The following is a 144,179-nucleotide window of genomic DNA, read 5'->3' as shown; positions in this document are numbered from 1 at the left end:
TTTTAGGGGCAAGACCTTCTCTCGCTGAAGAACATCTCACTCCAAACCCAGCATACTCAGACGAAGCCTCTACCCCATCTACTTGTTGGACAGGCGAGAAGGTCTTGTCTGTCATCGTCTCATCCTCTTTTGTTGCTTTTCTTTTTTTAAGAAATAGAATGTGTATGCTTTGTAAAGACAATGTCCGACATTTTAAAAATGGCCTTTCTTTCTTGGAGCATATCAAAATATATATTAAAGTCATAAATATATAGATATATCTGTATAAAATGAACGTTTTGATACAAAGTCTTTTACTCTGGATACTTGTTACTGTCTTGCTTGCATTTGTTCAGTAGCCTGTTGCATCCATCTATCTCAGCACCCTTGCCTTTCATGTCCGTCATAATTGACCGCTGTCAGTGGATGGTACAACATAACGAATAAATCATCTTGTTTAGGAAATATGCCATGTGTCGTTTTTCCAGAGAAGCGCAAACATGCTCTGTTCTTGCGTGCCAAGAAGTGAGCATGACTGCAGGTGTTGCTGTGTGCCATGTAATTAGTCATGCACCTGAACATGAGATGGATCATAACTGCCATGTGTCACACTGTCTCTTATATTTGAGTTCCGAGGAAAATATCTGTTTGCTTACACTTTGTTTGTTGTGTTGGGGTTTTTTTTTCCACCAGCCGCTTATTTAAACCTGTGTCACCTGCTTTCTGCCGTTCTGAAATCACTACAGTGGAATTTCATGTCAACCCCTAGAAAAAGCTCACGTTTACATGGTTTAGACCTTTTCATCTTTGCATATCAGCATGACTTTCATCTAATCCTGCATTTTTGTCCTCTTAATATGATTTCTGTTTAATAGTGAAGAGAAATGTGGTCAAGCACTTAGAGCAGGGCCTGGACTGGTTCACATACAGTACATCGCAAAAGCTAGACACCACCTTTTATTTAATTCCCAGTCAAAACGTTCATTAAGCACAAGTTATTCATTTCTAAGGATGTATTTCTGTGGATTAAATTAAAAAATAGTCCACTTGCAAAAGGAAGAGTGACGTCATACTAAAAAAAATTCAAAAAATGATTAAAAGATACAGAGAAAATGAGACAGTAGTGACACCACAGCTGTCAGATAGTTAAACCTGTCCGATAAGTACTTTCATCTTTGAGAGGAGAAAATCAAGCTTAACTCTTACTTTAAATCTAAAAAAAAAAAAAAACCAGCCACAGGGATTTCTGTCAGTTCTTCCACCGTGAAAAGACAACGCTGTGAATCTGGAGCTGTCTTTACTGAGAAAAGGAGATGAAATAGAAAAGTGGAAGGTCGTCCATACAGATTTTTTTAAAACTGAAAGCAAGTCTCCAGTAAAGGATGGAGGTTGTAATAAAGGCAAAAGGTGGATACACAGGTTGAGGCTGCTGGTTTAAAGCATTAAGAACGAGTGAAAATAATCCAGAGATCAGTGTTAGACGAAAAAGGAATGTTGTGTACAAGATACCAGTTCTCCATGAATTCCATGGCATTCCGTTGCACACACACTTTATAACTTTTATAATCTCCATAGAAAAGCACTGCCAGTAGAATGAATTGCTCAGAAGCAGCTGCACATTAACTGCACATAAGGTCATTATGCCCAATGCTGAGCATCAGCTAGAGGGATATAAAGTGCTTATGCTTTCTAGATTTGTGCACATATCTGGCCTGATTTACAGTGGAGTCACTGAGGGCTTTTTTGGGTTCCTTCAACATATTTCCTGTAATGGATGACTGTTCAAAAGGTTTTCCATTTACACAACTACAACCCCAAATCCAGTGAAGTTGGGACGTTGTGTAAAACATAAATAAAAACAGAATACGATGATTTGCAAATCCTTTTCAACCGATATTCAATTGAATCCACTACAAAGACAAGATATTTAATGTTCAATCGGATAAACTTTATTGTTTTTTGCAAATATTCACTCATTGAATGCCTGCAACACGTTCCAAAGAAGTTTGGACAGGGGCGTGTTTACCATTGTGTTACATCACCAGACAGGCAGGCCAGTCTAGTACCCGCACTCTTTTACTATGAAGCCACGCTGTTGTAACACGTGCAGAATGTGGCTTGGCATCGTCTTGCTGAAATAAGCAGGACGTCCCTGAAAAAGACGCTGCTTGGATGGCAACAGATGTTGCTCCAAAACCTGTATGTACCTTTCAGCATTAATGGGCCTTCACAGATGGTCAAGTTACCCCTGCCATGGGCACTAACACCCCCCCACACCATCAGAGATGCTGGCTTTTGAACTTTGAGCTGAAAACAATCCGGACAGTCCTTTTCCTCTTTGGACCGGAGGACACGACGTCCATGATTTCCAAAAACAGTGTGAAATGTGGACGCGTCAGACCACAGGACACTTTTCCACTCTGCGTCAGTCCATCTCAGATGAGCTCGGCCCAGAGAAGCCGGCGGTGTTTCTGGGTGTTGTTGATATCTGGCTTTCGCTTTGCATGGCAGAGTTTTAACTTGCACTTGTAGATGGAGCGACGAACTGAGTTCACTGACAGTGGTTTTCCGAAGTGTTCCTGAGCCCATGTGGGAATATCCGTTACAGAATGATGTCAGTTTTTAATGCAGAGCCGCCTGAGGGATCGAAGGTCACGGGCATTCAGTGTTGGTTTTCTGCCTTGCTGCTTACTTGCAGAGATTTCTCCAGATTCTCTGAATCTTTTGATGATATTATGGACTGTAGATGATGAAATCCCTAAATTCCTTGCAGTTGCACGTTGAGAAACATTGTTCTTAAACTGTTGGACTATTTGCTCACGCAGTTGTTCACAAAGTGGTGAACCTCGCCCGTCCTTGCTTGTGAACGACTGAGCGTTTCAGGGATGCTCCCTTTATACGCAATCATGACACTCACCTGTTTCCAGTTAACCTGCTCACCTGTGGAATGTTCCAAACAGGTGATTTTTGAGCATTCCTCAACTTCTTTGGAACGTGTTGCAGGCATCAAATTCAAAATGAGTGAATATTTGCAAAAAACAATAAAGTTTATCCATTTGAACATTAAATATCTCGTCTTTGTAGTGTATTCAGTTGAATATAGTTTGAAAAGGATTTGCAAATCATCATAATCTGTTTTTATTTCTGTTTTACACAACGTCCCAACTTCATTGGAATTGGGGTTGTATATAAAGTAAATGTGGACACTTGTTGAGACTAAATTATCAATGGGATGCAGCTTTAAATCTATTGAGCTTGTTCTTTTATTGTTAATGTCCTTTTACCACACCTTTCAATTTTTCATATTTTTGTTATGTAGTACTACAAATACTGAAATCATGGATACAGTATTGAAATACAAATACATTAACTTAACAAAAAGGCCACAAATACAAAGTGTAGGATAAAAATCAGGCAAGAAACAGGACAGGACTGTGGTGAAGTATTTTACTTTATTGCCATAGATCATACAAGAGTTTCTGCACAGGGCAATTATACTTTCAGATCACATAAAATGTTATGTGAAAGGTTAAAAGTGCAGAGGTCTCCTCATCTGGTTACTTCTGGGCATTCTATGGGTCCAGATGGGCTGGGCTTAATTCTGCTGGCTGGATGGGCCTGTTAAAAGATAAAAGTTATTGTCATTAAAAGTTATGTCTGGGTTAGTATGTTGCATGTTTATAAAGGAGCATTTAGTCAACGTAGGATTACAAAGGATGTCCAGACTGGATGTTAGTCTGTTTTGCCAACTCACCATTATTCTGTAAAGCCTGCTCTACGGAAAACTCTGCCCTGTGAAAGGAAAGGATGGAGAACCAACACCTGTGTTAACTACATTGGCAACCAAGATATACAGGCCAACAACTCTGGAATTCCTCTTATTATCCTGAAGAAGTTCTAAGACACCCAATTAAGCTCTTAAAACAATCTCTGACCCGTCATCAATTCCCCCCAGGAGGTGGCGGTAGCTGTCAATCTCAGCCTCCAGCTTCATCTTGATGTTTAGCAGGGCCTGGTACTCTTCGGTCTGACGCTCCACCTGTTCTCGTACTTTGGTCAACTCAGCACCAAGTTGCTGGATGATCCGGTTCAGACGGACCATTTCCCGCCTATACCGACCGTCTGCATCCTTCAGAGTCTCTTCCAAAGACAGGATCTAAGCAAAAGCCATTGAAATACAGTCAATGTGACAACATTGTCCTCAATAATGAAGGCACAGATCACTTGTTGAGTGTAATGGAGACCAGAATAAGAATATCTCTTCTGGACACGTCCAGCACCTTCCTGAGCTGATGGAGGTTTATACACTTTGGTTGAAACACACAGCATATCGCTGTTGTTGGAAGAAAACCTCGTATCTCCAAAACGCTAACTTCACAGGAGAAGGAAAAAACCTACTTTACTTTTAATGGAAGTCAATGGAACCAGAATTTTTTCCAAGTCATTTTGGGCCGTTTCTTTTAGTCCATTCATCATGAACTTTATGGACAATAATAAAGAACAACGGGTACTTTCAAAATATCTCAAAAACTGAAAAACATCAGAAATGGAGATACAAGGTTTTCTTCCGACAACAACGATATATTTATGTAAAAAGCCAACTCACAAATGTAAATAAATACAACAAGCTATTTAGCAAATCTTACTTTGTCAGGTATGTTTTCTATTATTGCTGAAATCTAAGCCCAGTAGTGGGGCAGGCTGTAACAACGGCACACTGTATTTGAAAGCAACCCATCTGGTGAGTAAGTAGTAGGTGTTATTTGTAACACAAACACAGGTTTTATATCACAGCTGGAAAGGTTCTCTCCTCTGTCCTTTTATTGCTGTGGACGGGTGGACGTTACCGTGCTCTGCAGAGCCTGAATGTCAATTTCTCGCAGCTGTTTCTGACGGCGAAGCTCACTGAGCTCAGTCCCGCTGGTCTGCAGACACTCAGTGTTCTTCGCCACCTCCACTTTGATGTTGTCAAACTGTAAAAAGGGCGACAAAGCATCTCAGAAAGAGCTACAAATAATGGGTTTACAGCTCATTGTGTCTGTGAAGGACCTAGTTTTCTTCATAGACCTCATGTAAGCTTACCTTGCTTCTGTACCACTCATCAGTCTCCACGCGGTTCTTCATGGCCAGTTTTTCATACTGAGCACGGATCTTGTTGACAGTGTCACTCAGGTTGGACTGAGGGGAATCTGCTTCGACAGTCACAGTGGACTCCTTGATTCTCTCCTTCAGCACAGCGACTTCCTTCAGCATGGCAGGAGGAGAAGGTCGCTGAGTTTTGAGAGATTTACAGAGGCACGGGAGTCATTTGGTTAACACTTAAACCGAAAGTGAACTTACGTCGCGGTGGTCTTTCTTGAGGAAAGCGAGCTCCTCCCTGGCGGACTCGATCTGACTTTCCAGGTTGAGGCGCGCGATCTGCGTATCATCAATGACTTTCCTCAGCTCGGCGAGCTCGTGCTCCACGCCCTGGCGCGCGAACCTTTCTGCATCCAGCCTGGCAAGAAGCATAAAAAAGAGACTGAAGTGAATCGTAACAATCAGGTTTTACATCATCTGCTGTATCTGGCACGTGGAAGACAAGCGTCGAGAATGTTCTCCACACTGGCGCCCAGGTGATGGAATGAACTCCCACTGGCTGTCCGAACAGCAGAGTCTCTCGCTGTCTTCAAACACAGACTGAAGACTCATCTCTTCACACAGCACTTAAATCAGCACTGAATTAAGTATTGATTGCAATATATTGAATATCTGTGTAGTGTATTGTAGTTTACTGTATTGTGTTGTATTGTAGTTTACTGTATTGTGTTGTATTGTAGTTTACTGTATTGTAGTGTATTGTAGTTTACTGTATTGTATTGTAGTGTAGTTTACTGTATTGTGTTGTATTGTAGTTTACTGTATTGTAGTGTATTGTAGTTTACTGTATTGTATTGTAGTGTAGTTTACTGTGTTGTGTTGTATTGTAGTTTACTGTATTGTAGTGTATTGTAGTTTACTGTATTGTGTTGTAGTGTAGTTTACTGTATTGTGTTGTATTGTAGTTTACTGTATTGTAGTGTATTGTACAGCACAGAGTTCTGTCTTCAGCTCTGCTCCTTTTCTCTCTGTATCTACAGTGACTCTGTGTTTCTATCAGTCTCTGAGCTCAGGACCGTCTTTCTCTCTAACCTGCTGGTAACTAGCAGAGACACTTTCTCTAGACAGACAAAGCTCTTCTGGTAAGTTGCTCTGGATTAGAGCGTCTGCTAAACGCTGCTGGAAACGTAGCTCGTCTCCTTGCTGGGACCCGGATGTGCCACAGACTCCCTCCCTGAGTCGTTTTTATTGATTATCGTGCTGGCTTTGATCACTGTCATCATGATCATTTTCATAATATTGAAAAATGGTCGCTTACTTGTTTCTGAAGTCTTCGTTCGCCAGTTTTCTGTTGTCTATCTGGAGTAAAATGCGGGCGTTTTCCATGGTCTTCTCATGGACCTACAAACATAGTCATAAAAAGGTTATTACGTCACCTTCATATGTGGACCCTGATTACTGGTTTAACTCAGCAAGTTGACCTGTCTCTGAGTGGTTCCTCACCTCCTTTCTGAGGTCAGCCAGCGGTTTCTCGATCTCATCCCAGTCCCGGTCGGCCGTCTGGCCCCTCTTCTCTAAGATGTCTTTGATCTGCTCCTCCAGCTCTTGGTTGGAGTTCTCCAGTTTTCGCACTCTGTTCAGGTAGCCGGACAGGCGGCTGTTGAGGTTCTCCATGGTCTTCTTGTCGTCGGTGGGCGTAGGACCCGGGGCTCCGCTGCTCGGAGCCTGAGGCTGGCTCTCCGGGCGGAGGGCGTTTCTCAGGTTCTGCAGGCTGGACACAGAAGCCCGGGCGCCCTGACCACCCGCTCCCCCGAACATACTGCTGGCGCTGTTGCGAGACATGCTGCTGGGGGGCTGCCGGGGGGCGAGAGGACAGAGCAGCGTAAAATCACACTCAGGTAAATGCAGGCTTAGTAAAAAACTAGACACTTTAAAAAACTTTACTTTTTTTCCAGTTTTAGACGACAGTATATTCTAGATGTGCAGAATTCAAGACTGTAAATGGGTCAGTTTTAAAGTCATTTTAGTGGAGAATTAAGTCAATGACTAACCAAACAGGGCAACACAAATCCAAGTCAAAGTGTTGCTGCATAAATAAAACTAGGAAGTATTCGGTGAAAAGTATAGAATTCATTATTCTTCTGTTTTTGTGCTCCTAATGGGTCTAGAATAAAATGCCAAAGCTCAAAAGTGAGAGGTGAGAGCAAGTAAAGCAGTTCAGGTGCTAACAGAAGGGAAATCCATCCATCCATCCATCCATTTTCTAAGCCGCTTCTCCCTCAGGGTCACGGGGTGGGGTGTGCTGGAGCCTATCCCAGCGGTCATCGGGCAGATTGGAGTGAAATGACACGCTAAAAAGCGAACTGTGAGCTATATGGAAATTCCTATAACTGTAAAAACTAAAATCCTTTTCTTACAAATACTCTTGGATATAAATACAAGTCCTGCACATAAAAGAAAAGTGCAGTTCCATCACTTCAGTGCATGGAACTGAGGCAATGGAGTCAGTACTCACCTCAGGTAACAGACGAGAAGACACAGCCCGTAACTCTGGCCTCTAACCAGCTTTTAGCCTTTACGCCCCGCGGTGGCTGTTTTTATACAGAACCGTATCTGATGTGTGCAGATGCCATTGGAAAAATGACACCCACACACCCATCAAGCAGGTTTTTTAGGCTGAAAAACAAGTTCTTGTGCCATCCTCTCCATATGTTCCTCAAAGAACATAATTCATGATGGGAGGTCCTTGCTTGTCCTTAATAAACAGGTGCTACTCTCAGTTCCTCTGCACATCTCCTCTTCTCTTCTTGAAGCACTTCTCCTCCCAGCAGTGACCTCCAGCACAATGGCTACAAGAAGCAAACCTGGCTTCAGCAGCCAGTCGTACTCACCCTCTTCATCCAGGGGTTGCCCGAGTATCTCTTCCAGCAACCTGGACCCACTGCTTAACCCACCAGTCTCCAAAGTGGACCCTCTGGACCAGCAAGCCAAGACTAAGGAGAAAGATCAGATGGTTGGACTCAATGACAAGTTTGTCGCATTCATTGACAAGGTAAAGAGGCACTGTTTTCCAGAAATTCCGCAGAAAGGAACTAAAACATTGTTGCAGTTACACAAGGGACTCTTTTCAGGACTTATTTACTTTATTTATGTCAATACTGTCTGTTTTTCTATGTGCATCTCTTCCATTCAGTTATGTCTCTGTCCGTCTGTGCCTCAGGGCTTGACTGGCAGGTCTGTTAGTGAACACAAGAGGAGATGTGAGGGCTTCTAAAAACAAACAAAGATGCAGTGTCAGTCTTGAGCACTAGGAGTCACCATGCCATAGAACATCGTGCTCTGTCCCCTCTTCAGGATTAGTGTTAGCAAACAGCTACACTAAAGAAGCGAACCAATCAAAATGATGAAGCATGATGACACATTTACATTGAAAGCAAATCTGTTTAATTTAGGGATGGGCTAAATAAACTCACCGCACAAAGTGTCAACTACATCACTGCTCCTATTAAAGGGCCCATATTCATTTTTTGCATTTTGCACCTGACTGTTTAACAGCCTCTCTGTGTTCTTTAGAATTAAAGAGACTGGTTTTGTCATTGTGTTTTAAGACTGATATAAATGTAAATAACCTCTACTGTATTGTATCTCATTCAAAACACTCCAGGCTGAAACACTCCTTATACCTTTAAAGTGAATAGGCAGAGCTAAAGTGCCATAGGCATATAGGACTGTGTGATCACAAAAACAATGAATTCAACATGGGCTGTTTATTTCTGTTATGCTTTCATATGTGAATTTTAAGACTGGGGAGTCTGTGTAAAATGCCACAAGTGTACAATTACATCGACAGAGTTGTAACATAGTTATTTTTAGTGACTACGTACGGCAAATTGCGTCAGAAAGCACTGAGGTTGTTTCGTTAACATAATTAATGCCGGTTGTGTAGAGCCCGTCTATGTTTGGTCCCAAATAAAAAGGACCTGCCTTGTAATATAACCTCAGCAAAATCATGTAATTCACATTTTACAGTATTTGTCTAGGATACCTGTGATGAGGTCATATCCTCCTTTGAACATTAACAACCGTAAATATGCTTTAATGGAAACTCTAGGTTCGTCATCTAGAGGAAGAGAACAAAATCTTGGAAGCCCGGCTGAAAATTCTGCTGGGCCAGGATAGCTACAAGGGAGACACAGACAACATTGTGAAAGAAGTAGCAGCAGATCTGAGGCAGCAGATTGAGGGGCTTGACCGAGACCGGCAGAAATTAGCGTCCGAGCTGGCGAAGTCAGAGCAGGAGTTGAACAACACCCGAGTCAGGTGCGTACGGGTCACTGACTGATATGGGGGGAGTGGCAAGCGTACTGAGTGTTTCAGAGGCACCTAAACATTTATTTATTTAAGCTTCAAAGAAATCTCAGCTCCTCCGATTCCTGGAAATGCAGATGTCTACTTTATGAGGTGAATAGTCTTGAATGTTGTGTCCACAAGTTTGTTTTCTCCATCTTAAGAACTTTGGAGAGACATGATCTTAGTAGCAATTACATAAACGATTGCTGTCCAGTTAGCCATGTAAGGAGGGTTTGGGTGCAGAAACACTCTGGAATGTGCTCTGTGTTGGGAGCAGTGCACAAAGCGGCCAGAGCAAGCCAGCATTGAAGCCATCCATCTAGCCTGTGCTTCCGCAGCTTTGTCTGTTTCCACTCAGTGTGAGTGCTGTTTTCTTCACTTGGCCACAAGGTCAGCACAGCCTCAAGGGCTTAGCAACACATGCGACTTTCCTCTGCTCTGTCCTTTCAACGTATTTTTCATTTGACAGTTATGAGGATGAGATCCAGAAGAAGACTGACCTGGAAAATGACTTTATTCTCACTAAGAAGGTACAGAATATTTCCATTCAAGACTTCTCAGTGTGCCATGGTGAATACCGCCATCCATTACAGTGGGAGCTCTTGTGTTTCTGTTCTGCAGGATGTAGATGATGGCTTTTTACAGAGGGTGCAGCTGGAGCTGCAAATGGAGGACATCATGAGAGAGCTGGATTTCTTAAGGCGCGGATTTGAGGAAGTTAGTACCATCACAGTGACAATTAGGGGTTTTTATTCCGTTCAGTGGCTGTATACCGATTTTAATGTTCACCTGCTTTCATCCCTTCCTTGGTGCTGTGTACTTAATGGTTGGTCTCTGACTCGCTCTGCAATAGGAGATAAAGGAACTGCAGTCTCTGATCCGCAATGACACGGTGGTGATAAAGACCAGCAACTCTCGAAACCTGGACATGGATGAAATCCTGAATTCAGTCAAGGCCCAGTATGAGGAAATGGCTGCTCGCAGCCGAGAAGAGGCTGAGCAGTGGAACAAGAGAAAGGTCAGTGGCTTCCTGGTCATGACCCCACTCGGAGAGCGCTCATGCATAATAGACTTGATATTGATGTTTTTGGAGTTCTCTGGGTTTTTCCAGTTTTGTGAAGTGCTCAGTTCCGAAATGTAGTACTACAGTTTTAATACTACAGTGTAATATGATGAGCTGTGGAAGTCCAAAAGCATCCAACATCCAAAGTTCTGCAGTAGATTACTGCAGATATATCCCAGAGAAGCCCTTCAGCAATATCCTGTAGACAAAAATGACTTTCACAAATATGTTATGGACATGTGTGTTATGTGATTCCACAGATGGATGACATGGTGCTAAAAGCAGGGAAGCATGAAAAAGATGTAAAGGAAATCAGAAAAGAGATATCTGACATCCAGAGGAACATTCAGAGGCTCATGGCAGAGATTGAAGCACTCAAGAAGAAGGTGTGACTCTTCACAAAAATGGCTTTCATTTTCAAGCGCCGATCGATTGTAATCAGCTGATATTCATTCCTAACGTGACCATTTACCAGTTTATTTATAGTTTAACCAATTAGCTTGTTTTCCAAGTAGACATGGACTGCATTGGGATGCTGTGTGTGCATATCCACAGGCCACCCGCCTGCGTTTAGTATGTTTTTTAAACCTGCAAATTATGAAATTTAGGTACAAAAACTAATAAATACACTTTTAAAAGAGGTGTTGGTTTTGTTGCCTGTTGCTATCATACACTGGCTAGTTAACACTGGACAAGAAACAGGCCATCAGCAAAAACAATCTGCATAAAACAAACTTGGCTATACAGACGTAAACTCTACCCGTGTCTTTTTCTGTTTCTGTATTATCCACATCATGAACTTGATTAGCTTTTGTTTGCGTCTTTCAAATTTGTTCCTGCACATCCTTTGCAGAAAATCAGTCTGGAGGATGAAATAAAGAACTCAGAAGTGGACGGGCAGCAGTCTCTGGACGATGCTCGGGAGCAGATTGCTCAGCTTGAGGATGCGCTCCGCAGGGACAAACAACTGATGGCACGGCAGGTGCGCGAGTATCAGGAGCTCATGAACCTCAAGTTGGCCCTGGATATTGAGATCGCCACCTACAGGAAACTTCTGGAAGGAGAGGAGATGAGGTACAGTGGCTTTTGAACAGGTCCACTGGGCTGTATTGTCCACTGGGACTACTTTTTTATTTTTGTTTTGGCGTAAATGGTTCATGCGGTCTGTCTGAGGAGTTGTTTGTCTTCTTGTCTCACCTATAGACTGACTGAGCATCGGCGTGATCAGTTCGGTAAGAGTTTTATCACTACTGCTTCTTTACATTACCACACATGCGTGCACATCTTCATTTCATTAAATGGACATTTTTACTCACATTTCTAATCACATTCACACAGCTACGTCACAAATCCAGATCCGGGGGCGTAGGCTGTGCTATGCCACTGTCCCGCTAAAGTAAACTTGTCTCATCTTTTGCTCAGATTTCTAAAATCAAACCAAAAAACCATCCCCGTCCTTACTTATGCAGACGTCAAGGCCCCAAAGTCCAGGTCAAGTGAGATGCCTTCACGAATCCACTCTCCAGACGAAGCCAACAAGAGCCTGATAATAAAAATTGAAGTCAAGGATGGCCGCGTGATCTCTCAGACTTCACAACTTCTTTAAGGATTCTGTTTGCTGCCACAGTACTGATATTTGCTTTAAAGCCGTGGTGTTTAACCCCAGTCCTTGGACGACGGTGTTTTCCCTGCATTTATAAGCCAGATTTAATTAAAGAGGATTCTGAGTAATTGGATGTTGAATTGAACTAGGAACAAGATAAACTCTATAATAGGGCTGCGATATGCCGTTAGTTAACCATTATTGTAATATTGGCTTTTGCACTACTGGTATAGCAGAAGGTTGGTTACAATATACAAAAGACCTAAAACACATCACATTTCCAAGATGACTGCTTATGTGTTTGATTAATGAAGGTGTGTAATCCAACAAGTGGAAATTGTAGTAATAATAAATTGTCTGATGCTGTTTAGTATTCCACGCTGCATACCACAATAACTATATGCACTAATATAATCAACAAGCTAGTATTTTGTCCCTATCCTGCAGCCCTACTGTGTAGTACTAGTTGGATTAGTACAAGGATTGAGAACCACTGTTCTAGAATAGGGTTATTATCGTTAACTAAAACTATTACTAAAAAAAATAAGGAGCCATGAATAAATTTGCTCATTGCCTCATTAACAAAAACAAAAATGGCAGTTTTCAGAAACGTAAGAACTAAATCAAGACAAAAATGTCAACAGGAAAACTGAACAGAATTACTGAGAAAAAAACGTTCGGTTTGTGAATATGGGTTCAAAAGTGTAGCTGGAGATGAGTTGAGCTTGTTTTAATTTTATTGTACCCTTATCAACTACCTACTATTACAGCGTTCATCAGAACATTTGAAACTAAAGCTGCCATTAAATGAAAACTAAAACTATTGCTTTTCCAAATATACCTATTCATACAGGCTTAAAACTAAACTGAAATCAAAAAACTAAATTAAAAACTAAATCAAAATAGCAAACAAATGATGGTTTCGAAACTATAAACAACCCTGTGGACCCTCTTAATAACCCCGCTACCCTCTTAAGTCAGGAGAGCCATTAGTGACCCTACACTTATTTACTGCACCATGTCTTTTCCTTATTTTTTTACCAGGTTCTTTGTTGGTGAATGTAAAAGCAACATATATTTGAATGTCCTTAGGGAAATAAAAGGGAACTTTTACTCCTAAATACAGCTGTGTGTCTTTTTTGTTCTGTTTATGTAAGCAGTGATCTCACGATGTGGGTCCTGGGCTTTGTCAGTCTGTAACAGTATAGGCATACAGTGTTTCCTCTACACCTTCTCAAAAATCTTACTGAACTTTCACAGTGGATGTAACTTGGAGGCCCAGACACATTTTGTTTTTAGAATAGAGCACATGTACTTGGCTCTCTGACAGAGATAACGGGACCTGAAAAGAAATAAAGTGATGAAGATGACAATTTCAGCAGCAAAATGTCTGGGACTACTGCCAGTTTCACCCCACAACTTCACATGCATGCACAGTTGCTATCACACTTCTGCCTATAAATATGAAATGACTGGCTTGTGATACACCCCGGCACAAGTTTTGCAGGTTTTTAGTGTGCATTGTAAAATAGATTATAAAAAAGAAACAGATGTTACCCAGATTCGAACGTCACATGGATTGCTCAGTTTCATCGTTTTGGGCTTGCGATCACTCTTTTAGAGCTCTAAATGTTCACATTGTCCTCCAGATGTCCAACATCATATTTTGATTTAATTTGCAACAGAATGCAGACCAAGACACTTGGTTTATTCCGTAGGTGCACTCGGCCATGTACAAGTTCTTTTGCTCACCACACAATAGAAATGGTTAATTACTCAGCATAGGAGACTCTATTTAAAACGGTTTATACAACACCCTTCAGCCTTTTAACTTACTGTGTCTCTCTGTCCTGCATGAAGTGTTAGAGATCGCTTTCATGGTGACAAAGAGCCCTGATGCTACTACAGCTTTCTCCAGGCAAGAGTTATCAAAAAAGATAGAACAGAGAGAAAAGTTGTAGCTGATAGAACTAAATTTCCAAATATTTAACATTTCCATAAATCCTCAGCACTGGGTCAATCCAGCTGAAATCAGTCTGCCTTACTGACAATTAATTAAGAGACCCTTATTAGTCCCACAACGGGGAAATTTCACCTCCGCATTTAACCCATCCGTGAAGTGAAACACCACATACACACTAATGAGCACACACACACACTAGGGGGCAGTGAGCACACTTGCCCAGAGCGGTGGGCAGCCCAATCCGCAGCGCCCGGGGAGCAGTTGGGGGTGAGGTGTCTTGCTCAAGGACACCTCAGTCATGTGCTGTCGGCTCTGGGGATCGAACCGGCGACCTTCTGGTCACGAGGCTGGTTCCCTAACCTCCAGCCTATGACTCTTTGATTTGCATGAATACTTTGAGGAAATATCACTGTACAGAACAGATCGTGTGCAGAAATCCAGGCTGGTATTGTCTTTATTTTTTGAGATGTAGAGGCTTTAAAAGTGAGTATTGGCCTTTTTTGTTTTTCATTTTTCAAAACTTCTGTGTAATTCACTTGTTGGGATGTAAACAAAGTGGTCCGCTCCAGAGACACTGACTGAGATTACTGTACGTTGATGGCGATAGGACCCAGAGGTCTCATTTTCTTTAGAATCCAAAATGACCAGTAAACTTTCACATCTAAGTTTATGACCAGCCCAATTCCAAAAAAGCTGGATCAGTAGGTAAAATGCAATAAAAAAGGGAATGCAGTGACTTATAAAACTGCGTTGACCCATTTCTGAACATAAACAAAGACGAGATATTTCATGGTTCATGGTTCATGGTCATCTGTAAATATACGCTCTTTCTGAAATTGATGACTGCAACTTATTCTAAAAAAAGCCGGGACAGGAGCAAGTTTAAGATTGAGAACATTGTAAAATGTTTAAAAACACCTTAAACAGGTAATGCCATCATGCTATGATATGAAAGGAGCACTCAGGAAAGAGCCATTCCATTGTGAGCGAGGATGGGTCCAGGCTCACCACTTTGCCAAAAATGAGCAAAAAATCCTAATAACATTCCTCAGCCAGGACTGCACGGATCATAAGTATTTCACCCTCTACATAATATCATCCAAAGATATAAGGAAACCAAAGGAAAATCTCTTTGTGTAAAGGAAAAAGCAGAAACACAACTTCATTCCTGTGACCTTCAGCCCTTTAAACCTCACTGCATTCAAGTCCTGTTTCTGTGACGGATGTCACCGCATGGGTTTCCTTTTTACTTTGAAAAATCCTTGTTAATAAACACTGTCAACTGCACGAATACAAATTAAGACTGTACTGTGCAGTGGAAGGTTATTAGAACACATTTGCAACATATACTGTTCATAAGGTCAAACATAAAATGTATTTTTGTACTGATTTCAAAGAAATGCAGGTCAAACAGAAGTTACTTATCACTGCTTTTTGTTTTATTAGTATTTCCCATACTGTCCAAACTTTTTTGAAATAGGGTTTGTATATGTGATGTTGAGAAAATACTACTTTTAAATTAACAGCTGCAAGAATTATGGTCACACCCACTTTTTAAAGACTCACAGTGCTATTATTTCATGTGTGAATTAAGCAAATGTGAGATGGTCTGTTCTGAAATCTGGAGATTTGAGAGGGATTTAACCAGTGACAAATGCCATATAGTGCACCAAGTATCAAGCCTCACAGAGGACCTAAGTATAACTCAAGTCTATAAAACAATTCACAAATAATCTCTGTAGATCACTTTGCTCATCAATATATTGGTATCCAGTAATCCAGTGCCATATACTGCCAATGCCCAGTTTTAACTGTGAAACACCTGAAGGTTAACATCCCTTTGTTGGTGCGTCCTGTGCCAGCGGTGCCATACCTTGCGCAACAGTCTCCTGGCGGGGTTGGTGTACTCCCTGTTGGCAAGACCCAAGAGGAGTGGCACTGTGGACATGCCACCCACACCAGTGCAAGAGAGCACAATGTACGCAGTACGGTTCACTTGTGGTTCATGATTCTGCAGGAAGACCATGCACAAAAGTGTGTAGATGATGTACGGCAACCAGCAGACAAGGAAGGCCAGGGAGACAGTGGCCACGCAGCGAGTATAGCGCAGCCCCAGCTTGCGCCTCTGCTCTGTGCTGTTCACGGCCCGCTGCTGCCGCTGGATGTCCCTCATCTGGACCCGTGTGATCCACAACACTCGGCCAGTCATGGCGGCGATGGAGACAATGGCGGGCACCAGCAGGCCATAAACCTCCAAGTAGATGAAGGTATCCGGAAAGATATTATGGTATATGCAACAGTTGTCTTTAGGCATAGCCACAGAGTGGACCGTGTTGTTGGCTGCAGGACACCAACCACTGCCGACCTCGTCAAACCTGTCCTTGTTGTTCCAGCCGAAAGCAGGCAGCAGGGCGTAGACCAGAGGGAGCAGCCACACAGCCAGCAGGGCTGGAACAAAGCGGCTGCGTGGCCAGAAGTGGCCTGGTAGCACCGGGCTGACAATACTCATGTAGCGCTCATAGTATACCAGTACCAGGTTAAAGATAAAGGCCAGGAATAGGAAGTTGGGGAAGATGTGTACCATCAGGCAGGAGGAGAAGGCGAGAGGGCGGCTCAGACTCATCCAGGGGATGAAGGGCAAGGCCACGCCCATGCACAGATCAGCCACTAGCAGGCTCAGGTACAAGTAGTTACGGGCGTTGTGGAGCTGGCGGCTAGAGGCAATGCCCAAAATGATCAGTAGATTGGCCAAAATGATGGTGGCAGACAGAGGCAGAGTGATGGCATAGATCAGCTGTGCTTCCTGTCCACTGCTCCTCGTGTCGTTGCAAACCATGGTGGTCATCGTACATGCTTCCCGTTACTTCTACATCGTCTTGCACTGAGAGGTCCACCCTGCATAGATGCAAAGGGAAATATTTGGATATCATTGCTATGCTCTTGCTATGTTCTTACTGCAGTAAGAATGCACAGTAAAGCTGGCAGGACTTCAAGAAAAGCCTGTTTGATTTTCAAAGGGACTCAAATTCAACCACTGATACATCTGTCATTAACATGCCTATTCGCTGAGGCAGGGATTGAGGGCCTGAGTCCATCCCAGTTTGCTGATTTCTTTGCACTAAACACAAAAACTAACCTTAGCAGTTGACTGCAGAGCTTAATGAGGTGAGAAGTGAGAAGCTGTGAGGGGTGAGTTCTCCACCCCTGAGATTGTCTACAATAAGGCCGCCCTTTTTGAACACTGGAAAAGCACATCCTGATGACTAACTTGGGAAGTATAACTACACTTTAAAAGACTACATCTGCTTTGTGGCTGATTGAAATATGCTGTTCTTGCCTTGCTGTTAGTCTACCTATGGAAACAGCATCAAAATTAAAATACAAACGTAAAATGTAATATATATATTTTATATATTTGCTTTTAAATTTCTCACTTCTGTATACAAAGTTGTGCTCAAAATGAAAATTCAAATTCAATACTGTGATTTTAATTTGCTATTTGGTATACTAGTATTGATATTTCATTTACACAAAGATTTAGATGCTTTATGAGTAGCTTTATATATATATTTATGTGATAATGTAATAGTAGTTTTAAAATGTATTTTATGCATTGTTACTCTCTAGTAATGTCTATACATTGCATTATCGAAGAGATCACCAAGCTAGAAAGATTGAAATGGAAATGGAAAACAGCCCTTTTCCTCTTGACAAGTACATACTGTTGCCTACTGCGCTCAATCTTTGTCAAAACGCCTCTGAAAATGCGTTCAACCTGAATGCGTTTTCATTTTTATAGTCTTCCTAACCTGTCAGCCATCCCATCAAGGCGGAGCCAACAACATGCTCAGTGGAAAAGGCCTTATCGAAAAACATGGCAGCTGATCTCACTTTAGAAGATGAAGCGAAACAGAGCAATGCATCAGTTTGCGCTGAGTCTTTATACACGACCCGTCGAATCTTTAATCAAAAATGTGGCAGATGTTTCTGTTTTTAACAGCTGGTCAGAATGACTGTCTGTGTCAGCCGACTGCAGGCTACAGATGTGGCAGATAGAGATTAATCCAGCATTGTGGTCTATTTTCTACTTTACATAGTGAGCATCAGATGTGGTGGATATATCGTTGTGTTTCACTTTATCTGCTACCAAAAATGTCTTCATAAAAGGATTTAGTTGTAATTGTACTGGTACACAGCCACGTGTAAATCAGCTGCAATAAAATCAGCTGCAATATTCATTCAAAAGTCAGAGCTGTCGTTTCAGATTTGGTGGGGTTTTTTCAGACCACGTCGGACGTCTGTATGTGTTGATATCAGAGGGCAAGCAACTGTTCTCCCTTGTCCGTTTTGTGTTGAATATAGACAAACACATGCAGCTTGTCTACGTATGTAAAATACAAAAATACAGAAGTTACATGTTCCAGCTCAACTGTTGCATCTTTGTAGTGTCCACACCTTGATAGGCTGAATTATGAATTATGTCTTTAAGACAAGGTCATGTCCCACAGCTACTGCAACCATGGCAAGTGCTACAGGCCTACCAATGTAGCTAAGTCTTAACAGTGATAGCTGGCAGACTGCAGCACTGGTTAACTGCAGAAGGAATTTTCCCTGCTCATGTGACATGCATAATGCATGTTGGGTGTTCAAAAAAGTCCAGTAAAACTTTAAGGCTGTGCTACAAACCACTGCATTCCGTCTGAAGAACCGCTTTTTCTGTTGTTTTATATGCAAGTCACACGTTTTGTTGATTTTCTAAGTAAATAAGCAGAGAACTCACTTTTGTAAATTTCGTACGACTATTTAGATACTGGATTTGTCTGTAATATACGACTATTTAGATACTGGATTTGTCTGTAATATACGACTATTTAGATACTGGATTTGTCTGTAATATATGACTATTTAGATACTGGATTTGTCTGTAATATACGACTATTTAGATACTGGATTTGTCTGTAATATATGACTATTTAGATACTGGATTTGTCTGTAATATACGACTATTTAGATACTGGATTTGTCTGTAATATACGACTATTTAGATACTGGATTTGTCTGTAATATACGACTATTTAGATACTGGATTTGTCTGTAATATACGACTATTTAGATACTGGATTTGTCTGTAATATATGACTATTTAGATACTGGATTTGTCTGTAATATACGACTATTTAGATACTGGATTTGTCTGTAATATATGACTATTTAGATACTGGATTTGTCTGTAATATACGACTATTTAGATACTGGATTTGTCTGTAATATATGACTATTTAGATACTGGATTTGTCTGTAATATACGACTATTTAGATACTGGATTTGTCTGTAATATACGACTATTTAGATACTGGATTTGTCTGTAATATACGACTATTTAGATACTGGATTTGTCTAATTTAAACCTGCACAATGTAAGATTTTTTTTGCTAAAACTGAAAGATGGGTGGCCAGTGCTATCCTAGCATGAAGTTTAGCCCCCTACTGGTCATTCTATTATGAAAGTAAGACATGTTACACGTTGTGCACGTTGCCTTAAACTACACATTTCCAGCTAGAGAGGTCTCCAAATCCCCAAATCCTCAAATCTTGCATAGTGAAGCTTTAACATATTGGCAGCGGTCATAAAATGTGGCCTTTGCAAAACGTATTGCACATTTTATATTGTATGGTTTTACCACATGTGGTAGTAAATAAATTTCCCTGTACGGCAAGTTTTAACTTATTTTTACTTAGAAAATCAACAAAGCACATCAGCAAATGGAATTTGACTGGGGGTGCTCAAACTTTTGCATACAACTGAAATGACTAATAATAAATTAAAAACTAGGTTTGGTATTGGAATACTCTTTAAAACGCAGCGCAGAATTTGATATAGGTTCATTACTATCTACAGCGTATATACTTTACCACTGTCACATAAAGCTGCAAACTGGAAGTCAATTTAAAAAATCTACATTACATTAATTGTAAAGCCCAAACGTAGCCGGTCAGCCAAGACAAATCTGGTGTCTATAGTTCTTTAGTTTTGCACTGGAACTAAAAATCTAATCCTGCTAAAGAATAGTCATGGAAGTTTATGCCCCCCTCCCCCATTTGCATCATGCAAACTGCACGCCGCACTGTGACCTCCAATGGACTTGCTTGTGTACTTTCTGTATGACAGTTATCCATAAAAATGGACAGAATTAGGGATCAAATTCAAGTGGCTGCTACTGTGTTTAGCTATGTGACACATTTTAATAGACACAATTAAATAGATGAAAAAATGAGAATTCGGATTATGGTACAATTATGTTCCCTGACTAAAGGTACTGAGATGAACCCTTGAGGGTCCCACCCCAGTGACAAGAGTGGCAGTGCCTCAGGGACAGTTTAGTTTTCTCAGAGTGCAGAAGTTATGATCAGCTATGTGTTTCTATCTGACAGAATGACAGAGGAAGCAATTACAACAATGCGAAAAGTCAAGACATTACAAGAGACGTGATTTATAATCAAATTAATGTTGGTTAACAAGCTGCAACACACACAAAAAAGATAAATAATGAGCGATAATGTTGAGGCAGTTTGCTTAATTAATGTTTCATGATAGCTCTCTGTAGCATAACTGTGACAGAAGCTGTAAACATTTAGAAATGTAACTACAGCTACGTTGTCTGCCAGGAAAAGAAAAGTGTTTAAAAAGAAAAAAAGCTACGACACGTTTTGTGTGTTTTGACAAGCTTTTCATGAGTTTGTGGTAGAACATTACTGGCTCGTTTTGAATTGCAGTTGGAGGCAGCTGCATACTGTTTTCATTAAAGCCAGGAAAGTAAAAAGGAGTAAGTAACCAAATAAGTACAGAATATGTGACAAAGTACAAAAACCTCTGTCTGTTTTTGTTCAGCAGTGATACAGGCAGCCGTGTCAGATTGATCCGGCCTGCAGACCACACACTGTGTGTGGATCTTTGAGTTGTCTACACAGGGAAGCTCTGATCTGTCGTTCTGTTTTTCCTTCTGACTCTCGCATATTGTGCAGCTCTGATCAACAGGCAAGCTCCATAACCTCATGAGCGGATCTAGAAGTTCTAAAACATATAAAAAGTAAAGACATTCAATGTTTTGCTGCTTTTCTAAGTGAAAAATAAGTTAACACATCGTCTTCAGAGAACACACTGCTGCACATTTTAATGTAACACATAGGAAAGAAAACGTAGAAAGTGCCCTGTGAAAAAGTGATGGTTTTAACATAGCAAGTCCACAAAACGTCCTTTTTACACGGATACTGAAACTTTTCCACACAGCTGTATATGTAGTGCCCTGGATGTCATTTTAATAGCTCCATCAATGTGGCTATGAATTTCTTTGGAAACAAAACGTCCTTTTTGGTCTTCGTTAATTTATGAAATCCCGGTTTTTCCGCAGTGTTCGTGGACATCACATCACTGGTGAACCTGCAACTTGTTTGTTTAAAATGTAGTAATGGTATTTCAAAGTGTCCATGACATCAATGCCATGTTAGTTGAATATTGCAGTAGACGTTAATATTGAATATCAGAATATCAAGATGTTTAACACCTTAAGTATTTATTGTAGCCTCTTACACACCTTGAGACCACCGGTGGTTCCAAAACGCACTCATATTCTTCATAACTTTCATATTTCATAAGCTACATTCAAAAAGTGGGTGTCACATGAGAGCTGTAACTGTTTTCTTTCCAGTCAAATAGATGGGTAATATCATTTTAAACCCTTATAACAGAAGAAGTCACATTTTTTTTGTCTACTGAAAGTCGACCCATTTCTCCACAAATCTGGGCTATAAACTATAAACAGAGGGCGTCTCTTCAGTGATATACTGTCAAATATTATTATATTTCTGTAAAAATTATTTTTATGAAATAATGCAGAGTTTCTCCGATTTTTTTGCAGTAAATTGTAGGCACATTACAACAGGTGTGTGATCATAAAACACATTTTCTGTTCATTTGAGGAGAGCTTTTACAAAATAAATAAATAAATAAATAACATCAAAATGTGCAGTTATTTCATGCAGTTACTGAATAATGTGGTCATGTAAATTCAGATGGAAAAAACAAAACATACCCTGGAGAATAAGAGGTTGAAGCAAATGCTTTATGGATACATTTAAAGCTGTCATTTTAAATGAAAAGTTCACAACTGTCGAAAAAACCAAAGTGCTGAAACCTGAGGTTTAAAACCCAACTATCAATTTGGGTTTCTAAATTTGCAGCTTTCCAATTTGCACTGCGATTTTACACTCAGTTGAAGTAAAATGACAAGTTATTTTATGCAAGTGACCCCTGGGGTTATTGTTTGTAAATAGGTAAGTTTGACAAGGAATGAGTAAACTATGTTAGAAATGTAGGCCTCAGATGACACAAAACTGCCATCACTGTGTAACTTCACTTTACAAACATTCATTATTACAAAATGTGGTCAAATTGCATGTTCAGTTGTGATAATAAGTTAGTAAATTGTTTACAGGGAACAAACTTTAATATGGCATTTTTCTGCCAGTTTAAGTGCACAAGCCATATCTTATGTTTAATTTTTTTTTACCAAATATTTTCAATTCAGCAAACAGTAACGGTGCCTAAAGTCTGCAGCAGTGTGGTCTCTGTAAAGAACGTATTCACTTATTTCCCTTTAGCAAATCAACAAAACACGTCGTTCAGCCAAATCTTTGCATACGACTGTAAATACTTCATTTAACTAGTATTGCATCCATTTCCATTTGACAATGAAATGCACGGCACAGGAAACCATGTAAACATCTAATTACAGTTTCTGAGAAATGGTTCGTGTGTCACTACCTGGGAGAGTGGACATCAAAACGATGTAAAACCTATTCCTCATAAACAGCCCATTTGCCAGGTTTATAGCAGCCATGAAAAGGAACTCATAAAAAGCATAAATCCCCCTCTGTATTTACAAACACTTGTAAATCCCCTTGGAACATACTCAAAAAACAAAGAAGCAGATAAGGATAAAAACTTACCTTTTTTTTCATGTGAAACAAACATCAGTGGACAAAAAAACACCCCAGAAACAAATCAACTCCTCACTGCCAGGCTAGTCTGGCAGGGGCCAAGCAAGAAGGTCATACACCAGCCATCAGCCAAGCCAATACAGAGCCTACACTTGTAAAGTCCTCCTTTTCTTTATGCTCGGTTTTCTTCTCATCCTGAAAAGAATGCTCAATGCTGAGTCCTTCTTTTGCCGTGACCAGACAAATCTGCAGTGAGGATAGAGGCGTGCCTCAGAGAGGAAGCACTCAGCAGACAGAGCAGACTGTGAAGTGGCCGTGTGAGAGCGGACCTACAGAGGATGAGCAAACTCGTGAATTAAAGTGAAACTGCTGGAGTGAGCCTGTATATGACACGCTCTTACAGCGAACTCTGCCCAAGACCTTTCAACTACCGCAAAAGAGGAAAACATACAGGTTTAAAATGGGATTTAGAAGAGTATTTTCCCCTCGGTGAGCAACGTGGTGCATTAGAGATCGAGCAGCCACAGTCCACATTGGAGATGTGTACACAGTCCATTGTCACAGTTTATTATAACTTCCATAACAAAAGATTTACAATCAGAGTTTGACCAAATCAGTCTCTAAACTCTCTTAACAGCTCTCATATAAACCAACAGCCCAGTGAAAAGGCTGCCAATATGCCTCGGTTTGGAGAACGTATGCATCTGCAATGGTTTTCTCCTAATCATCTCCGCCACCTGCAGTTTCATTGTCATTAGACCATAAATAAGATGCCGTAAGACAGATGCTCCAACATGCAAGGGAGTCACTGGAGAGGTCTCGTAATAATGTAGGGCTCTCATGGTTAATTTATTAACCTTGGTTACTATTTCTAAAAAGTTTAAAATGGACCTTCTTAATGAATCAGCAACAAATAGTTGAGGCAGGTCGAAAGATTATAACGCAAATTTAAAATTCCCTTACAGTAAGAAACATTCATTTCCTTCATTCACAGCACATTTCTGGTTTTATATATTCTTAATACAAGCTACAAGTTTTTAACTCCTATTTGTTTTTCTTAGTTTTTTACCAACTTAAGTATTCTGGACTCTTTGAAAGGCTATGCCTGGTTTGCTATTGTTCAATTAAGTCCATCTTTATTTACTGCAATTAAAAAAAATACATATAATCCAAGTTAAGCATTAAAAAGTTAAAGCATAATATTTTAACACTTTTTTGTTTACTGTTTCTACTTTGCGTGAACTTTGAATTTACTTCAATTTCCTTTTTCACCTTGTTACTTCATGTCCCTGACCATAATGAGTACGAATCATCATTTCATATCACAAAGACAAACGTTTTTTGTCATAATCATCCAAATTTATCATCCAGCTTTAGACCCTAAAGATAACATTTGTTCTCATGTTAAACACAAACTAGCTCTGCAATTTTTCAACAGTTTTTTTTCCAATTAGCACTGGAGCAGAAGGGAAAACCTTTAAGAATAAGCTTAATGTGAATTTCATGACGTCCTTGTCATTCATTTCATTTCATATTTCTGTCTTTATCTAATTATCACAAAGTATATGAGTTTGTTCTAATCGGTCTGTTTGCTGGACAGCCTTTTTGGCTATAACATAATAATCATACATTTAATAATTTAGACAATTTAGACATTTTGGAAATGAAATAATAGATAATATTGCTAACTGGTTCTTATTGTTGAGCTGAGCTCGAAAGGAAAGAGCCAGGATGGCCATCACTAGTCGTGTGATTGTGCAGCTGCTTTCGGCTGCATTGTGTTTGAGACGTACTGTGAGCTGAAGTTGGCGAGTCCTAAGCAGTGATCCACAGACTCTAAAGGACCACTTGATTTGAGTTCTGTTGCTTAAAAACTGTCTTTTTTCCCCTTTTGCATATATAATTGTGGTGTGTGTAATTGCACGATGACGCAGAGCAATTACACACATGCTCACACAAGGTGTTCAGACTTCGGGTCAGGATCAGGTTTGTTGACCTTTGTGGGTTTTTTTTATTAGTTTGTCCACATGGCCTTAAGAATTTGTGAACATTTATGTGCAATCAGAAATATAAATGAGAGATCTTCAGCAGCCAGACACTTTAATAAAGGAAGCCATGATGTCAGTTCCTTGTGTTTCATGATCTTGGTAATTGTAAATCTGTTGCCGGGTGCTGGAGCTCATGAGAGAGAGGCTGGGAACATTTTCTCTCGGAATACAGTGACACTGAATGGCATGACTGAGGATTTTTCCATTACTTGTCTTTCATAACTTTTTGAACATATTATGTATAATAAAATTATTCATATTATCATTATTATTACTTTTTGAGTAAATAAAATATATATTTTTTTCATTTAACTTATTTTGTCTTTTTGGTTTGCTTTGAATCATATTAGCCATGGTTGATAATGGGGTGGCACAGTGGGTAGTGCTGTTGCCTTACAGCAAGGCGGGCCTGGGTTCGATTCCCCGGCCAGGTAACCGGGGTCCCTTCTGGTTAGACTTTGCACGTTCTCCCCGTTTCCGCTGGGTTCTCTTGATGATACTTGTGACTCACCTCAATGACGTCAGATTAAAAAAATACTATGCTGAATACAGATCTTAAGTAAATGTATAACAGGAGATGCTCCTAGATGTGCAGCCAATCACAGATGACCTGTAGTAGAAATGTGCAGATATGTCTCAAGCTCCCCACCACCACCTTTGTTTCAAATCCATGCTTACACTGTACTTCATTCATTAATATCTTCCTAAGTTTTTTCTTAAATTCGTCCTTAAGAAAGATCCTAAGCACATGTCTGTCAGATTCATGGTGTGTTCTTAAACCAGTGTCTGCACCGTTGTATGTCTGCATCTTTGTGCTCTCGAGTGTGTGCAGATTATGTTCCTACCTAAGAACAAATGGCGAATGTTTTAAGAAGAAATTTCTTCTCCACAATGTGACGCTTTATGAGGTGCCTGAATAGATGTTAACTGCTTGAAAAGAAATACACAGTTCACACAGATTTTTCTTTTGAAATGTACTGAGTAAAAGTCAGAGAAATACTCAGCTAGAGAACAGACTCTTAAAAACTGCTCTTAAGCACAGTAATAAAGTACTTCCCACCCGTTAGTAGCACTATTTAGTGGGTTGGTGTAGGGCTAGGCCGTATATTGACTGTTTACAGTATATTGATATGTATTCAAATGAGATATGTGATGATGTGATGCATGACTCATTTCTTCTGTAAAGCCATGCCAGCATTTGCATCTTTCCTCTCTAACAATCTTCAACAACCTAATTATTGTCTGTTAGGGTAAAATAGATGCTAAAATACGGATTTATGCAACACTCACTGTTCAGCTGTTTCACCCACAATCAGCAAGCTTCCATCTGTGACAGTCTTAACTAATTAGTGATGCAGCACTGGTCTGTCTCAGGGTGATGCTGTTGCAGATTGGTTCACCCAGTTGGTCGTTCAAAGCCTAGCAACTGTAACTATGCTCAGGATACCTCTGAAAAGCTTTACAATGTGCCGAAGCATATCTGTGAATCTGAAAACTTGACCAATTCCCCAAGAGTTTGGTGGAAAAAGTGTATTGCTACTTATTTCTCAAATCAAAGACAAGAAAGGAACTGTATGAGATCTCAGCTAATATGTGGAAGAATGGATTGCGAAACTAGAAACAAGAATTTCCAGAAGCAATATTTAAACAAACATTTTGCTGCCAAGCTGATTTTTGTTGCAATGTCAGCAGACTTTATATTGAATCTGCTCAAACTAAACTCATTTCTCAGGGGTACAAGTTGTGATTCAAATTCACAGTGGTGACTTATCTTGGTGTGGCTAGAATGTTATTAGCATGCTGCGGAAGGCTGTGCATCTGAAATCCCACTTTTCCTTAGTTTTAACTTCTTAATGCTCCATTTGGGAGAGTTTCTGTTCTATAAGAGGGCCGTTTAACTGCCGTCTTGCTTAGCATTAGTTTTGGTAGCCCGTTTAAATGCCACTGTGACATCAACACTGGTGGTGCTGTATTGGATAACACTGTTTGGCAGTCCACTGCAAATTCATAACTGACCTGTGATTGGATGTTTCAGTGATGGCACTGCACGATCCAAACTTTTTTAACCAATGAGATTTCCACTCACACTCACAGAGACCAGTGAAAAAATAGGACTTGAGCTCAGTATGAATTAAACAAAGGCCATGCATAACAAAAGACCTCTAACTTTACCACTAAATGAATGTAGTGCTGTGTTCCAGAGGAACTACATGTTGTCCTTCACTCAGCACGTCTCTGATTAGTAGCAATGACTGTAAAGTTGACTTTAAACAGCATCAGCCAGTACCGAGTGGAAGTGGAGAACATGACCAAATATCATATGATAAAAATATAACATCATAATACTTTTCAAGGCAAAGGATATGGAACACAGTGAAAACAACACATGGAGCAAATATGGCACAACAGTGCCTTGACCAGGTACAGGACTCAAATTAGACTAAACTAAGGCAACACTGACTTACTGGGGGGTGCACAGCTCACAGGGACACCCCTTGGAGACGCATAGAGAGAGAGACGGCGTGTTAGCAGTGTTGTTGCTAATTGTAGCCGTTCGGTGGGAAATAAAAGAAGTTCTACCTCTACCTCTAATCTTGTAACCCGACTATATTTTTCCACCCCTCTGAACAAGAGACTTGGAGTTACTTGGAATTACACTTTGAGGGTTACACTATGGCAACACTAAAGAAGATGCAGGAATCTCTGACAAGTACTGGTTGCTTCCTACCTGTGACAACAATGTGTTGTATTTTTCATGTTTGGGATGAGGGCAAGACAGAAGTCTTTCTCAGGGGGTAAAAAAAAGAAGAAAGAAATCATAGCCAGGCTACGTGTTTTTGCTCTGATGAAACCAAGGCTGAACATTTTGGCAATAATTCCAAAAGATATGTTTGGTGCAAAAACATTACTAGCAGTACATCACCAAAAGGACACCACACCCTCAGAGAAGCATGGTGGTGGTGGCAGCATCAGCCTTTGAGTCTGCTTTTCTTCAGTTGGAACTGGTGCTTTAATAAATGTGGAGGAAATCATGAATAGCTCCAAATGTTTGTTTTTGGCACAAAACCTTCAGGTATGGAAAGCTCAACATGCTAGACAGCTAAAGATAAAAAGGATTCCACCTTTCAGCAAGACAACAACCCAAAGCATGCACTCAAATAAAAAAGGAATGGCCTAACGGAGTCCAGATGTGAAAGTATGGGAACTTGTATGTTTTTTCTCATGATTTTAACCCTGAAACAAACATTCTTATTTTCTGACATTAAGTTCTGACATGATTTACCTCGGTTTCATTTATATTACTTTCATTTACACCACAAAAACCTGCAAGTTTTACAGGGGTTTACATTTTTTGATTAAATATAAGAAAATCCTTTTGCAGGGAAAGAGAAAAAAAATAAGTGAAAAGACAGGATTTTCCAAAATTGGAGGTAAAAAATGGTTAAAAGATATAGAGGAAGTGGGACTCCTAACAACCAAGCAAGACCTGGTAGATGAACAAAACTGTCACCATCAGATAAACAGTACTTAATGTTTTCCATATATGAGAAAGAGAGAGAGGAGAGAATCATCATTTTTGCTTCAGATCTCAAACAATTGCAGCTGTTTCTGTCCACTGTCCACTGTAAGAAGACAACACCACGTGTCTGCAAGGATGTGTAGCTGTGCGGCACCAGAATCTGGAGATAAGAGGGCAAGTTTTATGGACTTAATGAGTCAATTTGTAATTGGAATTACTTGGATCTTGAGAAGCAGAAAATAAAAAGTGTGCACACGATACATAATTTGGAAAAAAAATGTATTTGGTTGCTGAGGCTGCTTAACATATTGTCCACTGTCCTGAGACTGAAAAATGTATAACCTGCTTTTGGCTGTTTTGACTGGAAATTAGATCAATGAAAATCCATTTCTGATGTTTGCACAGTAATGCAGACTTTCTATAATAGGTTTAAATCTGTATTTTTATTATTAGAATATGTGTAGTTGTTTGGTGTTCTAGAAGTACTGATGATACCTCAAGATATCCTCAGAAAAGTGTATCATGAAGTAATAATGACAGAGGGTCATACTGTCCACCCGTAAAGGCAGTGACGTGGCCAGACAGTAACAGAAATGACACAAATAATAACAAGCAGCAGTGATGCACCACTAAAGTACAGGGAAGACGATGGTTGCTAGACAGCAGACACGTGACACATTTGTCACCACTGGTCAAAACAGAAAGCCTTCTACTGTGAGCAGCACTGCACACAAACTATTCAAATCACCAGCCAAGAATGAGACACGGCCTAGTGGGGCCTTAACTCCAATGAAGAGCATGAAAAAATGAACATTTTTAACTTACTGGTAACATCATTATAACACAGAGAGACACATGTTGCTGTACTTATGCAGTATATCAACTTTGCTTAAACTTCCCAAAACCTAACAAAGGGAACTGCTCCCAACTTGTTTCACACAGGTTAATGGCTTTCTCTGTGAACCCACATTCGGATGTTCATGCACGAGCACATGAAAGTGTGACAAACAGTGAAATGTGGAGCAGAAGTGGAAATGTGGGAAACAAATGTAGTTTACGCTGCCCTGCTAGTGCTAGAGTAATAACTGCTTTATTTTCTGAACGTCTATGACAGTATGATGTCTCTACTGAAGAATAGCAATATTTTTCACGACTGACATTACAAACTCCACGAAGGAAAAAAGATCACAGGAGTCCAGCTCTATCAGGCCCTGACTGCAGAAGCTCACCCCAAGAGCTGAAATCCCACCCAACTTGCCCTGATCCACTGCCATGAGACAGAGGCTATGTTCACATTACCAGGTTGAAGCGGCACAAATCCGATTTTTTGCCCTAGTGTGACTCAGATCCGGTTTTCAGAGCTGTGTGGACACGCAAATATGATCTTCTCAAATCCGACCCGAGTCACTTTCATATGTGGTCCTAGATCGGATACGTATCCGATTCATGGCCATGCGACCTTAATGTGAACGTTCAGATCGGAATTCACATGCTTTTTTTTCCACTGCGTGTGCCAGCATTCCCACGCCGAATAGACGTTGAAGCCTGTAAACGGTGGGAAAGCAGCTCATCTCATCGTTTTCTCATTCATCTCGCTCTAACACCAAAAAGCCGGTAAAGCTGGTTCGTACGTTAGTTTGTTTGCTGATGATGCACATGAGTAGTGCTGAGCAGGATGTGCGCTTGCGGGTCATTTCAGGACACCGGTTCGTTCACATTAATGACAGATCTGAATTACTACCTAAACGAGTGAGAACCGTCGTGTCGGAGAAATCGGATAAGAGCAAAAAATCGGATTTGAGCAATGAGGCTCAAACTGTGTGAAGTGTGAACATAGCTAGAAACTCCAGGGTTAGAGTGAACTAAGCTTAAAGACGGCAACCTAAGAGATTCTATGCATCTTGTAGTCTCAGCCTCAGACGCTCCACCCCAAGAGAAACAGTGTGCCTGTCTTTTGCAAACAAAGAGCTTTAGTGATGGGGATTTTGTCAGCTGCATTCCGCTTGGCTGTCCACACACTTCTGTTGAACCTTCCTAGATCACCCAGACAGAAAACTGGATATTGTTAAATAGAACAAGCAAGACATACCGTCGGTCAGATATCACCTCACCCTGCATGGCTGGACAAAACTGTGCACTGTGATGTGTTACTTTCTACATATTTCAGTCGATTCCTGCTTTCTATTAAAAACAAAAAAACACATTAAAAGCCACACGTTCCACATGTTCCACATGTTTGGCTGTTCATTAGACACATCATGCTTTCATGTGCACAAGCGCGAGGACTAAACACAGCTGAAGTGTCTATAAATGGTTTTGCGGTTGTTCAGGAACTCTCTTTGTGAGACAGGCCCCTGCTTTAGCACGACACACTTTCTGTGTAAAAATTAAACAAGCCTTAACTTTCACACCAAACAGTATTTATTATGCAAGGTGAGTGCAAATAATCCTTAAACAAGACATATCGATAGCTTGGCAAATGAAACCATGGGGTGCATGCAAATGGTTGGTCTATTTCTTCTGATAGTTGTTTTTGTAATAAATTCACAACTGAAAGTGCAACTGGCTTTCACTTAGAATCAATCAGCCAGTGCAGATCATGTGACATTAAAACAGGTTCTATTTAAATTGGTTTTATCATCCATCCACCAGAGGTGACATCCACTGTATTAGAAATTTCAGAAATACAGATTGTTTACTCTATGCAGCTATACATACCCAGGATGAGACATCACTGAGAGTATTCTGTATAATAACACTGGCCATTAAATGAGTGATTAGGCAACCTTTTGTACCATAACATTCAGGTGTACTGATAATACCATATAAAAAGACTAAAGCTCTAAATTGGTTCATGTCTTTTCTTCAGGAGGTCAAACAGAATCAAATTGAAACCATTTCTACTCATGTTTGTGAGCAAAAAGTCAGGAACATGGTAGGATGCAATGAGGTACACATTGTGCTCCAATTTAAATGAATTTACATAATATTACATGCAAATGAAGCACTGTCTGAATTAGTCTGTGGTTCGTATCTAAATAATCACAGTGACCAGTACATCTTCAGCTCCGGAAGCCAGTCATGTCCCAGTGAGTAGTTTCATGAGTGTCAGTTCACACAAAAATTACACTGTAGCTGATCATTTATGTCAAAACACCAGTCTGTAGAAGTGAGAAGCAGCTGGAATCGATCGCTAAAACAGAGGGTAAGATCCATCTCTGAGGAGGTGATACGGCAGCATCTGTCCGAAGAACACAGGTGGCAAAGTTCCTACCGATCAGGCCTCTGAAGACAGAAGACTTTGGCTTTGTGGTCTCCACCTGCAGTCACAGCCATGGAGGCCTCTCTGCAGCATGAAGACAGAAGAACATACAAGAACAGTGGTTAGACATCACCACGCCTGGCACTGATCACGAAATACAAGCAATACCATCTTTTAATTGAGCAGCAGGTGGCTCTGCAATGCGGTTGTTATGGTAGTAAAATACTTTACTCTTTCTTTCTCTAAATTGATGTCTGGTCTCTCAATCAGACGCTGCTCACGTTTGCTGCAAATTGGCAGTTTACCTAAAAATATGCTATTTTATTCATTAAGGTGTTCAACACTGCAAACATTCCATGAAATGCAGCTTTTTTACCTTATAGCTCTAATGCAGCTGAACAGCATAACAAAATGTCTCATTGTACTCGCCCGCTTACTAGGTCTCCCCATCACACAGTGCTACCCAGCTGGGAGGGCAAAGGCTGGAACTTGCATTTACTGAGTCGCATAACAGGATACAGGGCTTTTTCCTGCCGTGGATCCTCATGGACAAAGTTTAAAAAGTTCAACTTCATTGGAAAAGCCCAACTCATCAAGCGTCACTTTTTGCGAGGTAACCAATCAAAAAGTCAAGTTATGATTGAATATACATTTCAGAAAATTCAGCTCAAAGATAAACATTAATTCACAGGCACATGTACCTGAACACTGTTATCACTGAGGTTTGCTATAAAAAAAAATTATTAAAAAAAAACATATACAAAGAGTAAGCCTCACCATTGCAACCTGGTGAGTATTTCACTTTAATGCAAAAATACAATGTTGACATGGGCTGAGTAGGAAGAAATAAACCTGGACTACTTCTCCTCCAAAATAAAGCGCAATGAATGATAAGTCTATTTAGTGTGATGTGGTGTTCAACTTCCCGCCTATAACATCACCCATAAAAATAACTTACAAAAGCTGTTACAGGCAGAATTCAGATTTTTTGCAGAACAAGTGATACTTTTTTGATCCCACAACTGGGGAAATTCCACCTCCGCATTTAACCCATCCGTGAAGTGAAACACCACATACACACTAGTGAACACACACACTAGGGGGCAGTGAGCACACTTGCCCGGAGCGGTGGGCAGCGCTATCCACGGCGCCTGGGGAGCAGTTGGGGGTTAGGTGTCTTGCTCAAGGACACCTCAGTCATGGACTGTCGGTCCTGGGGATCGAACCGGCAACCTTCCGGTCACAGGGCCAGTTCCCTAACCTCCAGCCCACGACTGCCCCCAGAAACAGATGACTTCCCTGACCGGGAATCGAACCCGGGCCACGGCGAATCCTAGCCACTAGACCACCAGGGACTGCAAGTTACACCATATTAAAGAAAATAAACCTCTCCATCAGCAAACAGGAGATTGCATCTCCTTAGGGGTTTCAAGCACTACACACACACTACACACACACAGCAACTACACACCCCCTACCCAGTCATCCTGCATCTGAACCCACTGACCACATCTAGGGGCAGACATGCTCACCTGTTGAGCGTGAAGTCCAGGATCTCTGCTGAGTGACCATGATACTCGGACACCATGTTTCCGGAACGAGCATCCCAGAGTGTTACCACTCCACCCAGATTACAGGTGGCCAATACAGCTGATGACTCTTCCCACTGTAGATGGACAATGCCAACCTGAAAGAGATTAATTATTAAGTTAATGTACAGTAATTATCCAGTAAGGCAGAGACAGTAGAAGTGATCACATGCATAAAAAACTGAATGATAAAGTCTACAAATAACTTGTTACCTCATGTTTACATCTGTGTCGAATACTGTGTGTGGACAAGTCGTATATAGCTAGAGTGCCATCCAGATACGCCACAGCTATCAGGGGCAGCCTGGTAAAAAAAATTTAAGTGATTTTAATTTCAACCACATTGTCATGCATGAAGATAAGCTACAGGGGGCCATCAAAAACAGTGTGACCTAGAAGTTCCCACTTCACTTCTCAAATACATAACTGGAAAAACAACAAAGGAAAGACAAACTTACACATTACAAAATCCTACAGACTCCACCGAGTTGGAATCTTGCTCCTCCATTGCGTTTTTTGCCTCGCTGTTCTCAGCTGAGAATGAGGCCAGTATCTAGACCAACAGCACCACATTAACTATTTAAGCATGGATCTTCTGTCTACACAATTTAAGTCCACACTTGCTTCACACTGTAAAAGCTCGGTCATATACTACTAATGAGGTGTTTTGTGCAGGTGGACTCACTTTGCCTGTTGATGTGTTGATGAGTTTAGCCTGTCCATCCACTGATCCGGTTAGGACTAGGCTTCCATCTTTGTTGCACTCCATGGAAGTCAGCGCTCCCTGGTGGCCATCATGGCCTGAAAAAAAACAAGATTTAGTCAAGATGCTGTACTGAATTTGTCAGGAAGGAAAAACTGAAACAGAACTTCTATTTTTCAAAGGAATGAAAATCTTGTCTAGAGTTATATAGATGTTTAATTACCTTTAATTACATAAACGGCACTGCCTTGTTTAAGGTCCCACAGGCGCAGGGTTCCATCCTCATATCCCACCATTGCTCTCTTTCCTGTGTGTTTTACACGAAAAGCCAGTTAAGATCTGTGTCCAAGTCAAATCCAAATTAAAGCATCCAAGTTAAATTACTCAGCTTCTTTGCTTTTGGAAAATCAAACCTAATGAAAGCATTAAAAGAAGCCAATGTCTGGTAAAGCTTTGCTGTTTAAAAAGACCTCTTAGTCCACATCACTTGGTTGTCTTACCGTCAGGGAGAATTTTTCCACTTGTTGCCTGGCAATTAGGTCCCTGGAACGTCTTACATTCTCCACTTGGTATCTTCCACATCCACACATTGCCATCAGCTGTACCTGCCAGCAAGACCGGTGCACCGGGGTGCCACTGCAGCCACTAACATGAGGAGACAAAGCAATAAAGCTCACACAGAACGACTCGTTTTATTGTTTAATATGGCAAAAAAATAAGTCGTTATCAATGGATATATGTTTACTTGAAAACAAACGTGCTCTACAATATTCACTGGATCCAACAGATTGCAATACTCAACAGACAGTGGACAGTGGGCTTCTGTTGCTTTATTACGATTATTGCATTAAAGAACGCTTGTAGCACAGACGGGACTTTGAGCAATGGAGACACTGTAGTAAAAGCAGGCAAAATGGTTCACCAGTCAATTAAAAGTATTGTTAAAACTTTTAATGCCTTTTCACACATTCTGTTAGAAAAGAATTAAATGATAATTAAAACAGGAAAGAGTTCATTGGAAACAAAACCTGGTGTAAAAATACCGGTAAAGTTGATAATCTCATTTTCCATTAATGTGCTAACAGGAAAGCGGAATAACACATCAACTTCTGTTGTTTTGACATTTTATCTTTCAATTTTCAGTGGAAAACATCACGGAAGTGTATTTATATGATTTAAGACGAAAACCTAGAAGCCAGAATTGTTTCCATGACTGTGCACGGCTGTGACTGAGCAAAAGTGACACAGCATAGATGGAAAAGCTGAAAGTCCCTATGAGGATTTTGGTTCTGTGGGAACACTGGGAGTGCCTTTTGTGTGCATTTCATAAACTGAAGAGCTGTTGACCTTTTTCAAAAGGTGCAATGCCTCCGGGTTCTGAGTGGGTTCTGAGGCCTTTAGTAAACATTAACTTGTACCCAAGAGGCTTCAGTTTACCTCCAGATCTCCTACTTCAAATGACCAGATCTCCTCTTTCGTCTCAACTTTCCACACTTTGATCAGACCGCTCATGTCACCGGATGCTGCCAGCTTTGAGTCATGGCTGAACCCTACACACGTAACAGAGTCCTTATGGCCTGAAAAGGGGGCATAAATGAGCACATAGTAAGTGAATGGGTGACAACACAACTGATCTCTCAAGTTGTGCTTCATGCTTATATTAGGGACTAATATGGGTAAACAAAAAAGTTCCAAATCCGATGTTTTGTCCCACATACATTTCCTCCCCACTTTTACTGGAACTGAATTATGAGGATGTCTATTCTTTATTCTGTATAACTTTATTCTGTAACAGCACCACCTAGTCAAACTGTAGGCTAGCTACTGCTGCCAAACCAACTCAACTGATACTCTTAAACAAAGCTTACTGGTTTGCGTGGGGTATTTTAGTAAGGCTGCCAGTGTTATGATGTCAACTCAACGCGCAGCCATGTCTCTCGACACACTAGAAATGTATGACATGACTTGTCATGGCACTGTGTTCAGCTGACTGGCACGGAATAGCTCAACACACCTGAACATTCAAACAGCACCTCCCCATCAGAGACACTCCACACATACGCCTTGTCGTCCTCGGCGCCAGTGATGGCGAGGTTATTTGTCGCTGGGTCCAGCCTGACACAGAAGACAGAACCTGAAACAGCAGATTGAATAAAATAAAGCAGTGAATAAAAAACAGCAGCACCAGGAAACACAAGTGCCTATAAACTTGTCTACCCATCCATATATATGTAAAAGAACCCGGTCCAGCAGGAGAAGTACCACCTGTGTGCTTAGAGAACGTGAGCTCGCTGTCATCTTGCTCTGCTTCCATCTCATCCTCAGTCTCCCAGCCTTCATCATCTGGGTCTTGGTTCCCAGCATCCGCAAAATCCACGTCTTCAAACTCCTCAGCGAGGTCATCTGAAAGCCACAGCACATATGTAGCAGCCACTGTAGTATAAGTAGCCAAGCCAAGTAACTTAACTGAAGGAAGCAGCAACTTTTCCCCCACTTGGGCGACAGGCTGCACGAACCTGCGGGCACTGACGCAGAAAGCAGCGCTAGCGGACAGACGGGAGGACAAACCACCAACCTGGAGTCTGCTCTGCATCGCTCAGGTCGATGACTTCGATGATCTCTTCGTCCCCGTGAAGCTGCAGGGCGTCCTCCTCGGCGTTGTCCATGGCTTGTGACTAAACTCGGCGTCTTGGTCTCGCTAAGCAGGTTAGCTTACCTAGCCAGCTAGCTAGTTAGCTTGCGAACTTTGCAGGAGGCTTCGTGAAAGCTTCTCCTCAGGTTTTCGATCCTGAAAGATGTCGTCTTTAGTCCGAAGACCTGTGTTGTCAGTCGAATACGCGTGTGGTCTACAGTAAAATGTGTTCGCTTTGTTAAAAACCACCCGTTACTCGCGTGTTATTCACGTGTTAGCCTCCGAACCCCGCGGTGACGCTTACTGAACAGGAGTGACGTCAGACTCCTGAACGATTCGCTCTTTCTGAGCGGGTGAATCGATCAAACCGACTCGCTGTTTGAAAGATGTAACGGTAAGTTACAATGTTTACGACTTGTTAGAGGCTGGATGCTTTTAATACAATTCGACATGCTTAACTACATATTATACTTACATATTATACTTATATATTATACATATTATACTTACAGATAAGTTACGTTCTCTCTTCTATGCGTTGGCCCTGCGTGTAAAGAGACGAGGCCCCGTCTTTTGGACAGTAAAAGACCTGGGCATCAAACTTAAGTCGAACCGACCCTTTCTGTATCTGGAGGGGATGAGAAAAGGCCAGAACTTGTGAATCCATGAACGTTTTTAGACGTTCGAATCATTGAAACGGACGGATCGAAGGAGTCGGTTCCGTAAACTGAATCAAACTCTAGCACGAGAGGCGGGACTTCCCGTTTCGGAGGCAGCTTGTGTTACCCGTTCATGACACACGGTGGCGCGATGTGATCTACTACTTAAAATCACAAAGTTAGCAGGTCCCGTGAAGTATCTCGCACAGTTAATGCTTTCACGATTTAAGAGTGTTTGTACGCCAGATAAGTATATCACAATAATGGACTCTGTTCAGATGTCTACCACAGACTGTCTGAGCCCAAAAGTAGTAAGTAACGCTAGTATGACCAACAGCAATTTCTCGAGATACCAGGATGACATTCTGACCAGATATTACGGTGTGTAGCCTGGTGTTCATGCGACTGTAGTACATAACAGTAATTGTGGCGAGTGAAGAGTAGGATTCACTATACAGTCTATAAAAGCACAGTTAAGCAATACAACTCAACATCTTAGACTGGGGTGAGAGAAGTCAGACAAAAGTTAATCTACACTATATTTCCAAAAGTTTTCACTCCCCCATCCAAATCATTGAGTTCAGGTGTTCCAGTCACTTCCATGGCCACAGGTGTATAAAGCCGAGCCCCTAGGCCTGCAGACTGCTTCTACAGACATTAGTGAAAGAATGGGTCGCTCTCAGGAGCTCAGTGAATTCCAGCGTGGTACCGTGATCGGACGCCACCTGTGCAGCAAGTCCAGTCGTGACATTTCCTCACTACTAAATATTCCACAGTCGACTGTCAGTGGGATTATAACAAAGTGGAAGCGATTGGGAACGACAGCAACTCAGCCACGAAGTGGTTGGCCACGTACAATGACAGAGCGGTCAGCGGATGCTGAGGGGCTTAGTGCGCAGAGGTCACCAACTTTCTGCAGAGTCCATCACTACAGACCTCCAAACTTCATGTGGCCTTCAGATCAGCTCAAAACAGTGTGTAGCAGCTGCATCCAAGCCTTACATCCCCAAGCGCAATGCAAAGCGTCAAATGCAGTGGTGTAAAGCGCCGCCACTGGACTGGAGATGTGTTCTCTGGAGTGCCGAATCATCTGGCAATCCAATGGATGACTCTGTGTTTGGTGGTTGCCAGGAGACGGTGCTGCATTGCGCCAAGTGTAAAGTTTGGTGGAGGGGGGATCATGGTGTGGGATTGTTTTTCAGGGTTTTGCTCGGCCCCTTAGTTCCCGTGAAAGGAACTCTCAATGCTTCTGCAGACCAAGAGATTTTGGACAATTTCATGCTCCCAACTTTGTGCGAAGAGTTTGGGGACGGCCCCTTCCTGTTCCAACATGACTGCGCACCAGTGCACAAAGCAGGTCCATAAAGACGTGGATGAGCCAGTTTGGTGTGGAAGAACTTGACTGGCCTGCACAGAGTCCTGACCTCAACCCCATAGAACACCTTTGGGATGAATTAGAGTGGAGACTGTGAGCCAGGCCTTCTCGTCCAACACCAGTGTCTGAGCTCACAAATGTGCTTCTGGAAGAACGGTCAGAAATTCCCATGAACACTCCTAACCCTTGTGGAAAGCCTTCCCAGAGGAGTTGAAGCTGTTATAGCTGCAAATAGTGGAACGACATCATATTAAACCCTATAGATTAAGAATGGGAAGTCATTCAATTTCATATGTGTGTGAAGGCAGACGAGAGAATACTGTTGGCAATATAGTGTATCTGAGGCTGATTTCTCAAGAGCTAAATTTCAGAAACGGAAGAAAATGGCTTAAGTCTCGCTACATGATACTACATGATCTCTCCTCTGAGGCCTTGCAATATTGAATATTGAATACTGAGTTCTTGTGTTGTTTCCAGTTCAGTAGATTGCCTGCATGTTATACATGTAAGAGGTCAATGAGATTGTGTGGGAAAATACTGAACAACCCGATTATGTTCTATAGTAGCTTGGTGTGAAAGGAAAAGATTGCTGGAGAGAAGCCAGTTAAATACACTATATGGAAAAATGTTTGGTAAGCACCTCATAATCATTTACTTCATGTGTTTCATTCAGCCCAATTGCCGCAGGTGTATAAAATCAAGCACCTAGCCATGCAGTCTGCCTTTATAAACATTTGTGAAAGAATGGATTGTTCTAAAGAGCTCAGTGAATTTGAGCAGATGACTGTAATAGGATGCCACTGCTGCAACAAGTCAGTTTGCAAATTTCTTCCCATCTAGATATTCCACAGTCAACTGGGAGTGGTATTATTGAAAAGTAGAAGCATTTAGGAATTTAGGAATGCTTCTACTGCCCCCTAGTGTGTGTGTTCACTAGAGTGTATGTGGTCATGGAGGTGAAATTCCCCCGTTGTGGGACTAATAAGTGTCACTTAACTCACTTAACTTAAAAGTCGCCAACGCTCTGTTAACTTAATAAATGCTGAGTTCCAAACCTCATCTGGCTTTAACATCAGCACAAAAACTGCGCCAGGAGCTTCATGGCATGGGTTTCCATGGCTGAGCAGCTGCATGGAAGTCTTACATCATCAAGCACAAAGCCAAACATCATATGGAGTGGTGTAAGGCACTCTGGCACTGGACATTAGAGCAGTGGAAATGTGTTCTGTAGAGTGATGAATCACACTTTTCCATCTGGTAGTCGAATGGAGGAGGTTGGGTTTGGCAAATGCCAGGAGAAAATTACCTGACTGCATTGTGCCAGCTGTAAAGTTTGGTCGAGGAAGAATAATGCTATCGGGTTGCTTTTCAGGGATTGGCCTAGGCCTCTTAGTTCCAATGAAGGGCAATCTTAATGCTTCAGCAAAACAAGATATTTTGTGCAATTGTATGCTTCCAACTTTGTGGGAACAGTTTGGGGAAGGCCCTTTTCTGTTCCGGCATGACTGAGCCCCAGTGCACAAAGCAACATCCATAAATGCAGGGCTGGGTAAGTTTGGAGTGGAAGATTTTGACTGGCCTGTACAGAGCCCTGACCTCAATCACACTGAACACCTTTGGGATGAACTAGAACGGAGATTGCGAGCCAGGTGCTCTTATCCAACATTACTGTCTGACCACACAAATGCTCTTCTGGATGAATGAACAAAAAATTCCCACAGACACACTTGAAAATCATGTAGAAAGCTTCCCAGAAGAGTGGAAGCTATTAGAGCTGCAAAGGGGGAACAACTGCATATTTACACAGGGATGTTATAAAAGCTCCTGTGGGTGAAATGTGTAGGTGTCCTTATACGTCTGTCCATATTGTGTATGTCCATAGCAGCGTTGTGGTGGGTGCTAATGGAAAGTCTGAACATCAGAGTTCTTGAAGGTTTATATGAAACACCAGGGCACTATAAAAAGCTTACAACTGGCTAGGTAGTAGGTTACACTTTCCATCTCCATCTGAACTGGGAGATCTATGGGCTACATTGAAATTCTTTTAATGCAGTGTAGTTACATTTGGAATAACCTGTGTTTGTGCTGCTTAAAATCTGCTGCTTTTTAGGTGTTCGCATTTAGTCAAGAACTGACACTGTTTTAAGCAGGTATTAGCTGTCCACTGTTAGCCTTCCTTTCATTATCTATTTTCCCTTTTGTACACCCTGGTGTTTTCTGTTTAAGATTTTCTTAATGTTACGTCTCTGCCTTGTTTTCTGTAATTTTGTTGTTTATTGCTCTATTGCTTTTAGAATATTCAAACACTTTGTAACTTCAAGTTTTAATTGAGTGTTTTTAGAGGACTTCAAGAAAAAAATTCCATACTTCATGCTTTGGGCATGAAAAGAGCTCTATAAATAACATTTGTTACTGTTATTAAATGATATTATTATTATTATTATTATTATTATTATACATTTACAAGAGGTGCACCTAATCAGGTACTTATGATTAGAATGCTGTTAGAGAATATGTCGGAGGAACTTCAGATATCAGGTCTGGTTTGCCCTTTGTTATTGAAATGTGTGGTGTCATCATGCCTAGACCAAATATCTAGATCTGGGCCTAGTCAAAGCCCAGAACTTAATCCCGTTGATATGCTGTGGGGGGATTTGAAGTGGGTTGTACATGCAAGAAACCCCTTAAACATTGCATAGTTGAATGGGCAACAATTCAGCAGCTACAGGCCGGTGGCACTGACATATCCGATGAAGATGCTAGAGAGGCTGGTCCTTGTATGTCTCTGTCCTCTGTTCAGCTCATCCATGGACCCACTCCAGTTTGCCTATCAATCTGGCATTGGAGTGGATGGCACGGTCATCTGCCTCCTACACAGAGCTCTTTCTAACCTGGAGAAGCCTGGGAGCACTGTAAGAATCATGTTCTTTGATTTCTCCAGTGCTTTTAGCACCATAAAGCCTAGGCTCCTGAGGGACAAGCTGGAGAACACAAGGGTGGATCACCACCTATCAAACTGGATTCTGGACTATCTCACAAACTGACCACAGTATGTGAGGGCACGGGACAGTGTGTTTGATATGGTGTTGAGCAGCTCAGGGGCCCCGCAGGGTACAGTGCTGGCACCGTTCCTCTTCACCCTGTACGCTGCAGACTTCACGTAGAGCTCAACAAACTGCCATCTACAGAAGTTCTCTGATGACTCAGCAATCATCGGACTCATTACTGATGAGGACAACAGAGAGTACAGAGAACTGACCCAGGACTTTGTGGACTAGTGTCTGAGGAACCGTCTCCTAATCAACACGGGCAAAACCAAAGAGATGGTGGTGGACTTCCGCAGACGCAGTCAATTCCCTCCACCAGTGAACATCCAGGGAAGGGACATTGAGAGGGTGGACTCTTATAAGTACCTGGGTTTTCATCTTAACAATAGACTGGACTGGTCAGAAAACAAATGCACTGTACAGGAAAGGCCAGAGCAGACTCTACCTGCTCAGAAGACTGAGGTCGTTTGGAGTGCAGGGGGCACTCCTGAGGACCTTCTTTTGATGCCGTTGTGGCATCAGCCATCTTCTTTGGAGTGGGCTGCTGGGGCAGCAGCATCTACGGACAGGAAGAGACTTGACAGACTCATTAAAAGGGCCAGCTCTGTCCTGGGTAGTCCCATAGACCCCGTGCAGACGGTGGGAGACAGGAGGATGTTAGCCAGACTAGCATCCATGCTGGAGAACAGTTCCCACCCCATGCGTGAGACTCTGGCAGCACTGGGCAGCTCCTTCAGTGACTGGCTGCTTCACCCCAAGTGTGTGAAGGAGAGCTTTCATGGAACTGCAAGGCTAATGCAGCTAAGAGTGGAGCCAGTCTCGATGATCTACAATCTTTCACAGGTCCTTCCTTCCTGCTGCTGACTGTACAACCAGCACTACTCCCAGTAGAACCCCCTCCTCCCCCCGTTAGACCTCACACACCTACAGAACATACTGTGATTTTATCATCTTTTTCCTGTGTGCAATATAATCAACACTCCATGGGCAATATATTGTTAAATATCTCCTCTATAGTGTAAATACTCTTGAGCTTTGTATTTATAATTGTTCATATTGTTAACTCCTTACAATTCCGTGTACAAAGTTAATTACTTGCTTGTTATTTTTCTTCTGCTTATTTCTTATCTTATCTTATCTTATCTTATCTTATCTTATCTTATCTTATCGGAAATGCCTACATCAAATTGTTTCTGCCAAAGATGGCAGTACCAGTTACTGAAGTCCTGCTTACTGTTTCAACAGATAAAAATGACATCTCGGTCAATTTTCTAAATGAATGATTTCAATGTTAAATGACCATTCTTCCATTCTACTGCATATTGTTTATCTACACATACCGTTTAACCAAAGATCGAGTTCCGATATTTCTACATATGTCAAAAAAGAGAAGCATTTTGTGGGGTGTATTTACTCCTTCACATGACTGTAAAACTACAGTCTTTCTTACTTTGTTAGTTCATGTTCCTGAACATATTAAGAGTGCTGTGAATAATTCCTTAAATCATATCATTTAAAAGATTGGGAGGGAACAAAACATTAACCGATTATATAATGCTTCAAAATGGATTTGAAAAACACCAAACCCCCAACTGCTCCCCGGGCACCGTGGATAGGGCTGCCCACCGCTCCGGGCAAGTGTGCTGGGGGCAGTCGTGGGCTGGAGGTTAGGGATCTGGCCCTGTGACCGGAAGGTTGCCGGTTGGATCCCCAGGGCTGACAGTCCATGACTGAGGTGTCCTTGAGCAAGACACCTAACCCCCAACTGCTCCCTGGGCGCCGTGGATAGGGCTGCCCACCGCTCCGGGCAAGTGTGCTCACTGCCCCCTAGTGTGTGTGTTCACTAGTGTGTATGTGGTGTTTCACTTCACAAATGGGTTAAATGCAGTGGTGGAATTTCCCCGTTTGTGGGATCAAAATAGTATCACTTAATTAAAATACACTGCCTAAGCAAAACATGCTGAAGTCTTTTATGCAAGGCCAGTTGCATAAAACAAATGCCTTTTTCTTCGATTGAATAGCTTTTATTATTCTTACAGCCACTGATGTTTTGTTCTGCGTTCGGATTATTTACAATTTAAAGGGGAATTCCATTCGTTTTTGTAAATTTCTGCGTAACTAAACTGCTAAGAGATAAACAAAAGCAATCAAAGTAATGCCATTTTATTTACTATCAGAAATGACCCATAGACCTACATTTGTTTTCTGAGTTTTTAGACGTGATATTGAGAATGGTAAAATAATGCTAAACCTGAAAAATAAGTATACTTTGGGTACAATCTCGCGTTACTTGCTTTACATAGGAACCAGACGTTTAAAGTGTATATTTCCTCTAAAACTACATAACAGAATGCTATTGCAATAAATAGATATGAATACACTGGCTGATGCCTGAGACACTCTTTTGCGATAGGTTTGAGATAAGAGCCCTTAGCCTTTTTAATCCATTCATGGTGGAGTGGTGCATGGAAGGTTTTGTAAAGTACCCAAAGGATACTTATTTTTTCTGCCCGTAAGTGAGTACCTTATGTGTGGCACTTTTAATGCTGTGCCTGGAGATAAAGCTCAGCCAAGGGGATAGGTTTATTTCTTTCATGAATACATATCTCCAAACCACACCTTCGCCAGGTTTTGCTGGGCTGAGAGGCTGAAGGCTGTTAAAAACAAATCAGACTATATCAAAACCAGAGCAGTCTTCGACAGAAACCCATTGGCCTTAAAATTAAAAAGAAAAAAATGTAATTCATGCTGTTTTTAAATCTAAATCACTCTTATTGTGAAACGGCGCCAGACTGACAGCACCTTGAGTCTCGCTGAAACTTTATTAGAGATTCAGTCTGGCAGCGGCCCAGTTGGGCACTGTTTCTGTAGACATTTTGTAGTCAGACCAATTAGCTGCCTCTGATGAGCCACAGTGACAGTTCTGTGGATAACACTAAATGCAATGGCAAATGTTCTTCACACCAATGCTACGCCAATATGGAACTTGGAGGATGCCAGACTGAATCCTTACAGCCGAACAAGTTACAGGCTCATGACATTCAGCGTAATTTTTTAGGTTAACTGAGTTTGCATGTCTTTTGGGCGTAGTCTGGTGTGCAAATGTGAGCAAATAGTGAGGTAAGAATGGAGGGCTATGTTGAAGTGCCAAAGAAGCATCAATAAAGAAATAGTGTGATTAAAAAAAACTAGATAATTATAATTATATAACCTACCCTAAATGTAGCCATTTGGGTTATGAAGATCAATTCTTTAGATCTGCAGTGGACCTGCAAGGCTAATGCAGCTAACAGCAGAGCCCAAGACCAGTCTCGATGATCTACAATCCTGGAGAGTTTAGTTCAATCAACTATGACTTCTGAGGTCATGAGTACGACGTGATGTGTTCAAGTGGTTTCGGTTGGGAACGAGATGCGTGCACTGGAAATAATGTTTTTTTGTGTACTCTTGTTTTTGACTCCATCTAGGAAACATTTCCGGAAACAACGTGTGGTGTAGGTGTCCATGCTGGAGGGGAGAGAGACCCCAACGATCTTCTCAGCTGTCCTCACTATACGCTGTAGGGTCTTGCGGATGATGCAGCTGCTCAGGATGCTCTCCACAGTCCCCCTGTAGAACATGGTGAGGATGGGAGGAGGGAGATGAGCCTTCTTCAGTCTCTGCAGGAAGCAGAGGTGCTGCTGGGCTCTCTTGGCTATGGAGTTGGTGTTGAGGGACCAGGTGAGGTTCTCTTTGATGTGGACACCAAGGAACTTGATGCTCCTGATAATTTCCACAGCAGAGCCAGTGATGTCCAGTGGGGGGTGGTCACCTCGCACTCTTTGGAAGTCAACAACCATCTCCTTAGTTTTGTCTACATTCAGAGACAGGTTGTTGGTTCCACACCAGTCTGTTAGCTGCTGCACCTCCTCTCTGTACGCTGACTCATCGTTCTTGCTGATCAGACCCACCACAGTCGTGTCATCAACGAACTTGATGATGTGATTTGAGCTGTGCTTTGCAGTGCAGTCGTGAGTCAGTAGAGTGAACAGCAGTGGACTGAGCTCACAGCCCTGAGGGGCACCGGTGCTCATTGTGGTGGTGCTGGAGATGTTATTTCCTATTCTGACTAACTGAGGTCTCTCAGTCAGGAAATCCAGGATCCAGTTACAGAGGGAGGCGTTCAGGCACAGCAGCCTCTGACATAGGTGTCTTTATTGTGCAGGTGGGTGAGAGCCAGGTGGAGTGTGGTGGAGATGGCGTTGTCTGCAAATTGCAGTGGGTCCAGTGAAGGAGGAAGCTGGTCTTTAATGTGAGTAAGTGCAGCGGGATGGTAGTCATTAAAGCAGGACACTGGAGAATTCTTCGGCACAGGGATGATGATGGTGGACTTGTCACGGGTTCTCAGCAGCATGTTTACCTCATCTAGCACCTCATTTTGCTTTCCTCATCTACAGTATATAATATCTGTATGCAAGGGACAAGTTCGAACACCAGTATTTGCTGGCCATGATCTTTGGGCCCTCAAGCAGCACTGCATTAAAAACAGCCATGATTCTGTAGTGGAAATAATAATAATAACAATAACAATAATAATAACAAATTACATTTATATAGTGCCTTTCACAAACCCAAGGTCGCTTCACATAGCATGGGCAGGGAAAAATAAATAAATAAATCAATCAATCAAACACTGCATGGGCTCAGAAAAACTTCTGAAAACCACTGTCTGTGAAAACAGTCTGCTGCTGGATTTACAATTGCAAGTTAAAACTCTACTATGTAAAGAAGAAACCATATATAAATAGAATTCAGAAACGCCACCACCGTCTCTGGGCCTGAACTTGTCTAAGCTGAGGTGCAAAAGTGTCCTGTGGTCCGACAAACCAACATCTGAAATTCTTTTTGGAAATCTGTGTCCTCCAGCCTAAAGACCACTCAGCTTGTTATCAGTGCACAGTTCAAAAGCCAGTATTCATGATGGTTTAGGGGTGCATTACTGCACATGACATGGGTGACATGCACATCTACTGCTGAACGATATATACATGTTTTGGCAACATGCTGACATCCAGATGACGTCTTTTTCAGGGAAGTCCTTGCTTATTTCAGCAAGACAATGCCAAACCACATTCTGCATGTATTACAGGAGCATTGCTCTGTGTTAAGAGTCCAGGTGCTAAACTGGCCTTCCTGCAGTCCACACCTGTCACCACTAATTACTAGTTGTCAAAAAAACATAATTTTGACAACAATTTATTTGAGCCTGAACAAAAAAATGAACAATATCTACAAAACATTACTGTCTTTAAAGTCTTTGAACATTTAATTCTAGTTTCACGCCCTGCCACTTTTTTGTGTACTTCAGTGTGTTCCTTTAAGATGTGTTCTGTATTATTTTGCAAATTATATATACCAGAGTTTTTTAAACTGTGATTTAAAATTGAACAATTGAATCCATCCATCCATCCAACCATCCATTTTCTAAGCCGCTTCTCCGTCAGGGTCGCGGGGGGGAGCTGGAGCCTATCCCAGCGGTCTTCGGGCGGAAGGCAGGATACACCCTGGACAGGTCGCCAGTCCATCGCAGGGCAGACAGACAGACACAGACACCTAGGGACAATTTAGCACACCCAATTGGCCTGACTGCATGTCTTTGGACTGTGGGAGGAAACCGGAGAACCTGGAGGAGACCCACGCAGACACGGGGAGAACATGCAGACTCCACACAGAGAGGACCCCGGTCACCCGGCCAGGGAATCGAACCCAGGCCCTCCTTGCTGTGAGGCGACAGCGCTACCCACCACGCCACCGTGCCACCCTGAACAATTGAATATTTTATTTTAATTTACAGAACTAAACTGACAGACAGCAATGGAGGAAATCTTGAAAATCACGCCTGATGATGTGGAGAAGAGTGTACTGGTTATTGAGGTCAGGAAAAAGCAACTTGAAGCATGGGTGGTGAACAAAGAGAAACAGAAGAAAGTGTACTGTCCAGAAAGAGAATGGCAGGCTGCAGAGAGAAGAATGGGGAAACTACTGCATCAGGACAAGGAAGAGAACTGAGGAATTGCAGCAGAGATGTAAAATGTCAGTTTTCAGTGGGTTGAAAAGCAGAGACAGCAGACTGAAAAAGGTCAGCAAGATGACAGCCTTTGTACTCCCGCTAAAGGTAGAGGGTCTGCTCTGAGGGTCTGCTGAATTCGGAGAGTGATTGGAATTTGAGAAGACAGATGGAGAGCAGAAGGCAAACCAGAATGTCGTGGGAGCTTAGGAGATGTCTTGAGGAAATTGAGAGAGGTCATTCTGAGAGAGATAGGGCTCAACAAAGTGATAAAGACGTTCCTGATGAGAGATCAAACAACACTGATATACCCTTGATACAATACCCTAGATATCAGTCAGAAACAATGTGACACCCTCACTTCTTTTGAGGTCCTTTCCATCCACATTACAAATCCAGTCACAAAAAGAACACATTTTCATTATTTAACATTTACAGACCACCAGGACCCTACTCTGAATTTTTAAAAGAATTTAGTGATTTCGCAGCAAACCCGTGTGCAATGATAAAGTAATAATTGTAGGAGATTTTAATATTCACTTTGAGAAGACAGAGGACCCTCTAAAAAAGGTATTTATTTCTAGACTCTGTTGGTTTTACCCAAAATGTAACAGGGCCTACACACGACTGTAGTCACATGTTAGATTTAGTTTTGACACTAGGTCTTAACATAGACAAGCTTAATATCCTACCACAAACCTCAGCAATCTCCCACCATTACCTCATTTCATATAAGCTATGTCTTAGCCATAATATATGTACATCCCCTTGCTACCTTTTACCGCCCTGCAGTTTGTAGAAAACCTCCCAAAACTATCTACCCCAGTTTCACTCCATCAGACCCAATGGAGCTAGATTTACTAACTGATTATTTAGAAAATACCTTCCGATCTACTTTAGAAAATGTGGTGCCAATTAAAATAAAAAGGATAAGGCAGAAAAAGCCCCGTGGTACAACGATAAAACCCGGACCTTAAAACAAACAGTTCTGTAATTAGAGCGGAAATGGTGACAATCCAAGCTGGAAGTGTTCCACTCTGCCTGGAAGGACGGCCTTATAGAGTATAGAAATGCTCTCACAAAAGCTCGCTCAGCATATCTGGCCTCGCTGATCGAGAATAATAAGTATAATCCTAGAGTTCTGTTTAATGTGATTTCCATAATTACAAAAAAATCAGACAGGAACTGAACCAGAAATCCCAGCGACTCTCACCAGTGAAGTTTTTATGGACTTCTTTAATAATAAAATTGAAAATATTAGACAACAAATTCAACTCACAGTATTAAATCCAACTTGGCTGTCATCTGATGTGGCTGATATAAAACATAACGTAGTTGTAGAAGAAGGCTGGACACTTTGGCAAATTGCAAAAAAATTTGCAAAACACCTCTGCAAATTGCACAACCTGCATACTCGATGCAATTCCCTCAAAATTACTCAAAGAAGTACTGCCAGTTATTATAAACCCTCTTTTAATTATAGTAAACTCGTCCCTTAGCCTGGGCCATGTACCCAAAGCTTTTAAACTAGCAGTTATCAAACCCCTGATCAAGAAACCAAATCTTGATGTTAGTGTATTGTCTAATTACAGGCCTATTTCTAATTTACCATTTATATCTTATATTATAAGATCTTAGAAAAAGCCCAACAACTTAGTTCATATCTATATAAGAACTAGATACACTGCTCAAAAAAATAAAGGGAACACTTAAACAACACAATATAACTCCAAGTAAATCAAACTTCTGTGAAATCAAACTGTCCACTTAGGAAGTAACACTGATGACAATCAATTTCACAGCTGTTGTGCAAATGGAACAGACAACAGGTGGAAATCACTGGCGATTAGCAACACACACTCAATAAAGGAGTGGTTCTGCAGGTGGGGACCACAGACCACTTCTCAGTACCTTTCTGCTTTCTGGCTGATGTTTTGGTCACTTTTGAATGTTGGTGGTGCTTTCACACTCGTGGTAGCAGGAGACGGACTCTACAACCCACTCAAGAGGCTCAGGTAGTGCAGCTCATCCAGGATGGCACATCAATGCGAGCTGTGGCAAGAAGGTTTGCGGTGTCTGTCAGCGTAGTGTCCAGAGGCTGGAGGCACTACCAGGAGACAGGCCAGTACACCAGGAGACGTGGAGGAGGCCGTAGGAGGGCAACAACCCAGCAGCAGGACCGCTACCTCCGCCTTTGTGCAAGGAGGAACAGGAGGAGCACTGCCAGAGCCCTGCAAAATGACCTCCAGCAGGCCACAAATATGCATGTGTCTGCACAAACGCTTAGAAACCGACTCCATGAGGATGGTATGAGGGCCCGACATCCACAGATCGGGGTTGTGCTCATAGACCAACACCGTGCAGGACGCTTGGCATTTGCCAGAGAACACCAGGATTGGCAAATTTGCCACTGGTGCCCTGTGATCTTCACAGATGAAAGCAGGTTCACACTGAGCACATGTGACAGACGTGACAGAGTCTGGAGACGCCGTGGAGAGCGATCTGCTGCCTGCAACATCCTTCAGCATGACCGGTTTGGCAGTGGGTCAGGAATGGTGTGGGGTCGCATTTCTTTGGAGGGCTGCACAGCCCTCCATGTGCTCGCCAGAGGTAGCCTGACTGCCATTAGGTACCGAGATGAGATCCTCAGACCCCTTGTGAGACCATATGCTGGTGCGGTTGGCCCTGGGTTCCTCCTAATGCCGGACAATGCTAGACCTCATGTGGCTGGAGTGTGTCAGCAGTTCCTGCAAGATGAAGGCATTGAAGCTATGGACTGGCCTGCCCATTCCCCAGACCTGAATCCGATGGAACACATCTAGGACATCATGTCTCGCTCCATCCACCAACGCCATGTTGCACCACAGACTGCCCAGGAGTTGGCGGATGCTTTAGTCCAGGTCTGGGAGGAGATCCCTCAGGAGACCATCCGCCACCTCATCAGGAGCTGCCCAGGCTTTGTAGGGAGGTCATACAGGCACGTGGAGGCCACACACAATACTGAGCCTCATTTTGACTTGTTTTAAGGACATCACATCAAAATTGGATCAGCCTGTCGTGTGTTTTTCCACTTTAATTTTGTGTGTGACCCCAAATCCAGGCCTCCACTGGTTAATAAATTTGACTTCCTTTGATGATTTTTGTGTGATTTTGTTGTCAGCACATTCAACTTTGTACAGAACAAAGTATTCAATGAGAATATTTCATTCATTCAGATCTAGGATGTGTTATTTGAGTGATCCCTTTATTTTTTTAGCAGTGTATATGAAAAATTCCAATCTGGATTCAGGCCACATCACAGCACTGAGACAGCTCTACTGAAGATTACTAATGATCTTCTTCTTGCCTCTGATCAAGGCTACGTATCCCTGTTGGTGCTACTTGACCTCAGCGCAGCTTTCAATACAATAGACCACAATATTCTCCTAGAAAGGTTAGAAAACATGGTTGGAATCACAGGGACGGCCCTTTCCTGGTTCCAGTCTTACCTAACAGAACGTTATCCGTTCGTCAGTGTAAACAATTTATCTTCCAATTATTCAAAAGTAAGATTTGGAGTTCCGCAGGGCTCTATTTTAGGACCATTATTATTTACATTATACATGTTACCGTTAGCCTGCGACCCTGAGGGAGAATGGCTTAGAAAATGGATGGATGGAAGTTACTGTTAGGCACAGTTATAAGTAACCATGGTGTAAACTTTCATTGTTACGCAGAAAATACACAACAGTACATATCAGCCAAGCCTGATAACAAATACAGATTAAAGAAAACAGAGGACTGTGTAAAAGACATGAAAGGCTGGATGTCGCGTAACTTCCTCCTACTAAACAGTAACAAAACAGAGGTTCTCCTTCTGGGTCCAAAATTGGCAAGAAATGAATGATCAGATTTAATTTTAAATCTCCCTGACTTTCTAGTTACACCTGGCTCAGCAGCAAAAAATCTTGGCATCATGATTGATTCAGCTTTATCATTCGATCAACACACAGGCGGCATCATTAGGACAGCTTTTCTACATCTTCGCAACATTGCCAAGATAAGAAATGCCCTGTCCCTGCGTGATGCAGAAACACTAGTACACGCCTTTATTACTTCTAGGCTAGACTACTGTAACGCGCTACTGTCAGGATGCACGAGCAGGAATTTAAACAAACTCCAACTAGTCCAAAACGCCGCAGCCAGGGTCCTCACTAAAACTAGAACATCTGATCATATCAGTCCAGCGCTATCATCACTTCTGCCTGTTAAATTCCGTATTGATTATAAAATTCTTTTATTAACGTATAAAGCCCTACATGGGCTCACTCCTGAGTACCTGCAAGACCTTATTTCCTATTACGAGCCACCTTGATTACTCAGATCGCAGAGTGCTGGCTTATTAATAGTTCCTAGTATTCATAAGGCTGCAGCTGGGGGAAGAGCTTTTTCTTATAAAGCCCCCAAACTCTGGAATGATCTTCCAGAAAATGTTCGGGACTCAGACAGTCTCAATCTTTAAAACTAGGCTAGTTTTAAAAAACTAGGAGTTTTTCCTTGCCACTGACGCCCCTGGCTTGCTCACCTCGGGGTTTTTACATTATTGTTAACACTTTGTCTTTACTGGAATTCTGTGAAGCTGCTATACAAATAAAGTTGACTTTGACTTTGACACTGAGCATTCAACAAGCACCTAATCTGGTATCTAAGAAGGACAGTATGATCAGTACTCAGCAGGGCTGATGAAGAGGCACAGAGACAGCACAGGCCTGCATAACCCCTTAAAGCATTTTTTAATCTAATGTCTACCAGCTGTGTCTGCATTGCCACCAATCATTTCTATGCATTTCCCTGCATGTTGAAAAGAACAGAAATCTAAACTTAATAAAGGTCTGCACCACATAACGTAGGTGTGAATGTGCCTTTAGATCCTTGCGAAAAAGAGGCAAAGTGGTATGAAGAGATGAAGCTGATGAAAGATAAGACGGCAGAGTTGGAGGTAAAGATAAAGAAGATAGGGACCATCTTCACATCGCTACCTGTCATTGAAATGCTCAAGTAAAGGCTCCTCACGAACTGAAATATAAATAAAAGTCCCCAGAGTAGGAAGGAATGAATACCTCTGGACCAAACTATGAATGATGAAAGAGAAGGCAAAGAGAAAGGTCAAAAAGTCAGAGTGAAGACAGAAATAATGGAAAGGGAATAGGTGTAAAAGAATACATATGAGCAAAGATGAGCTGCGAGAAGCAAAGTGGGAAGTTTCTTTTGCTAAAGGGTTCTTTGGAGCGATGACATTAGAAGAACCACCTTTGCTTCCCTGAAGAACCTTTTGATGTTTTTTGATAGTTGTTCCATTTTCTATAAGTGAGATGTGTGAGTATGAAGAACTTTTTTGAAAATTGAACCCATTAAGAATCCAGGACATCATACAGAGCTTACTATTCACTAACTACAGAGACATCAGTTCAGACCAGTGGAGGTATTCTAAAGTGTGTAACAAAACTTTAAGGGGTTCAAAGAACCCCATACATAAGAGAAAGCTTCTACACCAATTAAACCTTCTTAGAATCATATGTTCAATCCAGGAACCATTAACAAAACTTTGGTTTTGAGAGTGCACTTAAAGATGTTTGCATTTTCCTTGTAAATGTGCTAGAAATGCAACTGAATAAGACAAAACATAAAACATTTAAGCAAAAGTGTGCTTCTTATATATGCCATTATTTCAGCAAAACAATAGTAATGGTTCTATATAGTATCTATCTGTTTGGTGCTATGTAGAGCAGTCTGAAAAGAACAGTCTGTAAAGAACCATATCATGAGTTTCTCCACCATAGAGAAGAACCTTGCACAGAACCATTTAAGCATTGAAATGCTTCTTTGATTTGTCATAGTTCTATAAATAATGCTTGTCTTTACTGAAGAACTCTCAAAGAATCATTAAACCAGTGGATTAAAAAGCTGGATCAGCAGGATGTCATTCCGTGTCCTCTCTGTATTGGGGTGATGTCACCCTGGGTCAAATCCCTGGCTGTGGTATGACTTTGTTTTGACATCTCTTCTAAGCAAATTACTCTAAAGCCATTTTACATCTTCACTTGTTTATGTTACTCGAAAACCAGAAGCTATCTGAACTGCTCAGGGCCATTTGTGGCATGCTCGCTTAAAGGCTCATGTGAGAAATATCTTACAGCACAATCTGTGAAAGGCTAAACTGAGACGGAGTATTCAGTTACAGCTAACGTTGGCATACCATTGGAGAGAAACTGGATGAGATCATGTTGGCATTACGATCGTAACACAGAAATCTTTGGTTAACTTGCTGAGCACTTTAAGTAGCCTAAACCCACAACTGCATTACATCATTAGCCGCAAAATGCCACGGATCGTGCCTGAAGAGTGAGTTGTTTTGCTTGCATAAATCTCCTTGTCATCGTATATGTTCTTTTCAAACGTGGGAATGCACGAGGAGCGGTGGGCTGCATGCTTGTGGGATGCGTCGGACCTAATAGCATTAAATTTGTGTCTGAGACGAGTTATGTAACTGATGTTTCTGAGGTTCGAACAGAAAAGTGGAAACCCTCTGTTACCATGGAAACCACGGTCCCGACTGACTTCTGTTGTGCTACAGGACTTGCCAGGCAGATACAGCCATGGGCCATTCCCTGAAACACCCACCGCATGGCTGAATCTCATTTGGAGGACCGGGTTGGTAATAACACTGATATATATATATCTTTCCAGCATCTTTTGAACTATTTCCAATTTTTCAGAGTTTCAAATGGGCATTAGAAAAGGAAAAGCACAATATGAAATTATTCCAGCACCAATATTGAGAATCATTGGCCTGAGGCTGAGAAACATCTAGCACAGTCCATTGTCACGGTGCATTCGGGCGGTCACTACTGATTATATAAATACTTATTATTTTGACGATTAATCGAATAAAAACTTAGCTGAACAATAGCAAACCATGCACAGCCTTTAGGAAGTATTTTGTCAAAATACGAACTAGCTTTTAAAGGGCCCATCACAGAAAACCGAGGCCACGTTTCAGATTTTTTATTTGACGTTGCCTCGGCCACGTTTGCTCACTACTCAGATGCGTGTCACATTTAGGATACACGATACACTGGTGGCCTCGGACAGCAGAAGGCGAGGCAGAGACATGAGGAGCGGATTATTCAAACGGAAAGCATTTGCCCTAGACAGGTCCGTCTCAGTAAACTTCAGTCATGCATAACAGATGGAGTAGTTTGTATCCTAAAGCTCAGCAAATCAAATGTGGTCTTTAAATGTTGAACTTTTTCATGTGGTTTATTGCTTTGACTTATAACCAGCTTTGACATTATTTTCAGGGAAAAAAGGGAACCGCGACAGGTCGCACTGATCCTGAGCAGGCTCTGCTGCCAACGTCGACAGTCATCTAACACCCTCGGCTCGGGCTAATAAAGTAATGGAACGGCCCTTTAGATGGCACCAGGGATTCCCCTGAGAGGAATGACAAGGCCAAGTGGACGAGGGCTTGTTAAAACCAGAAATAAATAAATAAATAAAAGATTTAGATTATGTCAACACTATTAATGTTTCTCCATTCAATCCGTATAAGGATCGCAGCCAAAGCAGCCTGTTTTTCATTAACTGTTTTCAGGATGTCATGAAAATGAACACTTTTCCATACATCCGCTTATATTCAGCTGAAAGAGGTTTAGCTCTGCTCATTAATACTGAAGCTATAAGGAGCATTTCTGCCTGGACTGCAAACAATCAGAATCTCATTTACATACATCAGCTTTAAAGGCACAGCAACAAAAACAGCTGTAAGGGATAATGAGTGGTTGGAAAATGGCCACGTACAATTTTATTAAGACTGTTTTTGGTACATAAAACAACACAAAATCATATGTGGACCAAATATTATACAAGATAGAAGAGACAAATGCAAACAAACGTATACAAATTGTTGCTTGGCTTCTTAATGTTAGAAATATCTTTCAAAAAATTCATCATGCAACACTTACGTCACTAATCACTGCTAATTCACCGCAAATGTAACTTTTATTATCATTTTTAATATGAATAAACTATGTAATAAGTAATACATCAAATTAAATATTAAAATAACTCATTTGCGTAAGTGTGAAAATACTACTCAGCACCAAGTCTTCATTGATGGTCCATCAACATTCCAATGGGAAACTCTGCCTAAAACTCAGTGGTTAAAATGAACAGAAAACATTTCAAACTCTCAGGAGAGTTGAAAGGGAAGAAAGGTGCTTTTAAGCTGAATCCTAACACATTGCATCCTCTCATGCAGAGTTTACGGGTGTGGAAGGAAACAGCAGGACACATACTGTTCCTGCTACAGCACTCCCACTTTTGAGGGTTTTAGCATGTCGCTTTTGAACTTCTTACAACGAAGAAAAGGTCCTTCTCTTGACAAAAAAGGAAGTTGGCTAATCCTATATGGAGTAAGTGGCAATTTTGCTGGGAGTGATATATATGCTCAGTGCAAAGAGTACAAATCCATGTTGATGCTTAATGTGGGTGTCTGAGATCTGAAATCAAATAACGCAAATGGAAATGCAGCATTATTGAATTTGTTCGCAATAAAAAGGGAGTGCTCTCCAGTGGAAATGGTAGCGAGTTGGAAATTTTTTTTGAGCCTGAGCGCCTCGCTCTCGCTAATGGCATCCCGACGTTCTGCTCCGGCTGGCATGCTCAATTTGCCATAGAAATTTTATTATGGGTGCTTAACTAATGCGCCTCTGTTGTCATATTCATGTTGCGCCCTAAAAAAACGCAAGTGTAATTTTGCGGAAAGCTGATATGTTTACAGAAACCACCGACAAATCAGTATTATGATTATGATTGCCTGGAAGATTGGGCAATAAAGCAAGAACAGCCATTAGAATGTTAAGTTAATCTTAAGTGAACAATCTTAAACAGTCCTCTCTAAGAAAAGCAGATGTCATTTTGCAGAAAAGTGATATGTTTACAGAAACCACCAAGGAATTATGACCGGCATTATGATTATGACTGCCTGGACGATTAGGCAATGAAGCAAAAATAGATGTTGGAAATCATTTTAAATGGACTTTTGACCAAATTAATATGGTCATAATTAAATAACCAGATTTTTTTATGGTTATTTATAAAAGTACAGTTTCCAGCTGCCTGATGATTTTATCAGAACTTAACTGGTTAAAATTAATCTTAAAACTAATTCTGCTGCAGAAATGTCACCATGTAATAGTGAATTGTTATTGTTTTATTAGTGCGGTAGTGTAATGTTAGTGTGTATAGGAGCCTATATGAATAATTCTGTGGTTGCTGATATGCTTTGTTATCTAAAAACGACAGAAATGAAATAAACAAGAGCTGTAGAGAGAGCCACGGGCAATCTTCTGGCCCATATTGTGAGATTCTCTCAAAGGGTCTCCAAACTGCTCTTCATTAATAAGTAAAGGAGCAAGACTGTTTCGGGAAAAGGGGCTTGTGAAGCTCTGGATTGGATGTGGGAAAAAAAGTTTTTTAAGTCACTGCTTGTGCCCAGTTGCTAAGGAATAGTAAATGTATAAGGAATAGTATTTGCTAAGGAATAGTAAATAGTAAATATGTTGAAATATTGCAAGTGGCACACACCTAGAAATAGCTAACTGAAGAGACCAGCTCCTGTTGTCTTGGGTTGCGGTGTCGTAGAGATATTATATAATGGAATACTGGATTTTTCCAGCATTGTAACTTTATTTGATCATACCATCACACCACTGCTCCTGTTTTTTCCACATTTTTTCCATCATAATTTATGCCTATGCACCTCTTCGGTGTAAAAAAATGAATACTTCTTCTATTTACCATGAATGAATTATATAAAGCAGGGGAACATAAAACTGAATTAAAACTGATGAAATATTTGTTGGTCTCCCTACCAAAATCAGCCCCATTTATGGGTCTACAAGCTTTTAGGTAGGTAGATCATTAAAATATACTTTATTATAGCAAATGTACAGATCTATGTGTAAGCATAATTAACAAAGAAGAAGCTGGGGACAAGTCCTCACTGCTCCATATTTTCAGTACTTTTCAACATTTTTGACAAACATTGCTTTAGAGCCTTAACAGAGCTTTTCCTAAAAAAACACTAGGCATTAGGACCAATGGCGACAAATGGCTCTAGTGAAATATGATTATTGCTATTGTATTTTATTAAACATTTGTTTTATTTTCTTTATTTTTTTGTTGTTTCTGTATGCTTGCATTTTTTATTTCCCCCCTTTGCATTTTAACATTGGAAAGTTCTATACACAAGCCTAAGTCCAAAAAAGTTGAGACAGTGCTTAAATTGTTAATAAAAACAGAAAACAGTGATTCTGTTTGATATGTATATATCAGTACATAAACACGATATTTGGTGTTTTACTTTATGAACGTCACTACATTTTGTAAATATACACCAAATTTGATGCCTGCAAGACATTCTAAAAGAGTTGGGACAGGAACATGTTTACCACTGTGTTATATCATCTCTCCTTTTAACAACACCTAGTAAACGTTTGGCGACTGAAGAAACCAATATGACCCAGTTTTGAAAGCATCATTTTTTCCTGTTGTTTTCTTATACAAGTCCTCAGCTGTGTAACCGTAGAGGGCCTTTGTTGTCATATTTTGGCCTTAATGAGATACAGTTCTGGACTATAGGCAGGCCGGTCTGCCACCTGCCCTTTCTTATTATGCAGTCATTCTGTTATAATGTATGCATAAACTGGCTTGCTGTTGTCATGTTGAAATGGACATCCCTGAAAAAGACGGCATCTAAGGCAGCATATGGCTGTTATCGGAAGAAAACCTTGTATCTCCATTTATCTCTGTTTTTCAGTTTTTAGCATAATTTGAAAATACCTGTTGTCCTTCACATTGTGTGTAAAGTTGATGATGAATGGACCAAAAGAAATGACCAAAAATGACTTGGAAAGACGTCTGGTTCCACTGACTTACATTAAAAGTAGAGTAGGTTTTTTCCTTCTCCTGTAAAGTTACCATTTTGGAGATACAAGGTTTTCTCCCGACAACAGTGATATGTTGCTCCAAAACGTATGCAGCAGTAGCAATACCTTCACAAATGTGCAGGTAACCTATTAATACCCCACTACACCATAACAGACCCTGGCTTTCAAACTGTACGCAGATTTGATCCCTTTCTGTTTTAGCCTGAAGAACACAACTTTCATCATTTCCATCAACTGTCTGAAGGACTGACTTGCCAGACAACAGCACATGTTTCCACAGATTCCATTTAAGATGAGCTTAAGCCTAGAGAAGTCGACTTTATTCATGGCTGTTTTCGACATATGACTTCCTCTGCACATAGTACACTCCTAACTTGAATTTGTGCAGTGCACTTTAAAGGGTTTGAATATCATGGGCATTCAGATGTGATATTTGGCCTTGTCCTTTACACACAGAGATTTCTCCAGATTTTCTTAATCTTTTGTGGTCATTATGGCCTGTAGAGATGTGAAATATCTCAAATCCTTGCAAATCCTGGCTGAGGAAAAGTGTTTAAACTGCTGACATTTTTGCTGCTGCATTTTTGGCAAAGTGACTTGGCCTTGGCATTTCCTGGATGCCCCTTTCAAGCATAATTGTATCACCTGTTTAAGAAAGAATCCCCTATTCCAACCATATTGGATTGTGGTGCAAGCATCAATTTCAGAATGAGCAGATATTTTCCAGAAAACAGTGAAGTTTCTAAGACAAAACATTACATACATGTATCTTCTGAGTTTTTAAATGTAATGCTGGCAAAAGCACCAAAAGGATACTAACTTTTCCCCATTTTGCCTCTATTTTACCATCATTAACATTACACATAAAAACAAATGTAGGTTCACTGGGTTCATTTTGGATAGAAAATAAAAAGGCAGTATTTGCGGCAAAGACATTGCGTCCCCTGGTACCTATTACCATCACTGCATAGATAAGTCGGTGAGTTTCTTTAGAATTGGGTATTTCACTTGAAACTCTGATTGTTTTCATTTGTATTGTAGGCTTAGCTCTGAAGAAGATGCGGAAAACATTGCACATATGCTCTTTTATTTTGAACAGGCACTTTAACAGCAGCAGGAATTGCCCAGTCCAGCAGTAACCCCAACACAAAACACAAGGAGGAGATAACACTGAAAGACATGACATATGAGGAGGGTATACAACTCTAACCAGTAGTTACAGTACAAGCCCACGCTTCTTGGACACAATTAACACAACAACAATAAACACAACTACAGCAGTGACTAAACCAAAAAACAACAACAGTAGCAGCAGTACTTTTTTAACCAGGAGTATGTCATGCTCCTAAAGCTGTTTAGCATGGCTGCACTCCCTAACCTCCACAAGTTGCACATTGCCACAGCCCCCCACCCCATGTAAGGATTAGCTGTACAGTCTAAACCAAGTCGCTGAGGTGCACAGAATACAGGCCTGTGTACCCATCTCTCTCAGGGCCATGTTGTTGGCACAGCAGCTCCTAATCATACCAGGTATGCTCTCAGTTGTGCTGGAGCAGAGAGACTGATCACTGTATCTTCCACCTTGGCGGACATCGCAGCATCAAGTCCTGCGTTACTGAGGGCGATGACAGCAGCAACAGCACCCTTTTCGGCCACCTTCCCTTTACTTTATTGTCCACTGTCATTGATGCTCGCAAGGTTGCTGCTCACATGTGCTGCCCAAGGCTCTCTGGGATCCATCCACCAGCACTGGTGCTGTGTTCAGCTCCTCCAACAACTCCCCCTGCAGCTTCACCTGCAAAAATGCCATGGTCCCTCTGACCTGACAGCATGCCTTGCACCCAGAGATCCACCAACTGGCTTTGATTCTGCATGCTCAGCTTCACCCAAGCCAACAGCTTCCCCCACAGGGAATTAAGGCTACACTGCCAGCCCTGACTCTCTGCCTCGACTCTGCAACCAACTTCACTAGTTCCATCTCCCAGTGTTTCATTTCTGAGGTTGAGCACAGCCTCGGCCACCACAAGAAAGTCCACGCATCCTGAGAGGCCGCGTGTCAGAACTTGTGCATTTGGCTCAAGCCCCTCACCACAACCAGGAGCTTCCTACTCCCTCTCACATAGGCTCAGCCACTCTTGGTGGACTTAAGGTGAATGGTCTATACTTGGCAGGTGTGTGAGAGATCACACTTTGACATAGCAGAGACACCAATGAGCCCAGTGTCAATGAGGGCAGTGTGCTGTTTCCCGTCTATGCTGCCCTCAACCCAAAGTCTGCGGCAGCAGGCAATCTTCCCTGCTGGATTACATTTTCCTGCTAGCTCAGTTTCAAGGCGGTATCCTCTCTTCCTGCAGTGCCAGCACACCATTCACTCTATTGCTCGCTATTCACTCAGCTGGTCATCTCCTCCGAGAGCTCCTGCCATGTAGCGTCATATTGTTTGAGGATGAGTTCTGCCCACTCTGCTTCAGCAACGGCTGCTTGAAGGCTGGTCAGTGCAGTGAGCTGTACATGCTGTCTAAGCTCCTCTGGAGGCACACTCCGGAAGTGCTCCTGCACCAACTCCTTCTGCATGGCTTTCTCGATTGCCAGGCATGCCTGTCCACCTCCACTTCTCAGGGAGTAGCTGTCCAGCCGACCACACTGCTGGCCGAAATGTTGCTGGAAGGCTGTGGTCAATGCCACTAAGTCATCATGTTTTTCCAGCCGCAGATCCACAAACACGTCTAGTGTTTTCCACTCCAGCGCCAGACACCGCTGCTGCACCAGGCCACAGTACGTTAGCAGTTTAATTATGCAAAAATGTAGAAAAATCAGTGGAACTCCCCTTTACTAAATGTAACACCAGGGAGCGAGGAGGCAGACGCATATGCGGCGATAAGCGACATTTATTGTGGGCAAATCCAAAATCAGGGTCATAATGGTCCAAAGTTAGGTGGCCAACATGGAGAGATCTAAAGTCAGACATGACAGACAAACCAGAATCAAACAAGCACGATCAAACATCCAAACAGTGCAACTAGAACAGTACAAACAATCCAAACATTACAAACAGCAAAGACAAGGGGCAAACACAGGGCTTAAATACAACAGGGGTGATGAGGGACAGGTGGAAACAATCAGGGGCAGAGTCACTAAACAAGGGGGCTGGACTATAAAACTAAAACAAAGAACAAGCAGGCTAAACCAACACATGGACAGGACTGGGAGGGGCCAATCGTGACACTAAAGCACATCATTAATTAGTCACTACTGATCAATAATGAATATGAGAGCAATAATAAGTATGCATCATACAAAACCATACAATTTAATCAGTATTGATGTGTACATACGTGTTGTATGTGCATGTATGCTCAACTGTTTATGCATTGCTTTATACTTCTGTTTTATACTAGTGATTTCCAAGTGAAACGCCTAAATAACTGTCGTACAGTCCAGAAAAAGCTAAGAACCGGTGCACTCTCAAAAGTGAGGCGTTAAATAAGATAACACTAACTTGTGTGACCTGTTTTAGACGTCGTGTGTCATATTGCTTCCTAATTTAAATGCAAAATGACACGATGTTCAAACGGGACCGAGAGAGAGAGACTATTTTTCACTTATATCCATTACAACTGCGGCCAAATAAGCGTTTGAATTAAGCGAGTTCCCTCAGCAAACGTAGCTGTGAGTGCGCTGCAGTAACTTCAGCCCCACCGTGGACCGACACGCCGTTTCATGGGCTGTTATAACCTGTCATATCGCCCGGACAGCCATTTTTGTAGTCCGCGAAGCATGTGATGCTCGTATCCGCATCCTGGGTGTCTGTTCTGTAGGCAGCAGTGGTGCGGTCCCTCCTGCCTCTTCAGCACACAGGGCAGGCTCGCCACACGTGATTCCTTAATCAAAAATCCAGTATGGCGGAATCTGACAGCGGACGTTGCTATCGCTACTGCACTTCGCACGAGGACTGAAGCGAGCTGGGCTCTCCGTGCGGGAAAAACCCTCCGTCCCCCGCGATAAGGTGAGCTGGCAGGTACGCCGAGTGCTGAATGCTCGGCTCCGGTCTGCAGGCTGACTGAAGCCGGCGACACCGCAGCAGCGCTACGGCGACATAATGAGCACGAGCGCCCGGGGCGACTAACCGGACCCGGGCTGGCCGCGCGCGGCTACTCGGGAAGCGGTCGAGTCGTGACCAGGGCGCTTTCTCATGAATGGGAGGAGGACGTGAGCCGGCTTCAGATGGAGACTAGCGCGCTTTCCCTTCCTCCAGCAGCCGCATCTGCTGCGCGACGCGGCTCGTTTGTAACGTTAGTGGTCAGGAAATGTCCGATGTGTGGCGGTTTACGGAGACGAGCGCGCGCTGCCGCACACCGCCTTTTACTAGTATTATGCAATTGTGTGGTTAAGTCACTAATGACCAATGGTATCGGTGGTCTGCGGAGGGGCGGGTGTTAGACCACGCGTCGACCATTTTTGTGAATGAGGCGAAGGAGCCGGAGCTGAACGCAGAGGCGCCGCGGCCGCGGAGGCGCTTCATAGCCCCGCTTCATCGAACGGAGGCTCACGCCGCCTTCACAGGCGTAGGACCGCGTTAGGAGGAGACGTGGGCTCCGCTCGGGTCACTGCCGCGGCTGAGCAGCAGCCGCACGCGTTTAGTAAGCATTTAAACGCTCCGGATAAAGTTCAAGGTGCCATTTTATGGTGCGAGCTGTGGGTAAAGCGAGAGTGAGTGGGTGCGTGCGGCGCTTGTTTATCATTACGTGGGCGTGTTTTAACGTTTTGAACTCGTGAACGTGAGCAGCGCGTCTAATCTAACTCGATATAAAGTTATCGGTTTTCTCGTGAAAACCCGGGTGCTCGTTGCCTCGTGTTCCGCCTCGGTCTGTCTGCGGCTAGGGACAGATTAGACAAAGCTCCGCGCGCTTCGTGCTTTTTAACCTTTGTTGTTGTTGTTGTTGTTTTAGAGCCTCCGTGTCGCGGTGATGCAGAGCTGTGTGCTGCTGTGCAGCGTCGTTTGTCTCTCCCCACGTCACTGAGTCTCTCTTGGCTGTTTGGGGTACAATGGATGTAGACACGCAAGGCCCCTGAGCTAAGTCAGTGCCCACATGGGGGGACTCATCCTGCCCTGCTCCTGGGCTACGCCCTCCCCTCCCCTCCCCTCCCTGCCTTCAGCCCCAGTCCTATCACAGGACATTAGCATGGATGGGCTCTGTGACCGACTTTCCCCCCTGATTTCCTCGGTCCCCCCCTTTTGTGCCCCTCCCCCCTCCTTCCTTCACCTCTCCCTTCTGCTGTGTGGGCATGGTAGGGAGAGGGGCTACACGAGAATGGGCAAAATAGCCCACGCTGGTTCATGAAGCTCAAGCAAGCAGCTGTTAGATTTGCCTTCATTTTAGCCATTCCAGTGACATGATTCTGTAGTTCTTGGAGGCCAACTTCCCGATCTACGGCATACTGTTATAATACTGCTCAGAGAATCAGAATATCGGGAAATCGGATTTAATGATCTAGTCAAGGAGAACGGAACAGCTTGCTATTCGTTATATTGGCAGACATCTGTGGGAATAATGTCCATATAGATCTATATCTGTAAGAAGTTTCCTGTTAATTAGTAGGCAGTTGCCATCCGTCTTAGATGACGCTGGGCTGTGTGTGTGTGTGTGTCACCATGTGTAGAATCGAGGGGTTTCTAGTACTCATGTCCTTTGAATTTAATGGATTGCAGTGTTTTTGGTCAGACTTTGCTGATAGCCAAAAACAGGTGGCTTTGAAGTTCTGATTACACAGGTGCTTTCCACTTTTCTGGATGTGAAACCATTCATTAAGTACTTTCTCACTTCCCGAAACATTCATTGAAATGGTCTGTAGTAGACAGTTCCTCTTTGATTTCTGCAAAACAGAAGCCGGTGAAATCATGAGGCATTGTCAAGAAGGAGATGTGAATAACCAAGATTAAGAAAGAAGTTACTAAATCAGGCAGGTGTGAAGAGCCATGTTCACACCAGTGAGGTGTTTTGATGGTGAAGAGATCTCAGAGAGCTGGTGAGGTTAAGGTTGGCTTCACATGTGCCATCTTCTTGTTTGAATCGTCTTGTTCCACCTTAAATGGTGCAGCAACCCGAGGTGCCAGAATGGAGGTGCTGCAGCATTTTAGAGTGACAAGAAGCTGGTGAATAAGAAGCTGACTTGAAAAGGGATGAGGAGGCTGCTCTGTTTCTGCTTGGTGGGTAGTATTAACTAATTTTTGCTGTTTCTCAGGACCAGGTCAGTACTTTTACCTCCAGTTTGCTAATTGTGTAGTAGCTAATCACAGCTGGTTAGCTTTGTAGCAGCAATTGTAGCAACAGTTTGCTAACAACCTAGTCCAGCATTATTTGTGTCACTAGCTGTGTCATTGTTTGCTCTGATGTTATAACATAGTAGTTGTCCGTACAGTGTTTGCAGACGGTTTTATGTCCGCAAATATCTAAAAAAATAAGTTGACTAGCTCAGCCTCGTTCGCCTTGCCAACGCACTTCCATGAATTTAGGGAGCAGAGCTTTAGATAGAGCGCTGAATGGAGGGAGTATTTGTTTTGCTGTTGAGGTCAAATATTAGCAATCGTTGTTAAGAATCGCAAACTGTGCTTTTAATGAACACCAGCTGCATGTTTCATTAGAAAAACTGCATATTTAGGCCTGTTTAACAGGGTTTATTGCAGTAAGTGAAGTTTAATTAAATGTATCCTATTCATAGTTTTGATACTGTCTGTCTGTTTCAAATGATATCATTAATAAAACTATAATTAATCATCAGATTTTGAGATTTCACCGATAGTTCAATTCGAGACTTGATGAGGTATTTACTAGCTTCTTGAAGAGCAGATTGTACATAAAAATTTTGTTTATCGGCATCAGCTCAAAATTCCCATATTGGTGCCCCCCTGACTTTTTGACCTATCACCCACCTGCACTCGGGATCTATAAAGGTGAACTAAAAAAGTCCAGCAGAGTGTTTAATAGGAAACAATCTGGCAGACCATGGTAGAAAATAGGATATTGCCGCAGAATACTTTCTGAACTGTTGAAGAGATGAAGAACACTGATCTATATATTGATACGTCAGAGGCCAGCAGGAAAGAGGAAAACAATGCAAAATGCAAACAAATTAAGAACAAAGCGGCCTTGTTCCTTTTTGTGGTGGACGAAGAACACAAATCATGTACTTGAGTTAAAGTAGAGACACTCCAGGTAAAATATCACTCCAGGAAACATAGAAGTCATCACTTTAGACCTCCACTTGAGTAAAAGTACAAAACTGTTTGCCTTCAAATGTACATAAGTATCAAAAGTACTAAAAGAGTAATTATTGCTTGAATGTCCTATTACTATTTTTGTAACAAGACTCGCTTCATTAACTCATTTTATGTGAAAATACTCCAGTGCCACTCATGATAAACCAGACTTTTAATAGAATCTCGTTAATTAGTCTGACACTGACGTCTATTAAAATGATCAGAAGCACAAAACACTGAAGGTAAACAGTTTCCATCAGGGAGAACCGAGTGGCTCTGAAATCACTTTTTACACACAAGCAAAGTTTCAGGTTCAGATTTATTTACAACTTAGTTCCAAGTTTAAGTTGAATAAAAACTGGCTTTAAACTCAGGATCCCAGATGAGCTCCTTTACTATGTTGATCTGTAGGCGTCTGTTCATAAACATAAACCAGCCCAAACTCATTTACTATAAAATGAAATGGTGTTTGTAGAAATTCAGAAAAAAGCCGCGTCAGTCTCGACTGCATATGTGGACATATTTCTATATTGAGCTCTATTTACACAAAGTTAGGTTAGTTCATCATTTATGTTGAACAGACTCTCCCAAAGTTTTACGCTGCTGCGCTGACGTTGAACCGCGTGCTGCACTGGGTCGGTATGACCAACAGGTCAAAACCAGCTCTAAACAAAGTGACCGCTGGGCCCTGATTGGTGCTCTGGCTTTGCGCTTCTTTCGTTTTGACATGTTATGTTTTTATACACACAGAAACCAAAAGGAACCACAGGTTTCACATAATGTAGTGGAGTGAAAGTAAAAAGTCACTCAAAACGGAAAAACTTCAGTAAAGTACAGATACACGAAAAAATACTCAAGTACAGCAACGAGTTACATTTACATCATCACTGTCCACCACTTCTTAAAAGTACTTTAAAAACTGTAACATTCTGGGACAGAGTGTTATGGACAGATGAGATGAACATTAACCTGCATCAGAGTGATGGAAAGAGGTGGAGGAAAAATAAACTGCTTATGATCTAAAAATTCTTCTAGTTTAAATATGGCATCGTTCATGCAATCCAGTTAAAATCCTCATACTGCCACACAGCCAAACTAATCCCCAGTGAGCAAGCATTTTATTTTCAATTGTAAGATTTATGCTCATTTCTTAAGTCCTTATAAATGTATGTTCTAGTATAGCTGTAAACTTGTTGGAGTACTGAAATTGTGATCAGTTACTTATGGGCTGCGCTGTGTGTTCTGGGCTGATTCTGAGAATATTTCTATGATGATGTCTGATCATGATCTATGACAAAATTAACAGCTGACTTGAAATGTAATACTGTATTCTGACATTTTTTTTCTGTACATTGTTTCTGTCATTTTCTCAGGTGAATTCAACAGTTCATCCCTGACAAGTGTTTTCTGGTCTCTGAACCTCATAGCTCAACTGCTTCTGTATCCAACATTCAAAGGAAAAGACTGTTCTGCCATCATTACAATGACCTCTCACAGTCACTCAGGTAAGGTTGCTGTAAATTAACATTGCTTTCCTTCAGCTAGTTGATCTACACTTGGCTTTGAAATAGAGATTGACTGCTGTTTTGAACCCACGCTGTGGCCAGTGTTCATACTCATGTCAAAATTTGATTTATAGTGAATTTGACCAGTAAGTGTCTTCTGGCTGGAAATGACATGGGCACGAATAATTTGGGGCTTAACTGTATATATTTGAGATATACAACTTTATGTACTTGAAACCAGCGCTGGCTGATATCTAAAAAATAATTAGTGTGATATTTTCTAGTTTAAAATTCTGATTATTGATACTACCTTCTTAAAGGCCTCATTCTAACTGTGTTTTAACAGTAAAAGTGAATTATTTATTATAATTAATTTTTTTCTGAGAACACCTGCCATAGACAGGGATCAGGACGTCTTTTTCTCCAAGTTAGCGCTAGCTGCTTTGGGGTAATATTCAGTCATTTTAGTTTGTTATTTATTTATTTATTTTTTTACTGCAGCGAGTCACTTTGAGCTTTGAGACAAACTGAAGTTCCAAAACACAATGGCATTTTTTATCGATTCCATTCAAGTTCACATACTGTGAAATAAGTAGAAAGTGGGCTGGAGGTTAGGGAACTGGCCCTGTGACCGGAAGGTTGCCGGTTTGATCCCCAGGGCTGACAGTCCATGACTGAGGTGTCGTTGAGCAAGACACCTAACCCCCAACTGCTCCCCGGGTGCCGTGGATAGGGCTGCCCACCGCTCTGGGCAAGTGTGCTCACTGCCCCCTAGTGTGTGTGTGTTCACTAGTGTGTATGTGGTCTTTCACTTCACAGATGGGTTAAATGTGGAGGTGGAATTTCCCCGTTTGTGGGATTAAAATAGTATCACTTAACTTAAAGCCATCATTACAGCTTATAGCAGAGAGAACTAACAGGCAACCTCTTAACAAATCTTTCACTCTCTCTCTCTGTCTCTCTCTCTCTGTCTCTCTCTCTCTCTGTCTCTCTGTCTCTCTCTCTCTGTCTCTCTCTCTCTCTGTCTCTCTGTCTCTCTCTCTCTGTCTCTCTCTCTCTCTGTCTCTCTGTCTCTCTCTGTCTCTCTCTCTCTCTGTCTCTCTGTCTCTCTCTCTCTGTCTCTCTCTCTCTCTGTCTCTCTGTCTCTCTCTCTCTGTCTCTCTGTCTCTCTCTCTCTGTCTCTCTGTCTCTCTCTCTCTCTCTCTCTCTCTCTCTGTCTCTCTGTCTCTCTCTGTCTCTCTCTCTCTCTGTCTCTCTGTCTCTCTCTCTCTGTCTCTCTCTCTCTCTCTCTCTCTGTCTCTCTCTGTCTCTCTCTCTCTCTCTGTCTCTCTCTCTGTCTCTCTCTCTCTCTCTATCTCTCTCTCTGTCTCTCTCTGTCTCTCTCTCTGTCTCTCTCTCTCTGTCTCTCTCTCTCTGTCTCTCTCTCTCTGTCTCTCTCTGTCTCTCTCTCTCTCTCTCTCTCTCTCTCTCTCTCTCTCTCTCTCTCTCTCTCTCTCTCTCTGTCTCTCTCTCTGTCTCTCTCTCTCTCTCTGTCTCTCTCTCTGTCTCTCTCTCTCTCTCTCTCTCTCTCTCTGTCTCTCTCTCTGTCTCTCTCTCTCTCTCTGTCTCTCTCTCTGTCTCTCTCTCTCTCTGTCTCTCTCTCAAACAGAAAAAGCTAACTAAAGGGGCACATGTCCACACAATTCTTAAACATGAACCCCGATTTCCCAGTAAGTTTAATGCCATTAAATGGTAAATTACACTTTAAAATAACCTATTAGCAGATTTTGCTACAAATCTACAGAAGTACACCAGTTTTGCAGGCAAACAACAAACTTAGCAAAACCACTACATTTTTTTGCATTGAAAATGCGGGAAGAGAGGTAATGCATTCTGCCCTAATGCGTGCATTGCGCTCTGCGTGCAGTGTTTGTCTCTATGTAAGTGTCAGCCTTTTTAATCCTGGGCTTGTCTAATGATATAATGGGTTTTCCCATCTAACACTACAGTAAACACCTGCTCTTGACACTCCCTAGATCCCTAATCAGCTTCCAGAAAGATCAAACAAGCATTGAGTTGTAACATGCTGTTAACTGTGTCTGTCCAGTCGCACACGTGTTCCTAACGTCCATTTCAGACTAAGGCAAATGCCTTTTATCCTGTGTTTGAGTAACACTTTCATCCAGACAGAGAAACAATTTTATCCAGTCTATTCATTGTCTTCCCATTTTTGTTAAGAAGAGTAAATCCATTTCTATTGTGAACATGTTAATAATGCAGATTTATTTAGTGTGATTAGCTGTTCGTGAAAGTTGTGATTATGCAAGATTATCATTTTACGATTTATGAAACGACGATACATCACTTAATGAGAGAAGTATTGTAGGAAAAAGCCTGCAGTGAGAGTAGTAAATGAGTAGGCTTTCTTTTTACCCGTTTTTCACTATGACCGTTAGCATATGGTAGCAGTTCAAAGAAGGTGCAGATGGAAGCTCATGATATGAATGAAGAGCCACATGGTGATCAGTGTGCAGCTTGCTCATAGGTTTTGCACGGATATAGGAAGTCCACAGATATGCTCTTCATGTGGTTTGGCCTTGAATAGCACTTTTGTCCATATTTGCAATTGAATACAAAGTTCAGTCATAACTGATCAGTTTGCTACGAAAACATTCCCACCCTCTGTTTACCATTTTCTCGTACATACGTTGAACTTCTTAGAAATGAGGATGTTTTCTGGCTTGCTGAAATCTTGTGCTCTGATCTCTTAACTGATATAGCTGTTTACATAGTCATAATGAGCGTCTATGTGGATGAGGAGTGTTTATCTGAATTACGGTTACACAACTGCTCACCTTATGCTTTTTTATCTGACATCACTTATTGAATAGTGTCTAGACAGTTATGGTATCCCTCATGTGGCAGGTGTTGCCCAGAGCTTGTCATTTAGAGGATGGATATATGGAAGTCTGATACTTATAGATGCTCGTCCCATGTAGACTCTTGATGTTGATGGTAGAGTTTAAATCCCAGATTTTGGAAATAGTTACTGTAACACAAGCCACTCGGAGTAGTAACTAGAGATGTAAGTAGCTGAACCATTTGCTAAACCTGAAGACATGTAGCTAAACCTTATATCACATACACTTCAGTTGCTGCGTTGACTTTTAATCGCCTTCTTTGATGTTGGAAGTTTTGATCCCATGTTCTTATCATTACATAAATATTTTTATATGTATTTAGTGCTTCCAGAGGATTGCAGCTTTATTTGAGCTTCTCATTTTCCCGCTCTAAACTGAAATGTCTACACATTTGTCACTGTCTATACATTCCCCCACATTCTTAATGGGGTACAAGTTTAGGGAACTGACTCGGCCGCCCAAGAAGATTTCACCTGTCTGCCAACAGACACACCATAGTTGCTTTAGTACTATGATTTGCCTCATTGTTCTGCTGCCAGTTGATGTGAAACATCAACAGTAACATGAACAAGTTCCGCTGGTAACACCGCTGGTATACAGTGCCCTGAGCACCATGTTTCACAGATGAAGTGACATGCTTTAGATCCTGAGCAGTTCCTTTTTCTTCTCTATGCCTTCCATGTTCCATCAGTTTGGTAAAGGTTAATCTTCACATCTCACCTATCTATAAACGTTTCTCCCAGAGCTCTACTGCTTTTGAAAACTCAAGCTGCTTCTACCCTTTTTCAGTCGTAAAGCTCGTCAGTGGTTTGCATCTTTTAGACTGATATTGTCGATTGGTAGTAGATGCACTACATGGCCAAAAGTGTGTGGACACCCCAATATCACATCCAAATGTACATCTTGAACATCTTATTCCAAATCCGTGGTCATTAATGTAGAGTTGCTCCATTGTTAGGTGCTGTAACAGCCTTCGGTCTTCTGGGAAGACTATCCATTGCATTTTTAAAATGCTTCCATTCGGCTTCAAGACCATTAGTGAGGTCAGGCACTGATGTTTGGTGATAAGGTCTGGCTTGCAGTCAGCGTTTCAATTCATTCCAGGTGTTCAGTCGAAAATATTTCTTTATGGAACCATCTTTGTGCACGAGGCCTTTGAGAGAGGAAAGGGCTGGGCCTTCTTACAGGCCTAAGGCCTTTCTTACAGTTTTGACACAAAGTTGGAAACACACACACCTGTAGAATGTACATTTGTCATTGTATGACGTAGCACTGAGATTACTCTTCGCTTGAAGTAAGGGGTCCTGCCTAAATTATGACCAGCCTCAGACCAATATTCCTCCTCCACCAAACTTTACAACTAGTACTTTGCATTTGGACTACCAGCATTGTCCTGACATTTCTAATGCATTTCTTTTGCTCCAGAGTATGATGGCAGTTTGCTTCATAATACTCCAGCTGAGTGCTTGGTGATCTCAGGCATGTGTGTGGATACCTAGCTATAGAAATCCAATCCATGAAGCTCCCAATAAATAGTTTCTGTGTGTATGTTGCTTCTAGAGACAGTTTGGGACTTGAGCGTTTGGCTAATGAGTGTTCTCTTCTAAAATACTCAGTGTCCATTTCTACATATGTTTGAGAGTCTGTAGAACATCTCAGTTGGCCATCTTTACTTTATATTACCTAAAATATGATTTGAAGATATAGCTACAGATACAGACTCAAGCACTCATTCGCATTTATATTAAAGAAACAAACCAAATGAAATATTTGGGAGCTGAAGAATGGGAACTAAAGAGAAGTGTTTGGTGCTTTCTGGGAAACTGTTGTTAGTAAGAGCATCTTTATTAGATCTTGACATTTTGGAGTTCTTTTGGGCGACAGCATTAACCAGACAAATTAGGTTAATCCCACTAATCCCACCAAGGAACCATGCAGCCCAAGAGACAGTGGACACTGATGCTGCCTTTAACTGTCATATGGCTCAGCTAATATTGACTTTGCATGGAAAAAAAATGCTTGTCACATGAAACACCTTTAAAGGATTGGAAGGTCATAGGTTTGTACTCTGATGTACATACACATAAGGGAGGTTGCTGAATTACCCATTAACGGTAATGTTGTACACGTTTTTGTTCAACAGCATTAATCAGTTGGGCACAGATTTAGTGTGAACTCCTCTTACTGTTTGTTTACCTCATCTGCAAGACACAGAAGTGTCAACACTTGTCAGCACTCTGGTGGAACTGGTGTCATTTTCATGTTTATTCATCCTTGGGGAGGTTGAGGCATTTTTTGTTTAAAATATCACACATTCATTAGTCTAATGACACTATAAGGTCAGTGTTGCAAAGCTGTGGCTATACTACGACTTTTACCTCTATTTTAGCCTTGATTCTTATTCTGGCAGAGTCTGTGCTGGTTGGCTCTAGTCTGCAGATTGTGGAGGACTCAGAGTAGGCAGTTGGAAGAGAAAATTGAGTAGTGTGTAAGGGGCAGAAATGTTGGAGTATATCAACATTTGGGATGACTCATGGCTCAGATTGAATTCCCATTTACAACATATGTGGCTGGCAATACCTGGGCGAGTTATTAGTGGGTCACTGTAAAAGGAGACCAGCGTCCTAATTCAAGCAAGACTCCCCAGTGTGGAAAAGCCAAGTGATTAATGTTCTCCTCTTAGTGCACTGAGGCACACATCTGTGTGTACAGAGCCTTGGCCTAAGTGAGAGTTGTATCCAGGAGAAGACTCCTTAAGAAGTTAAGAGTAAAAACTTTAGTTTTGCAATACTGTTCAAATCTATCTGTTATTACATGTTTAATTACATAATGAGTTACTCAAATAATTGTCTTCACTCTGACGGGGCAGATTGTGCACTTATGACTTGTCACTTATGACTTATGTCACTGACAAAAGCTTGTCAAAAATGTAAAGGATGTGTTTTTTATTTCTGCCAATCAAGGCTGCATCCAAACACACACACACACACACACACACACACACACACACACACACACACACATTTTCTAAGCCGCTTCTCCCTCAGGGTCGCGGCGGGGTGCTGGAGCCTATCCCAGCTGTCATTAGGCGAAAGGCAGGATACACCCTAGACAGGTCGCCAGTTCATTGCAGGGCAGACAGACAGACAGACATACACATTCACACACTCACTCACACTCACACCTAGGGGCAATTTAGCATGTCCAGTTGGCCTTACTGCATGTCTTTGGACTGTGGGAGGAAACCGACGCAGACACGGGGAGAACATGCAGAAAGGACCCCGGTCACCCGGCCAGGGAATCGTATCCAAGTAATAACATGTAAATTCAAATTGATTAAAAATTCCCCTGCTGCTTACAAGTCCAGGATTGTTTGAAAATGTAGGAGCCACATTTCTGCATGTTTCATTGATCTGTTAGTGAGAAATAAGTAATATTGGCTTAAGGCATACTTTCATTATGGCAATAACTGCAGCTTCTAAAGGTTTTAAAACATAAAAGACATCAATTAATTTGAAAAAAAAAAAACATTAATGGCTGTAAAGTTATGTACTAATGAATGCAATACCGTGGTTAAGATGCTGCATCCCACTGATTTTGCTGAAGAATTGTCTTTGTGTGTGTAAAACTGGATGGTCGTGTATTTCCTTGGATGACAGAGAACTGGAAAGACTTTAAAACAACTCCAAAAATGCCATGATTTCTATCTTCACCCATAGCACGAGCACACGCATGCACGTGGGCACTCATGCATGGGCAAAAGCCAGAGATCAGGAAACAAATTCAGCTGGTGTGTATTAATATTCTCAGTGTGAGGCACAGGATTAGATTTTGTATCTCTTCCACTCTGCTGATCTGATGAAGATTTGGGTGGATTATGTGTTTGTTTAGGTTCGTAAATATAACTTTTCTTTTACACTGCAGTGTCCAATCTGAGTTTGCTGCACCGAGCAAGGCTGCATGTGTCAAACACCCTGAATATAATCCTAGTTGACACATTCTGAGATATGCTGAGATTAAAATGATGTCTACGTATTTGATTGAGCTCCTTAATGTGAGTTTAACACATCGCCTTCCCATTTCACCATTCTTTAGAAGCAGTTTTAAAGTAAACCTTATTTATACGATATTTAATGCTAATTTCCTATTTTCTGGTTTTTTCTCTCTCCATAATGCAATATCTCCCTCGCTGATCTGTCTCCATCTTTCTGTCTCTCTGGTGTTTATATTTATCTCAGCAGGGCCCGTGTTGAATGCAGGATTAAAAGCCTGTTCTGCTTGAACGGCTTAACCCAGCGCTATTTATAGATCTGCACGGATCCTGCACGTGCAGAACACAAACAAATGTGCCAATTGTTTTTGTTCCCCCCCTCATCCCCTCCCCTCCCCAAACCCCCATCCCCCTTTTTGCTCGGCTCTGATCTCCCTGCATGTGTTTCAGGCTAAAATTAGAACAGGCCTCCACAATACACACTCGACATGCTAATGCCTGCTGGAGCAGCTACCACAATAACTAGTGATTGGCATTTGTTGTTTGAGGGAAAGTAAAATGGATCTATACAGAGAAGCACATACTTTCCTGTCCACTTGCACAGAAAAGAGAATTAACTACTTGTCCATGCTCTGGTGATGCCGTCTTCTCCCACCCAGGCTTTAGAGTAGCAGAGACAAAATAGAAGTTGAACTTCTAGATAGTTGGGTTTTTAGATGGGGCGAGGTTCTCCTGCGCACTGTGAACATCCAGCCAATGTGACAATATGTTGTACTTCTATTCTTCCTATTCCACTTCCATTGTATCTCCAAAGAAGTGCTCAAGTACTTATTTTCAAAATCACTTTTTCTATGTTCGCTTGTGCTCAAGTGGAATGTAAACTTCTTAGACATTTAATTGATAAAACTATATTTCAACTAATCATTTATTTAAATGTGAAGATCTTGTTGCTGTGGTAGTTGTAGAGAAGCTCTTGGTGTGTGGAGGCTGCTCTTCTCTGTTGTAGCCGTAAAATCTTGTGGTTGTGATTTCGTTGCAATAAACAGATCCGATGTTTGTGCCATCACGTATTAAACCTGCTTGAGACGGTTAAATTACAAAAGAAAGGGAGAAAAAGAGTTTAAAGAGACTGCATGGCAGAACTGAGTCAGAGGCAGTGTGGATTGGACGCATGGCAGTACTCAGACAAGTATTACATAATTACGTATTTGACATTATTCAGCAAACATGTCATGCCTGCTTGGTATACTATCCTTTTTTTTGCCCCAAACATTTTTCTTATTGTCTGATAATTCCACACGTGATTTGGCATCTCTGCTGTTTTGCGGAGCATGTGGAAAGTGGTGCAGATTGGTGTGGTCTGAGGAGAGGTGACGTTGATGACATGCATTTTCATTCAACTAAATCAGCCGTATTTATTTATTTTTAAGATTTTCCAAGTAACAGTAATTATTCTACAAGCCCACTTCCAAAAATTTGGGAGTGCAAAATGTAAGTAAAAACTGAATGCAGTGCTGTGCAAATCATTTTGAAGTACAAAGACCACATTTTTCACATTTTGAAGCAGGAAAATGTTATTGTTTTTGAAAAATATATGCCCCTTTTGAATTTGATGCCAGCAACACATTTCAGAAATTTGGGTCAGGGTAACAAAACATTATTAAAGTTGTGTAATGCTAAAAATAACAGCTGTTTGAACATCTCACAACTAGGACTGGAGCATAGTCTTTCAGAAGTTAAGATGGAGAGGGGTTCACCACTCTTTGAAAGGCTGCACAGGCAAACAGTGCAACAATTCAAGAATAATGCTTTTCAGTGTAAAACAGCCAAGAACTTGGGGGTTTCATCATCTACAGTACATAATATCATTAAAAGATCAATACTGGCTGTCTATCAGGTGGCACTGAATTAAAACCAGACACAATTCTGTTGTGGAAATCACTGCATGGGCTCAGGAACGCGTCTGAAAACCACTCTCTGTGAAAACAGTTTGTCACTGCATCCACAAATGGGAGTTAAAACTCTACCATACAAGAACAAAACCATATATAAACCCGCTCCAGAAACACCACCACCTTCTTTGGGCCTGAACTCATTTAAGATGGACTGAGGCGAAGGGCGAAAGTGTCCTGTGGTTTGACAAATCAAAATGTGAAATTCTTTTTGGGAATCGTGGACACGGCTCTGAAAGAAGAGAAGGACCTTCTGGCTTTTTATCACAGCTCAAAATCCAGCATTTGGGATGTCATGGGTTGCGTTAGTGCACATGGCATGTTTGACTTGCACATTTGTGAAGGCACCATTAATGCTGAATGATATATACAGATTTTGGAGCACCAGATGCTGTCATCCAGACGACGTCTTTTTCAGGGAAGGCCTTCATTCTGCATGTCTTCCAGACCTGTCACCACTGATAACGTTTGACACATTGTGAAATGAAAAACGCAACGAAAGAGACCCTGAACTGTTGAGCAGCTGAAATCCTGTATCAAGCAAGAACGGAAAAATATTTCACTTTCATAACTACAGAAATTGGTCTCCTCAATTTCCAAACAGAGAGAATTGTTAAGAGTTGAGGCAACACAGTGGTGCCCAAAATGGGCATGTATTTTTCAAAAACACAAGCTTCATGTAAACTTAATAGTGTCATACAAATATTGTATCGTGAAAATGCCTTTAAGTTTTGTAATATTGCCCCTCCACTATGTGTCCATATTCAAGCAGATTTGTCAAATATCTGTGCCATTTCTTCTGAACTCTGTGATGGAATGAGCCTGCTGCGATAATTCGTCTGCCACATGGCAGTCTCTGGCATCTCTCAGTATCACTGATGGAGCCATTAGCCTCGTAGTGCAAAGTTATTCCTGCTAGAACAAAGGGTCTAGCTGGCAGGCCAAGGGAAAGGGGACGCCGTTAGGACTTCAACCAGGGTATTAAGCCCCTGTTCTCGCTTCACAAAAGGTTATGTGTGGCTGTGCTAAACAAACAGGGCCTTCATGGGGTCTGAGCTTTGTTTTCAGAGCACGCATGGAAGCATGCTGATTTTAATTGGAATCAGGGTACGGAGAAAGGAGACCAGTGGAGAGAGCAGGAGGTGTCGTGGTGTCAGGATCTTTGTGCCCAAGGGAAAGAGAGAGATACTGGATGTTCTGCCAAAGTCCTGACAGCGCCGATTACAGTCTACACAGATACTGTCCGTGCCATCCGGCCTTTTGACATTTTGCACTTTTGTCTGCATCCATGTCGAGACGTTGACGTAAAGATCGTAATAATATTATGTCTAATTGAAAAGATGAAACAGAATGTCTCTAATTTAATTTTTCTCAATTGTCTTCTTTGTTCTGTCTCACTGGCAAGGTCTGTCTCCCTGAGAGCATCTCTGTGAACCAGAGGTCTTACAGGAGAATAAGTTTACAGAGTGAGTTTTCTGAATTAAATCTAATAAAGCAATTTTACATAATAGAAGATGCTCTTGGCATCCATTATCTAAATCAAGAGTGTTTTTAAAATATTAGTGCAAGGCAATTTTCCATGCTGCCTCGCTCTCAAAAAGCTTCAGGAGATGTTTACCTCTAGAGTTCCCTTGGTTTACCAAAGAGTTCTCTTGTGGCATAGCCAAGATTTCACGCTTTTATCAGAAGGCTGTTGTGTGTCAGGACAATGTTTTCACAAATTGAGATATAATTTTGTCGTATTGGCCACCCTTTCCCACTAAATGCTTTATGTCAGTTCATAAAGTAAATTTTGTCTTGAAATGGACTTGAACTCATGACCTGCTGGATTTTGATGAACTATTTACCAGCTGAGCAAAGTCCACCCTCAAGAATGTGACAAACGTTGTGCTGTAAAAGGTATGGTGTAGCTTGCCTTTAAAAGTCAGTACAGTATTGTGTCTGGGATGTAAATTTTTATCTGAATTTATGATAAACAAGGACTAGGTCAGACTAGAGAAGGCCAGCATACACAGAAACTGACTAGCGTACATGTTGTTGACCTGTTACATATAACATTTGTACAACTGCTTTGTGGCAGTATATTCAGTTGTAATGGTGTAGGTAGGAATACTGGCGTCTGGGCTATTTCTGGGGCAGGGGATGTTTCTGAAGCTGTCTCATTAGCAGACCAGAAAATAGCTTTCTTCCCATCTATCTCAATTGCTTAGTTCCTATTTAAGGGTTTGACCCAGATCACGCACGATTCTGTCTCATATCGTCGAGTTGTGTGGCGTGTAGGAAGACTAAGGGCCGTTAACTGAACATTTGTCTTGGAATAATAATGTAACCATTTTTTATTTTATTTTTATTTTACTGCTCATCCTGTCTAGCTGTACTGTTGAAGAAACACCTCCATAGACATGAATGTTTGGTCTAACTGTATAGTGGCTGTCACAGTTTCCCCTTGTTCCTCTGTCTGTTTCTTGCCCTGTGTTGTAGCCATGTGCTTTCTGCCATGTGCTTGTGTTTTCATTTTGGTTGCTCTGCTCCGCCCTTTCCCCCGCCTTCCCCATTAGTATCTTCACCTGTCTGTAGGCTCTGTCTCCTCCCTCTTCCAGGCTGTCCCAGGTGTGCCCCATTTGTTGTGCCCTTTGCTTCAGTCAGTGTCTGCTTGTCACTTTGTCTGATGTGGTTCTTTCCCTGCCTCATGTTTTGTTTGTGCTTTGTGTTTCTTTGTTTAAACCTTGTAGTTAGTTACTTTGCTAGTTTGTTTTTGTTATTAAAGTCTGTTCGCAGTTATATCCAGCCTTCCATACATGACAGTGGCATGCGCTGTTCTTCCAGTAGCCAGCAGTGTTTAAGCTTTGGCTACCTGTCTGCTCTTTTCTCGCTTGTCTTTCTCAGCCCCTCTCTCTTACCCCGTGGACATATTTATTTGATTGGCGTAATTCTCCACTCTTTGATTTTGAGCTTCTTTGGTAAAGAAGTATTTTTCTACAGTATGGTATTTTTCATCTAAACCAGCAGAACTGTTTTGGTAAAGCGAATGCCCTTTTCTATTAACATATTCATTATAATTTCCTTATGGGTTTCTGTGACATCTGCGTAGTTGTGCATTACCTCACCATTACAGGGCACCCCCTCACAGATTTTACTAGGAAGTGAATAATCAGTAATGACTTTTCTCTGACTCTGTAGGTGGAGGACTTTCTGGTGATGAAATACCCCATGCCCTGTTAGGTGAAATTCAGGTCTGGTATTTGCCAGTTCAGTGCGTTACCTGGGAAACACCAAGCTCAGGCTTTCCTTTTAGAAAACTCTATAGAAGAGAGTTACAATGTGAATAAATGAAGTTTGAAGAGTAAACGCTGGAAATGAATTCTACCCTCATATTTCATTTTTCAGCTGTTCAGTATTTGCATCTCACTAAAGAAGTCTACAGAAAATTATGCTAAAAGATTCTGCCTGTGAATCAGTTGACATGCCTTCTCTTTTATTTCTCTTACCTTGTGTCACGGCGTCTCTAAAGTGCTGAGTTCTTGCAGATCTGGCTGTGATGATCTCTAGTCCAGTTCATTTTATAGCAGATCAAAAACTGTCCTAAAATTCACACAAATGATTTTGAAGCTGAAGGTCTAGTAATTTTTGATGGGCTGCCAGTGCAAGTGGAAATTATTCATTGATTTAATTTTATCAACAGTGAAATCCTTGCAGTCAAATGATATTAGCTGTTCTACCTACGCTCCCACAATACCCTTGATTCTGTTTTCTATTTCTAGTGTAAACAAAGCTTTGCTGCTACTCTGCCACCTTAAGGCATGCATGTAAATTGACCATGGCTTACGAATCGTGCGCCGAGGCAGATGCAGGATGCGTACTGACTTTGCTGTGTAAAGATAGCTTCAGATGCCGGCTTGGCAAGCCTCTGTGTAGGTGTATTTCAGAGAATTTACAGTTTTGCCTTGGCCACACATTCACTGAGAGGCAAGGTGACCTACAGCGTGGCTTCGGCTCCAGTGTCTATGTTTAGCTTCTCGCTGGCCTTAATTTATTTTCTAGATTCTAGTCCAGTCTTTTGGACCATGCAGAAATTGTATTTAAGTTTTTTTTGGCTATTCACCACTGCAGTCAATACTTTTAAGTGCATAGAATTGAAATCAAAGCGGTCAGCGTGTCAGACCTCATGCCACTGTGTATGTAAATGCAGAGCTGGTTGGAGGTGTCAGCGAAGGTGGCAGCAGTAGTTGAAATGCTCATATGGGAGGAGATCAGTGGATCATATGGGAGGCATGTTGGCAGGTTGTGGCCACAGCGTTTGTTCTGCAGTCTTGCTTAGCCTCTAGAAGATGACTGTCCTGCTCATCAAACACAGCTACAGTGTGGTAGTGACACTGATCAAGACACTGTAATGCTCTGGAAGCAGGCACTGAAGTGAAATCCAATTTTTGAAATATATGTCTGGTGGGACCTGGTTTACTCATCCTGCATTCTGCTGTGGTTTAGCAAATGAATCAAAATGAAAAATGCCTAACTGAATCAAGTAAACCAAGTAATCAACTTGTATTAAACTTTAATTTAATATATGGAGCTTATACATTCTTAAGCTGCTTAGAAACTGACCGGAGATATAAAGAGAAGAATTCCAGAACAGAATTCCATATCACCAAATCCGAACGCTTGTATGAGAATGAAAACCTGTGTTAGGAAAGCTGCTTTTTTGCTCTCTGCTTTATCCACCCCATGGCTTTCCCAATTCTGCTCATATCTTAAGTTTAATTCAAGTGAATTAAATTACTAAACTACTAAATGGCGCGGTGTTTTGGAGCTCAGCTGTACTTCAGTGTGATTTTCCAGCAGAGAAAAGCCTTGCCCTGACTTTTAGAGACAGTTAGAATAACAAGTTGTTCTAATACTCATCTGGAGCCAGGAAAGGGGGTCAGATGGGGTAACACATGTACTCAAGAACATACAGGTTCAGGTGTACATTTTTAGAGTTTTCCAGCTTTTAAAAACCAATAGAGCTGCTAAAAGTGATATGAATCCTAGTGATTCTAAGTAAGTGCATCGTTAGCTTGGTGCTAACATAACAGCAGTAAGCAGATAAAATAAGTTTTTTTTTTTTCTTCATGAAACACTGGAGTGAAAAGGAATGGCTGCAGGTGCTCATGATTAGGCCAAATGAGAAATAGACTATGCTAATAGTGAACTTATCAGAAAGGGTAGACCAGTTTAAAAAGAATTTAATGGCACCAGAAGAACTTTATTAGCACACAGGTTTATTAATATCAACAGCGATGACATTATGCAAATACACTTTACCAATATCTAACAACAAAAATGTAGAGGTACACAATAATTCTGTATTTAGATGTTTAATCACAATATTACTGAAAAAGTTCTGTTTACTCCATTGCCTTGGGTAAATAAGTCTCGGATAAATACCAGGATTAGAGCAAAATCCTGTTGTAGCAGTGCAGCGCTGCCAGTGTTATCCCCCTAGAAGTAAGTTCTTTGTTGTTGTTACTTAATGCTGTTTTGTCGTGTAGTAAAGACTATGGTAAAGTGAATGCTACAGTAACTGCTCGCTTAGTAGTGAGAGAAAATATGTCTTCAGAAACTCCAAAAATAGACATCCTTGGACGAGGCAGCAGGTCAAACCCCAATGAGAGTGTCAAAGAAACCACTACGAGGAAAAATAACGTGTGACTGAGATTACAGTGATAGGTCTCTAAGAAAATCTGGGCCTGGATGGAAGGAGTGCAAGATGTTGTAGTACATAATCTGTCAACTGCCTCAACCCACAGTACTCTGTAACCTCAACGCTCATTTCTTGTTCCTCGGCAGATTGAGTTTTGCTAATTGAATGGGTGTCAATTGACATAAGACAATCATAGGTCTGTGAAGTAAGAGCTTTTTGATGGGGTATTAAATTCAAAATGACATCCCAAGGTTGATTAGAAGGGTGAAAAGGGAAGCCAGGAAATGGGAAGAGACATAATGTCTGACTGGAGAATAACAGAATAGGTGGGACAAAGGCAAATTGCACACGGCTGCAGGGTCTCAGTTTATTGGAAATCATGATCTTTTGGCTTGTAATTGAGATGACGATTGTCACAGTTCTTCAGCATTTGAAAACTACAGTTACTAAATTCTTGCCAAACTTGCGATATGTATAATAGCAGCTAAGAGATCAATATAATAAGGTACTACAAACATAAACAAATGTATAAAATAATCACAAAAAGCAAAGAACCGTAACATTGACACGTAAAGGATTGTTACATTTGTTCGACTTCAAGGATCTACACCACAGAAAAAGATGTAGTAAAAGGTTTAGTAATAAATGATTATTTGAACATTGGTGCATGTACTTAATTTGTTTTTTGTCTGGATTATAAAATGAATCAGCCTCTTGATGCTGTTACAGTGATTTTACCACCAACTCTGTTAGCTCATTTCTTTATTAGACTATATGCAAATGCCAAAGAAGCTTTTTACAGCTTATAATGACATTAGTTTTAAATACAAGAAACCACTCTCCTATACTCGGTAACCAGTGTGCAGGTAATAAGACTCCACTTGCTTATGCTAACTATCAGCTATAAAAGTAGAGCCTAGGAAAGTTGATGCCTCATTGGTGTATTAAAATTTCTCTGTACCAGTGAAATCAGCCACTAAATGTTTTTGCAATGTGATAGCCCTGTTTAAATAGTCTCACCGCGCACTGTGGCTGCAGCTGCTTTGTTTTTCCGTATGTTTGACTTTTGCATGTCAGTCCATAGACAAGGCCCAGCGTTGCTATAATTTCCATAACTATACAAATCAGATTTTGTTTAATTGTGCTGTGGCTTGCTATGCATGTATCCACTCTGCAATACAGGGCTTGAATTCCTTACAGCATTAGGTAGCAACAGTGCCTTGGTCAAACAAAGATGGCCATGCAAAGTGGACCCTGCTCTCTGCTTGGCACTGATAACCACAGCATATCAATTGCAGGTATCAATTTTGAACCCTCCTTAATCCCTGTGTTTGGACTTGTACACAGTATTTCTCATGCAAATCACCCTAGACCATGGCCTGTGTATGTTGTAGCCACGGATTAATTGACCACTCTTTCTGTCTGTGCATGAGCTGCAAGTGTGAAATGCACAGATATTCTTATACCTCTTCAAATTTGTAATTCCTTACCAGTAGGAACCTTCGATACAAGTGAGTGTGGTTAAAATAAAATCAAAGGTTGCCCTAGGATGCAAGAAAACACAAAGTCAGTCCGTGCGAAGTCCAGCCCCGCTTTTTCAAGCAATTAGTTGAGTGTACTGTGTGACCGGTCCCATTTCAAAGCCTACGCAGACTCCAGCAGTTTGACTTCAGAAATATCATAAATGTTGCTTTACCTTCAAGGCTGAACAGACTCTGGGTGATCTGAGACAAAGGCAGCCCCTGGATAGTGTGCTGCTAAAAATAGACACACACACACACACACACACACACACACACACACCCTTCTACTCACCGATGCATGCAGTATCCTTTATTATCGTGGGGCTAATTAGAAGAGCATCACAGTATTTGCTCAGGGATCATGCATCCTATGATAATTCCCCAAAATAGATCTTGGGTAGAGCATGTGGAAGCCTGGGAGAACGACGTGAAGTTTTGTCTTTTCTTTTGAAAGGTGCCCCCTTTTTAATTTTTTTGTTGTTCTACTTTGTTCTGAGCATGCATTAAAAGAAAGATAGATAAAATAATACAGAGGGAAAAGAAGATTATTTTAACAGGCAAAGCCCCGAAAGAGGCTAAGCGCCTGCTCAGAGCTACAATCTTGCACTTGGTGTGTTATTGGAAAGGGACTGATTGTGAGGCTTGGTCTGTATGCCTCCTTGCATACTGATGCTCTCCTCTGTTTCTCTGCTCTTGCTTGCTCTCTCTCTCTCTCTCTCTCTCTCGCACGCTCTCTTTCTCTTTCTCTCTCTGTCCGGGTTATTTATAGCCAAGTCTTGCTGCGCTGGGGCTGCTGGGAGACCATGAAAGCCTTTTCATGTTCTTATAGTAATTACCACCGTGGTGCCCAGTCTGCAGGAGGAGGAGAGGGGGCAGTGTTCCTATTGCTGCTTCGTGGACATGTGCTGTTTTCTATCAAATCACGAACGCGTTTATCGATCTGCCTTCAATCCGCCATTTGATTAGCCTTTGCTATGCTTAGTCTGCTGGTGTCGCTTTTTCTTTCCCCTCGTTAGCACTCAAACTTCCACATGAGCCACAAGGAACGGTCACTTTCTTCAGTAACTGCTGCCCACAGTGAGCGCGCTTCTCATTTGCCATTTTGTGTAATTGGCTGCTTTTCTGGGTCTGTCTAAGCTAAGTGATTTGGACTAAGTGATCTAAAGGTAAGCGCTCTCTCTCTCTCTCTCTCCCTTTTGTCTGTTCCCACACAGATTCACAGATGGAGCAGCCTGTTGAGCTCCTGAAGCCATCAGCCTTTGACCACATTCCCACAGGTAAGACTTCATACTCCTGAAGAATGCTGTTCCTGACTCTGGAACATCATAAATAGCGATGGTCATATTGAGACGTGCCTGGCAATATATTAAAACACGTTAATGAATCAGTGTGATATGAAGAAAATGATTTTTCCCAAATGTGCCGTGGTATCGGATGATATTTCTGTTAGCGTTAATAAAGTTGAGCTCATTCTTCCTGAACACTGGTCATCTATTCTAAACAATCTCTTACATAGCTTGTTTTTTTTGGACTGGTTTGTTCTGTTCTACTTTGTTTTTAACAGTACATCACAGGGAACCTCACGAAAGACAAAAAACAAACAAAAAATCAACTTCAGAAGTAAATGTAATATTTATTCAGCTTCTGTGTGTTTTTACCAAAGTGCTACAGCACACAGTAAGTAAAAGTGTAGTTATTTGTTTTAGGCTTATCTGCATATTGCAGTCTTCTTTGTGTTCAAAAGGGAAATATTGCCTTATATCTACACCTCATAGACCCTCTATTTCAGCACATGTGTATCAAACTGTTGTTTCTGATAAAGGCAAGTAAACAGCTTTTATTAAAGAAGAAAGGGGTGCATGAAGAAATTTAGCCACTCTGACACATTAGAGGTGCTTATGCCCTATTTGAAAAAAAGAAAGAATGAACAGGCCCGTGTATTCATTTCATCTCATTGTAACGCCTTTATTTAGCACACTGAATTATAGATGAGGTCTTAAGTGCTAAGCAGGGAGGGAGGGGAGAGGAAGGGTAGAAAAGGTTTGGGGAGGCTAGAATAGGAGCCCCATGCAAATTAAAAATTTACATTAGCATTTCAAACCACCAGCATGAAGACGATTTTAGCAACAAGGGCTTGCTCGGTGCCATCTGCTCTGCTCTGCCCCTGCTCACACTTTCTTTCACTCTTTCTCGAGTTCTGCCCTCCACTGTATTTCAGGCTTTTTGTTCCACCTGCTCTATTTTTTTCTCTCCATGCTTTTTGAACTTTTGAACTTTTTTTTTTTTTAGCACGTCTCCGCCTTCAGCATTCAGATGCATACGTCTCTGCCCTTCCAGCCCTTTTCACTTGTTTCACGCCGTGCTTTTTCACCATCTTTCACCATCATCCTCCATCTTTCCCTGCATCTTTGTCCAGCATCTCTTGGCCTCATTCCATATGCAGAAGCATGCTAGACCCGGCTAGGCTAGCAAAGTCCTAATGAATGGGACACACTGAGCCTCAAGGATGGAGAGGAAGAAGCGCCTGTATGTGTGTGTGTACATGTGCATTGAAAGACTGCGTGTCCTTTTTTAGATAGATTTCCTACAGTCCATAGGCCACCAAGTCGAATGTGTCAGATCCATGTCTAATCTTGTAATTTATTTCATTTTGTTTAATTAAATGAAGTGTAAATTAGTTCAGATGTAACTTTGACGGCAGTGACAAGCTGTTTTCCGATGACCACGCTCATGTAAATCACATAATTAGTGTTGCACAGTTGCCTGTGATTAAGCTGTGCCTTAGACAAAGAGTTTACTCCCAAATTCTATGTAAAGACACTCAGTGATATATTTGTAGACATTTTTAGCAGCCCTGAACTTTAGAGAAAACAAAGTTAAGGGCATTACATGTGATTTATAATGATTGCTCTGGTCATGCCATAGATCTTCTTTTTGGGTGGCGTACCTGTCTAACTAGCAGTGCAACAAAACCTCTGTAAAACCACTGTGCCTGATACGCTCATGCCAGTACACGCCTACTATGCCATTATCACTCAGTGGTCAGACTACTTATGTGCACAGTTTCTAACAAAGTGGATGGTGAGTGTAGGTAAAGGCTGTTCCCTTAAAACAGGGCTGTCTGATCAGCCTAATTTAGCTGGTGGTGCCATGAGGTGCCGTTGTGAGTGAATGCCAGATTGGAGAAATAGATTGGGGGGTGGAGGGGGGATTACAAAAACAAGTAAGGACCGTGCTTGACATCCTTTTGTTTCTCCTCAACCGGTGGACTGTTCTCCAGTCATCTTTCTATGGGTTGTCAAACACATGCACATGCTGCATAACTGCTTTTGTGTGACCTCACTCACCCATAAGCAGGGAACCTGTGTAGATTAACAGTGGTAACTCCTGGAGTTGTTTATTTGCTCTAGCCTTATTCCACACACTGAAGACTGATACCCACGGATTAGCTAGATATCATTCCAAAAAGAACGCAAACTGCAACTGTTCTGGCACATTTTGTGCTGTAAAGAGATTCTATCCATGTCCTTGTCAAGATGGACAGATTTGAAGAGAGGGAGGTAGAGGGAAGGACGTGCAGTTAGGGCAGTTCAGCCATCGCCAGCATGTGGGTGGATGTGGTTCCACCAGGTACTGCGCGTCTTGTTCTGACCTGCCTGCTCTGCTAGGCTGCTGAGACACATCCCTTTGCCTGTTTCTGCGTAAGCACACATGCCCCATTGGTACAGCCTGTCTAATAAGCGGGCTATATTTGACCTCAATGTAGCCCCCATGGAATTAAAAAGTAGACAGATCAAACCATTTGGGTGCTTTTTTGCTTCATTTGGTTACTTAACCTTGAGTAGAAGTACGTTATGGATGTAAAATGTGATGTGCGATAGAAGTTATAGGATAATTGGCTTGATATGAATAGCAAAAAATCAGATATGCAATGTATGAAAACAATGTTACTGCAAGCTAACTGCAACCTACAAAAACAAATAAATACATAAATAGTTTTTTAAATAGCTTCTTAAGGTGGTGCAGGTATGTTGTGCTGTCCATTGACAGTAACCACCACAGCTTGATACATTTTATATAAAAGCGGTATTTTTTACTAACTCATGCAAGCACACCACTGCTTTTAACGCTACACTCATTTGAATTTAATTCACGTCACTCTGGTACTGTGTGTGTAATTTGATTAGTTTTGTTAACACAGCCCTATCTACTGTGTTGATTGCAGAAACTCATATAACCATGACAATAAGAGTACTATTAATCATGCATCCCAAAGCTCAAGTGTATCTGTTGTTTATATAAAGTATTGTTGTTGCAAGAGGCTCACCGCTAATGAGAGCATGATTCCCAGTGCTGGGTAAATGGGTTCATGTCCCAGAGAAAAAGGCCATGCCAGATAGTCTCTTTTTCGTCTCACTGCACAAGCACAAACACACACATGCTAGCATGAAACATCACATGCTGGCCTGCTATTGGCGTGTAAGACTTACAGCACCTGATCTTGCAGAAAACTATAACTCCTCCCTCAGTGTGTGATTCACAAACTCAATACGAAACTGTTCATATGTGCAATAACAACAATTGTGTGTGCAATAACTCAGAGGGACTCTAACTTCATTTAAATAATTTAAATAATTGTAACAGCTTTATACCTGATGTTTCATATTACTGTCAAAATCACCGCCACCTTACTATATTCATAAGTACTTAAATCTGGTGTACATACTGTAAATTCTCTATATTGTCTTAAATTATTAGTAAAGTGTTTATTTTTACATAAATGGCTGCAACTGTAACAACTGCAATTTCCCCCTGGGATCAATAAAGGAATCTGAATCTGAATCTGAAAAGAAAAGAAAGCCAAAGGAGCAGTTAGGAATATTTTCAGTCTTTTATTGGCATGAAAATCGGGGGAAAAAAGAAAAGAATTCAGTGCAATACCTGAAATATCACATGCATGTTTTTACCGCAACATGAAATAAAAGAGGTCACGTGATATAAATAGAAGCCACATCTAGTCTGTAACATTACCATGAAAAAGAGTAGCCAGCAAATTCATTTATATCATTTATTATGGAATTCATTTATTTTAAATGGTCTAATTTTGCACACATCTGCGCTGTAGGTAGTTTGTGTGGATTGTAATTTTTTGGAGAGCTCTAAAAAAGCCACTGTTATGTCTGATGTTGACTACAGTTCTTGTTTAATCAGTTTAAGCATGGCAGGTTTTTTTTTCTTCAATTTTCACACATACAAACCCAACCACTAGTTAAGACTCTCCTAATCACATGATACCACCAGCACTAGGAGGCGAAAGCTAGCAGAGGCTTCCTCCAAGACCTGTGAAGTGCCACCGCATCTCTTTAAACTGACACTAATGCAACATCATTACACAGCTGAACATACTTGGCCGGCTATTGCATCACCAGGGATCGAACTTGTGATCTCCTGACGAGAGGGCCAACGCTTAGACAGCTGTGCCACTCTGGAGTCCCAAGCATGGCACTCTTTATCATTATTTTAAGCATAGTACTTCAATTAAAGATTTTGCATTGGCATTTGCCAGTACTTCAGCGTCAGTATTAGAGTAGCTGTAGTGGAGCGCTACAGAATTCGTCATTGTGCCCCATAATGTTGCTTACTCAACAGTTGAACCACTTGTTCCCTCCCTACCTTCTTCTGTCTTTTTCTTGTTGCTTGCTTGTAAACGATATCAGCCACAAGATCCTGGTTCTCCTCCTCCCGGCTTCGTCCAGCACCCATTAGTGTAACAAGCAGCGGCCCAAGCATCAGACGCACAGAGATCATAACAGATCGCAGACATTAAACCACAGCGCCCAGGCATTGTCTGACTAAAATAGCCCAGTAATATGAACCGGCAGCTCAGAGCACAGTGGGGCTCATAACCAAAGCCAAGGCAAAGAAAGAGAGAGGGAGACACAGAGAGACAGAGAGAGAGAGAGAGAGAGAGGCCAGCAGATGAGGCAGAGCAAGGAAAAAGAGAATAAAATCTTTAAAGGCAAAACACATTCTTTGGCTATTAAACAGGCAGCCATAATGTGAACTTGTTATTGTTTGGCGGCAGAAAGTGGCTGTCTTGGTCTGGAGAGCAGTGTCGTTATATAAGCAAATGGCTAACGTTACAGGGAAACATAAGCCAGTGGTATTACAGAAAAATCTTTCGGATACTCCAGAGCAGAGGTTGCTTTCAGCCACCCAAAACATCTAATGACTGAAGACCATAACCTTTACCAGACCACTCAGTGACCTGGGGGCTTACCTAATAGCTAGCGCTCTTTTATATACATTAGAGCTGCCTGCAGAAATACATTGTTTTCACTGAAAAAAAAACTGTCTCTATATTGTTTTACTATGTATCTAGAAACGATCTGTCATAATAAATAAATAAATAACCGTTCAAAAATTTCACCGCAGCCAGATGAATGAGAAATGTGAAGAGAGTTTTGGTGGTGGGCCTGTAAATAGCATGAGGTGAATCATAAATAAATGATATCTCACATGTTCAGTACTTTTTTGTCTTTGGGGAAAACTTTTTTTTTGCTTTGTTTTTCGTGTTTTATCTTAGTGAAAGAAATGGAAGTGGAGTACTACCACAGCTATTGTGTGTGTGTGTGTGTGTGAGAGAGAGAGCCAGAGAGAGAGAGAGAGAGAGAGAGAGAGAGAGAGAGAGAGAGAAAGAGAGGAGCGCTTTTCACCACGATAACTATAACAACATTATTTATTCATAGGCCCTTCTGTTTCTTTCTGCCTGCCTACATTTGAACTGGGACTCATAAATAGCAGGGCGTATTGATCATTGTAAGCGTGGGGACATTGACAGTAGTGAACAGTGATGTGCATGTAGTAGAACAGTAGAGGAGTATGAGGCCCAACTAAAACTCAACTAGTAAAATGAAAATAATAAAACGTAACTTTTTTATGTAGTTCTAGAGGTTCTGGTCACAATCAAAAAAATAATCAAGATTATGCCTGAATATCTCAGTATTCATCTTTTTATTTATTTTATTGCAGGGATGTATGTATAAGTAACAGACTTCATACCTATATTATTTAAATCATCCTCTTTTTACCTGTAGCGTAGTTCGGCTTTGAAGCGTATAAACGACTCACGGAGAGAGCTGGCCAGGCTAAAGTACAGCCTACACAGTGGAGTTACTTTTAAAGATGAACTCCAATGTCACATTTCTTCTGTTAACTGCAATAAAATTTTTTGATGAAATATTGATTTAAAAATTGAATTGCTTAAGGGTCTACAGTGTATAGTTATGTTGACCACTTGACCATTTCTGTTGTAAAGCATTTTCTTCTGAGCTTACGTTATGCTGCACGCTGAGTACCTTTGTTCCACTTTTGTGGATACCACCCAAAATATTCCTCCAGTACCACACCAAGGCAGTCATTGTTGCTGAAATGCTCGTCTATAAAATGTGATCAAATGAACTGCCAGGTGAACATCACTGTTTATTATTGCAGGCTGTCTCTAACTGGTTTTATTTTCCGTAATCAGACTATATTCTGCCCTCGCTAAACGAGGTCAGCAAGTAACCAGTACACTACTGGGCTGTTTCAATAATATTGACAAACAGACTTTATATGTAGTCCTTTCCAGTCATGATGAAACTGAATAAAGGATATGCTACTTGTATGCCTGGTACAAGTTTCACCTACAAGTTTAAGATAGAATTAGCATCAGATGTTATTATATTCCCGTAGGGATGCTGGTGAAATTTAGCACTAAGCTGATTGGGCAATGAAAGTTTACTTATAAAGCGAATTACTGCATTGCACATTGTAATGTAATGAAATGATCCATGTGATTTTGCAGTTGTACCTAGTTCATACAAATGTCTGGGATGTCCCAGGCTATATTTTACATTCTCTTACGTTCATTACGTTGCATGTTCTATTTCTCAGTGCGCTACATAGGCTCGAACACATACAGTATAGACTTATGCATGCTGGAAAATGCTGCTTTATACTGGAATGCAGTGGACAGCCCATCCCTCCTGTGGGAATTGGCTGCCACTCTTCTCTAAACAAAAAGTGTTTATTTGTATGTTTGTTTTGTCTGGTCAGAGTATATGAGAAGACTAGAGCACTGTTTGATGCAGAGCTCTAGTTCCTACACAGGAGCTTATCAAAGCTGATGCTGTCTGCGTGCTGTTCTCTTGGCAGCATTTGCCACTAACCTGGTCCAACAAGCCATTACTATGGGCTCAAAACATGTCCGAATGCAGGGTAAACCTTACATAACTGCAGCTCCAGCAGCAGGCTTGCTAGCATAAACTTCTAAAAGTCCATGCGAGGGGGGGCTCGAGAGTCGTGTTGCATTGTTGGCCCTTTGGAAGTAAAGCACATCTCATATCTGCTTCATCACTGTGAACTTGAGGTAGGCTTTGACGTCAGCAGGCTGAGATGGCAGATGGGAGAGATAAGCCCTGCGCAGTCATTTCTGACATGCCGCTGACCTGCTCACACAGCAGTCCAGATGTTGGAATGAAAAGAGTGATCCAGATGTTGGAGTGGCCTCTTGCACTGCAGTCCAGAAAGCACTTGATCATTCAGCCGCTTTTCATGAGGTCATCAGAGACAGAGTCCCTGCAGATTGCTTCTCTTCGTCCAGACACTGTACCTTCTTTCTGCCAGTTAGAGCAATAGAATTGTTGATTTATGCTGTCGGATCTCAGTAAATGCTTAAGTGTCACATTGCTGCATGAATTACATGGGGTTGGACTTATGTACAATATGGAATTGATCGGTTGAATTCAGCATGTGTTTACTGGTTTTGCAATATATATATATATATATATATATATATATATATATATATATATAGATAGATAGATAGATAGATAGATAGATAGATAGATAGATCTGTTGTGCTTATCAAATATGCAAAATTTGGGGACATCTTGCTACTTTTTTAAATTTACGTTAAGGAAGAGGTGAAAATCAAAGTTTTACTTAAAGCTTTTAGCTGTGAGATGGTATTTTCAAACTGTTGTTTAAAGCACGTGTAAAAAAGAAATGGTGTGAGTGTGAGTGTGTATTCTCAAAGTTGTCAGTTTTGCAACCAGATTTCGATTTAATGTGTTAAACATGTAAAAGCATTTTAAAAAGGTAGGTGCCCCGAAACCTGTAAAGTGCAGCTCATAATATTTATGAGACAGGATTTCTGTTGAGCTTGATCAGGAAGCTGTTGTTCTGAGCTCTGTGTGCTCCTGTTGCCTAGACTTTCTTGATCACAGGAGTGTGTAAGCTCAGGTATCTGAAGAGAATGAAAACAGCGCAGGACTGATGTGCTGTTTACAAGGCCAGCCATAGCCTACCAAAAGCTGATGGACTGCTTTCACTAAGAAATGAACTGAAACATGTCACAGTTGTGTGAAAGAACAGGGTTGCCACGGCTACATCCGTGTTTGGGTTCCATGCTTGAGTGTGCCTGGAGTGCTCTAGAATAAGAGAAGATAAAGCGGCACTTTTGCCCCCACTGCCCTGTGCTTTTCTGCTATTGATTAGCTATAGTTGTTGATTGTTGTCTCCAAGGTTTAAACAGGCCACCAAATCACGTTTGGCCTATTCCCTCTGGCCTGTGGAAGCACATGCTGATTCATTCTGTTCAAGAAAAGCATACATGCTGATGAGAGCAATCATGTTATTGCATAATTCTTGGCAATACACATAATATGATGTCATACATATTGATCCACTGATGGCCTAGCAGTGTATTAGAAGCAACTGTATGATTACATGCTGCTTAATCACATGTTGATAATTATCCCCAAGTCACATTTTACTATAAATACTGCTGATGATGCTGTCAGCCGTGCCAATACCTGGTGAACAAATGCCAAATTTGTGATGGTTGTAATAGCAGGTGATTGAGGAAAGATCTCCAATCTGTCAGACAAGGTGTATCATGCACATCCTCCTTAGTGATTGCTAAAACTCATCTAGGCTCCAGGCTCCTCTGTAAGAATCTTTATTTTTTTTAATGTTGTTTGTTTGATGCAAGGACATGTATTGCAGATAGCATTTGACACCAGGCCTCAGATGTGATTGTGAGGAGAAAGAGTTCACAGAGTTCGTAAGAAAAACTGGTGCTGGAGGTTATTTGGTTATTTGCGTTATTGAGGTTATATCACTTTAATTAACCCCTTAACATCCCAGGCTTATTACGTACTAAGGCTTATTACAAGGACTCCAGTGCAAACAGGTTGAGCTATTCTTAGGTTATAAAAGTGTGCAATGCAACTAATAAAATAAAAGGCAGCAGTGTAACCGATGGATGAGCTAATATTTGTTTGATGAGCTTCATGATGTTTACCTTCACATGTCTTGAAGATAGCTATTTTCAGTCAGACTTTGAAGGCCATTCAGGTTGATTACACCGATGCGCCCTTTTCACTTTCTGAAGTTTGTGTGCATGGAATTTTAAAAATCCTGACAAATCTATGAAATATTGGTAATGCATTGCATGAAGACTTAGTCATTAAGTTGTCAGTGTCTCAGTTCTAAGTGATAACAAGCATGGTGTAATTCAGTATTAATTATTTCTCCTTTGTAGCTCATTGAAAAATGTGGAAATTCTATCAGACAGGATTTTCAACTTTCAGCCAATGCGATATGTGTGTTTTTAAGTAGGGAAGGAGGGGAAAGGTTAAAGAAAAACGCCCTTTAGATTTCAAAATAAACAGAAGACAGACAGTCTGCCGATACAGAATACAAATCAAATGTAAATGTAATTAATTGTGTAAGTCACTAACTACACAACTGCATTTGGTGTGGAAAAGGAAAATGAAAGCAAGAACTCTTGACTTGTGTGGGTTAACTAGGCCAGACACTTTGTGGGTGTGTGTAGACGTCACAGTTGAAGTGAGTGTGTGTGTGTGTGTGTGTGTCTGTGGGACCAGTTCACGTAAACACTCAGCCATAGCCCCTGATGTCATCAGGCAGAGAGAAAGAGAGAGAGTGCGAGAGAGAGATGGAGGCAAAGCAGTAGGGCGTGAACAGAAAGTGGGAGGGAGTTAAGAGAGTGCAGAAAGGAGACAGTGAGAAAGAGAAAGAACGAGACTGCGAGGAGTAGCAGTGGTGATCAGAGCTGGCCTGCTCTGAATAGAGGGAGACAGGCTGTCCCAGAGAGGGCTTCCCCTACACTCCTCCTCAGCACTGATGGGTAAGAAACCCACACAATCCACACTCTGCTTTCACAGCTACTCCACTGAATATCTGCAGCATGGTCTTAATGAAAGGTTTCTGTTCTGGCATATTTAACTGAAGAGTCTCTCTCTTGTTATAGGTGAATTGCAGGTGGGGCTGATGTAGCTTTACTTTTGGGACTCTAAGCATGCTTGTCTGAATTTTTTTTTCTGATCTGTCTTCCTCTTGCATAGGTTTACCTAGCTTAATTCTACAGCTCTATACAGATGCAGATTGGAAAATGACTCGGTTACCAATCTTATCAGGCCTTTTTATGGTTTAACGAAGGCTATGGCTGCATATCCACTGGTGTTATTTGCCCTTCAGAGATAACAGAGATTGATATATTCATTGGAAATGGTCAGTAGACAGGTTAAGGGACAACTTTTAACTACTGGGTGAAGATATTAATAACGCATAGCTCACAAGTTTATTCGTACATACACCTTTACAAGAGGATAAATATATACGTTTTCTGTATGTCCTCTATAGTCTTGGTATGCATCTTCGTTATCATTTTCCTCTCTCTCTCAAATTAAGTAGTTGCCCCCGTTTGGGGGGTGGGTGGGTGGTGTAATACATTTTGTCAATTTACCAACCTGTAAAATCGATTTCTTATGGGATGGAGACAGATGTGTACACTTCTGTAATTGTGGCAAGCTTCTAATCACTATTAGAGCTGTAGCATCTAATAGATGTTATTGCAGCCTGATTTGAATTATATTGGCCGGTTAAACAAATGCACCCAGCCTTGGATACGAAAGCATCAGTTTGTTGGCGCCGTGGGTGTGTTGCTATGGTTTTGGTGTGTGAAGTCATAAGAGATCAAACTCCAAAATCCTCTGCCATGTTTCCATAACCATGTGCGGCTGTTTGGCTCCCCGTACGCAGCAAGATCCAGCAAGGTGGCTGTAAGCGTGTATGTGCGTGTGTGCGTGTGTGTGTGTGTGTGTGTGTGTGTGTGTGTGTGTGTGTGCGTGTGTTTATATGACCCAAAGTGCGAACATGTGCAGGCCTCCCTGTTGTAAAATAAGGCAAAGTCTCTATTGAACTCCTCTCCTCTGCACTCACACATCCCTTCACTTCCCCTCTCTTTTATCATCTGCAAATCAATAATTAAAGACAGCACCCTCTTCTCTCTGAAATGTTAGTCTATTATCTGAGCGGTGGGAGTTCCCTTCTCTGTGTTAGCTGTAGTTATTCACAAAGGAGTGTGATCCACTGGGTTACTCTGGACCACTCTGATAAATGAGACTGTAAGTTTGCATACAGACGTTGAACGGAACAGTTTGGTCTAAGATTTAGTCGTCAGCCAAGACAGTTTTGGTGTTCTAAGTTTGCTACGTTAGTTTTGTACTGGAGCTACGAGGCCTAACAAGCAATAGAAGCTAATACCTCACCAGTTAGCATTGTAAAGTCTGCTTGCCCAAATCATCACACACTTGCTTCAGTGGCGTATTTACTTAAGTGGTTCCGCCATGAAACATAAAACTATATGGACAGATCATCACAAACTTGCTGCAAATCATGTTACTGTTAACCTAATAAGGCCTGTTTGTATAAGTATGGCGTCTGATACGATATGACTTACTTATCAGGGCTGTACAATAAATTGTATTTTCATCCTCATCACGATAAACTTATTAAATTACCTCATACACACAGTGCCAGAGAGACATCGTTGCATTGCTGGCTCCCACTGTTAGAAGCCTAGTAAGTGATTCTCTGTGCTGGGATTGAACACTGCTCTCCCACTTGTTAGGCAAGTAACTTAACCAAAACTCCTCCATCCACTGAACTACTGCTATGCGGGAGGCAGGAATTTCTACTGTCGCAACAAACGAATTTGATAACTAAGCAAAAAATAAATAAAAATGTGTGTTAATTCTTATGTACCTATATAAAGATAAATATATACTATTTTTTTGTGTAGCCTTTATAGAAAAGCTTCTGAGGTAACTCTGGCTGCTTCTTAGCCTTTCAGTATAGTTCAGTATAGTTCTGCTTATAGTTCTGATGTAAGTAGATGTTACTACTTTTGTAACAACACAACAGTAGATGGTGCTTTTATAAGTTTGTTTCTTGTTAGATTTCTGTTCACACATCAAAAAAGTCCGTATTAGTGTTCAATTCAGTCAGAGGCACACAATTTTAATGATATTTTATCGCTTCTCACATCATCCTCAAATCCGACAGCTTTATTGAACACCTCATTTTATTTCCAAATTGCCCTACTTATTACTAAAAATGGAAAAAAGATGAAATCAGGCCTCAAGTTGTCTGTTTGTCCTACAGTGTGTGAAACCACATAAGCAGGTGTACTTCAGATTATTTAGCAACTTCTCACAGTTTGGGGACAATGTGTGATTTGAGTGTGTGGTTTGCGTAATGTTAATTGGTAGCTATTGACTTTCATTACTTGTTAGCTACATTAGCCCTGTAGCTCCAGTCCAAACGTTCTTGGTTGATCTACATTTACAGTGTGGGGAATGTGTGCCTTTATTAAAAAATGTTCCTTTTATATTAACAGGGTTTATAAAAGTTTGTTTGAAGTCTTCAGCAGTACTTCTAGCATCTTTTAAGTATGTAAAAGGTTTGTAAATAGGTCAGTCAAAAGTGTTACATGCAGGAGCCAAGTTGAATTTCCAGAAGTGCTAGAAGCTGCCTTTAATAACCGGGTGGTTTGCCTCTGTATTAGAGCATCTACCATGTTGAGTGCATTTGCATTCTGCAGGCGGAGATACATCAGTTCATTACTGAAGAGAATCTGCTGTTAATATTCTATAGTGCCGTGCTGCTTATGCAACGCTGGCCAGCCACACTTGGCCGTGTATTGCTAACTCAGCTCCGCTGCTCCGATCTGCGTCTCTGATAATCCGCGAGCGCCAGGCTGTGCCTCATTTATTTCCACATGAAAGAAACACCTTGAGAAGTGCCATGCTGTTAATTTCCCCAGAGCCTTATGGGCTTGAAAAGTACCATGAGCTATTACCGCTATGGCTTCCAGTGATAATTTGACAATGAATCATAGCTTCTCTGCGTCTGTCAGTGGTTTTGTATGTGTGTGTGTGTGTGTGTGTGTGTGTGTGTGTGTGTGTGTGTGTGTGTGTGTGAGAGAGAGAGAGAGAAGAAAGTGGGAGAGAGTCCATATGTAAAGAGAAAAGAAGACACGTGTGTGTGAGCGAGAAAATGAACATTTGCATTGTGGCCTGAGGGTCATTAGCATCAAGCTTCAGACATAGCTGCAGGTAAATGTATCAGTGCATCTAGAGCTGTTTGTTAGCCTGTAAACAAATATTTCCCCCTACCGCCGCTGTTTATTCAGAGCTGATGTGGAGGAAGCCGTTGGTCTTGGAGTGTTTCCTGATGTAGGTAGTGCTGGACCGCCGGCCCTGTTCCTCAATGGCCTCTTTGTGGCTTTGGCCGGCTGATCTCTGTACAGCTTTACACGGCTCTCTCTGTCTGCAACCTGTGGGACCTGCAGCAGGCCACTTAAACAAAGAATCGAATAATTAAGCAACTTTAACGAACTCTTGTTTCTCTCTCTCTCTTTCCCGCTGTCCTTCGCCGGTGTGTTCCCTTTCTGTTCTGACTGTTTGATCTCCAGTCTTCTCTGTGTCTCTTAATAGAACAACATAGTGATTATGTTGAATAGTGATTCTCCTGTGATTATCATATGCACCAAATTCTTACATTCTTAAGAATTCTTCTGAAGGCTTGATAAATTGCGTTCAGTGTATTTTATTAGCAGTTTGTAAATAATTAAAAAGTCAATGCAAGTTATCAATAAACAGCAGTACATCACTGCAGAACGACAGAGTAGGGGTAAACTACAGTACGGTTAAAATACATGTCAGTAAACATGTCTTGCTTGCTGGCAGCAAAATATTTCTAAAAGATGATACAGGACTACAAAATGGACAAAATGCCAGTGTTCCAGTTATGTTGCTGCATATTACGATTGATATGCCTTGCAAAAGTCAGCAAGGTAGCATAACGGTTACTCAGAAGATCCACAGAAACACTCGTCTTGAACTGTTAACAAATTAAAACCTTTGTGGGAGAGCTCATTTGCATATAGTTTTGCTGTACCAGTAAAGGCCAGCATCACAGTAATGATTACCAACATCATATTGTGTAGCCCTTTTTGAAGCTTTGCAAAAATCTTTGCTTTTCTCTCTTTCTCTTTCTGCAGTTGACCTGAGCTCTGCTCTGCCTCTGAGAGTTCCCCCAGCAGCCATTCCAATGGACCTGCGTGTGGATCAGTCTCCTGGCGCTGGTTCGGGCTCTGGCGCGGGTCTGGTCTCAGACGCAGTGGACCCGGGAGTGCGAGAGCAGCAGCTGCAGCAGGAGCTCCTGGCACTGAAACATAAGCAGCAGGTCCAGCGGCAGCTTCTCATCGCAGAGTTTCAGCGGCAGCACGAGCAGCTCTCGCGCCAGCATGAAGCCCAGCTGCAGGAGCACATCAAGGTGAGTACACACCCTGCAATAGGTCACAGTCCACAGCTTAATTATGACATGATCGTTCATTTATGGGAAGGCGATTCTCGTTTTTCTTGATCTTTGGCGCATGTGCCTAACATACACAATTAATATTTAATGAGTTAAAATTGACATATTATTTTTTAACATACAATTAATTATTTATTCATTTTCAAACATATATTACAGTTAAGTCCCAGAAAATAACAAATATTTCGAAATCTAGTTTAACCAAATAAGAATTTCGGGAAATCTGGTTACAGTGATGTACTCAAACAGGTTGTACAAGTACAAGCCTTTATGGCCATTGTTGATTAGGTTGTTACATTAATCAGTTTTTAATTATTATTTTACACATCTTATTCAGTCCATCACACATCAAGGAGCAAATGAATGTGAGAATCAGGTGGACATGGTTAAGTTTGCAACAATTCTCTATGCTCTAAAGTCATCACCAAGAGCAGAACCAATTGAAAAGTGGAAAAGAATGAATTAATAGTATAGTATTACTACAGCCATTTAGCCAACTCATTTTTTTCCTTGTTAATAGCAGACTTGCTTCCAAATATTTGCCTGTAGTACACACACACACACACACACACACACACACACACACACACATTTTACTCCTTGGCCAAGGCTGAAAAACACTGCCCTATGTTGCATGAGTTCATCTGTAACCAGACTGTTACCTTAAAACTCCTTAAACTGCCAGGACCCACCAGGAGTCCAAAGTTTTACTACACACTTCTGTAACCTAAGAATAACTCAGAAAGCCAGTTTGCATTGCAGTTACTGAATAATAAGCCTTAGTATGTAATAAGCCTGGGATTTAAAGAGCATGCACAGGCATCTGTTAGAACCTAACCTCCTCCTACATGTCCTCTTTTGACTTTTCCACCTCTCTCTCACTCATCTTCTCTCCTCACTATTTATGCATAGGTAGCGGTGTGAGCCGCCTGGCTCACGATCTTGAGCCAGCGTTTTGCCACGGAGCACAAAAAGCACTCAAAAGCAAAGAAAACACGACCGATGAAATTATGTCTAATTAAATTAATCAAATATTGGTATAGGCCTAACTACTGAGGGCCTCTAGGTGCTCTGCACACTGCAGATGCTCAGAGCTGTGTTGACTTTTGCCTGGGTCGAGATGTTGGCTGGTTTGCAGGCATGTCCTTGGCCCATTGTACACACCATTCCTCTAACAGACCATTGACCCAGCTACTCAGATTCCCCCACGCGCGAGTGCCTGGCCAGTAATTACCAGTACATGCTAGGTGAATGGAGATGCTTTGTAGGACTATCCCCTCCAAGTCAACCAGTCAACTCATTAGTGGGAGTATTTTTGGGTTAATAAGATTCTATCTGTTGACTAAATGCACTTATTTTATGTATGTATGATTTGTGTACTAATTCCTGTACTGTACAAGAATTTTCCATGTGAATACACTTCAGAAAGTATTAAGATAATTCCAAAAAGCTGGAATCTAAACTCTGCAGACAGCATTTTACATACTACAGTATATATGCAGTTTATCAACTGTAATTCAAATGTTCATATAGACAGCAGACCACGTTATGGATGTGCTACATTTTTCTATAAGGACATGAACAGCTGACTTTTACTTGAAAACTTTAAGGCCTTTTAATTGTCCTTAGCTTGGGATCGGCCTATGCGATATCAGAATCATCTTATTAGAGTAATCAGGTGAAACAGTAGCCACAGTGAAACCAGGACTTTGTTTTACCTTTCAGACGTTTTTTTTTTCCAGTAATTTTAAGCAAATATAGTGATAGCATGCAAGTTGAAGTTGTAACTTTGAAAAATGAAAGAACATAACAGTTCATTAATTTTGAGGTTGTAGTATATTTCACCTTTAACTTGGCCACGAAATCTGTAATTAATCTAAAATAGAACAGAATTGTGAATGTCACACGAACTTGACCATCTGAGCTGAAACATGGTGCTTTTCCCGAGCCCTTGTGTCGGTCTGAATGCTGCGGTCTGAGTATATCCTAAAATGTGAACAATAGCATAGGCAGCTTTTTGTACATGAAATCTGCCTGTGGCAACAGCACACAGTGGCCCCGCCCAGTCTCCCTAAACAGAGCCACGTTTCTACAGCAGTCTTGTCTATTATGGGTATAATAAATGTAGTATTAATATATCATGTCACCCAACATTTAAGTTCAGTTAGGCTCACGTGTGGGAATAGCAGTCTTTCTTGTCTTTGCATGGAATTAATCAATAAATGAGCAAGCTGAGCTGATGGTAAGTGAGTTTTGATCATCACTGGGGACAGTTAGCAGTTAACTGCCCCTGGGTAGAAGCCTAGTTTGGGACAGCCCTAATGTTGTCACAGCTGCCTTGAGAGGTAGACTTCAAGCCATACTCGAATGAAGCCCTAGCACACAGCTGTGGTGAAGCACCCAGGTCATACGAAAAGGCAGGAAGAAAGCGTTGCGTTTAAAGAGCAGGCAGGTGTTAGATAGAGTGCATGAGACTCAGTGGAGACTCTTTTAAAACCGTTATGTGTTTCCCATGAAGAAGGAATCTCTCTCTCTCTCTCTCTCTCTCTCATATATATATATATATATATATATATATATATAAACTGGACAACACACATACACATGCAGAGCGTTGCAGCTACAGGTGCCAGCTCATCTGGAGTGGTTATTTATAGCACACACCTGAGGCACTGGTATTCCGCATCTGAGCTCCTGAGGGAATTCTGGGGGAAGAAAAAAAAAAACAGTTCCTCTCTGATCTATTTCATCAGAAGTGCGTACAGTGTGATCTCGTACAGAGCTTCTTACCACGCTTTAATGTGTATAATTGTTATGGGTTTTCAGACTAAAATGTCTAGCCTAAAATTTGTATATCCCACTATAGTGCACAAAGGCTATATCCGACACTATTCTCTGGAGAATGTTAAGAGCACTCTAACAATCCCCACCACAGAAGGTACAGTAGTTACTGCAACACATTAGTAGCGTACACACAGTGTGCCCTAGCAGATACATAATACCTGTAATGCACATGTCATATGCATCATAATGTAACTGTAATGCAGATTGATGTTAACATACGAACGTTCCTCTTTCAGCATCAACAGGAGCTGTTGGCTCTTCAGCATCAACAGGAGCTGCTAGAGCACCAGAGGAAGATGGAGAAGCACCGTGTGGAGCAGGAGCTGGAGAAACAGCAGCGAGAACAGAAACTCCAGCTCCTCAAGAACAAAGAGAGGGGACAGGAGAGTGAGTTTTGTCATACAGTCATAAGAGATTTCCTCTGTCTATTTCTTGGAATTAAAATGGTTGTTACTGTACCTTTAAGAATGCTGTAAGTAAATGGCCACTGTTCTGACTTGTTGCTCTGTATTGTGCCTCAAGTCAGAAAACTGCTAAGTTCGGACTAAAATCCTCAGGGATGTCAGGAAAACTTCATGCTTCTGTCAGATGTCTGGATCCAGTGCAGAGCTGCATTCAGTGGTTAATATTGAATCATTTCTGCACATCTACCACTCCAGCAACTCTACTGTAGAAGGCCTGCACTAACACCACTGCTTATCACTTCAGTGTGAATATGCGGGGGAAACTGCTGCAGGACTGAAGAGTGGACAGCATGTTTTGTAACTTTGAGACATATTAAACTCTTTTATTTAAAAAAAAACCCAAAAAGACAAAAAAACAAAACAAAGACAGTTTATTTTTTCATTATAAAGGCTCCTACAGCTCACAGAGATATTTAAAGTTCAAATATAGGCCAAATTTCAGATAGCTTAAGATAACCAAAGCCTGACTAAGCCTCTCCTTTGCTTCCAAAACATCATTACCATGACCATCTCGTGTCACATATACTCTTGATTCCTGTCTGCTGGTTTAGGCTCTAACTGGCCGGCCTGTCAGTGGGTTTGATTGACGCTTGTTGTGACAAGCGAGTGTTTATGGAGGTAAACAGTGGCAGTATCTTTGGCGGTAGCAGCAGTAATTCAGTATGGCAGGAGCCTCTCTGGCCTGCGGCCTGTCTCTCAACACCTCCTCCCCCCATCACAACCCCCCGAGACTCATTTGCAGCCGACACGGTGAGGGAAAGAGCATGAGCTCAACTTGTTGGAGGGCCGATTAAGAAAGCATGAGTAATAAAAATAAAAAAAAGCATGAGTAGAGTACAAATTAAGATTGACCTTTTGATGACGTTGGGGACAGCTGCTAAAAATGGTGTGGGAATACTGTTTGAAAACTACTGCCGCTCACTCTGGAAGCATTAGTTGGTCAGCAAGTAAATGCCAACATCTTGTACTGGTAAAACAGCATATGTAACTTCGGTGTGAGCCATTAAAAGAACTGTGAAAAATCAGTTTAGTTCCCTTTTCCCAACTGTAGTTGATCAACCAAGAGGTACTGTATCATAGCTTGTATAATTTACCTTGAAAATAATGCCAGTAGAATTGGCAGAACCTGTTTGCACAGTAGAAATGTAGAAAGGCTTAAATAATGTAAATAATATAGCACGGATGAGGCGTTGGTTGCAGCACTCAGTGGTTTTGTTGGTTTCTGGTAATTAGCTTTTGTCTCATTTTTCATCAGTTCTCTTTACAGTTTTTCAGTTTTACACTTTATGATTTTGAAGGTTCAGTTTGAATAATTTATCATTCGTTGTAATTTTAACCATGATGGTATTTTTTCTGAAAGTTTGCCAGTTCATCATCTGTGGGTGTAATGAATGTGACTAGTGGGTCATTGCCCCAGTAGTGGACTGTGTTGAGACAGGCATGAAACCATTAAAAGCATCTCAAAGAAGTGCTTTTTAGATATCAGAGTAACTTGTTATTTAAAATATGAAACAGCCCAATTATGACTACTGGTGTTTTATCGTTAGCATTTTCCTGCACTGCACATGTACTGTTGAGTGAAATGAGTGATAGTCTTTTCTAACAGTGTGTGCACTTGGTCTGAACAGGTGCAGTGGCCAGTACAGAGGTAAAAATGAGACTACAGGAGTTTGTGCTGAATAAGAAGAAAGCACTCGCCCAGCGCAACCTGAACCACTGCATAACCAACAACCCACGCTACTGGTATGGGTAAGAGAATGTATATGTCTTCTAGATGAACTGCCTCGTACCATTTAGACCATGACATATTTTTGGAATTATGCATTGGATATCAAACAATTCCACTGAGGAATCTTGTTTTTAACATGTAATTAATCATTTTTTCCTTCCACAAAAATCTTCTTATAATATAGTTAGAATATTATAAGAAATAACGTTAATATGGTTAATTTAATGCTTGATTAAATTTGTCTTTTAATCTCTTGCCCTAATCAGAAATACAGTCACACATTTTACAAGCTCTTCACTTTCTGTCCACACTTGTGGTCTCTTAAACAACACTCTGAGAAGAGTACTCCAACACAAATGTTCCTCAAAGCACAGTTTATCATGTTTGCCTCTTTGGATTGGCCTAGGGCGATACCCACTTGAAAAGAGAGTTGGTGAGCTTGGCAATCTAAACATACACTTTTATTAAGGAAAACATTTCCTGTCTAAGAGCGCAAACGGTGGACTTCGTAAAATGTGATTCACAGTCCAAAACACATTTGTCAGTCTGGCAGCTTTAATGTCAGTCTGGTAAGGTTTACTGGTGTCCTATATCTGACACGGGCAGAAAGAGACGACCTAAGGTGACCCAGCCTGAGATGTGTTTTTTTAACACCTCTGGCACGTACTGTGTATGCATGTCTGAGCACAGAGAGAACATTTGGCTCTTTGTAGAGAAAAGACCCCTCTGCCGTTATAACCCTATAGTACCTAATATGTTGCCAGCGGTACATTAATACTCCCCCATAACTCATTAAAATCTGCTTTCAGAGTTGTTGGAACATACATGTCCATGTTGGGTGCAGTACAACGCATCTACATGTGGAATTGCTTTCGCTGTGCTGTCCCTTTTTGTATCACTGTATTAAAGATGCATAATATTGCATTTATTGTTGCTTGATTGTGTTAGTGCTTACATATATCCAGGAGGCAATAATGAATTTTGACTTGAGTTAAATCTTTATATATTAAAATGATTGCAATAACTGGAAAATCTAATGTAAAAAGGAGGAAAGTAGATTAAACAAAGTCAGGTCAGTTTTATTGTAAATGCTACAATATGTACTGGACATACAGAGTATTGAAATTGCATTAGAGTAACAGACCCCATGGTGTAGCGATCACATTAAATACATGGTAAACAGGAAAAGTGTGAATTTAAATAGACACTAAAAAAGCACTAAACACTAATTGTAGAAAAATAGAATTATATATATGTGTGTGTGTGTGTGTGTGTGTGTGTGTGTGTGTGTATATTAAGGTCTGTGGGTATAAGTAGTGCGAATATAAACAGTAGAATGAGAATGAGCTTATGGAGCAGTTAAAGTGGTGAGTGTGTCCCTGACTGTTACAAAAAGTCCCTGACTGTTAAGAAAAGGTTGCTTAAAAATAAAGTTAAAAATAAAGTAAAAATAAAGCTTCCTCCAAAGTTTTGAAACAGCTAATTAGTAAATTCAGCTGCTTCAGTAAGCTGATTAGCTGGATCAGGTGTGTTGAGGAGCAGGAACACACTAGAGAAGTGCAGAGCAGTGGGCCTGAAGAACCACCGGGGTGGACAAACACTGCTTTGTAAGTTAGATGTTGCATTAACCTCTTAAATCGCTGACTTCTATAAATTAAGCATAACTCAGTCAGTTTGCATTGAAGTGTCTGTGGTTACTGAATAGTAAGCCTTAGTATGTAATAAGCCTGATATTTTAAGGGCTTAAGGTGGCATAGTCATGCAATTGTGTGCACACACCCTGTTTAACCTCCGCAGTTTGTCATCTCCACAGAAAAGCATTGCCAATACAAAGAGGTGGCCACTCCAGGGCATCTCTTTGTATTTTGTATCTCTTTGTATTGGTATGCACAAACTTTGCTCAGTGCAAAGCGTTGGCTAGAGGGGTATTAAACTCCACAGAACCCAGTGGAGCTGCATTCTCTGGAGTGATCAAATACTCCTTTGATTGGAGTGCTGTTTGTGATCCAGAACTAATCTTCTAACATCAGTATCTGACCTCACTAAGGTCCTTGTAGCGGAATGCAGTTAAATTCTTACTGCAACATTGCAGCATCTAGTGTAAAGACTTCCCAGAAGAGAAGAGGTAGTTATGCAGGTTTTTACACGCTATTGACCATATAGTGTATGTCTATACCATAGATTTGAAAGCCATCAAAAGTTGAACCTTGACTATAGCGTTGTGCTAACATGGAGGAACATGAAAGTTTTGAAGCATGTAAGTGATGAAAAGGTTTCCAAACATGTATGTCTCCTCCTGACACCTGCCGTTTGAGGTGAGTGTGGTTTTCAACGGCTGAGCCATACCAAGCCCCCTGTACCCTGTGGAAAGCTCTAATGCAAACATTCAATAACAGCTTATTACACGCTGTTGAGAGGATGTATTTTTTATAACTCAACCTTGAGTGCTCTTGGGCTCTTGTCAATGGTTGCTTCAGGCAAGCCAGATTATGGACACCTGGGCTTGTTCGGCTTGCCAGCATGAGTTTTAGGGAGGTGTGTAGACACAACAGACTAGCGCACTGTCCATTGGTGGCAAGGTTGCCTTTATAACAGCATGTTATGAAACATGAGGTGGTACAGTGGGAGCATGTGGCTTGTGGTGTCTGAGGCTAGCCTTAGTGGAGAGGCTCTCTGTGATTACGAGAGACTGTCCTGCAAATGGGAAATCTGGCTGGAAATGTGGCATGAAGCAAGCTCAGCAGAGCAGAACATTGGTTTGGCTTTGGTCCATGCCAGGCCACTTGGACCTGGTATTTATGTGCAACATGTTTACACCTGACATCCTGGGGAGTTTCTAAGAAATGGAGCAATTATTCCAAACATTAGATAAAGACATCTGGTATAAATAGTATTAGTATAAATGCATACTACCCTGCAAAAGTTTGGAATCAACATTTTAATATTTTAACATTAAACATTTGGCAGATTAGTGAATAAATGTAGGAACATTTCATATACTTGTCTTATACAACTTGACGATTTAAAATAATTAGTTGTAAAGTAAAAATATTGAGACTGAAAATGGTTATCAAACTACTGAAAAGCATGCTACGTAAGCACAGCATTATAGATGTTATGCACTATCCATATGTGCCTAGCTTAGTATTAATGTTATCCCTTTCTCTGTCTCTGTCTCTAATCTGTTTACATACAGGAAAACCCAGCACAGTTCTCTGGACCAGAGCTCTCCTCCTCAAACTGGCATGTCTGCTTATAACCACCCAACTGTGGGTGTCTATGACTCCAAGGACTTCCCACTCCGCAAGACAGGTGTTACACACCACCAATACACGGACACTACCATACAGACTCATGGTTAACTTTATAGAGTGAGCACTTGAAAGCTTCTAGATTTATTTAGTTACTACGTCATTATCATTATGATGGTCTCCAACACTGCCTTAAGAGAAAATGTTGATCTGAACCTGAAATATCTGTGAGTATTAGCAGTAACCTAACTCCTCCTTCAGAACGGCCATGTAGGATCCTAATGGAATGTATGCATAGGAAACCATTATTGGGTGGTTAGGCGGTGCAGTGGGGCTGGTACAGTATAATTATTCACTTAGCAGCAAGGCTGATGCGATGCTGTTGACTCTAGCCTTGCCGCTGGAGATAAGCCAGTTTACTCTGGCTGCCGGGACCACATTCCACCCTGCTGGGATGGACCAGGGAGTGGACTACTGTATGTGTGTGTCGGCATGTATGTACTTGCATATTTGAATATGTGCGCATGAACGTGTTATCACTCTTGCTTACATGCACATTAGTGTGTGCCGAGGATTTCTGAGTTGTCAGTGACTCAGTTCTCTTATAGCAGCCCGCACTACAGCGAAAGAGGGAGGAAAGTCAAAAAATACAGGTTGTGCATAATCCATGCAGAGCTGGGAAGTCAGTGCAATGACATGTTAATGCCTGTGGTGTGACGTTTAAGCAGTGCAGAATAAAAAGTGCCTGATAAATTTGCTTGCAGTCAGTGGTTTACGTTAACGACAAAGGTAGCCCTATTTACCGCTCGGATGGACTCAGAGTCATGCCACAGATAAGGTGAAACTGTGCTGTGCTGTAGGTGGGTGGAAACTATCGGCTGTCCCCACCAGGAGCAGCGGCCCTCCTCAATAACCTAATTCATTTCTCCCGGCTTTTTTCCTATGCAGCAGTGACGAGTTTGTGGGATTTGCTTATGTTAATGACAGCCTGTTAGTTAGGAGAGCCTTTATTTTATGCCTGCTCCGTGCCATATGAGCGTCGCTTCCAGTAATGGCCAAATGAACGGGGCCTTCTTTTCTCTCATAGTGGGATGAATGTGAGAGTGGGATGAATGTGCACAGATAGAGGGACTTCAAAGTTGCAGCCTGGTGCAAGGATGGAATGTAGTATATTATAAATTACCAATTAAATAGATCAAGTTGTTGATCTGCCTTAGTATGGCCTTTTCTTCAGCATTTTTTGACGTGAACTTTTTGATCATAGCTTGTATGAGCTTTTGTTAGTAGGCCTGTCACAATTATTACACAGTCGCAATTATTTGAGCTGATCACAGTTGTTGTTTGCTTGCAATAACAAATGGGATTTGATGCATTTTCATCAAATGGGTTGAGGCAAATACTAATAAATAAATAAAAGCAGAAAACTCAATCACTGCAGCACTAGGGCAGCACTAAGTAATGTTTGCTTATTTGGGCTCAAGCCGTGTCTGTTGTAAGTTGGGAGCTAATAAATATCGACAGCTAGGAGGCAAGATAGCTAATCAATCAGCCAGTTTGACCACTTGAGGCTTGTGCTTTAATACTTGCATACAATGTAGAAAAAGGATGATTCAGTTGTCAATTGCAATTATTTATATAGCAATTAATCTTTAGCTATAATTTCATGATCATAACAGGCCTATTTGTGAGATTTCTACATTAGTGTAGAAAAGTTGTTTGGCTGTTGTTGTTGGCTTTTACAATACTGATGTTGAACAAGATTACAACGTGCAAATGAGCCCTCATGCAAATTGACCAACCTCACATGCTCCAGATCAGTTTCTATGGGTGTCAATCAGGCATTTGCATGCTGGTCAAAATAATGTCTTTGTTCACTAATTTATTAATGTGTTTTAGTATATTGTGTGGTGCACTGTAATTGCAATAACTTGTAAAATACTCACACTGTGGAATTTCATTTGTATAGTACAGCCCTGCTGCTAAATGTTATAGTTTCAGAAGGAACTGTTGTTTGTTTCTCCTCAGTCAGTAGCAGCTAGGCCTTGTCCAAGTTCACATTACTTCTCACACTGATATAATTGCTTTCAATCACTGTCCTCAGCTTGGTCCCAGCATTCAGCCATGGCTCACCCGCCGATTATGACAGTTAAACAGTGTGAATGAATGACTGAGGCCTATTACAAAGCCTCTGTATGCCCCATTCACTCTCTGCTGTATGAAAAGATTAATGGAGCAATTCTGTCCTGTACTACTTGTACCAGTGCCCATTCATGGTGGGGTTGTGTGAATGGGGCAGTCCATACATGGCTGGGCAGACTCTTTCTTCCAGCGTGCGTAAATGGAGGGAAGCCAGCTCTGGGGTCACTGACCTATTGCGAAGGGCAGGGCTGGAACGGGTGCCCTACCCTGCCCCAGCCCCCTGTCCTCACACATAGAGCATTGTGGGGGTCACAGCCTTGCACTTTTCCCACGTTACACTCAGCCTAGCCTATGATAAGTAAAGACGTGAGAGAGAAACTGAACTGGACCAGTGTCTACTACTGTGAACAGTGCTTCAGATATGGCAAATATTAGACTTTCAAAAGAAAGGGGTGAGCATTGTGGCAGAAATGGAATTTCACAATATTTTAAGACATTTTCACAATACACAATATGTCATACGGCATATATCAAATTACTAGAAGTACTGATGATCCACAATATGCCCAGTACAGCATATTGTGATGTCGTTCATCATAACACAAAGAAATGTTTCATATTCCGTTGATAATTATTTTAAGGAACTGAAAATTGTTGTCAAAAGGGGGTAGAGCATCCAGTATTCTTAGTCATGTTGGTTTCTCTTTATTAACTCTTATTTTCTGTTATATTAGCACATCTGTTTATGGGAAGGTTATGTGGTCCTCAAGCTACAGCTGAGCTTTGGGTGCATTTTACATTTTTAAATGATTTTTACCATGATATTACTGTGTGTTCAGATTTGTTAGTTTTCAGCTTTTATTCAGCTTGTGTTTCTGTAAACGAAGTGAGTAAGTGGTGACTGGCAGTTTGGAAAATTTGACAAAGACTGGCATAATAGTGTCAAAACCATAAACCATCTCCAGAATCCCCAGAGGTATCTGTTACAATAGAAAACAAGTTAATAAATATATTGGGGCATTATCAGTGGGATTTTTGCCTTTGCTGATAAATCCACATGTCCACAACATCAGCTGATCTTTTGAGCTGACCAATATATCTGAGTTATTCACAAAGTCACAGACAGGATTTGGTGATTGTTGGAAGTGAATCTCAAAGAGAAAAGTCCCTAAAAGTATTTTTTCATTAATCTCAGTATGAACTTGAAAGACAGAATCACTTAAGGTTCCGAGCTTTGTTCTCCTTTTCTGGAGGAGAGGTCATTACGATGTCAATATAAGCAGCATGGAGCATAAAAGAAGCAAATTATTTTTGAAGGGAGGGTTTAAACAGTGTTTAGTAACTGGATAATTTTCTAGTATTGTAATAATATTGTTTTTTGACAGCTCTTTCAGCATGCCCATTAAAGAAAACCAATAACAAGTTTCTTTATTTGCCATCCAGCAGCTAGTGCATGTTGTTGTAACAAACTCTTGACGTGACATAAATGATCTGAATGGAAGAAAGAGGGTGCTTGTGATTTAGTCTTTGATAAACCCGAAGTCCACTGTGATTGGCCTGCTTGAAGACATAAGTATATACAGGACATTAGGGATATGTTAAGATCTGTGTCCTGGATTATTTAGTACAGAACAAACATGTCCCTCCTAAACCACTCGTTATTTATAATTACCCAGTAACTCTGGCACTTTTTTCTCCCTGTAATTTACTGACATGAAAAAATTAGCACTGTCCACACTATGAGTCTAATTTCACCATGTGGATAGGTGATGCCTGCATTTTTCGTTTTTGCACAGCTGTATCCCCAACATTAAATTAACACCTGCAGTGTTGAGTTGTGTCTGTCTGAAGACTCAGTAACATTATGAACAACTGAGTTCATTCAGTGGTGGGGATTTTGCTGTGTACCGGGAATGTTTTTTTTCTCCTGTGTAATTGTTAATTTACCCAGCTATGGTTCAAAAGGCTGATGTCAGAACTCTCTTTGGATATGTGATGTAAGTTTTAGATGCCACAGAGTGGGTGCCCACACTGGATGATCAAAAACTAGACGCTGACCAGACCATGGCAGAAATTGTGAAAGCAAAAGGGTTTAATTTGCCCTCTCCACATGAAACAACATGAAATAAACACCAGGCACAAGAGCAGTCTGTCCAGTGCAACTGTTCTGTGGCTCGTTGCTAAACCCTGGTAAATCTCTTTTCTCTGACTAGCATCGGAACCGAACCTGAAGGTGCGCTCTCGTCTGAAGCAGAAGGTTACAGAGAGGCGGAGTAGTCCACTGCTGCGCAGGAGAGACAACCCCAATAGCACTGCCAAGAAACGCTCTTTGGACATGGCAGGTACTATCCTCACACAGAGTGTAACACTCACATTTGATATAAAATGTATTTTGGAAATGAAGATATATTGTTGTACTGTCTCGCTTCTACACACACAGACACACACACACACACACACACACACACATCTTCTAAGCCGCTTCTCCTTCTGGGTCGCGGGAGGTGCTGGAGCCTATCCCAGCGGTTGCTTCTACAAACAGCAATTCCAAAAAAGTTGAGGCGGTATATGAAATGCTAATAAAAACTGAATACTAACAGAAAACAGTGATGAGTATATTCTGTTTTGAAGATTGCTGGTTGATAAATATTGTTATTTTATTTATGTTTTATTTTTACAAGTAGTGTAAATTGTAACATTGCACAAGTAAATTTAATCCTGTCAAAATCGGATGCATGTTGTGAAGACTTAGGTATGGTAGGCTAATACATTTACAGACTATAGTAGTAAAGTGCTTGTTGTGCACAATAATGAGTGATATGCCAGATGCCCTCTCACCGATAACATTAATTCTAGTATGGAATCCTGACTAATGTTGAGTTGAATGAATCTTAAATTCACAGGATTTGTTTAACCAGCCCCAAACTTTATAAGGTTAACATATCACTCATTTCACTCAGGCTCATTTTCACAGTTTCATTTAGGGTCACATTCAGAGCGATAGAGTGTGATACATAATGTGACGGGTGGGAGCGATAAGGAGGCGGACGCATATGCAGAGAAAAGCAAGATTTATTGAGGGCAAATCCATAATCAGGGTTGAGGCTGTCCTGGGTCAGAGAGCCAACACGGAGAGCAGGAGGGACAGACATGACAAGGAACACAGAAATCCAAACACCTAAAAATACATACACTTCAAACACACTACCATATCAAACAAAGACCAGCAAACACACAGGGGAAAACACAGGGCTTAAATACAACAGGGATAACAATGGTTCACAAGACAGGTGGAACACAGGTGGTAACAATCAGGGGGGGTCTGGATACAAGGGGGCAGGACTGGGAAGGAATCAAAACAAATAGCACATGGACAAGAGTGGGAGGTAAACACAAGCACAAGGAAGACTGGGAGGGGCCAATCGTGACGATGTGTGTGCCAGAAATTCTGTAAAAAGGACATTTCTACTCCACTGTAAAACAATAATTATTGTAACTAATCAAAGTAAATGGCTATTTTAAAATTCCAAGTTCACTAAACTAGGAAATTAACAGAACAGTAGTATTAAGTTAATTAAACACCGTAAGTTGCATTCTGTTACCTAAAAAATATTTAGAGCAGCCAGGTTACTTACTTTTTAAGTCAGAACTCCAAATTACTTTTTACAATGGACACAAAAGTCACTCATTTCAAAACCAGCCCAACCTGAGCCTAAACATATTATCGATTACGGTTAAAAAGTACTGCACATTTTACCTATTAATTAAAAGATCTAGGTGGGCAGTGTCCTAAACAGTTCTATAAGGAACTGGGCGGAGGCCTGGATCTTTACAGACCCAGCCATTCGTATTCCCTTCCATTCATTTTCATGTGTCTCTCTCTTTTTAAAATGTATGTATAAAATGTATTACACCTGGTCACAGTTCATTCATGTTGTCCAGATTCTGCATGTAGCAGTGCCCCAGGATCAGGCCCCAGCTCCCCCAACAACAGTTCACACAGCAACCTGTGTGAGAATGGCATCAGTGTGGCTGTCTCCAGCAGCTCAGCAGAGGTAAAGATACTTCTTGACTCTATGGAAGGTCAGAAAAGTTTCAATCAAGGAATACACTAGTAACAGGCAAGATATTAGGCTTTCCTTTAAATGAATCATTTTTCAGATGTTTCTTCTTTTGATGGTTCTTTCTGTGTGTGTGCAGTCATCTCTAGCAAACAGGCTAACTGGACGTGATGGCTCAGTGAGCCAGTTATCTCTGTACACATCTCCTTCTCTACCCAACATCACTCTGGGCCTGCCAGCCACAGCTACCAATAATGTGAGTTTCTCCTTGTATTTATGTATTTAGTAGATGCTATCATTTGTTAAGTAGACAAACAACATTGTCTAGCCCCTGTCCTGTATTCTTCTTGGATTTAATATATTTTCTGTGAGGTGAACTTATGATGTTTGTATGCTTTTATGTACCCACAACAACCATTATTCATTGTACATGACCTTTTCCCAACCTCTCTTTATTAGAATACATACATATATACATATACGTTATAGAATTAAACATTGGATTAAACATTACATTAAATTGCCATTGATTGAAATTTTTATATAGGTGGATATGTGTAAGTGCTTCCACACACCCGGTGCAGTTTTTTGGGCATCAGTAAAATAATAATAACTTCATCTTGCGTGCCTAATGCGATTTTCATAAGGCAAGAATTATCTTTTGCCAGTGACATAGCGTTTCACATAGCAGTTCAGACGTTGCTCAAACTGGGTGCTACATGCAAAGCCAATAGGTATAGATACAAGCAAGGTGTACTTAATAAACTGGTGTAAATATACAATGGATGCAAGTAAATGAAGCCCCAGTAACTGTGAAATGGGAACCTGTTTGTTTGGAATGCATGTTTTGGGCACCTCGCCCTCCAGCTCTCTTGGGCCCAGTACTGACTGTCCTTGTTGGGTCATAGCCAGTAACTTTCTTACATAACCTTTTGAAATGATTTCAATTGGATTTTGATTTGCTTGTCTAGGTGACATCTACCCAGCAGGACAGCGAACGTATGTCCGTGACCAATTTACCCATTACCACTCCGTTCTTGGCCACCTCCCACCTGCCCTCTTACTTGGGCACTTCTGATTCACCCAATTCACACAATGCCCTGCTGCAGCACATGGTTCTTTTGGAGCAATCAGCCACACCGAGTCCCTTAGCCACAGGTGAGTATGGTGGAGCTGTTCATTTTTAATAACACAAAATCAGTGGGTGCAGTGTCAAACTTCTGTTGCTGCTCCAAATGAAAAGCCATACATTATAGTTCCAGCAGTGTCATCAGCTCAGAAGATTGTTTATAAAACACTGACACTCTCTGCATGAAAGCCCCTAGCTAAGCATAACAATATAAAAATAAATAAATTACATCGATAGACATTATGATATATGGGCCAGGCTCACAGTGCTGTTGTACTACTTTTTTCTTGGAATAACCAAGCACTCTGATATGGATGACTTTGCTCAGCTCAGGAGGAATGCAGGACATATGAGCTTACATTCCATAGTTAATTTACTTAAAATTCATGCTCATTCCTAAAGCCTTGCTAACTGTTTTGTGTATTACTTCTGCATTAACCTTAATTTGTATAGAGCATCTCATCCCCTCCAATCGGCGTAGAGCTAAGACCCTTTTTCCCTATTACCACTATCTAGGCATTGCATAAGCCTTCATATGTGCCAACAGTCCCACTCGCATCTGTTGCATGGCCCTGTGTGGTGGGGGGTTCCACACCCCCCCCCCCCCCCCCCCCCCCCCCCCCCTCGACCCCTCCACTCTCCACCCTCCAGTTAATCAGATCAGTGTTCCGAGGCGGCCCCGGCAGGCGGTCCTGGTTGTGGGACGCCATGTGCCAGGCCGAGGGGAGGAGCGGTGGGGGAGTTGCTCTTCCCGCCAGCACTGCATGCCAGCCAGCCTCGCTCTGCCATGCTCTCATAAGCCCCCAAAGAATGGATCTCTAATTCCCTGAACGGGAGCCAGCAGGGAGAACAATGTAAAGACCCAAAACGGTGCAGTGACCCAGGACAATGTTCCTAGTCTTCCCAGTGCTATTTTCAGCTGCCAGTTCGGCCATTCATTGAGCCAGCCATTGACTGCTCCTGATGTTGGTTGGGTGAGGAAATCGGGGGATCAGTGGATGTTTTGGCAGAGTGTCTGGTACAGTTTTTTTACAAGGTTCGAGGAGGGGGCTCTGAAGAGTAACTGGTTGAACTAAGCAAGCTTACAGATGAGCAATATGCTAAATCTGAGTAGTTTGGAGGGAGCATGTGTTGCATAACAATTATAATATATTTCTTTTCTTGTTGGATTGCTTCAAAGTTATTTAAAGTTCATTTATACTGTGCAGAAAAAGATTCCTGTTACATTCAGGTACTAACCTGTAATGTGATCTTGTAATCATTTCAGTTGCTAAAACTAAACACACACACACAAACACATTTTCTGAACCTTTTGTCCTCGTGGATTGCGGTTGGTGCTGGAGCCTATTCCAGCGGTCACTGAGCGGAAGGCAGGATACACCCTGGAGGGGTTGCCAGTCCTAAAACTAAATATATAAATAAAAATATCAAAACACATTGCCTTTTGCTTACAGTCATTAGTGGCCAGCCCACTTCTAAATAAAAGGCAGATGCACAGATGCTCACATTTTAGACCATAAACACTCTTCATCAAAATTCTAAGTTTGGACAGACTCAATGACAGAAGTATATTTTTTCCAGATTTTTTAGCACACGGTAATATTGCTGTAATAAATGCTGTAAGATTAATAATGACAGTTAAAATCAGTTAACCTAGTTGTAAGATGGAAAGCATGCTCATTTATTAAAAAGCTATTTATTAAAAGTTGAGCCTCCCTCTAACCTTTTACCCACCACTGTGCTGTCTACAGGCATAGGTGCCCTTCCTCTGCAGCCTCCTGCCCTGCACAAGCTGAGGCAGCACCGACCACTGGGCCGCACTCAGTCCGCCCCTCTCCCCCAGAGCAACCAGGCGCTCCAGCAGCTGGTGGTCCAGCAGCAGCACCAGCAATTCCTGGAGAAACATAAGCAGCAGTTCCAGCAGCTTCACATCAACAAGGTAACCATATCTGCCTGACCTGATTATGGCTTTGCATGCTGTGTAGTTTTATGCAGGGAAGGAAAAATATATCAGAATCATATCGGCATGAGCAGATACTGTCTAAAAATGTTTTGCCATCGGACAGATGTTTAGATTGGACTCATGCTTCTAACCGTTGTTTGATGATATATTTAATATGCTCCAGATTAATCAGACTGGACTACTGTGATTATATTATTTTAATTGTACTGCATGAGTAACCCTCAAAATGTTTATATTTCTCCATACTTCTAATCCTGATGGATTTAGTCCACATTTCTACATTTTATAAATGTTTATGCACTATGAGCAGCATCAGCAGATGTGTGTGAAAATATCAAATTTCAGCTTAGTTCCTGTGTCTGTCTCCCTAGAACTGTGCGTACAAGGCATGTAGAAACATAGAGGTCATAATATTAATGTGCACAGTTGTATGGGAGTGAGGCACAGCGTAAGCGGGAGGACCTGCCATTTACATATGAACAGTTCAGCCTCAGCATGAGAGGAAATTTTGTAGGCACATACTGCTAAATTTGTATGCTCCAAAATGATGCTGTGTTCCTGCCACCAGAACAGTAATTACAAAAAATTAAGTGTGAATTCTGTCAAAATGTATACATGATGAACAAAAATTACTTTGATTTTATTAAAACTTTGAATCTTGAAAAATAGACATCAGGTGATGGAGCTATGGGATTGCTAGAATGTGTGGCCCCGCTCACCTATATAAAATAGTGTGGCTGTGCATAAATACTGGGCATAATAACATTATGTGTAGCAATTGTAAGCAGAATATTATTGCAGGACCTGTACATTTGTGTTGTTCATCTGTTGTTAAACTAGGTGAGTTCATTAAATCCATCATTTTTTTCTAAACATATGACACAATAACTGTGGAAAACATCTAGGCTCTGTGATGACAACATTGCAGCAGTGCCATGGTAACCTAGAGGAAATGTGACCCTTGTTTGGTTCAGCAGAATGTATGTTCCAATGTTAGCTTGTAGTGAATCAGCACTGGAGAATGTCTCAGGTAGACTGTGGACAGAATTTATCTCTCTCGCTTCAGTTTGCTTTGCAGACGGTTTGTTTTATGTGGTTAACAGTGCAGGATACACACTGTAGAGGAAGTTTTCAGTATTGGCTAGAGAATGTTGCTCTCTGCAAATAGGCCAATGCTGACATTTAGAAGGGACATATTGCAGTGGTTTAATACAAGCCAAATTCATTTACAGCCCCAATTAAAAAAAGGTTGGGATGCTTTGTAAAACGTAAATAAATGTAAATCAGCAAAGTTTATTTATATACCGCTTTTTAGGTGTTGTCACAAAGCAGCTTTACAGAACAATCAGTGTTACAGAAAGAAAGAAAAGAAAAATCCGGGTCCGAGCCCCCATGAGCAAGCCAGTGGCGACAGTGGCAAGGAAAATATCCCTAAAAGAGGAAGAAACCTTGAGAGGAGCCAAGACTCCTCCTCTGGTCGACATCGGATAGCCAACATTGTTAGTATAAAGTATTGTAGTATAAAGTGGGAAAAAAACAGTGGTTAATTTGATTAGAACCTCAGTGGTGGTCAAGCCGGTCCAGAAGGCTGGCGAGCAGTGGCACCCGATCAAGGCAGAACAGGCAACAGCGTCAGACGCACAGGATGGGCAGCTGATCAACTCGGCAAAGAAAGTAGAGTCAGTTCTGTAATGAGTGACTGATGACAGATTACAGTATTAACAGAGCAGCAGATATTCTAATTAGGGAAGACTAATCACCAAAGGCTTGACTGTACAAGTAAGTTTTTAGCCTAGACTTAAAAACTGAGGCTGAGTCTGAGTCATGAACATTAACAGGGAAATTATTCCAAAGCTGGGGGGCTTTGTATGAGAAAGCTCCCCCCTGATGTAGCTTTATTAATTCTAGGTACTCGTAGTAAGCCAGCACCTTGTGATCTAAGTAGGCATGATGGTTCATAGTGGGAGAGAAGGTCACTCTGGTACTGAGGGGCGAGTCCGTTTAGAGCTTTATAGGTCAGTAATAGAATTTTATAATCAATGCGAAATTTAACTGGTAACCAGTGCAGGTTTGATAAAACTGGACTAATATGGTCAAACTTTCTGGTTCTTGTGAGACTCTGGCTGCAGCGTTCTGGACTAACCGAAAAATACTGACCTGTTGGTTCTGTGAAACAGCAAAAATAAGTTAATGTTATTCAGCTGTTAAGCAAAAATAGAAACCTCCTCGTATCATGCCTTTCAATCCTCCATGAAGCTGAAGTTGGCTTCTTTTTGCTGGCTGCTTGAAGTTGAACAGAAAGAAAATTTGTCTGTCCTCAGACAAATGTTACCAACATTAAAATAATAATTAATTAATCAACTTTGAGAGCCTAAATTCGTTTATTAGCAGTGATATTAAGCTGAGGCTGTACTGAATTAGCCTAATATGTTTGTAGATCTTTTCAAATCAAGCTAAAAGGAAAGATCTATTGTGTTTCAGTTAGTATCAGATGAAGAAGAGAGAACTGCAGGGAAACCTGTTTATGTTGTTCTGACTCCTTTTCATCTACCCTCAGTCTGTACATGGAAATGCACAATGCCAATATCTGCTTAAGGAGGCTGCCAGTCTAATGACATGAATTCAGTGCGCAGCAACTTGATCTTAGTAAACCTAAATCACCCTACACTGATGTTTTCATAGACTCCCAGCTATTACTACTACTAATATTACTGCTATTAATATTAGTAGTATAAACACTCTGTAGGTAGTCTGACCAGAGGAGGACGGGCCCCCCCCTGGTGAGCCTGGTTCCTCCCAAGGTTTCTTCCTCAGCTCTGAGGGAGTTTTTCCTTGCCACTGTTGCCCCTGGCTTGCCCACCGGGGCTTTTTACATTCTTGTTAAAACTCTGTCTTTTCTGGAATTCTTTGAAGCTGCTTTGTGAAAACATCTGTTGTAAAAAGCGCTACAAATACATTTGATTTGATTTGATTAGTGTAGAAATATTCATATTTCAACTCTTTGAACAATTCCTTAATTCAGAGGATTTAGTGCTATTCGAGACAACACAGGGTGCAATAGAGGTGGGTTTTCGAAAACCCTATTATTATTATTATTAAAACCCGTTATGTTAATGTAATACAAATCTGAAATGTCCATAGTTTTTACTAGTAATAAGAATAGCTCAATTGACAAAGAAGAAGACTTAAATACCAGTGATCCAAGTCCACTGAAGAACATTGCATTACATATCAGAAATGATATGTCAGTCTACCTTGCACCTAAGAGCTTCTGCAGCATCACTTTGTGATTATCATATCTGAGGGGATATGAAGAGCATTGCCAGACCAGTCCTGAGCACCAGTTTACGAGTGTGCTGCTCGAGGATGTGACTGTAGGTTTGAGGGCCAAACGAGACATATGGTGCTGAATAGATTTATCAGGGTCCACTGTCAGAAAGGCTGAGGTAAGGCTTCACTACAGCACTGCCTTTTAGCAAGCCCTTGCCTGTGTTTGCTGTCTTTATTTAAGCACATGGCACTGAGCATAAATCTTTCAGCAAGCACACCCAGATCCCAAGCTCCCTCTGGCTCCAAGCGTGAGAGAAGCATGGAGAGCAAAGAGGGGTGGGGTGGCAGATAAAAAAGAGAAGCTTGTTCAGAGCAGGGGACATGGATGAGGCAACAGGTGGGGGGTGTTTCTGACGTCAGTAATGTTCCTCTGGCACTTTGCCAGGGCCTCTTTCGTCCGCCAACACTGGCACCCGCTCAACATTCATCTAGTGTGGGACACAGACAGTAGCCATAGCGACTGGATGGTGCTGGACACTAGGGCTGTAGGTTCACAGGGGAATGTCAGTGATGGCTGAAAATCTGATCTATGCTTTTGCATCTCTGCTTAATTTGCCCTGGATGTTTTTGGTTTGGTTCAGTTTAGGAAAGTTTGATTTGTATCACAGTTTAACAAATGGTAGGATGTTAATCTGTGAACAGGTCTCTTATGCTGGACCCCGTGTAGCTTGCCTACCGGGTAAACAGGTCAGTGGATGCTGCATTCAGCATGGGACTGCACTACATCTTGCAGCACCTTGCCTGCCCAGGGACATATGCAAGGGCCCTGTTTGTGGACTCAGTGTTTAACGCCATCATCTCAGAAATCCTCTTTTCTAAACTCACCCAGCTCACTGTATTTCGGGCCATCTGTCAGTGGATCACCAGCTTCCCGACAGGCAGAAAACAAGGATGTGTACTGTCCCCACTGCTTTTCTTTTTCTACACCAATGGCTGCACTGTTAAACTACTTGAAGTCTGTTAAACTCCCTGCAGACGACACTGCGGTCATCACACTTATCCAGGATTGTGACGAGTCTGCATATTGAGGTTGAAAAGCTAGTGCTCTGGTGCGCTCAGTAGAACTTGGAGCTAAACACGCTCAAGACAGTGGAGTTGACGCCCCTCAGCATTGCACCCCCTCACGGTATCCAACAGCCTTGTTGTCAACCGTGGATACTTTCATGTTTCTGGGAACCATCATAGAATCTTGTCCTGTGCACATCCATCACTGTCTGGTTCGGACCAGCCACAAAAACAGTATAGGAACAGTCTACAACGAACAGTAAAGTCAGCTGAAAAATTCATTGGTGCTCCAATGCCCACCTTTCAGGACTTATACACTCCAAGAACCAGGAAACAGGCAGAGAAGATCATTACAGATTCCATGCATCCTGAACATTTTCAGGTCCTCCCCTCCGACAGGCAGTACTAAACCCTGTGTGCTAAGACTACCAGACACAAGAGCAGCTTCTTTCCTCAGGCTTTTCTCATCTTATTAATAGCTGACCAATAATATCATCCACAGCTACTCCTGTTGTCTTGCCATGGTTATAACACCCAGTTTAAGTTTACACCGTTGTGTACCACGGTTTCATTCCCATACATGATTGTGAATTGTTGTTTGCACTGCCACACGCACATAAGTATGTTGCTTGTCCCTACATAATCTGTTTGCATGTTGTGTGTTGTCCGTAAAATATTTATACATTTTCTGTACGCGGCATTTAATACTAGATAGTCACCAATGGCCAGAACTAAATCCCTTTCTGATATAAATCTGCTTCTGATATTGGCCAGTAAATCTGATTCTGATATGAAACAGTAGTATTTATGTCACAAAACCCAGCTTTGGGGAGGTCAGCTTTGTGGCAGCGTGCAGAAAGGGTTACCAGATGATTTATGCAGCTGTTTGAGCTATGATGGATTTCACATAAACGCACTATTTACTCCTTATATAGTTGCATCTGCTTTAATCCTTGGCCTGCTTTTTGTATGCAACTGCTTTCTTGATGATTCATATTTCCAGTACATTTTAGTAGGTAGGGAGCATAAAAGGTATCACCTTCTACAGTTTCCTGAAAAAAATATTAACATGAGCTAATTAAGGGGTTGATCGTCCCTGGTGTTCTTCCCTTGCATTAGATACTGACAAAGCCTGGTGAGGTGGGAAGGCAGCATCAGAGCCACCCTGAAGAGACAGAGGAGGAGCTTAGGGAGCAACAGGACTCTGCCCAGGGGGAGGGTCTGCCACTGAGTGTCATTATCAAGCAGGAACCCCCAGACCCCCAGGAGGATGAACGACAGGAAGAGCAAGAGTTACTCTTCAGACAGGTTAGAGAAAGAGCCAATAAGTGACAGAATACAGCAGGAAAAAGCATGAATAAATTTCCCATTAATATTATTATTACTTTATAAATAATAGAATGTTTAATAAATTAGCCAAGTTTTTTTTTGTTTATTTTTTTAAGACAGCTTGCCTGTAATCAAAATACTGTATATGTCTTCTTTTTGTCACAAGATGCTTACAGAATTCACTACTTTTGTTCTGATTATGACTGCCACCTGGTGGATATTTTGTTACATGCTTATAAAAAGCATTTTTTTGTATTTAAGTGATGCTGTCATACGATCTATTTGTAGAATTTCTGGAAAGTTATGGTTTGATTAAGCAATAGAACATGACAGGGAGCGTGTTATTGCGAAATAACATCACGTTATAGTGATAACACGCGACCTTGAGTGTCCTATTGCTTTTATGCAACAGTTAAATAAATAAAGTACGAAATTAATACATTTTGCTACGTCGGAGTAATGAGCTCCGTTCACTCGCTGCACAGCCGGCAGTTCGTTCTCCAGGTCCTTACACTAAATTACGAAACTGTCATTACCATGAGCAGCTTTTACTGCTGCGGTTTTATGGATCTGTCCGGTTTAGTCAGACTCTGAAGATGAGTTTACACATTTGGAGAATGGTATTCGGTTCATTTCTGGCTAATTCGAGGATATTTAGATGTTCTCCTGTCACAGCTGCCGACTGAAAAGCTTGCTCAGCAGTAATGAAAGTTTGGGAATTTAGTGTAGTCTCATCTTCAGAGTCTGACCAAATCGGCTGTAGGTCAAATGTGATCTTAAAAGTGTCCATCTTCTGTTTGTGAAAAACGCTCGATGTTATGACGAAATATTAGTACTGTGAGAACGCTTCTCGACCAATCAGATTGCATGGCCAGAATTATGTTTATTGTAGGTCTTGTGCTTGAATATCTGTGTAGCAGGCGCTCTTGCTGGAGCAGCAAAGGATTCATCAGCTGAGGAACTACCAGGCCTCCATGGAGGCTGCTGGCCTGTCAGTCAGTTTCCCCGGGCACCGCCCGCTCTCCAGGGCCCAGTCATCTCCTGCATCAGCTTCCTTCATCACTGCACAGGAGCCGCCCTCTAAACCCCGCTTCACTACAGGTTAGCTTAGTTCTGATCACCTGTAGCGACTGGTGTGGTTATTCAGATGAACAGATATCTGATCCTTTTCATAGAACTGCTCTGAGTGTCGGGACACAAGCAGCTGATCTTGTGATATTCAAGTGGAGCTGAATATGGAAATATTTCTTATGTAGGTGAGCTGTTAGTGTGCTAAATTGTACAGGCCTAAAAGAAAAGGAAGATTCACTAAAACAACTAATGATTGTTGAAAGTTGTCATTACCATCACATTTTTTTCTCTGTCCAAGTCCATTATTTTCTCAAATAATAATTTAATAAATACATGGCATATATCAAATTGTTCACTGATACCTTGAGTGCATCCATATAAAATTCATTTCAGTGTCTTTTTGTCTCCAAAAGTCTAAAAGGGTCCGGTGGTGTAACCATCCAACCATATAAATTAAGTAAACTGTAAAAACAGTAATTTAGCTACATAAACGTTATGATTTTATGCTTGAAAACTTAATGTAATAAAAATAATGTTGCATATTAAAGTACTTGCTCAGTTGTCAGGTGGCACAAAACAGTGGACTTTTATTTTGTCATACATTTACAAAAGAGGGGCCAGGGTATTGCAATATAGCATCCATCAGGAACCCAGGTAACCTTCATGGTGCAGTGCCAGGGTCAGTATCCCACCATTCACAAATTCACAAATTTTGGAAAAAATGTAATTTTTGAGTCATGGTTAGAGTTGCTCGGTTTATGTTACATGGTATGACCTCAGAAAAACCACGAGAATGTGTAATTATTATAATAATGTTTATTTATTTTTAAAAATGAAAGTATAAACTCCAGTTCAGTTACTACAACTAGTAAGTCAAATAGGCCAGTACCGTTTTATTACTGGAATAGACCTTAAAAGCCTTGATAACATGAGCTATATTTAACATATAAATGCAAATATATATGAACAGCTACCTTGTCTGCACATCCTAACCACTGAAAGAACTACCAAAGTATGCAAGGAAATAGAAGGACTACAGTCTGTATTTATAGAATTGCAAAGGCCTGATAAAGTGTAGATACAAGGTAGGTGCACAAAACGAAACAGCTCGTGGGCGTATACTTCTTGTTTAAAACTTAAATGTATGCCGTTAAAAGTGCAGACTTTGAATGGCATAGTCGTATTGCCAATCCCCTGTCACTTCTTATAATTAGAAAAGAACTCTTTCATATCACATACATATCTGCATATATGTTTGAACTCCACAGGTCTTGTGTATGACTCACTAATGCAGAAGCATCAATGTATGTGTGGAAACACCAACACACACCCAGAGCATGCAGGTCGCATACAGAGCATCTGGTCCCGACTGCAAGAAACAGGCCTACGCGGGCAGTGTGAGGTATTCCCACAGCATACACTGTATTCATCATTCCTCCTATTCTGTTTAACAGCAGTAGCTACTCTTATTGCCCATACTGTAATCAAAGCGCTGTGTGTGAATGCACTGGAGGTGTGTTGTCACCAGGGGGTGCTGTTCCCTAAAGAAATGTCTTAAATGTAGTTATACAGCACACAAAGCTTCCAGATTCAGAAGACAGTTTTTCTTTCTTTCTATTAGTGTATTAGAGGAAGGAAAGCTACTCTAGAGGAACTGCAGACAGTCCACTCAGAGGCTCATGTCATGCTGTATGGTACCAACCCTCTGCGGCAGAAACTGGACAGTAAGTTGCACACATAAAATACATCATTGCTCAAAAGCTTGGAATCTGTGTTTTCAATAATATAAAAAACACTTTTGTTGCAAAACGATACTCAAACTATGCAACCTAATAGAATCCGAATCATCCTTAATTAAAGGAAAAAAGAAATCCATCTGGAATTCATTGAGACATGTCGTGATTGAAAGTGAATCATTTTTAAATGATTTCAGACGAATGAGGTGATAATAAATATATAGTATTAGAGAGACAGGCAATTTGATAAGAAATTGCTATAAAAAAAAAAAGTTGGGGCTCTGTGAAAAATGTAAACACAAACAAAATGCAGGGATGTGCAAATAATTGAAACCTACAAAAGACTAAAAATGAAAAAACTACAAAGACGACATCAAATATCGAAACTGAAAAAGTTAAAATAAAAACAAAACAGTAGGTCAATAGAGAATAAACACACACAAATTCATTTTCAATCATTATTATATAAATGTATCGTTTTGCCAGGTTTTGCTTTCATTTTTTCAGCTCACAGATTTTGCTGGTATTGTTTTTTTGCTTCTGGAATCACTTTTTTTTTTCAGCATCACTTGTATTCATCACATTGTATGTCCTGGCAATGAAATCTTATTTGATATTATCTTCTCTTCCAAAGGCTCTGTGATATCCATGTTTGTCAGACTGCCTTGTGGTGGAATTGGGGTAAGTGCAAATTGTGTGTACATACTTGTGTATGGGTGTGTATTGGACATGTTTGCAGTTTAACAAAAAAAACAAGATCAATTAGACAATTATCGTTTGTTTCCCTTTATTTTGTGTGTTTCAGGTGGACAGTGACACTATCTGGAACGAAGTGCACTCTTCCAGTGCAGCACGTCTAGCTGTTGGCTCAGTGGTTGAGCTTGTGTTCAAAGTGGCATCAGGAGAACTGAAGGTAGTCAGCTTTTTTCTTTCTCTTCTACAGTGTTGCGTGTCACATTGCTCTAAACGTGTGGGAAGGCATCGATTCTCCCACAACTACAGATGACCAGACCTTTTCTCTTCTGTCCTTTCAGAATGGCTTTGCTGTGGTGCGGCCTCCTGGACACCATGCTGAGGAGAGTACTCCAATGTGAGCGCCGTTTCTCCCTCTCCTTTCTGTCTCTCTCTTTCTTTCTTTCGCCTCTTTGTTAGTTTCTGATTTTCAAATAACTGAAAAATCTGTGACCCTGACTTATCTCTCCTATTTCTCTCCTTTCACAGGGGCTTCTGTTACTTTAACTCAGTTGCCATAGCAGCTAAGCTCTTACAGCAAAGGCTCAATGTCAGCAAAATACTGATTGTTGACTGGGTGAGTTCGGTTTTAAATTATTTTTTCTCTGTTATGCATATACAAACCAAATTCCCCAAAAAATTGGGACAGTATGTGAAATGTCCTGTTTTTTTATTTATGCTGGTGACAGTCAGAGTGGTCTTTTACTTCTTTAGCCCCAAGAATAAGACATCTATTATTTCCATAAACATTGTGAAAGGTTGACTCATTAGACCACAGTACACACTTCAGATTAGCTTGAGCGAAGAGAAGGCAGAAGTTTTCTGGATGTTGTTGATGTGGCTTCCGCTCTGCATAGTTACAGTCTTTACTTGCATTTGTAGATACAGCGACTGACAGTGTTTATTGATGATGATTTGTCAAAGTATTCCTGATTCCATGTGGTCATATCCATTACAGAGGTGTGCTGGTTTTAATGCAGTATCATCCGAGGAATCAAAGGCCGTGCGTTTAATAGTAATAATAATGACAATTATAATCTTTTATTTATAGAGCACTTTTCATACTCAAAGTGCTTTATTTAAAATCATATAAGACAATGACAGATCAAATTAAATAGATAAATACCTAAGAGACATAATACTTTAATTAACCATGAAGAACGTTTCCAGATGTTTCTTAAACATGTGCTTGACTGTTCTACAGTTTAGAAGCATAATAATTGAAAGAGGCCTCTTTGTGCTTTCTGTGTTCATGGAAGGTACTTGCAGAAGGCCAGTACATGCAGATCTCATATCACATGTTGAAACATAAACAGACGGATATTATGTGATGCAGTTGGTGCTTTAAGGTCAATTACAGCCTTAAAAACTAGTAGCAGAACTTTAAAGTCTACCCTAAAAGATACAGGCAGCCAGTGCAGTTGTTCCCGAACAGGGTGAAAAGAGCTTTTTTCGTTTTTTGTTACTACTGATGCTGCTGCATTTTGTATGAGCTGTAGAGGATGTACAGGTTTCTTAAGAAACCCAGTAAGAAGGGCATTACAATAATACATTAATCAATTCTTGTAACAAATGCATGAATAAGTTTCTGTGCGTCACTCCGGGTTAGGAAAGGTTTGGTGTACGAATCTTAGCTCCTCACAAAGCATTTGTGGTTGTGGTTTTTGACCTTGCTTTTTACGTCCTGAGATTTCCCTGTGTTTCCTGAATCTTTTATAACATTAGGCACCATTGAGGGTGAAATAACTAAAATTCTTGGAAACGCTCTTTAAGGAACATTGTTCTGTTACAGCCGGACGTTTAGGCCTTTCCTGATTGAAGCTTTTCTACCCAGGCATGATTACATCACCTCTTTTAAAATGTTTCTGATCACTACATAATATTACTAGTCTTAAATTGCTCCTGCCCCTACTTTTTTGGAATGTGTTGCAGGCATTTAATATGAGTGTATATTTACAAAAAACAATGACGTAGATGAGATAAAACATGAAACGACTTTATGTTGTACTCCTTTTGTTTAAATACAGGACAAAGTGGATTCACAAATTACTGCTTTCTGTTTTTTGGAATTTGGTTTTCATTTGAAACCGTATGTTTCATCAGTGAGTTTAAAATTCAAATATGCTTATAGGATGTACACCATGGCAATGGCACTCAACAGGCTTTCTATGATGATCCCAACGTTCTTTACATCTCTCTCCATCGCTATGATGATGGTAACTTCTTTCCTGGAAGTGGAGCTCCTGATGAGGTAATCGCCAATGACCAAACCTCAGCAGCAAGGGTGTCCATATGTATGAGCAGTGTTTCCATAACAAACTGTTGTAAATCAACTTTTCATAGGTGGGAAGTGGTCTAGGTGTGGGCTTCAACGTGAACATTGCCTTCACTGGGGGGCTGGATCCACCAATGGGGGATGCTGAATACTTGTCTGCTTTCAGGTAAGGTCCTTCTCCTTTCTTTTCAACAGACGTGGTATTGTTAGTCTGAAAATCACATTAAACTCATTGCTGTAAATACTTTTATAAGGTATAGGGTATATAGAGCCAATATAACAAAATCATATTGAAATACTTTAATAGCAAACATGGCTAGATCTTCAAAAACAAAGGAAATAACATCACCAAGCGTCAGTTAATCAGCCATGAAACAAACCCTGATAAAATTCAGCTGAATTAAGTTAAGTCTCTTACTACCATGTGAGAGTTTCTTGTGGCAGATTACATAACAGACTAAAACAACTGTACTAACATAAAATAAAAGCAGGGGCTGTTCTAGTAATTTCATGCCCAGTTGTAAAATTATGAGCATGTAACATTCTAGACCTCTCAAGCTCCTAAAGCAGGTATATTCAACTCAAATCTGCAACGATCCAGTTCAGGGAAAAGTTAACAAACATACTAAGAAAACAAACTAAAAGATAGACAAACTAGCATAAGTGAATGGTAACAATGGTTACCTAATGTTTAACCACTAATGATTAGTAATTATTTTGATAAACTGTTTTATTTTTAACATACTTTTAGCATTTAAGTAAAAAATCCTGAATTTATTTTAAGTAAAATTCAGTTCAATTAAAAAATAATGAAGGCTATTCCTAATTAGCTCTTCCCCCGTCAGGGAATTCCGAGCCAGTCTGGTTTTTATATTGGTTATATTTTATATTATATATGATTATTTTTGGTAGGTTAACAGAGGCTCTTCAGGTTTCCTCTTTCGACAAACGCCACACACTCTGAATCTGTGAAGTTCTCTGTTCATTCATTTTTGGACTCTTTTTTCATCGTCTTTCCTTCTCTTAACAAGCCATGTGAACAATCGCTTTACTACTCAGACCATAAAAAAATCTATGAAAATTTGAAAGACTTTGCTTTCTGACTCCGTATCAAGCTTGTTGTCTCTGTTCTAGTTAGCTGTCATTTATAAAAAGTCATTTATATAAATAGTTTATATTTATTTATATAATAAGTGTTTCAGATTGCATAAACTGCAACACAAAGCTGCTACAGAAGCTGGATCATATTTAGAAAACGGATTTGCTGAAATACAACCAGGTTTTTTACATATGTGGTTTTTTTACATAATTTTTTTCAACTGCTCACTTCCGTCCACTGAAATACTTTGCTGGATCCGCATCTGGACCACGGTCCACTAGTTTGACAAACCTTCCCCTCTGCAAAACAATTGTGCCACATATATCCAAAACTGAGTAAACTTTTTATTTTTTATTTATTAATTCATTCATTATTGTACATTCACCAAATGTGCTCTTGTGGATTTTCACTTGTGGATTATCTCCTAACAATAAGGCAAAACCTCAGACAGCTATGCCCCTTGGGTTCCCTTGTTAAATTTCATTTGATTGAAACATGCACTTTTAATGATACCCAATGTGTGATCAGTCAAGCGTGATGAAATTTGTTGCGCAATAAATAAATAAAACAATATTATGTCATTGTACTGCCTTCCCCTATATTCATAGCTATGTCATAAATATCAGATGTCACTTTCAAGATTCCTTAGAAGTCTGTGTGCTCATATTTTGTCTTTATATGCTTTGATAGAGAACGATGTACTCATGATGTGCAGTATTCCTGGAGCAGTAGTAGGAGGAAATATTGATTTCAGCTTCTATTAGCCACTCCTCTGTACGCCCCCAAGATAATATCATATATCTTCTGGCTTTAGCTTATGAGACGAGGAACACATGGACAGGAACGTTCCCCAAGACTAAAGCCTTGTTTCTATTCCTGTACACGATCAGAGAGGGGTGTGGTTTTGCCTGTCTATCATATCCATGTCACCCCATCACATTTCACGCTGAGCCAGGTCAGATTCCCTCCAGCAGATTGCAGACTTTGCTCTTGTGGTATCAGCAGTGGCAATCTGATCTTAGCTATTGAGCAGAATCAAGTAAGACATTGGCAAGAGCAGGAGACGGTGTGAATCATTTGCTCCAACCACACTGACTTTCCATTGAAGTTGCGCTACAGTAAGTCCTCTATACTTAGATGCTAGTTTGTAATCAAGGAAAGGCTGTGTGCGCCTTAGCGTGTGCCAGTGTGCCCATGTAGAATATAAACATTAAAGACTATTTATGGTTGTTTTACTTTGGCTGAATAATTGAAAGGTACAGTTCTACTGAAGAGTACATATCGCAGTTTTAAACAAGCAACGCCAACCATCTCAGTCAGATTTCAAATGCTTGGCCAGGACCTACAGCACTTTGCATATAGTGATTCACACATATAGTATATAGCATATAGCAAGAAAGCAAGCACAACATACTAGGAAACCATACAAAATTAAACTTTGGTTTAAATCTAAAGCAGCTTTTAACCATGAGAATTTGATCCAGACCAGTTCTCTGCTTATGCCAGATGACAGGGCTTTGAAGTCTTTTTTCCCTGCTCTGTTCGCATTTTTGTTCTCTACACTATGTCAGGACATCCATCTGAACACTTGGACAATCTTGCTTTAACCATTTGTTGAATTGTAAGAAATGGAGTTCTCAAAAAAAACGAAAAGACATGCTTGAGTTGATGTGAGTTTTATTGATTTGATATTACTGATTATAACTGACCCCTTTTTTCTTCCTTTTACAATTGATTAGAAATGTAGGGCCTGAAGACTCAATCTGTAAAGTTTTCTTGGTGGCCCACATCACCATTGTTCTAAAGTTTGCTATGATACCTTGATATTGCCTTAATACTGTGATTAGAACATGATTTCAATATTGGTCTCTTATGTCACATTTTCTCAGTATAAGAACAGTTATTGTTGGAGCCTGTATGTGTTTGAATATGTTTTGTCTTACCACATCCATTATTCACGTATTTTACCTTTAAAATCATTTTGGTTGTTCTCATGTGTTCATCATTGTTCTTTTTATCTCTGTAGGACGGTGGTGATGCCTATTGCAAATGAGTTTGCTCCAGATGTTGTGCTGGTATCCGCAGGCTTTGATGCTGTGGAGGGACACCCACCTCCACTGGGAGGCTACAAAGTCACATCCAAATGTAAGTAGTTAAATAAATTTAAGATTTGGATAAAAATAGTTGGTTGCTGAAGTAGTTGGTGGACTAAAAATGTCAGGTCTAAATCAAAGACTCTTGGTCAGTCTGTACAGTTGGATATGGACCCAGTGTGCAAAATGTAATACGCTAAATATAATATGATCTAGGTTTACTGGCATAACTGTGTAAAAGTTCTTCTGGTTTAGGTTATATTTGTATGCTGGATGTAGTTCTAAAAAGACATTTAAAGCTAAGATTTACTCAGCAGATGACTTTCATTGATTCACATTCATATTGTAAAAAAAGGCATGGAACAAAAAACATTTATAAAAACGGCGAAGCGGATTTTAACTCACATTCAGTACATTGTAAGCATCGTATTGTTAATTCTAAAAAAAGTCTTGGTCATACGCTTGTATGCTGCAGGTTTGGGTTACCTCACAAAACAACTGATGGGCCTGGCAGGAGGGCGTGTGGTACTGGCCCTGGAGGGAGGTCATGACCTCAGAGCCATATGTGATGCCTCAGAGGCCTGTGTGTCTGCTCTCCTGGGAAAAGAGGTAAGATGAGGAACCAGAGAGCTCACTTTTGCTCTTTTCTCTATCACAGTGCTGTCTAGTTTTTCCTAAGGAGTGATAATGCTGTAATACTTCCTGTGGTTTACTCTCAACCAGTGACATTTGTGTGAGAACTGAACAAGGGGTGTGATTTGTTTAATCTGCTCGTGTGTGTGTGTGTGTGTGTGTGTGTCTGTCTTTGTGTGTTGAAGTTGGACCAACTCTCCCCAGATCTCCTAAAGCAGAGGCCCAATGCAAACGCTGTGAGCTCAATGGAAAAAGTTCTAGAAACACAGAGTGAGTACTTTCTGTTTTATGAAGTTTCTTCTTGTTCACTGAACAAAGTGCAAAAAGCATTGGTAGCTGGAATCCCGCAAAAATGTGTTTCCTCTTATTTAAGCTTCAAGGCACGATACTTGAATTGACAAAATTCAAATGTGTGTGTGTGTGTGTGTGTGTGTGTGTGTGTGTGTGTGTGTGTGTGTGTGTGTGTGTGTGTGTGTGTGTGTGTGTGCGCGTGGGGTTAGGTAAGTACTGGAGGTCAGTTCAGCGATACATATCCTCAGTGGGCTACTCTCTGCTGGAGGCTCAGCGGTGTGACTCAGAAGAGAATGAGACTGTCAGCGCCATGGCCTCTCTGTCTGTAGCAACCATGGAGAAAAGGTACTGCCTAGAGTCTAATCTACATGATACACTAGTATACACTATATACCCTCCAGAATGCCACTAGGATTTGCATATGCACACAAAGAATGCAATGAAAAAAAATCAGGAATTATCACTGAAAGCCAGTTCTGAGCAGCCATGGGTTTTTTGTCACTCCTTGTCAAGCTGATGAAACAAAACCTTAGTACTGAAAGGTTAGTACTGGCTTGGTGGTGTTCAAATTTTTTTGAGACCAATGCCAATACTTTGGCTTTAACACCAATTTCTGAATTGTGCTTTTTTCTGATGCCTTCTTTTTGTAAAAGGTTGCGTAATGAAGACACTAACACTGCTGACACTAATAACATGCGTATAAAATATCATTTAGACAATAACCAGCCTTGATTTTGTAACAAGACTGCTTGTTGGATCACAGACTCTAAATAGACTGACTCCTTTTTTGAGTGCTGAGATATTGAACTATGATACCCAGCCCTTCCGATACATATTTATGTAACTAGCTAAGTGCATTAGTTACTGTGTACTGTGTTACTATGTACTGTTGTGATATGTGCGAGGGTTGGCATTAGGCCAGCTTAGTGACAGCAAGGCACAGTATGCCCACTACTTGAGACTAGACCTCACTAAGGGTACAACCCTCTATTACCAACAGCATTACTAGTGCTAGCCTGCTGCTGTTGGCAGTTCCTACATTTCAGTAGGAAAAGTCTTGGCTTAAAGTCAGTGAGGAAGTGTATAGATTGAAAATGTTTCTCTTCTAGGACTGAGGATGAGCCCATGGAAGAAGAGCCGCCACTGTAATGGTGCTGCAAATTGGATTCAAGCCTGATCCCTACACTACACTTGTGAGGTCTTCAGGATCTCTCCGTGTTTCCTTTTGTCTCCCCTGGCTGAGGGCAGTGTTAGACAGCCCAGAGGGCAGTGAGAAGGGGGCAACAGGGCAGAAAGCCTAACTAGAAATGTTAGCGCTGATAGCCCACTAGCACTGTGGCCCCACGCAATGCGTACAAGTTGCAGAGACTCGAGATGTTTATTGGAGGCGCCTATGATGGTGACCATAACCAACCAACAGCCTGTTGCACGTGTTGTGGCCCATTATTTTCAGCCAGTAGTTTACCAATCAGACCGAAAAGAAGAGAGGATTATGGACAGAGGGATGGAAATTGAGGTGTAAAAGAGAGGTGAAGGGTCCAGCTACCCTTCTGAGGCAAAACGACAGCCGTTTTACATATGACACTAGACTTTTTTTGCGCAGCTCTAGCTTGTTAACCTCCGTAGTAAAGCATAGGGACTGCAGACGAGTGAAGCGTTTTCACCACAAGATGGTGCTGTGTCTCATTGCCACCTCTAAGGTTCAGAAGTGGTTTTAACCACACAAGCGTGTGTGCCTTTATTGAGAGCTGGTGGATTTTAGGAAGAAATCTAAGGAGCTCTGCCTTAAATCATTTTTTTTTTCAAAGAGAAAAAGGACATTATCCATCATTTGGGTGGATTCCAGTGGATGGCGAACAAGCTTGCAAATGGCAGAAATCCTTTTCAGCATGTTTACGTGGACAGTGGTGTGGACTATTAAGTCTAACCAGTAAAATGTCTAGAACTGACTTAACCTTTCCTTTTCCTCAGTGATGTGCTGTACAAATGCTTCAAACGGTAGTCGCCAGTAAAACTGTAGAACTTACCGTCATGACAAGAAGTTTATAATATTGAGCCCAGCTCAGCGAGTCACTCAGTGTAGCGTAAGATGGCCATCATTTTCCAGAAACAATTTATTAACTGGCATGTGCATCACAAGAGAAAAGTCAGCTGCAAAATTGAAACGCACTGAAGACTAATTGATATGACAGTGAAGAAGAAAAAAAGGTCTAACCAAAGCATGGGTTTGCATCCTGTTTTGCAACACTATTTTAAACTCAATCTTGTGGACTTGTTCCTGTGCTGTCACAGAAGACTCATTTGGTCACCAAAGGAAACTCACAGCTGACATTACACTTTTAAACAGAGTTTCAGAAGCAAAGGTCCAGAAACTGCCATACAACATATCAGTTCCATCTCCTTAATATTAGTATTGGAATTAATCAACAGCAGAAAAAACAAAAGGACAATCAAAAAAGTCAAAAAGTGCTTGTTTGTTCTGAAGACCCCTAAGCATGAGAATGAAACAGTAATAACAGGTTTATTACAGCATGCATGATTACGTATCTTGTTTTAAGTCTAGAGTTTGCACTTGAGTTTGACTTCCTTTGAGCCGGCGACGACTTTCCACGAGGGCTTGCTCCCGAAAGACTGAACAGGTTGGCTCACTACCATAAATACGAACTCATCATACCTTGTACATTTGAACTTCTTAGTTACATTAGAGTCATATCGATATTGTTAACATTACAACCTTCGTATGTTTTGTACATTTATTTGCAATTACTCCTGTTTTGTACAATTTTTCTTCATTCCAGTTCCACATTTTCCCATTTGTACTTTACATTGTTTTTAATATATATATTTTTAACTTATTCTTTGTGTAGATGGATTCTATTTTATTTTGCTGTTACTTGTACAGTATACATTTGGTACCATGTACTTTAATATCATGTGATGAACACCTGGTTTATGATCTGCTCATGGCCATTTCTATTTTGTACATTTTCTCACAAGGACTGACTGTGTACTTCATGTTCTGTTCATAGAAAATTTCTATATGAAAGAAAATATATCATGAATATGAAGCAAACTGACTTTTCTCATTATGAACGTTCATGTAGGACTTCTTTATGAAGCATTATTGAGTATATTTGATATCAGCTGATTACTATGTTTGTATCATAGTTGAATGGCATTTGGGTGTACTCCCCGGTGTAATCACGGCTAAACTGTGAACAGTGCAACTCACTTTATTTGAACCTACTGTCATTTGTGTGAAAGTTCACACGCAAACAAACGCTACAGTACTCGCTTTGCTAATTCTGACCCCTGTTAGTCTCCACTCCAGGGAACGGTTCTTTCAGCCATGTAGTTGGTGAAAAGAACATGGTAAAACAAACTCATAATTAAATGCTGATTCTGATCTGTGAGCTAAAACTTGTATGTATGGACGCAACGTTTATGTAACAGGCATTCTCAAGGGAGCATAGTAGGTCGAAACGAATCAGAAAATATTTCATGTTGACTTTTTACGTATCGCATGAATTTAATCTACTGGATAACAGGAAACAAGTGATCAGTAATGCATGTTGTCCATGTCAAAGTTTGTTTACGTGCACAAATAAAAGGCACTAATAGTGGTTTTGGAATCACAATTTTATTATAAACCATGTTTTTACTGAGAAGAGATTTTATTTTTTTTGGAAAAGCAAAAGAGCTGTTTGAAAAAGCTGCTTTACAGAAAATAAAAGCATACATGTCTGTTAACATCATCAGATATATGACACAAAAAGGCGACAATACACGACATCCTTTGCCAATCGCATGTTTACTGAAGACAGAGGAAAAATCCATAACACGTTTTGCTTGTTTGTGACTTTTCCCGTAAAATCATTATCAGTAAACATTTACCTTCTTCAGCGTCAGGTTCCACTCCTGCTTGCATAAAGCAAGTCCTGCTGTCTGCAGTACGCGATGCCAGTCTGACATCATTTCAGAGTTCTGTGTTCAAATTTCTCTTTGATCTGTGTTTGTACGGGTCTGAAGCGTTCTCCTGAGGTTACTCCCTTTTCGCTCCTTATAGCCCCAGTCAACAGGTTCTCAAAATCTGTTTGTCTCACAAGAATTCATCTCCTGGCTCCTCTTCACATCCAGCTGAGGTAAAAGTCACAATCACAGGCTGTGGCAACACAGAGGGTCCAAACACTGCGGCTCACGTTTCACCATTGTTGTCATTTTTTATTCAGTTCCCATCCAACCTGTGCTCACTTCGGGGCAGTAGAGAAGGCGTTCGGCAGTGTGGATCTGTCAGCAACTACCACTAGTCGGAAGAAGACATAGCCCATGCTCCCTCCATCCTCCAGACAGAAAAGGCATAGCTTAGTCTCTCCTGCACAGCATAGCTGCAGGCAAAGCTTCTGCTCTCTGTGGCATCACTCTGGAGCACTTGGTAGAGGAAGTCAATGTATCTGGACGCCAGCTTTAGTGTCTGGATCTTGCTCAGTTTGTCTGAGGGCAAGGTTGGGATCATTTTGCGAAGTGAGGCGAAGGCTTCGTTCAGCGATTGAGTCCTCTGTCTCTCTCGGACGTTGGCCAAGACCCTCTGCTTCTGTGTGTCCTCAGACGGCTGCCTGCTGACCCCATTCCCCTTTCTGCTCCGTTTAACCAGTGCTGAACTGCCCACCCAGCTCGGGCTTGAACTTAGTCTCTTCCTCCTCTCTGCGTACGTGCTCGGTCGGTCAGAGTCTTCCTCACTGCTGGCTAAACTCTCCACTGGGGATGGTGGGTAGTGCAAGCACTCCTCCATGATTTGGCATTAAATAGCACACACACATGCAGAGCCCTTTATAATGGAGTGCTAGTCTTGGGGCTGTATGAGAAATGGGTCACTATAAATCCAGTCGTCTCAGAAAAGTTCTACAGAGTTTTTATTGGCAGGCTGAGAGAAGGAACCTGCTCTTCAGGCTCTCTGATTGGTCAGGAGCGAGGTGGCTCAGGTTACAGTTTACCATGCAGTGTCCAGGAGGATTTGCTGAGTTATTCTGACTCTTAGAAGATTTAAAATGATAGTGTTTCATGCCCTTGTCCTTAAAACGTTAGCTCAATATGGATAAGAACATTGTGGGCAAGATCATTTTTAAAAATGTTATTCATTTGCATTTTAATTAATTTTTTCATTTATTAATATAGTATTGTTATTTTCTATTTTTCACATAAAGAGATACTGTAAACTCAAGACAGGTCAAGCTAGTTTTTGATCAATCTATGCAAAAGAAATAAAGGGGCTAAATGGCTACTGAAAATATTCCAGAAACCATAGAACAGAAGTGTGTTGAAGTCACTTTGGTTTCCTTCCTACCCAAAAGTGTGTTAGCAAAATGACCAGTCAGTCCCATAAATGTTTCAGTTAAACCAGTTCAGCGATTACAAAATCCCAGGCTAGATTTGGATCAGAGAAGAAGCTTTGAATCCCCCTGTGCATGTGGATATAAGCCACATGTTCCCCCTCCGTCCCTGTACGAGCCAAAGGGTCCCTCACAAGGCTTCAAAAGGATTCGGCCTCTGTAGGGGAAGGAAGCAGCAAATGTGCATCATGCCTTATCCTGATCGGGTTCAGCATTCGTCTGCGTGATCAAAGAGGTGCTGCGCCGTTTTTCAATGCTGAGGTGCATGTGTACCTCGCTGAGCCACCCCATCAGTCTCTCTTGGTTAGCTACGCCTTTCAAACTTGCTTCACCCTTTTCAAATAAGAAAGAAATACAGCCTAGGTGTGCCTGACAGGAAGACTCCAATCCAGATGGATTGTATTATTTTGTTCTCACTGTTTTATTTTATTATTATTATCGTTATGAAAAAAGTCTGAAATACAGTCTTAACAAAAATCCTAACAAGAACACTAAAACTTAAAACTCTCGAGCACATCTTTTATGTCTTTTATGTCCTGCCAAACTTTTACAGTATTATAAGAGGGAATAGTGATATGCTGGAACATTTACTATAAACTGTAAGTTCTAGCAGGTGGCAGTGAGAGGACAGAGACCTATCACTTTCACCCTTGTCCTTATAGATCTGTCACTACTGTCCTATTCTTTATTGACCTACCTCTTCTACCCTGTTCCTCATAGACCTACCATCTCTGCCGTATTCCTAATAGACCTAGCATCTAGACGATATTCTTCATAGACCTAGTATCTCCATTGTGTCATACAATTATCATCTCCACAGTATTCCTCATAGACCTACCATCTCCACCGTATTCCTCATAGACCTACCATCTCCACAGTATTCCTCATAGACCTACCATCTCCACCGTATTCCTCATAGACCTACCATCTCCACTGTATTCCTCATAGACCTACCATCTCCACTGTATTCCTCATAGACCTACCATCTCCACTGTATTCCTCATAGACCTACCATCTCCACCGTATTCCTCATAGACCTACCATCTCCACTTCCGCTCTGTTCTCCATAGACCGACCACTTCCACCCTATTCCTCATAGACCTGTCTTTGCTGCCCTATTCTTAAACACCTTCTCCTTCCATCCTATTTCTCATAGATTTCCCACTCTCTTTCTACTCTCATAGATTGACTGCTGCTGTCCTTGTGCTACCTGGTTGGAGGTATCAATGTCACAATGTTATATCAGTGGTCACCAACCCTCCTCCTGGAGATCTACTGTACTGCAGTTTTTACCTCTTAAGTGAAATTACAGTGCATTTAGTTTAATCAATGACTTTTGATTGTAATTATTCGACAGATCGGCTATGGTAGATAAAACGTATCTGCAAGGGGATAAATCTCCAGGAGCAAGGTTAGAGACCACCACACTATACATAAACATTCAAACATACAACCTCAAAAGAAAAACAGCAAATCAGGAGATTGTACAACCCTGTATTGATCTCACTGGCTAAGGAGGAAGGGGGGTTTGGAAAGTTTTTCAAGGGCCAAAACAAAAATTCATCTCCTGAATTCGTTTTCTCTTTGAAAATGGAGACCGCAGCTTTGTTTTTTCTTTGGAGATGGAGCAAGAGTGGACATGTACCATATCTGGAAATAATTTTCAAAGCTCAGTACTGCACCCTTTCCAACTGCTCGCCTTGACATTCAGGGCAAACAACCAGCAGGATGTGCATGAATCACATCATGAGAATTTTCTCATTCTGTTTCGTAACTCTGAAGAGTCCCAGTTCGTTTAGTCCAACAAGGCCCATATTACTTGATCACTGTTACACTACTAGGGTTCTAATTGTTCCAGCAGGGATCAGGGGTGTGACATGGGGAACCTAAAAGTCTCATTGGCTCCCCTTCTCTTTACTTTGACTATAGTTTTGTCAATCAAAATTTGTAAGCAAATCTCAAAAGTTTGCTCTGACTGTTGTGGCACACTTACTGCAGACTAGACAGAAGTGAAGTAAACATGGAGCTTGCGCTGACAACAAAGTGGAACAGCAGCTGTACACACAGCAAGTTCTCCCAAAGATCTGAGACATTTTCGATGTCTGGTTGATGTCACCCAGTTGTGAACGAAATTCAGTGGAATTACTTATTCAAACTCATGGGTCTTTCTTATGTATGATCCGAGTGTCTTTTTTCAATCTCACTGGCAACTTGTCTCAGAGCCCAGAGGAAGATAGCTCTCATTTTGAGTCTTTGTTTCTCTCAATATTTCTTCTGATTGCTTTAAGGATGGTTTTCCTGCCATTGCTGCCCTCATCTGGAGCCTGGATTTTAGTAATGTGGATCCCCATGGCTACCAGATCAGGAGAAATCAAGGGAAGCATAAAGAAACGAAAATCTCGTTCAATTATTTGGTTGCAGCCAGCATGTCAAAAATCTGGCATGCCAATACCTACAGTGGCTGTTATTAGTTAGGAGCTGTCCACTTCAGCACCAGCCTCACTGGGGCAGCTTTGATCAGTTGCCCTATTATGAAACAATCTAAGACATGAGACTGAGAAACCTAATCCGAACGATGGCAGTATTCCTGTTAAAGGTATCTGAATGAAAAGATCTGAATGGCTCTTTAATGGCTTAATCAATTCAAATGTAAAGAACTTTTGTAAATAAAAGGGGAAAAAACCCTAAAATGCCTTTCCATCTGCTTAGCTTGCATCACAGTGACTGTCTGCGCCTCCTTTAACTTAGATCCATGACTTTGACTTATGCCCATGAATACATCATGAAAACACAAAAGAGTATGATGATAAATACCAGATCGCTGATGATGGCTGCAGCAGGAAATGGGGAATATAAACTCATCCTTCAGGTCTGGAATGTGCCTCCATCAAACGCAGCATCAGATCTATGAATCACAGCATGAAATCATCAAAAGCTGAGGAGACAAAAGCCCATCAGAACTCCACAGGAAGCATGCATCTCAGCAAGAATCTGGTTTGAATAATAGCAGAAGGATCTTCTGTCTGAGGCCTGACATGAAGCCAAAGTACATTATTTACAATTCTCACTGAGAACAAATAAAATGCTTTGCAAGTGGTGCTGCATAGACGATGCCCTCCAGTGGTTTAGGTGGTAGCTAAAATCTCTTTTTAGTAATAACAACACATCCACCCAAGATTCTCAATTATATGTATACATATGAAGTAAACATATACTTGAGAAACACTGAGAAGAACCTCACTCAAAGGCACTGAAAAGCACTTTGGTTTAACAGCTATTTGAGTCACTGGGCTATCATGGCTGCATGCATCGTAAGTCTCCTTGCCTAGCTGATTATTCTGTGTTTGTGTGTGAGGAGACTTGGCAGACGGACAGACGATGGGCCTGTCTGTAGAAGATAAATCAACCATCCCATCCGTGACTTCAGAAACCGCCATAAACCACAAGGCTTCAATGTATGTCAACAAAGAGCTCACATAGGGCTGGATCTTTATCACGCAACAGCCCCCATCCCCCCATTGTTTGAGGCCTATTCACGGTGATTTCTGTATCTCTTGCCTGTTTAAAGTCAGATGATACAGAGAGGAATAATCAGATTTAATTTAATTTGGCTTAAGTTTGGTGTTTGATGAATACTTGCGAGCTATGGCACCAATAGCTGTTGAGAAACAAATCAGTTCTGAAATTTGTCACACATATTGTCTAACACATCCCTTTCCATGGAGTTTATCATTGTCTGAATGTAAGACAAGAGTAGTGCTTTATATATATAACCGCTACATCCCTGGCAGGAATGGATCAAGAACTTGTGAGCTTCCGGGGCACAAAAGTCTTTGGAGTCCCCCACAGTCCAGTGACACATAAAACAAAATAATACAATAAAGGTTTAAAAAAAGCCAGACTTAAACAATTTCAAGTTCATGTTGAAGTTTTGTTTACTGTCCGGTATCTTTTTGTGCCTACAGTTTGTGGTTTTGCTTGTGGAAGAGTTTTGAAGATTTTCTTGTAAGATCTGAATTATGATTTCTTCTTTTTTTCCAAACATACTGAATAAAAGGACAACTGTAAACACTAACCATCAAAAACCATGAGCTGATAACATTATTTGAGTTTTGAGCCTGTTCTAAGGGCGCCTGGCAGTCAGAAGCTCATTGCGGTCAGAAGCCCCTGCATACTGTCCCCAATGGCTCGCTCAGTAATCCAACAATCCTTTACTGAAGTCCAGTGCAGGATCTCTGCTGCCACCATCTGCATCAGGCATGAAATTACAAGTCACAAATGGAAATGAAAGGACTGAAGACTCCCATAGAGGTTTGTCTAGATTAGTTTTATTTATTCCCTTATTTATTTGAATGCTCTCCAAGATTTCTTTGCATATTGTTTGCAATTATATTTATTATATCAGTTATGCACTGTGTACAACAACATGTATCAAGTGTATGGCGTAGATCCACCTATTACAGATTATGGGAATTTATTATATGCTGTATAACACTAAGGCTGTATACCAGAGGGCATAGACACACCACATCAGTAATCAGCGACTCATTAGTCTGTGACTGAGGGAAGCAGCCCATCAGGCTTTTTCAAATGGACACAGATCAGCGTGAGTGAATCATAATGCATAAGAGAGGGACACCCACACACCGAAACTACATGCATGAATCCAACAGCACCTAGCAACAGTCTCCGTGAGTGCATTCACATAAAGCAAGACGCAGGCTTAGAAAGAGGCCAACTATCTTATTTCACCATCACATCTTCTCTGTTTGAGCTCAAATTAAAAACTTTGGCGTATAGAAGATGCATTAAAAGCAAAGTTATATTGGTGGCTTTTAATGGCTTTTATTTCTCAGCTATGAGGGCCCTTTTGGAAAGTTTGAGCCAAATCCTACAGCACAGCATGCAATTCTCAGAGATTTACAGCGGTGGACTCTTCACTCGCGCAGGTCCTAATCTGACATTCACCCAATATTAGCAATATTCATTAAGCACAGAAGTGTATGCTGTATTCAACATCAGTTGTACTGCAAACGCTCACATGCCGATTACAGGCAGATTACCCCAGTGACCTCTTTTGTAATTACTCATCTTGGTTATGAATCATGTTCACTTGTGACACAGCACAGCTCCATCTTTTAAATCATACAGAAACATAGCAAACAACATAATGTATACAGCCCTGGGCAAAAGGCAGGGACAGCCTTTCATTTAGTTCATTTCCAGACAAAATGGCTATCAAGAACAACAAGTCAAACAAAGTAAAAATGACTAAATGAATTTTATTGTAATTCAGATAATACAAGGAGCACACAGCTGATCTAGATTGCATTTCTCCAACTCCATACAAAACATACATAAATATAACATAAAGGCAACGGCACGTATTAGACAGCATAAACATAAAAAACAACCCCATTTCCAAAAAAGTTGGGACACTGTACAGGACGTAAATAAAAATAGAGTGCAATGATGTGCAAATGATGTAAACTATATTTTTAAAGGAAAATACTAGAAAGACAACATATCAAATACTGAAACTGAGAAATTCCATTCTTTTTTGAAAAATATGTGACTATTTTGAATTGCCAACAATAATAAAAAGTTGGAATGGGGGCAGGTTTACCACCCTTTATTTAACAACACTCTGTAAGTGCTTGGGACTTGAGGAGCTTGACTGAGTTTAGAAAGTGCTTTCCCATTCTTGTTTTTCAGGATTTCAGCTGCTCAACTGTTTGGGGGCTCAATTGTCATATTTTTCATTTAATAATGTGGCAAATGTTTTCAGTGGTGACAGGTCTGAACTGCAAGCAGGCCAAACTCTTTCAGTACAGAGCAATGCTGTTGTAATACGTGTAGAATGTGGTTTGGCATCATTTCGCTGTAATAAGCAAAGCCTTCCCTGAAAAAGACGTCATCCGAATGGCAGCAAATCTTGCCAAAATAGGTATATGTTGTTTAGCATTAATGGTGCCTTCACAGACGTGCCATGTGCAGTAAAGCACCCCTGTACCATCATAAATGCTGGCGTTTGAGCTGTTCACTACCATGCTGAATAGTAACAAGCTGAATAGTCTTTAGCCCGGAGGACACAGTGTCCATGATTTCCAAAAAAGAATTTCAAATGTTGATTTTTCAGACTGCAGGACACTTTTCCACTTCCCCTCAGG

At 41.1% G+C, this 144,179-nt stretch overlaps 7 protein-coding genes across 14 annotated transcripts in view; 3 read left to right on the top strand and 4 right to left on the bottom strand.

Annotated features, from left to right (window-relative positions):
• Positions 1-444, top strand: part of LOC108436452 (actin-related protein 2/3 complex subunit 2-A) — a 14,263-nt gene extending 13,819 nt beyond the window's left edge. The window contains exon 10 of the mRNA XM_017712959.1: positions 7-444. Within this exon, the coding sequence (XP_017568448.1) occupies positions 7-28 (22 nt within the window). The 3' untranslated portion in view covers positions 29-444. The remainder of the gene's footprint in view (positions 1-6) is intronic.
• Positions 445-3,412: 2,968 nt separating this feature from the next.
• Positions 3,413-7,645, bottom strand: LOC108436402 (keratin, type I cytoskeletal 18-like). Its single transcript, XM_017712859.1, has 9 exons — positions 7,574-7,645; positions 6,562-6,912; positions 6,377-6,459; positions 5,320-5,476; positions 5,062-5,223; positions 4,827-4,952; positions 3,915-4,135; positions 3,734-3,771; positions 3,413-3,597 (listed from the first exon to the last, which is right to left on the bottom strand). The coding sequence occupies exons 2-9, from the start codon at positions 6,898-6,900 to the stop codon at positions 3,575-3,577; spliced, it is 1,149 nt and encodes a 382-aa protein (XP_017568348.1). The 5' UTR covers positions 6,901-6,912; positions 7,574-7,645; the 3' UTR covers positions 3,413-3,574.
• A 158-nt stretch (positions 7,646-7,803) lies between these two features.
• On the top strand, positions 7,804-13,195 carry LOC108436451 (keratin, type II cytoskeletal 8-like). 2 transcript variants are annotated; one of them, XM_017712957.2, is made up of 9 exons: positions 7,804-8,110; positions 9,170-9,378; positions 9,878-9,938; positions 10,030-10,125; positions 10,262-10,426; positions 10,732-10,857; positions 11,325-11,545; positions 11,675-11,703; positions 11,941-13,195. In XM_017712957.2, the coding sequence occupies exons 1-9, from the start codon at positions 7,904-7,906 to the stop codon at positions 12,075-12,077; spliced, it is 1,251 nt and encodes a 416-aa protein (XP_017568446.1). In that variant the 5' UTR covers positions 7,804-7,903; the 3' UTR covers positions 12,078-13,195. The 2 variants fall into 2 exon arrangements, with proteins under 2 accessions (XP_017568446.1, XP_017568447.1); XM_017712958.2 differs by having other exon boundaries at positions 7,807-8,110; positions 11,894-12,054.
• Positions 7,969-23,305, bottom strand: LOC108436401 (G-protein coupled bile acid receptor 1). Of its 2 annotated transcripts, none has more exons than XR_005129988.1 (2): positions 23,045-23,305; positions 7,969-8,051 (listed from the first exon to the last, which is right to left on the bottom strand). XR_005129988.1 is itself a non-coding variant. In XM_017712858.2 (2 exons), exon 2 carries the CDS (start codon positions 16,880-16,882, stop codon positions 15,845-15,847), a length of 1,038 nt encoding a protein of 345 aa, XP_017568347.1. In that variant the 5' UTR covers positions 16,883-16,932; positions 23,045-23,305; the 3' UTR covers positions 15,794-15,844. The 2 variants fall into 2 exon arrangements, 1 of the variants encoding a protein (XP_017568347.1); XM_017712858.2 differs by lacking the exon at positions 7,969-8,051 and adding an exon at positions 15,794-16,932.
• A 7,696-nt stretch (positions 23,306-31,001) lies between these two features.
• LOC108436450 (angio-associated, migratory cell protein) lies at positions 31,002-37,117 on the bottom strand. Its single transcript, XM_017712956.2, has 11 exons — positions 36,733-37,117; positions 36,423-36,560; positions 36,172-36,291; positions 35,595-35,734; positions 34,658-34,802; positions 34,381-34,464; positions 34,140-34,255; positions 33,913-34,007; positions 33,668-33,758; positions 33,398-33,552; positions 31,002-31,949 (listed from the first exon to the last, which is right to left on the bottom strand). Exons 1-11 carry the CDS (start codon positions 36,821-36,823, stop codon positions 31,874-31,876), a joined length of 1,251 nt encoding a protein of 416 aa, XP_017568445.1. The 5' UTR covers positions 36,824-37,117; the 3' UTR covers positions 31,002-31,873.
• A 25,488-nt stretch (positions 37,118-62,605) lies between these two features.
• On the top strand, positions 62,606-136,260 carry LOC108436449 (histone deacetylase 4-like). Of its 6 annotated transcripts, none has more exons than XM_017712950.2 (27): positions 62,606-62,913; positions 67,539-67,670; positions 84,931-84,993; positions 99,132-99,406; positions 102,529-102,679; positions 104,385-104,505; positions 107,682-107,797; positions 112,089-112,217; positions 113,818-113,930; positions 114,076-114,192; positions 114,908-115,094; positions 116,817-117,004; positions 122,483-122,671; positions 123,610-123,793; positions 125,032-125,165; positions 125,385-125,487; positions 126,134-126,180; positions 126,305-126,412; positions 126,534-126,589; positions 126,721-126,808; positions 128,363-128,482; positions 128,575-128,672; positions 131,632-131,750; positions 132,174-132,307; positions 132,517-132,601; positions 132,832-132,967; positions 133,732-136,260. In XM_017712950.2, the coding sequence occupies exons 2-27, from the start codon at positions 67,649-67,651 to the stop codon at positions 133,769-133,771; spliced, it is 3,123 nt and encodes a 1,040-aa protein (XP_017568439.1). In that variant the 5' UTR covers positions 62,606-62,913; positions 67,539-67,648; the 3' UTR covers positions 133,772-136,260. The 6 variants fall into 6 exon arrangements, with proteins under 6 accessions (XP_017568439.1, XP_017568440.1, XP_037392404.1 ...); XM_017712951.2 differs by lacking the exon at positions 62,606-62,913 and adding an exon at positions 63,399-63,547; XM_037536507.1 differs by lacking the exons at positions 62,606-62,913; positions 67,539-67,670 and adding an exon at positions 84,560-84,793 and having other exon boundaries at positions 123,613-123,793.
• Positions 136,261-136,389: 129 nt separating this feature from the next.
• LOC108436400 (twist-related protein 2-like) lies at positions 136,390-137,460 on the bottom strand. Its single transcript, XM_017712857.2, has one exon. The coding sequence runs from the start codon at positions 137,409-137,411 to the stop codon at positions 136,926-136,928; it is 486 nt and encodes a 161-aa protein (XP_017568346.1). The 5' UTR covers positions 137,412-137,460; the 3' UTR covers positions 136,390-136,925.
• Between the last annotated feature and the right edge of the window lie 6,719 nt (positions 137,461-144,179).

Source organism: Pygocentrus nattereri, chromosome 30 (genome assembly GCF_015220715.1).
Source record: "Pygocentrus nattereri isolate fPygNat1 chromosome 30, fPygNat1.pri, whole genome shotgun sequence".
Taxonomy (NCBI): Eukaryota; Metazoa; Chordata; class Actinopteri; order Characiformes; family Serrasalmidae; genus Pygocentrus; species Pygocentrus nattereri.
Note: the sequence above shows the minus strand (reverse complement) of the source record. Positions and strands in the feature narration are given on the sequence as shown.

What these genes read in the sequence shown, in the direction of transcription:
- LOC108436402 (XM_017712859.1), bottom strand. Translation starts at nt 6,900, where the DNA reads ATGTCTCGCAACAGCGCCAGCAGTATGTTCGGGGGAGCGGGTGGTCAG. An exon ending in TGGCTGACCTCAGAAAGGAG is followed by an intron (nt 6,460 to 6,561) that starts GTGAGGAACCAC and finishes CTATGTTTGTAG; the next exon opens with GTCCATGAGAAGACCATGGA. An exon ending in TCAAGAAAGACCACCGCGAC is followed by an intron (nt 5,224 to 5,319) that starts GTAAGTTCACTT and finishes GCCATGCTGAAG; the next exon opens with GAAGTCGCTGTGCTGAAGGA.
- LOC108436450 (XM_017712956.2), bottom strand. Translation starts at nt 36,823, where the DNA reads ATGGACAACGCCGAGGAGGACGCCCTGCAGCTTCACGGGGACGAAGAG. An exon ending in CACGTTCTCTAAGCACACAG is followed by an intron (nt 36,292 to 36,422) that starts GTGGTACTTCTC and finishes CTGCTGTTTCAG; the next exon opens with GTTCTGTCTTCTGTGTCAGG. An exon ending in TCTGTAGGATTTTGTAATGT is followed by an intron (nt 33,759 to 33,912) that starts GTAAGTTTGTCT and finishes TTTTTTTACCAG; the next exon opens with GCTGCCCCTGATAGCTGTGG.
- LOC108436400 (XM_017712857.2), bottom strand. Translation starts at nt 137,411, where the DNA reads ATGGAGGAGTGCTTGCACTACCCACCATCCCCAGTGGAGAGTTTAGCC.
- LOC108436451 (XM_017712957.2), top strand. Translation starts at nt 7,904, where the DNA reads ATGGCTACAAGAAGCAAACCTGGCTTCAGCAGCCAGTCGTACTCACCC. An exon ending in TTGAACAACACCCGAGTCAG is followed by an intron (nt 9,379 to 9,877) that starts GTGCGTACGGGT and finishes TTCATTTGACAG; the next exon opens with TTATGAGGATGAGATCCAGA. An exon ending in TTGAAGCACTCAAGAAGAAG is followed by an intron (nt 10,858 to 11,324) that starts GTGTGACTCTTC and finishes CATCCTTTGCAG; the next exon opens with AAAATCAGTCTGGAGGATGA.
- LOC108436401 (XM_017712858.2), bottom strand. Translation starts at nt 16,882, where the DNA reads ATGACCACCATGGTTTGCAACGACACGAGGAGCAGTGGACAGGAAGCA.
- LOC108436449 (XM_037536505.1), top strand. Translation starts at nt 84,748, where the DNA reads ATGAGCCACAAGGAACGGTCACTTTCTTCAGTAACTGCTGCCCACA. An exon ending in TCTCCAGCAGCTCAGCAGAG is followed by an intron (nt 113,931 to 114,075) that starts GTAAAGATACTT and finishes GTGTGTGTGCAG; the next exon opens with TCATCTCTAGCAAACAGGCT. An exon ending in AAAAGTTCTAGAAACACAGA is followed by an intron (nt 132,602 to 132,831) that starts GTGAGTACTTTC and finishes GCGTGGGGTTAG; the next exon opens with GTAAGTACTGGAGGTCAGTT.